General features: G+C 47.5%; 2 protein-coding genes and 1 long non-coding RNA gene across 6 annotated transcripts; 1 reads left to right on the forward strand and 2 right to left on the reverse strand.

Moving 5' to 3' along the window:
* Positions 1-21,870: 21,870 nt before the first annotated feature.
* Positions 21,871-28,115, reverse strand: LOC129540925 (uncharacterized). Its single transcript, XR_008682733.2, has 3 exons — positions 27,803-28,115; positions 24,053-24,112; positions 21,871-22,224 (listed from the first exon to the last, which is right to left on the reverse strand). It is a non-coding gene; the product is annotated as an uncharacterized LOC129540925 (long non-coding RNA).
* Positions 28,116-30,449: 2,334 nt separating this feature from the next.
* PODN (podocan) lies at positions 30,450-56,577 on the forward strand. 2 transcript variants are annotated; one of them, XM_055401327.2, is made up of 12 exons: positions 30,470-30,595; positions 31,013-31,106; positions 38,228-38,538; positions 39,936-40,029; positions 41,550-41,614; positions 43,200-43,309; positions 44,585-44,741; positions 45,039-45,154; positions 45,846-46,503; positions 49,953-50,101; positions 51,181-51,388; positions 53,799-56,577. In XM_055401327.2, the coding sequence occupies exons 1-11, from the start codon at positions 30,524-30,526 to the stop codon at positions 51,359-51,361; spliced, it is 2,007 nt and encodes a 668-aa protein (XP_055257302.2). In that variant the 5' UTR covers positions 30,470-30,523; the 3' UTR covers positions 51,362-51,388; positions 53,799-56,577. The 2 variants fall into 2 exon arrangements, with proteins under 2 accessions (XP_055257303.2, XP_055257302.2); XM_055401328.2 differs by lacking the exon at positions 31,013-31,106 and having other exon boundaries at positions 30,450-30,595; positions 53,799-56,560.
* SLC1A7 (solute carrier family 1 member 7) lies at positions 56,577-115,679 on the reverse strand. Of its 3 annotated transcripts, none has more exons than XM_055401332.2 (11): positions 115,562-115,679; positions 99,669-99,748; positions 83,090-83,305; positions 70,294-70,336; positions 66,884-67,106; positions 63,165-63,264; positions 62,274-62,507; positions 59,761-59,955; positions 58,805-58,939; positions 58,310-58,412; positions 56,577-57,733 (listed from the first exon to the last, which is right to left on the reverse strand). In XM_055401332.2, exons 1-11 carry the CDS (start codon positions 115,586-115,588, stop codon positions 57,515-57,517), a joined length of 1,575 nt encoding a protein of 524 aa, XP_055257307.2. In that variant the 5' UTR covers positions 115,589-115,679; the 3' UTR covers positions 56,577-57,514. The 3 variants fall into 3 exon arrangements, with proteins under 3 accessions (XP_055257307.2, XP_055257308.2, XP_055257309.2); XM_055401333.2 differs by having other exon boundaries at positions 83,090-83,330; positions 115,562-115,621; XM_055401334.2 differs by lacking the exon at positions 83,090-83,305.
* Positions 115,680-143,243: the final 27,564 nt, after the last annotated feature.

Here is a 143,243-nt window from a genome sequence, read left to right on the forward strand (position 1 = left end):
AGACGTTATTGAGACAAATGAAGCCTATTTCAATAGAAAGTGCTGCTGTGCCACCCACTCCCCATTCCCCCTGTCCTTCCACCGGTTGTATCCAGAAAGCCATTTTCATCAGAAGATCTGGCAGATGAAGAAGATGCTGCCTAGTTGCCTTTTGGATTTTTCTGGGTGAAAGAGCCTAAGGGAGCCTGGGGACTGCATGCTGATCCAGCCGCTCACGTCATGTATCTATTTAAACATTTAATTTGGGGAGAAAGCCAGAGGAATGAACTTAATATAACTCTGTGTTGTTTTTTTTTCCAGGACGGAGAGCAGTTTGTGAAGAAAATTGGTGGTATTTTTGCCTTCAAGGTGAAAGATGACCCTAGGGGTAAAGAAGCCACCTGGGTGGTGGACATGACGACCAACAAGGATCTGTGTTCCCTAACTCAGGTCAGTGCAGTGATGGCTTCATAGATAAAGCACTGATAAGTTCACAAAGGAAAATGGGGGCCTGCCTTGGTGTCCCCAAAAGGGCTGGCTTTAGAGTTATAGAACCTTGTCAAAGAACTGGGGAATCTTTGGGAATAGGACTAGGTCCCGGTTGCTTCTTCGCAAAGATTGAGAAGCTCCATAACTGTTGCTAGCCTTATGCTCTGGAATTAGACAAACTTGGGTTTAGAGTCCTGGTCCTGCCACTCACAGATTTTGGCCTTAAAAAATTATTTCACTTCTGTGAGCTTTGGTTTTTACATTTGTAAATGGAAATAATAAATGGTACTTATTTCATAGGATTCATCTGTAGATTAAAAGAAATAATGATCTCCTAATTAACCTGTGAAGCGCATGGTTCAGTGTATGGCTACATGTCTTCAGAAGACCTAACTGTACCCACTGTCTCCACTTCATCTCATCCCAGGCTTTCTTGAACCTACTACAGTCAGCTTTTGTCAGCTCATCATTATCCCATAACTGTTCTTGTCAAGGTCACAAGTAATCACTTCAGTGGTTCAGCTGCTAACTTCAGTGGTTAATTCCCAGCCCTTATAATATTACTCTTCTCGGCTTTCTCCCTACCTTTTGGCTGTTCCTTCTTGGCCTCTCTTCCCATTTTTTTTCTCATCTCTAAGTGTGTAAATGTTGGTCTGCTCTAAGGCTCAGTCCTGCCTATATTCACTCCTTGGGGCTCGTCTAATTTCATGCTTTTCAAACCGTGTCTATACTGATGACTTCCAGGCATCTTCAGGGTGAACTCAGACATTGAACTCCAGGTATGTATTCAGCTGCTTAACTAATGAGTTTACCTGTATACTTAATAGGTTTCTCAAAGCTAACATGTCTGAAGCCACACTGTTGATCTTCCTCCCACTCCCCTTAAATTGTGCTCTCCTTCCACTGCCTTCTCCGTCTTGGTAAATTGCTCTTCTGTCTTACCAGTTCCTCAGTCTAAAATCCTTGAGGTCATGCTTGGCTCTTCTTCTTTTTATTTTTTGAAATTGAAGTATAGTTGATTTACAATGTTGTGCCAATCTCTGCTATATAGCAAAGTGACTCATTTTACACATATATACCTTCTTTAAATGTTCTTTTCCATTACAGTTTATCCCAGAGATTGGATATAGTTCTCTGTGCTATACAATAGGACCTTGTTGTTTATCTATTCTAAATGTAATAGTTTGCATCTATGTTGATTCTTTTTCTCACACTCCACAGTCTAATCCACCAGCAAATTCTTTCCTCTACTACTGCCACCTTGGTCCTCCATCATTTTTGCCTGATCTCTGTTTCTAACCTTGCCCCCTGTAGGTTCTTCTTCACACACACCAGTTGGAGGGATCATTTTAAAACTCAAAGTCAGATTCTCACCCTTCTCGGCTCAAAACCATTCAGTGACTTTGAACTCACAGAGAAAAAGTTAGAGTTCTTACTATCACACCTCATAACCGGCCCTAGTCTTCTCTTTCTTACCACTCTTCCTCACTTGCTCCAGTCACACTGGCCTCCTTGCTATTGCTTGAACATGGGGTGTTCCCACTTCAGGAGCTTTCTACTGCCTGGGATTGTCATCCCTCAGATATCCTCATGGCTGGTCCTTTTATTTCCTTTGGATTTTTGCCCAAATGTCACCTTCTCAGTGAGACTTTCCCCAGCCACACTTCTAAATCACACCTCATTCCATTCCCTATTGTCCTTTTCTGACATATTTTTCTTTTTAGCACTTACCTCCATCTGATATACCATATCTTATTTATTTGCTTATTGTCCATCCCCCACTTGAGTTGTAAACTGCATGAAGGCAGAACATTTGCCTCTTAGGTTCACTGCTGTATTCACAGTACCTAGAATAATACCTGATACCTGGTAGGCCTTCAATAAAATAGATAATAAAAATGAACATCAGAATGAATGAGTGATGCTTAGTAAGCATTCAGTAAATGGTAGCTATATTGTATTCTATGTTTCTGTCCTTGGAGAGAGCCTGTTACAGTTAAGAGATGTGAGGGATAAGAACTAGCTTTTTAGAGGGCTATACTATGAACTTTGAAAGTGATTTGATATATAATCTATCCATTAAAACTTTTCAAGTAGAAAAAAAAAGTCAGAACTGCATTTTAGAGGATGAAGTTGCTGCATTAGACCTGATGAATTAGAAAGGAAGAAATCAGAGGCAAAGAGAGCATTTAGGAGGATGGATGATACCACCATCTAAGTTAAGCAAAAAGGATAGCCCAAGTGTTGGCAGTAAGAAAAAAAGCTGTTGTTACATGGCAGTTGCCAGGAGTGTTTGGAGTGAAATTGATGGTACCTGGAAGCTGTGAAGTAGGAGGAGGTCTGTCAAAGATGGTAGAGTTCATTGGTGGTGGTGGCTTAGACCCCGTGAACCATATCCCACCAGGCTCCTCTGTACATGGGATCTCCCAGGCAAGAATACTGGAGTGGGTTGCCATTTCCTTCTCCAGGGGATATTCCTAACCCAGGGATCAAACCCGGGTTTCCCACATTGCGGGTAGTCTTCTGCATTTCAGGCAGATTCTTTACCGACTGAGCCACCGGGGAAGCCCAGAGTTCATTACCACAACATAATTGAAGAAGGTCCTGGAGGAGAGGATGACATCATGAACACAGGAGGGTTAGCCTTAGCAAGGAGGGGTGGATGCTCCTTTCCTTGAGAGGGTAGATAAATACTCAGGGGCATTTTGAGGTACAGAGGAGGTTGACAGAGTTCTTAGAATAGAGTTCAGAGCTTGGAGAAAGTATTAGGAGCAGTGTTATGTGCACTGTTGAATAAGGAATTAACTAGAGATTAATGAAGGAGAAGCTGAGCAGCAGTGAGGGCATCTGGTGTGGGCAGCATTTTTTTTCTCAAAATGAGTGGGCTGAAAAATAATTATGTTTGCATTCTATGAGCTTCCATCTAACATAATGTAGGAAGAAAAACTAATGTTTCATCTTGATTCTAGCTTCAAGAAATAAAAAGAACTTTTGGGAAATAATGCCAAGTTCTCAAATGACTGAAGTTTAATGGTTACTCCAGGATTATAGATTGATATGCCTATAGATGTAATTTTCAGAGAAAACTTTTATTATTTTGTTATTAGTGTTTGTTTGTTTTGAAAGGTTATATGCTTATGGAAACATACTAAAAATTTCAGAAAAACCATGTTCTCGGTATATGGACTCTGGCAGTGAACTCTCCCCACATTAGGTGCCCCATCCCAAACCTGCAGGAATTTTACTCTGAATTTCTGCTGAAACTGATACTTGTTGGCAGCTGGGAGTGGTGTTGAAATATGGACTTACCAGTAAAAGCTGCCACGGGAAATTGCCAGCTCTTTTTACATCATTCAACAAATGACCATTTGTTAGAGATCAGCTATGTTAAAGCATTAATAACCTGTCCTAGTTTGAACTGACATCTGAAAGAGAATTGTTAATTCTTTTGACATGTACATACTGTTGAGAGGTTTACTTTCTGCAAACATAGTAAGATTGGCTTAAATGTATTTCACTTGCTTATATTCTAAGAGTTTGGTAATGATACAGATGGTTGTATCAAGGACTTTTAGATTTTGTACATTTTCCATACTCTTTTCTTGCTGCCTGGGTGTTTCTCTATCAGTTCTGCCCCTCCCTCCTCTCCTTTAAAACGACTCATATAGCATGTCTCCAGGAAGCCAATGTTGATTAATTTAACATGACATATTATTTTTTCATTCCTATAGTCTGCCCCCTCAGCACCTACTTGAGTTCTCTTCCCTTTGTGGGGAAGATGATAAAGGTAGAAAGCCTCAGAGTCTCCCATCCCCAAGGTACAGGAGAAAGAGCATAGTCTTTGGAGATACCCAAACCTGGGTTCAGACCATGGCTTTGTCATTCATTAGATATAAACTTTTCCTGAGTCCAGTTGTCTCACCTAGAAAATGGTGAGAATACTGTCTGTCTGTGGAGCAGTTGTGGGGATTAAATGAGATAAGGTACGTGAAGCCCCTAGCATGGTAAGTGCTCGGTAAGTCATTACTTCCTTCCCAACCTATAAATTAAACATTAATTTTGCTTAAATGCATTGGAATTGCCTGTGGTTCTTTAAAAAGACATAGGGAGCTGAGAAAGCATCTGGGATGCATCAGATGCTGATGAATTGGTGAAGGCCCAGTGAAAACTGAGCTGTTGAATGTTTGTATTTTTCCTATAACAAGAGGAGCCATATAACTTAGGAGCTGGGAGTGTAGGCTTTGGCAGCAGGAATCTGCTTCCTTATCTAGCTCAGCCACTGACTTTGAGCAACTTGTTTGACCTCTCTTACCCTTATAGGGTTATTATTAAGATCAAATGAGTCCAAGTATGTGAAGTTCTGAGCATAGTAAGAGCTCAGTAAGTGCTGGTATAGTAACAGCAGCAGCAGGACTTTATTTCCTAAAGTCACTAGGAGTTCTTGGAATATTAAAATCTAATCCAACTGTAAATGAAGTCCAGCTATCTCAATTTGCTAGCTTTTTTATTTCTCCCTGATCTTTGATGTTATATATCTACAGGGAACTGGTTTTTCTAGACTGGAAATACTTGAATTTTTAAGACTTCAGACCTTTATTTCAAGTAATAGAAAATTTAGATAGAGGCAGAGATGGAATGGCCATTGAGGCACAGTCTTTTTAGGGGTTATTTCTGCATCCTAAGACATAAAAGAAAAATGTTTAGTTTTGAATCTTGTTTTAGTTACTTAATAAAAAGACATGCTATGCTTTAATAGTTTGCCCCCATCCTAGTCTGTTTGTGCTGCTGTTTGAACATACCACACCTGGGTGACTCAAAAACAACAGGAATTTATTTGTCATAGTTCCAATGACTGGAAGTCCAAGATCAAGGCATCAGCATGGTCACCTTTTTGAGTATCCTCTGCCTGGTTCATAGCCAGTGCTTTCTTTCTGTGCACCCACATTGTGGAAGGGCTCAGGGTCTCTCTGGAGCCTCTTTATGAGGCATAAATCCCATTCATAAAGGCTCTACCCTTACGACACCTGAAGGCCCTCCCTACTAATACTATCACATTGTTGTTCAGTCGCTAAATTGTGTCTGATTCTTTGTTACCCCATGGACTGCAGCCTGTCAGGCCTCTCTGTCCCTGACTATCTCCTGGAGTTTGCCCAGGTTCATGTCCATTGAATCCATGATGCTATCTAACCATCTCATCTTCTGCCACTCTCTTCTACTTTTGCTTTCCATCTTTCCCAGCATCAGAGTCGTTTCCGGTAAGTTGGCTCTTTGCATCAGGTGGCTAAAAGTATTGTAGCTTCAGATTCAGCTTGAGTCCTTCCTGTGAATATTAAGAGTTGATTTCCTTCAAGATTGACTGGTTTGATCTCCTTGCTGTCCAAGGGACTCTCAAGAGTCTTCTCCAGCATCACAATTTGAAAACATCCTTTCTTGGTACTCAGCCTTCTTTATGGTTCAACACTCACCTCTGTACATGACTACTGGAAAGACCATAGCTTTGCCTGTACGGACCTTTGTTGGCATATGTTTTAATATGCTGTCTAGGTTTGTCATAGTTTTCCTTCCGTGAAGCAAGTGTCTTCTAATTTCATGGCTGCAGTCACCATCCACAGTGATTTTGGAGCCCACAAAGAAAAAATTTTTCACAGCTTCCACTTTTTCCCATTCTATTTGCCATAAAGTGATGGGACTGGATACCATGAACTTCGTTTTTTGAATATTGAGTTTTAGGCCAGCTTTTTCACTTTCCTCTTTCACCCTCATCAGGTGACTCTCTAGTTCCTCTTTACTTTCTGCCATTAGAGTGGTGTAATCTGCATATCTGAGGTTGTTGCTATTTCTCCCAACAATCTTAATTCCAGTTTGTGATTCATCCAGTCCAGCATTTTGCATGATGTACTCTGCATGTAAGTTAAATAAACAGGGAGACAATATACAGCCTTGTTGTACTCCTTTCCCAATTTTGATGCAGTCAGTTGTTACAGTTAAGGTTCTGTTATTTTTGGCCCACATACAGGTTTCTCAGGAGACAGGTAAGATGGTCTGGTATTCCCATCTCTTTAAACAATTTCCACCGTTTGTTGTGATCCACAGTCAAAGGCTTTCACGTAGTCAATGAAAAGAAGTAGATGTTTTTGTGAAGTTCCCTTGCTTTCTCTATGATCCAACAAATGTTGGCAATTTGGTCTCTGGTTCTTCTGCCTTTTCTGAACTCAGCTTATACATCTGGAAGTTCTTGATTCAAATACTGCTGAAGTTTAACTTGAAGGATTTTGAGCGTAACCTTCTAGCATGGGAAGTTGTACAATTGTCCAGTAGTTTGAACATTCTTTAGCACTGTCCTTCTCTGGAACTGGGATGAAAACTGATTTTTTCCAGTCCTTTGGCCACTGCTGAGTTTTCCAAATTTTCTGACATCTTGAGTACAGCACTTTAACATCATCTTTTAGGATTTGAAATAGCTCAGCTGGAATTCCATCCTCCACTAGATTTGTTGGTAGTAATGCTTCCTAAGGCCTGCTTGACTTCACACTCCAGGATGTCAGGCTCTAGGTGAGTGACCACACCATTGTGGTTATATGCGTCATTAAGACCTTTTTTGTACAGTTCTCTGTGTATTCTTGCCACCTCTTCTTAATTTATTCTGCCTCTGTTGTGTCCTTACTGTTTCTGGCCTTTATCATGCCCATCCTTGCATGACATGTTCCTTTGATATCTCCACTTTTCTTGAAGAGAGCCTTAGTCTTACCCATTGTATGATTTTCCTCTATTTCTTTGCGTTGTTTATTGAAGAAGGCCTTCTTATCTCTTCTTACTTTCCTCCGGAACTCTCCCTTCACTTGGTTATATCTTCCCCTTCCTCCTTTGCCTTTTGCTTCTCTTCTTTCCTCAGCTATTTGTAAAGCCTGTTCAGACAACCACTTTGCTTTCTTGCATTTCTTTTTCTTGGGGATGGTTTTGGTCACCACCTCCTACACAATGTTATGAACCTCTTTCTATAGTTCTTCAGACACTTTGTCTCCCAGATCTCATCCCTTGAATCTTTTCATCACCTTCACTGTATAACCATAAGGGATTTGATTTAGGTCATACCTCAATGGCTTAGTGGCTTTTCCCACTTTCTTTAGTTTAAGCCTGAATTTTGCTGTAAGGAGCTGATGATCTGAGCCACAGTCATCTCCAGGTCTTGCTTTTGCTGACTGTATAGAGCTTCTCCATCTTCAGCTGCAAAGAATGCAATCAATCTGATTTTGGTTAGGGTATAGTCTTGGATTACTGTGATGTTGAGTGGTTTGCCTTGGAGATAAACCAAGATCATTCTGCTGTTTTTGAGATTGCACCCGTGTGTTGCATTTCAGACTCTTTTGTTGGTTATGAGGGCTACTCCATTTCTTCTAAATTATCCTTGTCCACAGTGAAAGAAAAGAAAGAAAGAAAGTGTCAGTCAGTCATGTCCAAGTCTTTGTGACCCCATGGACTGTAGCCTGCCAGTCTTCTCTGTCCATGGAATTCTCCAGGCAAGAATACTGGAGTGGGTTGCCATTTCCTTCTCCAGGGGATCTTCCCAACCCAGGGATCAAACCCAGGGCTCCTGCATTGCAGTCAGATTCTTTACCATCTGAGCCACCAGGAGTAGATATATTGGTCATCTAAATTAAATTGCCCTAAAAATGGACTCCAGTCCATTTTAGTTCACTGATTCCTAAGATGTCGATGTTTACTCTTTCCATCTTCTGTTTGACCACTTCCAATTTACCTTGATTCATGGACCTAACATTACAGGTTCCTATGCAGTATTTTTCTTTACAGCATTGGATTTTACTTTCACCACTAGACATATCCACACCTGAGCATCGTTTCCACTTTGGCCCAGCTGTTTCATTCTTTCTGAAGCTGTTAGTAATTGCCCTCCACTCTTCCAGAGTAGCATATTGGACATCTTCTATCCTGGGGGGCTCATCTTCTGGTATAATATCTTTTTTCCCTTTTTATTGTTCATGGGGTTCTCGTGCAAGAACACTGGAGTGCTTTGCCATTCCCTTCTCCAGTGAACCACATTTTGTCAGATCTATGACCCATCTGTCCTGGGTGGCCCTACACGGCATGGCTCATAACTTCATTGAGTTATGCAAGCACCTTCACCTCAACAGGGCAGTGATCCATGAAGGGGACTATAACATTAGGTGTTAGGATTTCAAAATAAGAGTTTTGGGGTATACAAGCATTCAGACTATATATGGCAAGTCCTATCTTTTTTTTTTAATTAAGGCACAGATTAACTCTTGTGCATGATTTGGTATTATTACAATTATTAGTAGTAAAACTATTAGAGTACTGTTTTTACATAGATTACCCAAAGAACTGACTGCTGGAAATTCTGATTTCCTGGTGAAATTTTGCTTTTGCATTTGAAACTTCTCTTTTGTCCAAGGAAGACGTGGCTGGTTTAGCAATGAGGTTAGAGTCTCTGTGCTATGGCCTTTTTTCTTTGATTATACTATTAAAATTGACGTTCTTAAAACTTTGCTTTTATATAAGTAATATATACTCAAGTGCAAAAAAAAAATGGAACAGATAGAGAAACAAAATGAAAAATTACTCTCCTATAATCCCACCCATCTATATCATGAGTTCACAAATGATGCCCTATGCGCCAGATTCATCCCACCACCTGTTTTTTTAAATTTTGTTTTATGTAAAAATTTTCTGAAGTCTAGCCCATAAGGAAGGGTATAAATCTGAGTGTTTACCCTGGTAAATGTTAACAAATGAATATATCTCCCAGCTCAAGATGCAGAATGTTGCCAGCACTCTGGAAACCTCCTCACACCACCTCCCATCACTATTCACTCCTAAAAGGAAGCACTATTCCGAATTCTACCACCATTGGTTGATTTTATTTATTTTAGAAATTCTAAATGGAGCTATACAATATTTACTGTTTGAGGTATGGCTTCTTTTGCCAATCATTGTAAGATTCATTATATTTTTGCATGTAGCATTAGTTCATTTTTACTATGTGAATGCACCAGAATTTATTTATTCAGTTAATGGTTGATATATCTTTGCAGAGTTTCCATTATGGGGCCTTATAAATAAAGCCACTGTGAACATTCTCATATGTGTCTGTTAGTGGACATACATACTTATCTCCATTTGTTATACAACCTGGAGTAGAAATACTAAGGGCTTCCCTCATAGCTCAGTTGGTAAAGAATCTGCCTGCAATACAGGAGACCCAGGTTCTATTCCTGGGTCAGGAAGATCCCCTGGAGGAGGAACTGGCAACCCACTCCAGTTTTCTTGCCTAGAGAATCCTCATGGACAGAGGAGGCTGGCAGGCTACAGTCCATGGGGTTGCAAGAGTTGGACATGACTTAGCGACTTAACCACCACCACTATCACCAGAAATACTAAGTCAAGAGCTACCATATAGCCAGGTTTTTGATATGGATATACTAGTTACATTCTCCTCCATATTATATGAGAGTTTCATTTGCTCTATATTTTTGACAATACTTGGTAATGTCATTTTTTGTTTGTTTTTAAGTTGGATACACTGAGGTATAATTTACGTACAATAGACTCTACCTTTTTAAGATGTGTAATTATATGAATTCAGACAAATGCATATAGTATTATAGTCACTGCCAAAAAGCAAGATACAGGAGATTTCCAAACAATACCCTTGTGTCCTTTTGTCCTCAGTCCCCCACTCTCACCCTTGGGTGCTGACAGCCACTGGCCTGATTGCTGTCCCTGTAGCTTCACTTTTCCCAGAACGTCATAAGCTTCAAATGGAATCATGCTGTTTGTGCCTTTTTGAGCCTGCTTCTTTCATGTAGTATCAATAGTTTCTTCCTTTTTGTTGCTAATTAGTTTATCCATTCGCCAGCTGGAGTATATTTAGTTTTTTTCCAGGTTTTGGCAATTTGAGTAAAGCCTTTAATAAACATTCACGAACAGGTGTGCATTTATGTTTTCGTTTCTCTTGGGTAAACACCTATGAGTGGGATTTCTAGGTCGTATGGCATGTGTGTGTTTAGCTTTCTAAGGAACTTCCAGGCTGTTTTCTAAGGTGACTGTATCATTTTAAAGTCCCTCCAGCATCGTGCTGATTTCTCAGCTGCTCATCCTCACCAGAACTGGGTATTATTTTTCTGAAGCCATTCATGCTAGTAGGTATGTTGTATTAGTTCATCTATACTTCCAATTTGCATTTTCCTGATGACTAATGGAATTGAACACCATTTCATGTGCTTTTCTTGGCTATTTGGAGATCTTTTGTGTGTGCCTGTTTGCTTGCCCATTTTTGTAGTGGACTATCCAACCTTTTCTAATTGAGTGATAGGAGTTTTTTGTATTTTCTGGCCACAAGTTCTTTGTTAGATATGTGAGTTGCAAGTATCTTCTCCCTCTTGGTCTGCTACTGTTTTGGAAATAGTTTTATTGGAATATGGCTGCATGCATTTGTTTATGTATTTTCTGTGGCTGTTCTTGTGCTACAAGTACAGGGTTGAGTCATTGCATTAGAGGTCTAGTGGTTCACAACACCTAAAATATTTAGTGTCTGATCATTTACAAAATAGTTTGCTAAGCCCTTCTATAGATAGCTATTCATCTTCTATTACCACCAACTTAATGGTTTAAAATAACACACACATTTATTACCTCTCAGCTTCCATAGGTAAATTGGCTGAGGACAGCTTAGCTGGGTTCTCTGCATAAGGTTTTGCTGGTTGCAGTCAGGGTGTTATCCAGGGCTGGATTGTCATCTGGAGACTTGGCTGGAAAAGGGGTTTATGTCCAAGCTCAATCATGTTGCTGCGAAAGTAACTTCCTTGCGTCTATGAGAATGACAGCTTAGTTTTTACTGGTTACAGACCAGAGTCTGCCCTCAGCTCTGAAAGGCCAGTACCCTGCCGTGTAGTCCTCTCCATATGCAGTATGCAATTCACAGGATGCCGCTAGCTTGAATTCAGGGCCAGCAGGAGAGTGAGACAAATGACAAACCCTCAACTTTCTCACATTCTGCAGGCTAGAAGCAAGTCACAGGTCCTGACCACACTCGAGGGTAGGGGATTATCAGTTCAGTTCAGTCGTACAGTCATGTCTGACTGTTTGCAATCCCATGGACAGCAGCATGCCAGGCATCCCTGTCCATCACCAACTCCCAGAGCTTGCTCAAACTCATGTCCATCAAGTCAGTGATGCCATCCAACCATCTCATCCTCTGTCATCCCCTTCTCCTGCCTTCAACCTTTCCCAGCATCAGGGTCTTTTCTAAGGAGTCAGTTCTTTGCATCAGGTGGCCAAATTATTAGAGTTTCAGCTTCAGCATCAGTCCTTCCAATGAATATTCAGGACTGATTTCCTTTAGGATTGACTGGTTGGATCTCCTTGCTGTCCAAGGGACTCTCAGGAGTCTTCTCCAACATCACAATTCAAAAGCATCAGTTCTTCGGTGCTCAGCTTTCTTTTATAGTCCAACTCTCACATCCATACATAGCTACTGGAAAAACCATAGCTTTGACTAGACAGACCTTTGTTGGCAAAGTAATGTCTCTGCTTTTTAACCTGCTGTCCAGGTTTGTCATAGCTTTTCTTCCAAGGAGCAAGTGTCTTTTTCATGGCTGCAGTCACCATCTGTAGTGAATTTGGAGCCCAAGAAAATAAAGTCTGTCACTGTTTCCATTCTTTTCCCATCTATTTGCCATGAAGTGATGGGACCAGATGCCATGATCTTTGTTATTTGAATGTTGAATTTTAAGCCAGCTTTTTCACTTGTCCTTCCTAGGGAAATATACAAAGGCATGAATGAATACCAGAAAACAGTGATCACAGGGGTCACTTTAGAGCCTGTATGCCACAGTAGCTATTACTAATATATTGGTCTCCAAGTTTGCAAGTTGGAATCTACAAGTTTATAAGCTTCTTCCTATATGTCTATCGGGCTTCCCTGATAGCTCGGTTGGTAAAGAATCCACCTGCAATGCAGGAGATGCCAATTCAATTCTTGGGTTGGGAAGATCCACTGGAGAAGGGATATGCTAACCACTCCAATATTCTTGGGCTTCCCGTGTGGCTCAACTGGTAAAGAATTCTTAAAGAGATGGGAATGCCAGACCACCTTACCTGTCTCCTGAGAAATCTGTATCCAGGTCAAGAAGCAATAGTTAGAACTGGACATGGAACAACAGACTGGTTCCAAATAGGAAAAGGAGTATGTCAAGGCAGTATATTGTCACCCTGCTTATTTAACTTCTATGCAGAGTACATCATGAGAAATGCTGGCCTGGATGAAGCACAACCTGGAATCAAGATTGCTGGGAGAAATATCAATAACCTCAGATACACAGATGACACCACACTTATGGCAAAAAGTGAAGAAGAACTAAACAGCCTCTTGATGAAAGTGAAAGAGGAGAGTGAAAAAGTTGGCTTAAAACTCAGCATTCAGAAAACTAAGATTGTGGCATGCAGTCCCATCATTTCATGGCAAACAGATGGGGAAACAATGGAAACAGTGACAGACTTTATTTTTTTGGGCTCCAAAACCACTGCAGATGGTGATTGCAGCCATGAAATTAAAAGACACTTGCTCCTTGGAAGAAAAGCTATGACCAGCCTAGACAGCATGTTAAAAAGCAAAGACATTACTTTGCCAACAAAGGTCTGTCTAGTGAAAGCTATGGTTTTTCCAGTAGTCATGTATGGATGTGAGAGTTGGACTGTAAAGAAGGCTGAGCACCGAAGAACTGATGCTTTTGAACTGTGGTGTTGGAAAAGATTCTCGAGAATCCCTTGGACTGCAAGGAGATCCAACCAGTCCATTCTAAAGAACACCAGTCCTGAATATTCATTGGAAGGACTATTGCTGAAGCTAAAACTCCAATATTTTGGCTATCTGATGCGAATGACTGACTGGAAAAGACCCTGATGCTGGGAAAGATTGAAGTCAGGAGAAGAAGGGGACAACAGAAGATGAGATGGCTGGATGGCATCACTGACTTGATGGACATGAGTTTAAGCAAGTTCCCGGAGTTGATGATAGACAGGGAAGCCTGGCATGCTATAGTCCATGGGATTGCAAATAGTTGGACATGAATGAGCAACTGAACTGTACTGAACTATATAACAATATCATGAACTGTATAATGTGAATGTGTCTTTTCAGGTCGTGAAATGTAGATCCTCATCATCTAACGGCTGCATTGTACCCCACTATATGAATATACCATGATTATTTAATGTATTCCCTCTTCTTAAATATTGCAGTTGCTTGTGATTTATGCCACATTTTACCAGGCTGCTGTAGAGTGTAGGGGAGTGCCCATGTGCCCACACTAACACTGGGTATGATTCTGTTACAGTCAGTGGCTTGTGACTGAAATGTACACATGAAACTGAACACTCCCTTTTTTCTCCATGCTTCTGCACGTCTCTTTAGATAAGAAGGCCGACTGCACAATCACAGTGACTGACTCGGACTTACTGGCTCTGATGACTGATAAAATGAATCCTCAGATGGTAAGTATTAACGGTACTTATATCCTTGTATTAGGTGGATTTTAACCTGTTTCACTTCATCACCTATTTCAGCCTCATCCCATAAAGTGTAAAGTGGTCAAACCCACAACTCAGTGTTCCCCAAATATTCACTTAACGGATGACAAATCGTTGTGGAGCTAGCTGTGTGTCAACCACTGCCCTGTGTGCTGAAAATGTCCAGATGAATAAGAAATAGTTCACATGCTCTGGGCCTCCACAGTTTGGTGCAAGAAAGGTCTGCAGAACAATAAGTGCAACCAAATATCTGTGGTGCCCTGTCTGGCTTGTGGTTGGGGAGGGTGGAAGAAGGAGAAGCCATATCTTCCTGGGCTGTCGGAGAAGGCTTCACAGAGGAAATAATGCTTGGCTTTGTTCTGGGGGTGATCAGGAGTCATCAGTGCCCAGGTGGAGAGTAGGAGCCATCCAGATAGAAGGACTAGTGGTCACAGAGGCAAGACATTTTACCTTTCGTGTCTTTGCCTGTGCTCCCTTTTTGTCTGAGCTGTGATTTCCTTGACAAACTTCTTATCTTTTAAAATGATCTTAGGGACTTCCCTGGTGGTCCAGTGGCTAAGACTGTGCTCCCAATTAATGGGGCTTGTTTTCGATCCTTGGTCAAGGAACTAGATTTCACATGCTACAACTAAGAGTTTGCATTCTGCAATTAAAGATTCCTTATGCAGCAGGTAAGACTCAGCACAGCCAAATAAAATAAATGAATATTAATATAAAAAAACAAAATGAACTTAGTTGTTATGTTTAAAGACCTCTGATGCTGGGAAAGGTTGGGGGCGGGAGGAGAAGGGGACGACCGAGAATGAGATGGCTGGATGGCATCACCGACTCTGTGGATATGAGTTTGAGTGTACTCCGGGAGTTGGTGATGGACAGGGAGGCCTGGCGTGCTGTGATTCATGGGGTCGCTGAGAGTCTGACACGACTGAGCGACTGAACTGAACTGAACTGAACCACACTGTTGGGGAGCTATAGTCAGTACCTCTTCTGGGCCACTTACTGGACTGCTAGCCTAGCACTTGTCTCATTACACTAGTCATGATGTGCTGTCTCTTCTCCCAGCAGAGTGTGCATGTCTCAAGGGAACTAACTACATCCTGTTCATTTTTGTGTCTCAAGAACTTAGCATGATGCCTGGCATTTTTAAATTTTCACAATCACTGGATTAATTTCTATTTCTCTAAAATGTATTCATGACTTGTATAGATTTTTCAGGCCCCCAGATTGTCAAGGGTCTTCTTATATTCTTTAGTGGCACAATGTTGAGCAGACTTGGTATACATTATCCATAGATAACACAAAGGAAGCTAAGATGCTGCTTTCCATTGTAACCTTATTTTTTGTTGTGTTGCCTCAGCCTTATTTGGGCTTCCCTCGTGGCTCAGATGGTAAAGAATCTGCCTATAATTTGGGAGACCCAGATTCAATCCCTGGATCAGAAAGATCCCCGGAGAAGGGAATGGCTACCCACTCCAGTATTCTTTCCTGGAGAATCCCATGGACAGAGGAGCCTGGCAGGCTACAGTCCACGAGATCGCAAAGAGTCAGGCAGGAATGAAGTGACTAACACTTCCAGCCTTATTTGTTTTAGGTCTTGTTCCTGTGGTGAAGTCACTCAGTCGTGTCCGACTCTTTGCGACCCCATGGACACCAGGCTCCTCTGTCCATTGGATTTTCTAGGCAAGAGTACTGGAGTGGGTTGCCATTTCCTTCTCCAGGGAATCTTCCCGACCCAGGGATCGAACCCAGGTCTCCCGCTTTGTAGACAGACGCTTTCCTGTCTGAGCCACCAGGGTACCCTAATAATTTGAAAGATTGGATAAAACAACTTAATCTGACTCCTACTTGTATTCCTTTTAAAAATGCTTATTCTAAGCAACTAAGCACATTTCAACTGATGCATTGACAAGTAAGAGACTTGCGTCTATGATGTTTCAGTTGAATACATACCAATGACACTGACATTTGCACCCACTGATGGACAGGGAGGCCTGGCGTGCTGTGATTCATGGGGTCGCGGAGAGTCGGACACGACTGAGCGAATGAACTGAACTGAACTGAACTGAGCCTTCTTCAAAATCTGGACAGAACAGAGGCCATCAGTCTTGGAGCTGGCACGTCCCCCTTCCCACCCACCACCGCTCATGCCACTGTGCACTCCACACACTTCCTTGGCAGCGTGGTCAGGCCTCACACTCAGCTGCCCTTGCTCTCTCAGTTTATCTGTTTACCTGAACACCTGTTAGCACCCACAGGAATTAAAGATAAAAATGGGAGACCTTTGTGTTAATGTGCTAATGGTCTTCCCTTATGCTCAGAGGAGGATTTGACTGGAAACCGTTAAATGCAATGGAAATTATAATTTATACATTTGGCTACAGTTGAAGCAAAGCAATATGCTCTAGCAGAAAGCACATATGAAGAGCACCTTAGGGCCCAGATTTAAGTGATTCTTTTGTTTGGAATCTCTAAAAGGTGAAGACTCATTTTTTTCTCTGTAATCATTATTAAATAAAATATAATTTCTTCTATTAATTAAGAAAAGGGAAATATAGTGAGTTTCTCTGGTAGGAACTACTGGTCCATATTTTTAAAAGACATATGTTAAATATATTGTGTTCTGAGACACTTGACCTTTAAGTCATCAGACAGAAGGCTGTGTGCCATATAGAAAGGAAATATTTAGTTTGTCCAGACAGAGGAGGGGGGAAAAAAAGAAATTAGTCACCCTCACCAGAAGGTGTAGAGAAATCAGAGCTCTGCACTTTCCTACTAGTGAGGCAGAAGAGCTCCTCACTTCTTAATAGACTTGTTAGGAAGTGAAGACTACCAGCAACTTTTCCTCTATTTTAAGATTTGAGTAAGACTGAGATCATAGCAGAGAAATCATGCTATGTTCCCAATTTTGCTATTTCTTTAAAGTTTTTCTGGGATTTTGTTACATGATAAATTTAGCAAACATCATGTGATCTAATCCCAAGCAGTTGTTAAGTGGAACAAATTGTGGCTCTGCACTTGGGACTGGTTTGAGTCTCCTTATTGAGCCAAAGATTCACACAGGCACCTCAGTCTCAGCAGGCTGCCTGGGCTCCCCCTGTAGGGAATACATCTTTATCATGAAGACCAAAAAAGGGAGAAAAATGGTGACATTTCATTGCCTAGATGCATCTGTAATCGAATCCCAAGTTTCTAAGTGTGTTACACATGTGCTTTTCCTCCCTGCTGGCAGAGCCACTGAATGTGTAATGTTTTTAAACAAAATCAGTCTGGTATGATCCCACTCTGCCTAATATTTGAGGAAGACAGGTAATGGCAGACTCAGTTTCTAAGAGAACAGATTTGGGAAATCTGTGTCTTTTGACTGCTCTGTGTAAAGCGTGACTTTTACAAATTTACCCTTGTGAGGAATCTGGTGCTAAATCTATTCCCGAAAGCCAAGTTTCATATTTTGAAGAAAGTTTAAGAGACTTGGATAAATAAATCATCTTGGGGCTGGACAGCCTAGAAATATTAGCAATCTCCAAACAACAAATAATAAATTTTCTTTCTTCTTCCTCACAGGCCTTCTTTCAAGGCAAATTGAAAATCACTGGCAATGGGAGTCTGGCTATGAAATGACAAAATCTCCAGCTTCAGCCGCGGGCAAAACTAAGCTGTAAAGAACTCCCTTTGCCTGCCTTTGAAAATCAAGTTGAGATATATAGATATACATATATTTCATTGTCAGAACTTAGATTGAAACTACATATTGGGAAATAGCATGAAATTTGTTTTTAAATGGGTGTGACCAATCTTGTTTTTCCTAAGCCCTTGGTGAATAGAACCTGATGGTTTACTACTGCTTTGCTGAATTGCATACAACTGTGCATTGCAAAGTTAAGGTGGTAATTATGGCTTGGGGTAAAATTGAATTTTAGAATAAAATTAGGAATAGCAAAATCCAAAAACTATGTAAACAAAAGCTCTCATTTTGGTTATAAAGTACATTTGAGGATTATTGTGCTGAAGATTCAATTTAAGTTTTCTTTGGGAGAACTAGGGAAGAAACAGAACACCAGTAGCTTGCCAGTGTCATGCACTTAATGACCTCAACCTATTTCCCAGTGACAGTTTTTTTAAATTTTGTATTGGGATTAAAAAAAAAAAACAACAACCAAAACTTTAAAATTTTGCATGTCATGCCATCAAGGCAGTATTTTCTTCCCACATTAAAGAAATACGATCAAAGTTTGGGAGTAAATATCTATTTTTAAACGAGTTTCTTTCTTGAAAAATTTCAGTGTATTAGAATCATAAAATGCTATTGTGAAAAATAATTGAACAAATAAAGTTTTCTTTGAGATGCACAATTTTCAAATTATACTCTTGTATTACTTTAATTAAATTTGTAAGACTCTCTTTTCTTTGTTATAATTTTCCTTTTCCATATGTTTAGTTTACTAGCCACATTTATCTTCCTAGATTTTCTAATGCTAATGCTGTTTCTAATAATTCAGTAAGATATGGGGTAAAATAATGCTTTCAGAAGAATGTTTAATAGAAAATTGCTCTTCCTCAATCTCTTTTTTTTTTTAATTGTGTATGTTCTTTTTGTTCAGAGTTCTCTGAATGATAGAGAGTAAGAGAACACTGGAGATTTACAATCTGTATTATCTAGACTACTATTTACTGCTACTTTCCCATAATCAGTCACTACTAGTTCTTGGTTAGGGACGTGTTGTGTTGTGGTGGAAAGGGCACTTGACCAGGGGTCAGGAGTCTTGTTTCTCTTAGGCAAATAAGTAACGTCTGACAGTTTCTAACCTGTTAAAATAGGGCAATTAAGATGGTCCGTAAGGCTCTTTCTGCTCTGATAATCCTGTGAGTCTACTCAGAGCCCAGCAGAAGTGTTTGGGAGTTATTCAGGCTACACCTTTCTGCTGTTAACACAATTACTTTACCCAAAGATGGGTCAGAGGCAAATAGCTGGGTGGTTTCAGTTGTTTGTTTAGGTGTTCGGCATCTTTACTAATCAAATCAGGACTGTGGATCCCATAGCCCTTGGCCATTTAACTTTGCATGTTCTGCAACAAGCAGAACAGTGGGAATGGGGCAATATGGTAAATTAAGCCAGTATAAGTTGATTTCAGGTTTCCCAGGTGGCTAAGCAGTAAAGAATTCACCTGCCAATGCCAGAGCTGCTGGAGATGCGGGTTCGATCCCTGGGCCAGGAAGATCCTCTGGAAGAGGAAATGGCAACCCACTCCAGTATTCTTGCCTGAAGAACCCCATGGACAGAGGAGCCTGGTGGGCTACAGTCCATGAGGTCTCAAAGACTCGTACATGACTGAACAATTGAACAGGAACACAAGTTGATCTCAAGTCCTGAAAATGAATTCAGAACACAGACTTACTTCCTAATCGTGTTGGCTTTTTATTCTGTGAAGAAAAAAATACTTCAAGAAAAAAGTTCCAACAAAATGCCTGATTTACTTGTAGTTTGGATTTGCTGCATTATTCTGCTTCCTGTTGTTCCAGATAAAAGGAGATATTTGTTATAGGCTTTAGGGTGAACCTGAAAAAAAAAAAGAAAAGAAAGCCAAAAACTGGTTCTTGGAGTAGAGATGTATCCATATATAAGTGCAATTTATATTATTCAAAAAACTAAGATCATGGCATCACTTCACAGCAAATAGATGGGGAAACAATAGAAATAGTGACAGGCTTTATTTTCTTGGGCTCCAAAATCACTGCAGATGGCGACTGCAGCCATAAAATTAAAAGATGCTTGCTCCTTGGAAGAAAAGCTATGACCAACCTAGAGAGCATATTAAAAAGCAGAGACATTACTTTGCTGACAAAGGTCTGTCTAGTCAAGCTATGGTTTTTCCAGTAATCATGTATGGATATGAGAACTGGACCATAAAGAAAGCTGAGTGCCAAAGAATTGATGCTTTTGAACTGTGGTGTTGGAGAAGACTCTTGAGAGTCCTTTGGACTGTAAGGAGATCCAACCAGTCCATTCTAAAGGAGATCAATCCTGGGTGTTCATTGGAAGGACTGATGCTGAAGCTGAAACTCCAATACTTTGGCCACCTCATGCGACGAGTTGACTCACTGGAAAAGAGTCTGAGAATGAGATGGCTGGATGGCATCACCGACTCGATGGACATGAGTTTGAGCAAGCTCTGGGAATTGGTGATGGACAGGGAAGCCTGGCATGCTGCAGTCCATGGGGTCACAAAGAGTCAGATACAACTAAGCGACTGAAAGCCTGCACGCCCTAGAGCCCATGCTCTGTAACAAGAGAAGTCACAGCAATGAGAAGCCCATATACTGCAACTAGGAAGTAGGCCCCGCTGGCCACCACTAGAGAAAAAGCCCAGGCAGCAACAGCAAAGACCCAGTACAGCCAAAAACCGAACTGAACTGAACTGATATTATAATAGAAAAGTACTTGATACAAATGTAATAACAGTTTAATTTCTAGAGAAGCATCATTGCTTGGAGGAAAGAGGTTAACTGGCCTGAGTTAAAACTAATGCCATTACTGGTTTCGTTACTTGAGCAAGTTGAGCTTCAGTTACCTGACTTAGAAAGTGGAGATTCTAATATTGACCTCCTAGGATTATTGAGAATCTAGAGAGATAACATGTAAAGTACCTAAATGAATGTTAGGTATACATCCTAGCCATTCTTACTTCCCTTACTGTAAGTGCAAGTTCCCTTTTTCTCCCCACCTTTTGCCTCTGTGATGTGCAATATGATGTCTATAGTTTTTTTAAAAAATAATTTTATTTATTTATTTTTGGCTGTGCTGGATCTTTGCTGCTGCCTGGGCTTTTTCTCTAGCAGTGGTGAGTGGGGCTACTTTCTAGTTGCAGTACATGGGTTTCTCATTGCCGTGGCTTCTCTTATTGCAGAGCATGGGCTCTAGGGCACACAGGCTTCAGTAGCTGTGGTGTGTGGTCTCAGAAGCTGTGGTTCACAAGCTCTAGAGCACAGACTCAGTAGTTGTGGTACATGGGCTTAGTTGCTGTGAGCCATGTGGGATCTTCCTGAACCAGGGATCGAACCACGTCTCCTGCATAGGCAGGCGGGTTCTTTAGCACTGAGTCGCCAGGGAAGTCGCTGTAGTTGTTTTGAATCTTTTCTCATTTGTTCATTCACTGTTCAAATATATCTTGAGTGCCTACTGTCTATAGGGTAGCATATTAAGGGTAATGCTAGGCACTGGCGATAGCAGTGAGCTTCTCCCCTAATAGTGTTTACAGCCTAGTGGGAGAGACAGTCAGTCAAAGAATCATTATTACAGACTGATGTATTTTTCAGGAGATGATCAGGGTGCCCTGATGGAGAGTCACAGTGAGGGTCCACCTTTGAGACAGTGGTTGAGGGAGACATCTCTGAAGAGGTAATATTTAAGTTGAGATCTACAGGGTGAGGAATGAACCATGCAAAGAACCATTCAGGAAACGATGAAAGATGCTTGGCTTGTTCTGGACATTGCAAGAGGGCCAATGTGAGTGGAATATAGTGACCTGGAAGGACAGCTCCAAGATGATGTTAGATAGACACACAGGAGCCAGCTATATGGGCATTTGTTCATTAAAGTAAGCCATTTGTGTTTCATTCTTTGTGCATTTGGAAGCTTTTGAAGGTGTAGCGTTACATATATTTATTTCTCACTCATGCTATATATCTGCTTTGCCATCATATCCTGTCTAGAACCCAGTCCAGTGGAGCAGCTGCTTCTGTCTGGAGCACTGGGATTGTCAGGACCAAGGAAGTAAAACAGCTGAAGTATGTGTTGACTCTTAAAACTACCTTTAAATGATGCTTATCACTTTGCTCCCATTTCATTGTCCAAATAATGTCACATGCTCCTAACTTCACAATCTTACCATGTACCAGAAGAAGGGAATGGAGTTGAACTATTTCTGAAGGAACTGATGACCATAACCCAAGGGCTCTCAGTAGGGGAATGAAATGACTTAAACTGTCACTGTACCTGCTGTGAGGAGAATGTACTGGGCTACAGGGTTGGAGAGTGGAAGGTGGAAGAAGACAGTGTCCTGGACTGCGGCGTCAGTGGTGGAGGTCTTGGTAGATGTGCAAAAGTAGGCAGATGTAGAGCTGATGAAACTTGGTGACCGGATGTAGGGGGAAGAATGATTTCCAGTGACTGGCCAGGTGAATGGTGGGTCGTGACTGCAATGACAAAGGGACAGCAGATTTTAGGGAGTGGTTGAAATAATAAGCTCCAGTTTTAAACTTGTTGTTAACTTTGAGGTGCCTGAAAATATTTCCTGGTAGAGACACCAAGGAGGCAGCTGGATTTTTGAGACTGGAGCTCAGAGGCAAGGTCAGCTTGTAGATGCACATTTGGAGGTCTTGAACACTGGGTGGTGTGTAAAGCCACAGGAATGGATGGTATTACCTGGGAAGGGGAGAAGGAGGGTTAGATGAAGCCTCGAGGAACTTCAGCTTTTAGAGATCAGGTCGAGGAGGAGGATCTGTCAAGGGGGATGAGAATGAGGGACTGAAGAGGTGGAGGAAAATTTCTCAGGAAGAGAGTATAGCCTAAAAGTGGCAATTGTCAACTGTGTCCTATGCAGGCAGATCAGGATGCTATCTAAAAAATGTCTACTGGATTAAACTTGGCAACATGGAAGTCACTGGTGATTACTGTAAAATCAGTTTCAGTGCTAGATTAGAACTGGTTTCATGAAGAGCTACGAATAATAAGAACAAAAAAGTTCCATTGGGTAGTGATATGTTCAGTTTCCAAGTGATTAATAAAGAGCAAGCACATTAGCTAATACTTTTAGTTCTAGATTAGGTCATCTTGCACGAGCTGCTTTCTGTGCCCACCCTCACCATTCTCTCCCTCTTGTCCCCCACCTTATCCACTTGGCAAATTCCTTTTCATTCTTTTCGTGTCTTAGCTTTCATGGAGTTGTCCCTCTTTGCCACACACACACACAAACCCACAAAGCAAGCAAGCAAACAGAAAACCCCCCAGGGCTGTAATCATTCCTTTGTAGGAATTTGTTTCCCACTGAACAGAGAGTTCCTTAAGGGCAGAGACTGCATTTCATACATCCATTTGACACTCCCGGCACAAAGCCTTGGCTTACTGTCATTAAGCGAATGAATGAGATAAGCTGAAAAACAATTTTATATTCACAGGGGGCATTTTTGAAGATAGGAACCTCATCATAGAAGTGCATTCTCTATGACAATGACCTTCCACTGCCCGGATGATGACAGAGAACATTAAAAATTCTTCTTCAGCCGGACTTATCCGGCTCTTTCTTTGAAAATACTTGTAGCTTCTCAGGATAGCCTTTCAATTTAAGATTGAAGCAGCCTGAAGTAATCAGAAAAGTCAGTTTATTTGTAGTTTTAGTACATGTTTATAAAACAAAGTGGCTCAGCGGGTTCCGTGTACATTAAAATCTTTAGTCTTGTTGCCATACCTGTCCAGATGAATTCAAGATCTCAGATTTCTGTAATCCTTGCTGCATGTATAGAAGAACAATAATGGAGAGCATGATTAGGAAGTTGAGTGTGGAGGTGAGGGTGGAGGAGTCACAGAGGTGTGATCAGAGGAATCTCAGATCAGAGTCTGTCTGCCTCCTGGAAACTAAGTTGGTGGTGGTAGTGGTTTAGTTGCTAAATCATGTCTGACTCTTGCGACCCCATGGACTGTAGCCCACCAGGCTCCTCTTTCCCTGGGATTTTCCAAGCAAGAATACTGGAGTGGGTTGCCATTTCCTTCTCTAGGAAGCTAAGTTAGGACAAGGCTTTAAGCCTTGCCAGACTCAAGTTTCCTCTTCTGCACAATGTGGGCAATGTTCACGTTTTAAAAAATAGTCTCATTAGATTGTGAACACCTTGAAAGTAGAAACTCTGTTATTCATCTCTGTCTCTAGTATTAATACTATGTCTACCAGAGTAAGCATCAGTAAAGGTTTCTCAAACAAATGAAGAAGAGAAAACAATCCATTAAAGTTCTTTGAAAACTGTAAAATACCTTGTAAAAGGTTCAGTCACATATAAACATAAAATCCTTCTGTTTTCTTCATGTGTTACCCTGGAAAAAAGAAATATGAAATTAAATCCTGTAATTAACTTTAGCAGTTAAACTTCAGAAATTATTTCAATTATTTCAGAAAATAATACATTTAGAGCAGCCTGGTATGGTGGGAAAACTTGAGGCCTAGCAGATGAGTGTTCTGGTCCTAACTCTGGCATTTAGGGCTTCCACGGTGGCTCAGAGGTAAAGAATCTGCCTGCAGTACAGGAGACGGGAGACATGGGTTTGATCCCTGGGTCAGGAAGATCCCTTGGAGGAAGGCATGGCAACCCAATCCAGTATTCTTGCTGAGAGAATCCCATGGACAGAGGAACCTGGCGGGCTACATAGTCTATAGCATCACAAAGAGTCCGGCATGTTTGTGACTGAGCATGCACGCACTGACACTTAAACATTGGGACCTTCCTTGAGGTGGTAATGATTCTGAGCTTGTGTCTCACTCTGTAAAACAGGAATAATAATGCCTGCCTTGCTGGTTGTGAGGATTAGCAACTGTAGCTGTAAAATGTCAGGTAACTCAGTGGATGGTGCCTAATGTTATCTGAGAAATTTTTTTAACATGAAGGAATTTATTCATTGGAACCTTTTATGATAATCCTTTGAGTTCAGATAATCAGCTGACTTCAAGATTGGGGGAAGTTTTCATTTCTCATCTTTACATTCTCAAAATTCATGAAAATTTAATAGTCTTTGTAACTCAGTGAATGAATATAGGATTATTTAGACTTTCAGAAGGTTTTCATTTCAGCCAAAGATTATGGTTCTAGCTGTCCATGGCATGGTTGCTTTTTGAACACAAAGAAGTTGCTTGATCTTATTGACTAGGGAAAAGAAGGTAATCAGCCAGATTGTACCTCTGTGTAACTTACTCTGTGGGGTTGAGTTTGTTTAGAGAACACACTGATATGAATTAGGAATTTGGGGTATACTACTACATAGCTAATAAGGGTCCTCAAAGATTTAAGTGCTATCAGGAACCAGAGCCATGTCTGGCCAAATTTTAGAGTTTTTCTCAATAGAGAGTTACAAAATCTATTGGAAAGGTCCAGTATTAATATCTATCTGGAGACTGCTGCAAACAAATGGCTCTTTAGTTCTTGGTAAGAACAGAGAATATTGGGCCAGATTTCTGGCCCTTAAGAAATGTGGCGTCTGATTCCATTTGGCAGGAAGTTTAATCTGGTATGGAACTTTAGCCAGACTTCTTGGAGAAATATTTTTTTAAATGTAACACATCCAAAACTTATTGCAAGAAGTGGTGTCCATTTAGTCTATCTATTCTATTAATAGTCATTTAAATACTTTGTAAATATTCACAGTGCTGTTTTCAGCAGCATGTAATAAATGCTTGACCTTTTGGGTCCTGGATTTGTGGCCATAAACTTTTATGTAAAACAGGGGGAAATTCATTGTAGTCTGCTGTTTATTTAAATTGCAAGCAGAGAAGCAGTAAGTGCTACAGTTTCCTAACCAACTACCAAACAGTAAGTTTTCTTTTTCCTTGCAAGTTATTGTATAATTCACCTTTAAGAATATGGCACCTTCTGTAGTATACAGAACACTTGGTTCAAGATGAAACACCTCATTTAGAACAGGAATATATGGAAAAGAATTTCAGACAGGAAGGCAGAGCCGTATAAGAGAAAGGTTGACTTAGGCAGACTGAAAGGAGCCTTCCACTTGGCAAAACGATATCCAAAGGCAGGGCGTGATAACAGTTCACAAATATTTGAAAGATGGAAAGACCAAAGGGGAGGAGATTATTTTGCTTACTTATTAGAAATAATGGGAAGAAATATAGAAGGGAAATTTCAGACAGAATCAGTTGAATTTCCTGACAGTAAAAACTGGTCACGAAAGGACTGAAAGCTCCAACCACAGAGAAGTTCCTAAACAAATCTGGCAAATCAGAGCATTTCATTATGGAAGATGTACCTTAACAGTGGCAGAAAAAGCATCTGAATGGGAGATAATATTTTATTGACAGTCACTCTTTTGAGGATTTCTCCTCTTCTCATTTATTAAAATATTTCTTCTATGTATCAGAAAGAAGACTTTGACAAGTTTTTATATTTACATGGGGTCGCGGAGAGTCGGATACGACTGAGCGACTGAACTGAACTGAACTGAACCCTTAGATATCTTCAGAAGAAACAGAAAGAAATGAGTATTCAGAGGCTTTTAAGTTTTCACAGTGTAAAAGTAGCCTCACTTTTTGTTTGTCCTTTTTTTTAAGTTTGCATTTTATTTAGCTTTAGTTAGTAGAATCTGAAAGCCATCAAATGGTAGCTGCAGTGTAAGAGACAACTCTCACTGGAGTTGGGACCTGAAGGCCTAAGTTTGAATTCTGGCTCAAGTTCATACTCATTAGCTGGTCACCTGAGCAAGTTACTTATCCCCGCTGAGCATCAATTTCCTAAAATTGGGAAATTTTAGGAATAAAAGGGGACAATAATCCCATCATGCTTGGGAAGATTAAGTGAAATGAGGTGTGGGAATGCTGTTGTAGTATGAACCAGTTTTAGTTCTGTTTGTGTCAGTTTTTTATTGCTACTGTGACACATTACCATTGACACATTTATTATCCCACAATTCTGTAGCTCAGAAGTCTGGGTGGGTTCAGCTGGTTTCTCTGCTCTAGGTTTCATCAGGCAGAAGCCAAGGTGTTTGCTCCCCTGAGCTCTCATCTGGAGGTTCTGGGAGAGGATCTGCTTCCATGCTCATTCGGGATGTTGGCAGAATTTGGCTGCATGTTGCTGTGGAACTGAAATACCTGTATCTGTGCTGGCAGCCTGGGATTGTTCTCAGCTTCTAGAGGCTGCCTAAATTCCCTTCATCTCTGAAGCTAGTCAAGTCCTTGCATTTCAGGTCTCTCTGATCTCCCCTTCTGCCTCACCTCCTACCTCCAGCCAGGAAAAGTTCTCTGCTATTAAGAGCTCATGTGATTAGGTTAGAATCATCTGGTTAACCCAGGATAATCTCCCTATTTTAAGGTCTATAACTTTAAAACACATCTGCAAAGTCCTTTTTGTCATACAATGTAACTGTTCACAGGCTCTAGGGATTAGTGTATGGACATCCTTGGTGGTTCATTCTGCCTACTACAATGATGCTATTTTAGGGCTAGAAAGGGGCCTCACAGAACATGAGATGAGGTCCTTGCCCTGGAGGGTTTACAATCCAGGGGGAAAGAGATGAGAAACATAATATTCAGCAAGAAAAGTCCAATAATAAAGAGTTTGCATGAAATGTTACAGGAGCCCAGAAGACTTTTTCTGTACCTGACTTGCCCTGTGGTTTTTTTCATCATTCCCTGCTTGTCCTTTGATGTTTGTTATCAAGATCCTTCAGATGGAATCCATATATACAGAAACCACCATGCAATTTGATATCTAAATGTCCAGAAAATTAAGCTGCTGCCATAGATCAGTACTCACTCTGCTACTTAATAAGGAAAGATCTTGAGGTTTTGTGTAAGAGGAGTTATTTTCTTCTCTGATGATGAATTAATGTAACACCATTTTATCTCCCCTTACCTTGGTCCTGATTGCCTCTTTGTCCACATCAGCTCCATCTTGAGAGCCTTCTAGTCCTTCATTCCCAGCTCTCTCTGCCCCGTGTACATCTTACTCCTCCCCTCTTTTGAGTTTTCTTGTTTTGTATTGCTTTGAATTAGAAGACACTTACCCAGGGCCATGTGGAGGTTTCTGTTTAATTCTTGCCACTTGTCCTTCTTGCTTTAATAATATTTCTGGATGTTTAGTCAGATCTCAGTGATAGTTCTGTAATAATATCAGCTGCCATTTATGGAATGCTGACCATGGGCTTCCATGGTGGCTCAGAGGTTAAAGCGTCTGCCTCCAATGCGGGAGACCTGGGTTCGATCCCTGGGTCGGGAAGATCCCCTGGAGAAGGAAATGGTAACCCACTCCAGTATTCTTGCCTGGAGAATCCCATGGACGGAGAAGCCTGGTAGGCTACAGTTCACGGGGTCGCAAAGAGTCGGACACGACTGAGTGACTGAACGGAACGGAACGGAACGACCATGTGCCAAAGGCTGTAGAGTCCTGTACTTCCATCTTCTCATTTCATTTAGACATTCTGTGAGGTATAGGTAATATCTTCATTTGAACCCAGCTGGGATTTGAACCCAGATCTAAACCCAAAGCCTGTACTTGACACCAGGCACTACAGGAATAGCAGGAGCTGAAAAGGAGGGGTGGCATGAAGGCACCAAAGCAGCACAAGCAGATTCGGAAAACTCAAGCCTCAAACTCCGCTCTATCTTTACAGCCCTTGTGCAGGTTAGAGGATCTGCTTCTAGAACACAAGGGTTGTCTCCATTTTCCACTGGAAACACTCAGAGTGGTTCAGACAGGTGATCTGAGCTTGTGCCTATAGCACTGGGCCGCCACAGAGCCTGTGTAAGCCCTAGCTTGGCATCCCATTGAAGAGCCTACTTCTCTGAGGGGAGGGGATGGGGTAGGCGGGGCATGTGGTGTGCCCTGTGGCTGGAGAATACCTTCCCTGCTGCTGCTGCTGCTGCTAAGTCACTTCAGTCGTGTCCGACTCTGTGTGACCCCATAGACGGAAGCCCACCAGGCTCCCCCGTCCCTGGGATTCTCCAGGCAAGAACACTGGAGTGGGTTGCCATTTCCTTCTCCAATGTGTGAAAGTGAAAAGTGAAAGTGAAGTCGCTCAGTCGTGTCCGACACTTAGCGACCCCATGGACTGCAGCCTACCAGGCTCCTCCATCCGTGGGGTTTTCTAGGCAAGAGTACTGGAGTGGCTTGCCATTGCCTTCTCCGAATACCTTCCCTACCAGGCTGCAATGATTAATATCTTCACGAATTTAACACAGTAGGCATTCAGCATATGTGCTGGTTCTCAAGTCCTTCAAGAAGGCTGTCTTTAGTTGATGTGTATTCAAACAGTAGAATCTTGCTGTTCTAGCTCCACTTGAATCTAGGCTTAATGTTGAGAAGACATGAGATGCAGCTCTGTGTTGGCTCCTGTCCAATCCTGTGAATCATACCAACTCTCATAAGTTTAAGTTCAGAGAGAACTGGAATTTAGGGCCAAAGAAGGCAAAAATATTTCCCTTTCCCATTCTTGAGTTCTTGATGTAATGGAAACAGACAGTCCCGGGTTCAAATCCAGACTCTGCACTTGATTGCTTAAGTTACCTGCTGATCTCCATCATGGAAAGAACTCCAGTTGTGGGGAAAGTACACCTGGCCATTTTACGCAATCATTTATTCTTTCTAAGGATGTCTCTGTATCTGCAAACAGAGGCAATAGCAGTTCTTGTCTTACATGGTTGTAAAGGTTAGAGAGTAATGCATGTGGTACAATCAGGATCCAGTAGCAGCCGCAGTGGAAGGTCTGGAGCCTTTAAATGAGCTGTTCATTCATTCAGGGCTCTGGCAATTGAAGTTGAACAAGTAGTCCCAAGTTTGAGTTATTTATCCTTTCCCCTCTGCAGCAGGAGGGCAGCCAGGTAAGGTAGCTGTGGGTGCTCTGCCACAGGCCAGAGCAGGTATGGGGGAGAGCCTTGTTAGGCAGTGGAAGTGCCAAGTACCACCTAACCCAGCCCGATCGTGTTCTACCGCCAAAGACCTTGGCGCCAAACAGTGTTGCTTCAGCTGCTAGTAGTTAATACTCCTTGACTTGGAAACGTCTTCAGCTCCTGGGAAGCAGTATGGTGCCACGAGAGCTCACCGCTCACCCCCTTAGTCTCTCTGCGACTGGGATTCCCATGCACCCTACTCTCAGCCCAATTTATCGTCCTTCAAGGCTCACCAGGCTGTGGGCGCAGGGCCAAGGTGTGGGGGTGGAGGGTTGTGGGGGGAAGCTTTTCCGGGAAGGGGCACAGCAGTGTCTTGGCTCTCTGCCCAGTTAGCCACCGCCCAGGACCCCCAGGTAGGAGAGTGAACGGAAAGGTACTCTTGCCTGGAGCGGTTGCAAAATCCTCTGCCGGGAGGGAGGTAGAACTCAGACGCACTTGATGGAAGGGGCCCGCTCTCCCGCCTGCCATTCAGGTGCTGGGGCCTGGAGGGGGTCCGGTTCCACTTGGGAAAGCTGGGAACTAGGAAGCGTCGCGGGCTGGGCACCCCGCCTTCCCAGTCTCCTAGAGAGGGGCGGGGGCGTGGTACGGCGGCCCCGCCAGGGCGGAGAGGGGTGAGGGGTCTGCGCGGCGCCTCTTCCTCCGGGGGAAGCGGGGCTCAGCCGGGTCCAACGCCGGGAGGGGCAGGCCCTCCCCTGCCCGCGCCTGCCGGGACCCTACGCCTGTGTCCGGAGGAGGCCGGCGTCCAGCAGATGCTCGCGGGGGGGTGGGGGCGGGGGAGAGGCGGGGAGAGAACCCACAACAAAACTTGCGTCGGTCGCCGAGCGCACGGCTCGACTTGAATGGAAGGAGCCCACGCCCGCGGAGCGCAGCCGAGACTCGGGAGAGCGCGGTCGGCCGGCGGGGCGCAGCAGGTACCGGGCGCAGGCGGCCGGGTGGGCCGAGGGCCGGGACCTGGCTGGGCAGCCGACTCGGACTTCCCGCCCTGGTACGATGGCCCCAGCAGCTGGCCGGGGGGCGGCCACGCATCTCGCCCCCTCACTCAGAGCCCTACACGGAGGGCGCAGCCGGAGAGATCTGCCTCAGGGGGCGCGACCCTCCTTGATCCCGACCCGGCGGGGGCCTGTTCCCATCTCCAGCGGGAGGCTGGTCCCAGCCCCGGCCCCTCCCGCTGCGCACATCTGGAAAGAATCTGCGGGCGGATGGGAGGGGGGAGTGGAAGGACGCGGGCAGGCGACAGGGAACGTAGGGGGCAGGTGGAACCGGGAAGGGTAGAGGAGCCCTGTACTTGGAGCCTGGTCGCTGAGTATGCCCGTGTCTTTTCACGTCAGATCATCCCAGGTAGCCCGCTCTTCGACCCCTTTACAGATAGAGAAACTGAGGCCTGTAGCGGGGCAGAGATCTGCTCCCGGGACGCGCGGACAGGTGAGGCGGAGCCCGCGCGTCCCTGTCCCAACCCGCTCTGGGCTTGGCTCCTCAGCCCCGCGCCGCGCAGTCGCTGAGCCAGAACTCTCAGCTGGGGCCCTGGTATCTGTCTATCCGGATGCCTCCCCGCTAGGACAGCGGGACTGAGAAAGGGGTTGGGGGATGACGGCGGAGTGCAAGGTCTGGGGCGAGGCCGGCGCGCCCCGGAGAAGGCGCTCAAAGCTCCCAGGCTGCAGGTCCTTAAACCTCCAGGCTGGCCTGGGCGGGGGATGCGATCCGGCATTAGAATACCTGATGCGCCGTCAGGTGGAAGAGGGGGCGGCGGGGAGCTGCTGGTGGCCTCCGGGGCTGGGGCTGAGGCTGGGGGTGGGCGGGAGCTGCAGCCTGAAGTTCAGGAGAGGAGCAGGCGTGCTTGCGGCAATGATCGTCCGCATCCGAGTCCGGGATGCGCGGAAGGATGCGTGCGCACCCTGCACCTTGCAGAGCATCACGGAAAGATGGAGGGCCACACAAACTGGAGCGTCTACCCTTGGACTTCAAGCTGGTCCAGGAAAGTGATGCTGTGGTCAACCCAGCTACAGAAGGCTCCACTCGGAGCCCCTGGGAGGTCATGTTCTTTTAGGGTCCAGGGCCAGCCTATTCAAGTTAAGAAATGTCAGATTCACGTGAATGCTTTTATGAAATCTGGAGGAAGCATCTTTGTCCCTTCCATCTGAATCTTGGGACAGGAGTGACTTAATGGTTGCACCTTTAGGCCTGGTAGAGTCCCGCATAAGAGCTCGGACCATGATCTGCTTAGAACCCTTGATAGCTCCCTATCAGCAACCCCTTAGCAGAGTGCCTGATACCCTTGAAAACTTGACTCTCCCTTCCCTGTTTACCCTTCCTTAAACACACCTCCCTCTTTACCCTCCCCACATTGTGCCTTTGCCCATGGCTTGCCCTCTGCCTTGAGTGCCTTTTCCTCCCCTTTGTCCACCAGGAGAAACCCTACTCAGTCTTCAGGACTGGCCCAAGGCTCTGAGCAGGAGTCAGAAGACACAAAATCTAATCCTGGCCTTGCCTTTAAAATACTAATCAGTAAACTGAGGAAATCAGACCAGATAATAATATTGTAGATCTTTCCAAGTCTGCCTTTCACAAATACATTCCTTCATTCAGCAAACATTTCCTGAGCACCTGCTCCTTGCCTAGGGAGTCAGGGAAAGCTCAGCAGAGCCCTGAAGGGTGCTGCGGGAGCATCACGGAACTCCCTAACCCAGCAGGAGCGGCTTCCCAAGGCAAAAGCATTAGAGTAGCAGCTTGCTGGGGATGAGCAACAGTGGGAGCCTCTTTATGCTTTAGTTTTCTCCTCTGCGAAGTAGGAAGACTAATTCTTAGTCTTGGGATTTCTGTTGTAGTCAGTAAGATACAGCTGTTGGGGCCCAGCACAGAGCAGATGCTCAGCCAATCTTTACTGAATTTGAATGGAGGAGGGAGGTGATGCTGGGGGCTGAGGACCGACCTCCTGATTTGGATCTCCCTTCACCTTCCTTCTTCCAGTCCTGCCTTAACCCCTCATTTAAGCAGTTCTGGGCCTTAAGGTTTGGTTCCTGGTGGGTAGGGGTGGGTGGCTGACAGTGGGTTCCAGCTATTTCCACAGAAACAGCAACCCCAAGTATGTTGCACTTGCTAGGTTCCAGCATCGGCTGGGCATGTCTTTTCATTGACTCCTCATGAGGAGCTCTTGTCTCATTGCCTAGACTAGTAAACAGAGGCTCAGAGCACCGAAGCGACTCATCCAGGTTCACACAACAGTTCAGATTGGAACAACTCCCATAGGCTGAGCTGTCCCTCGCGCCTAACGGTGTGAGCTCTGCCCATCAGGACTGCTCAGTCTGGGGACTTCCAAAGCCTTGAAAGGCTGTTCTTCCACACACAGCTCCAGCATGGCTCAGCACAAAGAAGGGACGTGGGGGCTTATCTTGCTCCACATTCTTAGAGAAACAAAGTAAAATATTGAGACTCAGATGGGTCAGTGATGTCACCAAAGTCACAAGCATATGAGGTGGTGGAACTGGAGCTACCCAGGATCCCAAGGCCCTGAGGGTGGCTGGCCAAGCTGGAAGAAGGGGGACATAGAACTGGGGCCACCACTCTCCAAGCCCTGCCTGTTACTCCTCCCACTCCCTTGAAACCACCTCTTCCTCTCCATCCTGCAGCTCAGCAGCTCCCTCCGCCTAGACCCTTGCCTGCAGCACTGCACAGCCTCTGTGAGCTCCCTCTGGCCCCTCCAGAAACCTGCCTATCCCACCCTCCAGTTCTTCAATAACCTCTCATCTCTCCAAAGATAAGGGACACTCTTCCTAATCTGGCTTTCGACTTTTTTCTTGGCTTGGACCATGGCCACTGCCCAGTCCTCCAACCCCCACCAGATATTCTAGTAAGCTTTGTAGATGTCACATGAGTGCTCTTGCCCCAGGGCCTTTGCACACACTGACCCCCTTGCTTGTATCACCCATTTCCTTTTGCCTGATAGTTATCCTTCATGGCTAGATAAAGCATTGCTTTTTCTTGAAGCCTTCTTGGCCTCAGACATACTTAGGCCTCCTCTGGGCCCCCGTGGATTCTAGGTTCCCTCTATCATACTTCTGATGACACTGGTATTATAATACTCAATTTATACAAAATGTCTAGACCAGCACTGACCAACAGAAATATGAGAACCACCAATGTAAGCCATGTGTGTGACATAAAATTTTCTAGAAGTCATGTTAAAAAGAGTAAAATGAAACAGGCAAAGCATTTTTTAAAAAATGAATTAATTTACTTTTAACTGGAGGATAATTGCTTTACAATATTGTATTCATTTCTGCCATATAGCAACACGAATCAGCCATAGTTATAAACATGTGCCCTCCCTCTTGAACCTCCCTCCCACCTCCCACCCTGTCCCACCCCTCTAGGTAGTCACAGAGCACTGGGTTTCAGCTCCCTGCGTCATATAGCAAATTCCCACCCTGCTGTCTATTTTACATATGATATTGTATGTGTTTCAATGCTACTCTCCCTATTCACCCCATCCTCTCCTTCCCCCACAGTGTCCACAAATTTGTCCTCTATGTCTGCATCTCCATTCAGTTCAGTTCAGTCGCTCATTCGTGTCCAACCCTTTGCGACCCCATGAACCGCAGCACGCCAGGCCTCCCTGTCCATCACCAACCCCCGGAGTCCACCCAAACCCATGTCCATTGAGTCGGTGATGCCATTCAACCATCTCATCCTCTGTCGTCCCCTTCTCCTCCTGCCCTCAACCTTTCCCAGCATCAGGGTCTTTTCCAATGAGTCAGCTCTTTGCATCAGGTGGCCAAAGTATTGGAGTTTCAGCTTCAACATTGGTCCTTCCAATGAACACTCAGGACTGATCTCCTTTAGGATGGGCTGGTTAGATCTCCTTGCAGTCCAAGGTACCCTCCATTCAGTTCAGTTCAGTTCAGTTCAGTCGCTCAGTCGTGTCCGACTCTCCGCGACCCCATGAATCACAGCACGCCAGGCCTCCCTGTCCATCACCAACTCCCGGAGTACACTCAAACTCATGTCCACAGAGTCGGTGATGCCATCCAGCCATCTCATTCTCCGTCGTCCCCTTCTCCTCCTGCCCCCAACCTTTCCCAGCATCAGAGTCTTTTCCAGTGAGTCAACTCGTCGCATGAGGTGGCCAAAGTATTGCAGTTTCAGCTTTAGCATCAGTCCTTCCAATGAACATCCAGGATTGATCTCCTCTAGAATGGACTGGTTGGATCTCCTTGCAGTACCCTCCATTACTATCCTGCAAATAGGTTCATCAGTACCATCTTTCTAGATTCCATATATATGCATTAATATATGATAGAAACAGGCAAAGTTTTAATAGTTTAGCTCAAAATATGCAAATATTGTCATATAATACTATAAAAAATTAATGAGATATTTTGTTATTAATATTAATGAGATATTTTACATTTTTTGTACTGTTTGAAATCCACATATACCTACATTTTATACTTATCAGTTCAGTTCAGTTATAGCACCTCTCAATTTAGTGTAGCCATATTTCAAATGCTGATAGCCATATGTAGCCACCGTATTGAGCAGTACCCATGTGAGGTTTTTAAGGGCAGCAGCCATACCTGAGTCACTTGTTTGGGTCCTCAGTGCCCAGCTGTGCTTGGCCCAGGGAAGGGCTCATGGCTTTGTGGTTAAGACCCAGGCTGGGAACTTGGCCTTGCCACTTAACAGCTGTGTTATATTGGCCAACCCCGTTGGGCCTCAGCTGCTTATCTATAAAGTAGTGGTGATAATTTTTCAATATGGTTCATCATGTTAATGTAAATTAACATAATGTTAATATAAATTAAATATTTGTATAGATACAGTGTACAGATCCTTACAGATGCAAAACTGAAGGTGAAGGAGGAGAACTAGCTGGTTTAGTGAGTGTATATAAGATTTGTGGGGCGGATCCTTCTTCTTGGCCTCCTGCCCTGATTGAATCTGGGGCCTGGGCCTGTGCCTATACTTTACCTCCCAGAGTTTGGATCTGCAGTGGGGTCAGACAGGCGGGCAGGCAGGCTAGGGAGACTCAGGTCTAATGCAGGTGGCTCCAGGGGTTGGAAGCTGTTGAGATAGCTGGGGGATTATAACGTGCCCTGGGAATGACGATCAGTAGACTGGCCAAGGATTTATTGCCCATTTAGTCAGGGCATGAGGCAGAGGGGTGTGGTAAGGCAGGCAGGGCCAGGCTGTAGCATGCATCCATCACTTTTGCTGATGGAGCCTGGGAGCCGTGTGTGCTTGGGCCCCCTGCTTCTCTGCTGCCTCAGGGGCATGAGTCTGCCGAGGCCTTGTGGACCTACCTATGGGGTCAAGCTAGTCTGGCTGCTGGCCCTCTTCTCTCTCCTCACAGCTTTCTTTCTGGGGCCTCATGCACCTTTTACAGGGCTCACGTAGGCTGTTGGGCAGTGGTTATTTTACTGGGGTCTGCTGCCTCTTGGAGACTAAGGGCAGGGACCTTATCCACTTTACCTGTATCCCCTAGGCCTAGCACAGGGCTGGGGGCAGATGGGGCCTCACCTTTGAGAGCTGGCTGAGCCAACGAGTGAGGCAAAGCAGTATCTGAAATACCGCAGCAGCTACGGGCAGAGAATTCACCGAAGAATGGAATGTGCAAATCTTCAGTGAGGAGGCGGGCCTAGCACTGGACCTGAAAGGCACAATCAGGAGCTACGCACTGGAAGGGGAAGAAGCAGGGGGCTTCTGAAGCGGACAGTGTTGTGGTTGGGATGTCAACAGTGCCCATGGATCAGATATTAGTGGTGGAGCTAACATTTATTGAGCACTTACTGTGTGCAGTACATTGCATCCCACTGACTCTCACAGTCTCCCCAACAGGAGAGCTCTATCCCACCCAGTTGGAGGGGGAGGAATGTGAGATTTAGAGGGTGGCAAAGCTTTCCCAGAGTCACAGGACTGATGAGGACCAGAGCAGAGCTCACAGCCCCAGCTCTCTGGCTCAGAGCATGTCTGCTTAACCAGACATCAGTGTCATCATCAAGCTCCAGTTTGCTCAACCCTCCCAGACCCAGAAGAGCCTTCTAACTACTGGGCTATGATCCCTGGGCTCATGGTGGGAAGAGATGCTCAGGCTTCAGAGTGGGTGCGCCCAGGCTTGGACGCCTGTCTTGTAGTACCTGCATTCGTAAGCATCACAATAGTGAGAGCAGCCTCATCATCCAGTGGGTGCCGGGGCTTTGCATCTGCTTTCTTGCTGACTCCCTCCAAGGAGTTCTGAGGTTAGATCTGTTACCTGCATTGTAAGATGAGGAAACAGGCTCAGCAAGGTCAGAGCCACCAAGCAGTAAAAGGGGACCTAACCTGGGTGTGTATGACTCCAGAGTCAGTGTACCAGAGCTACTGCTTGTCCCAACTTACCATACCCCAGAGATGTTCGCTCAGTGAGTCTCTTAAAGGGAACTCCAGTGACCAGCCCAGAGCTAAGCCATGCCCATGGCTGCCTGGATGATGGACCCCCAGCATCTTCCTCAGTGTCCTAAGGCCATCCCTCTACCTGCTCCTTGCTGCCTTAAGGGACCATGCTGGGGAGAGGTCACTTGCAGGTGGCACTTGATCACATGAGCACTGCAGGTCCTGGTGAGGGCAGCTGAGGGTGCAGACACCAGAGACAGGACTTGAGGGTTTTTCAGGTAGTAGCAGCTCCATTCACTAATGACTACTCTGTGCCCAGCATGCAGGGACAGAGAATGGCTCACAGCCCTGTGTGGGAGAAACACAATACATCCCATTTTCAACTCATGCCAAGCCCTGGGGGAACAAAGTGATACAGGGCCCTGGGGCATCTCATATGCCAGGGGACCTAACATTGGTGTTAGTTCTTGAAGAAACTGCTGATTGCACAAGAGGGGGGTGGGGGGTGGCGGTTCTAGGCAGAAGGAACAGCACGTGCGAAGGTCTGGAGGGAGGAAGAGGAAACAGACAATAAGCAGGGTAGGTGAGTCTGGGAGCTGGAAGAGAGGCAGGGCCATGTCCTGAAGGTCCTGGAATGGCAATCGGAGGTGCTGGGGCACCTCAGACCTGTGGTGTCCCAGAGCTGTTGCTGGTCCACCATGACCTGTGGCTGCTCAACAAAGGACAGCCGCCCCTCTCCCCCATCACTGCCTGTGCCAGGATAGCAAGAGCTCAGCCAAGTCCAAGCCAAGCCCTGCAAGTCCAAGTTCTTCCCAGGCCTCAGCTTTCCTTTCTGTGAAATGAGGGTACAGATCCCTTGAGGCAGGCCCAGAGAGGGTTCTGGGAGGTTTTGCAGATCTGCTTAAGGACAGTAATTCAGCTCACCTGCTCCCGACTCCCACCCCTGCATCCCCCCTGCCCCCAGCCGCCAGAGGGCAGCGCTGATAAGGGGGTGTGGATGGGAGGGGAGCAGCCAGCAGAGCTGGTGTGTGCAGAGGACAGGGTCCAGAGGGGTGCTCTGCCCTGTGGCATGGAAGGCCCCAGCATGACTTCCATGGGCCCTAGTCCCTTGGCTGCGCTACCTGATAGGTTAAGTCAGCCCTGGCCTCTGGGTGAGTCTGAATTGACCCCTCCTTCAGGCACCATGGCCCAGGGCTGGGCACTGCTGCTCCTGCTGCTGTTGCCGCGGCAGCTGGGAGTGGTGCTCGCAGCGAGGGCCCCAGGGTTTGGCCGAAGCGGCGCCCGAAGCCTGAGCCCCGAAGAGAATGAATTCTCGGAGGAGGAGCCGGTGCTAGTCCTGAGCCCTGAAGAGCCCGGGCGCGGCCCAGCCACCATCGACTGCCCTCGAGACTGCGCCTGCTCCCAGGAGGGGGTCGTGGACTGCGGAGGCATCGACCTGCGCGAGTTCCCTGGGGACCTGCCCGAGCACACCAACCACCTGTCCTTGCAGGTGAGGTTGGGATGCTGTGCCAATGGTCACGGTCACCGAGGGCTGCCCCGCACATGAAGGCTCCCATCCTGGAACCACCCCCACCCCCACCACAGTCCTTGCCCCTGGCCTCCCACCCTCCGGACACAGGGCGCTGGGGCAGGTCAGACCGAAGGATGGCTCCACCAGGGGCATCCCGGCTCTGACATCCCGGGCACAGAGCACTGTGATGTTATAACCTGCTTTGTCTCGTGGGAGGAGTCTGGGCTGAGGCTGTCAGTAGAGTCAGGACCTGTCTGAGATCTGACACAGACCTGCCCTCAGCTGACCCTCTGGGAAGACAGGGTACCTCGGACACCATTATGGACCAGGAAAGTGAACACACAGCAGACCCCTGAAGAGCACCCTGGGGGATCGGGGGGTCCAGTGCTGTCCCCAGCTTAGGCCCAGTCTAGATTTTAGAACATCCCGAAGTGGGACACAGCATTCCAGATGAGAACTCTGGGGGCACTGATGCGACCATAATCGCCTTCATGTAGCCCTGAGGGACAGGGATGGGCTGCTGCACCTGTTTCCAAAGGAGACCAGGCCCAGAGAAGGACAGTGACCGACCCATGGTCACGCAGCCCCCATGGGTCTGCACTGGTGGTGGTGGGAGCCCAAGACCAAGGTAGCCCCTGAGGCAAAGAGACCAGCTGAGGACAGGACTTATTGTTGGTTCACTCACCAAGTAGCTCCTGTGTATCAGCTCTATGCTTCTGGTCCTGTGTGGGCTGCTGGGCAAGTAGGGAGGTCTCAGACATATATTGTCTGTGAGGCGCTCACTGTCTATCTGGGAGGCAGAGACCTAAACAGGTAGAAAGAACAGACAGAGATTGAAGGACTGGTGCTGTGAGGCCAGAGCAGCTCCTAGTCCAGCCCCCAATCCAACCCAGGAAGGCTTCTGGAGGAAGTGCTACCTGACCCAGGTTTTAAAGCATCCCAGGGGGAAGTAGGGTCCCCTGGGCCAGGAACCAAAAGTGGGTTTCCAGCTTGGGGAAGGGGAGAATGGGCTGGGGTCACCTGTCACTAAGTGGGAACAGTTCTGGAGGGAAGACAGCATTCTAAGTTTGAACTGCCTGTGGATATCTGTGTGTGTGTGCGTGTGTGTGTGTGCGTGTGTGTGTATGCCTGCACTCTTAGAAGGGGGGCCCACACCTCTGCTGTGGTTACTGCTGTGCCTGCAACACCCGCACCTGGGCCTGGCTCAGAGCCAGTCCCCAGGGTCTGTCCACCATGGGGCAGAAACCCAAGGGAGGGGCTCAATAGAGGAACTGGCTCCTGGGAGTGGACTGAGGTGGGTGCAGGCCTCTAATGGGGCAGGAGCCCTGGGCACCCCCTTGTGTTGCCTCCTCACCGTCCCCACCTCTCGCCCCTAGAACAACCAGCTGGAGAAGATCTACCCCAGGGAGCTCTCCCGGCTGCATCGGCTGGAAACGCTGAACCTCCAGAACAACCGCCTGACTTCCCGAGGTGAGGGATTGCCCAGGGCTGGGGTCTGGGACCCCAGACAGGAAACTAGGTGCCTATGGGGAAAGCCCCGCACTGCAGACCCTGGCACGTGGGAAAGAGCAGGCCTGGGCCGGACTGGCCTCCAGATCCATGGCAGGTGCTCCCTGTGGTTGCCTAACGGTCACCGCTGGGTGTTTTTGAGACCGGGGAGTCTGATCAAGGAGAGGTTTCAGAGCAGCTCAGACTCCAGCATCCGAGGAATCACAGAAGGCCTTTAGAATCCTCAAATTTTAAAAGTTGTTTTTTTTGATGATGATGAAAATAGTTTCTAATTATAGTAGAAAATTTGGAAATATAGAAATTAGAATACAAAAAACCCCCACTCATTATCCTGCCACTGCCACCTGAAAACTGAAAGTGAAAGTCGCTCAGTCGTGTCCAACTCTTTGCAACCCAATGGACTATACTGTCCATGGAATTCTCCAGGCCAGAATACTGGAGTGGGTAGCCTTTCCCTTCTCCAGGGGATCTTCCCTACCCAGGGATCGAACCCAGAAATCCTGCATTTCAGGTGGATTCTTTATCAGCTGAGCCATGTGAAGTTCATCACTATTGACATTTCGGTATATTTCTTTCCATTAAAAAGAAAGCATAATTTATACACCATAAAGTTTATCCAACTTAAAGGTGTAATCTGGTGAGTTTTTATAAGTTTATATGTTGTACAGCCATCACCACAATCCAATCCAGTCCTTTTTCTTTGTGGTTTTAATTCATAGCTGTACTGATACTATCGATACTATAACTGTTATAATTGTTTTGTTTCACTTAGCAGTTAGCTCAGCAGCATTTCTCATGTTGCTGAGAACTTTCCAGGACCATCATTTGACACAGGGTATTCCACAGAGGGATGCCGCACAGTTTATGTAACTGTTCCCTCTTGTTAGATACTTGGGTGAGTCCCAGCATCTGAGGGTCTGGGAGCTCAGAACCAAGTGTCAGAGGCGACCTCAGGACTGGAGAAGGGCCAGCCTGGCTGGGCTCCTAGTGACAGCCGGGTTCTGACACCACATCTGCCAGATGGGGCAGGAGAGGGCCAGGTGCAGGGCGGGGGTGGGAACGGGCTCAGAAGCCATTGCCCTGCCCTACCCTGCCTGGGGCTGGGTGTGAAGATTCTCTCTGACCCTCTGGAGCTGTCCCCAGGGGCACACTCCTTCTTGGCAAGGTCCTCTGCCCTGTGGCTTGATCTTTTGGGTGCCCATTCCCACCCAGGCTGCCCTGAGAAGGTGAAGGATCAGTCATCTCTCAGTGGACACTTGCCATCTGCTCTTCTGAGCCTGGGCCTCTGAGAGTGGGATTGGGGGTGGGGTGGCACTGGGCAGGCCTGTTGGGACTGGCTGGGTAGGGTTCAGAGCCGCATCTGCCCCAGGCAGTGCCTCCCTGTCGTGGCAAGTGGGGTGGGTGTGGGGTGGTCAGTGCTCACGTGCTCCCCTGTAGCGTCTCCTTCATCCAGGGCTCTGACCGATGCCTGTCCTTTGAAGGGCTCCCGGAGGAGGCATTTGAGCATCTGACCAACCTCAATTACCTGTACCTGGCCAATAACAAGGTGAGGGGCCCGCAGCAGGGCAGGGTGTCTGGGGCTGAGCTCAGGGAACTTTCACCAGGGCCTCTTTTGGGCCAGCTGCTGGGTTCCTATTGGTGCTCAGACACAGCCCAGACCCTGTACTGTAACACAGGGCTTCAGAGTGGTCAGATGATGACTGAGGCCAAGGCCTACATCGATGTAGTGGGGTGAGAGCTCATCCCCATGGGGAGGGGGCATTGGAGGGCTTCCTGGAGGGACAGCATTTAAAGGGCCATGAAGGGTAATGGGATTCCAACCAGAGGCCTCAAGGGGGAGGGCACTGCAGTAAAAGGGACAGCATGAGTGAAGGTACAAAGGCACTCAAGCTCACAATATTTGGCCCGTCCCAGGGTTCTGTCCTGGCCCTTCTCTCTAAACTCCTAAGGTGACTATCTCCTCCTTGGTCTATAACACCCATCTACATCAAGGCCCATCCAGAGGCAGTCTGCAGGCTTTCCCCTACTCCCACGTGAGACTCACAGAGCCACCTGCCTCCTCAGCATCTCCCCTGGATGTTGATAGAAATAGAACTACCCACTCCCACCACAGCCCTCCTGTTGTCTCCCCATCTCTGGAAGGGGCATCTCCAACCACCTGCAACGCCATTGGTCAGAGCCAGGAATCCAGGAGTGCTTGGCTCACCCACGTCTGCTCTCTCCACAGCTCCCCAATCCCCTGCCCTGCCCACCAGCACAGGACAACCCACCTTCTCATCTGTGGCCCTTCTCCTCCAAGCAGCCAGAGGGGTTTTTCAAAATCTTGCCCAACTCTAGCTCTATATTGTCCCCTCACCACTTAAAGCCCTCCCACGGCTTCACCCTCTGCCCAGGAGGAAACCCACACGTCTCCTTGAGGCCTGCAGACCTGTGTCCCCGGCCCTCCTGGCTTTCTTAACTCATCTCCCCACTGGCTCCCACCCCCAAAACCTGGCAGACCCCCCCACATGGGCCTCTACTCACTACCCCTGCTGTGTGGGTGCTCTCCCACACAGATGGCATGTAGAGTGCCGTCATCTCTTCTCCAATCACCCCACAAAGTAGTTCATTGTCTTCAGTCTGAATTCCTGGCACAGCAGTGATCACTCTCGATGCTTTTATTCCTTGTGTATCATCTTCTCCACTAGGATGTAAGCTTCTGGTGTGGGTGGTGTGGGAAGCGATCTGTGTCTTGTTCCCTAGGACATGTCCAGGGCCTGGAACTCTGCCTGCATATTGCAGATTTCAGGGAGTACTGTCGAGTAAATGAAGGGTGGATACCATGCACTGGGGTTGGAGAAACGTGGGTGCTCACTGTGCCTGCACAGAGGGCCAGTGTCAGGGGGGCAGTGAGGGGAGAGGCCAGGAGAATGGGCAGGACAGGGGACAAGATGGAGAGATTTGAATGTCAAGCTCAGGACTATGCGGAGCCACAGAGGTTCTGGTTTTGTGTTATTGGGAACTTTAGAAAGATGGCTCTAGTTGCAGAGAGGAGACAAATTAAAGGGGCTCAGATGAGCAGCAGGCAGTGTGACTCCATGCTGGCCTCTCACCCTCCACTGGTCTTTCTACCCCAACTCTTCCCTTCCCAGCTGACCTTGGCACCCCGCTTTCTGCCAAATGCCCTGATCAGTGTGGACTTCGCTGCCAACTATCTCACCAAGATCTACGGGCTCACCTTTGGTCAGAAGCCAAACTTGAGGTCAGAGGTCAGAGGGGGACCCTGGGCTTAGGTTGGGGAAAGGGGGGAGCTGAGGCAGAGGCTGCAGGCCCTGAGTGGGGTACAGGCAACCCAGAGAGGAGGGATGGGCAGTGCAGTGCAGCCCTGATGCCCCATGCTCAGGGCTGAGGTGACAGACATCCAGGGCTGCAGGGGCACAGGGTCTGGAAGGCTGACCCCCTAAAGGAGAAGGCGTCAGCCCAGAGGTGAGGACAGAGGGTGATGTCTGGGGAACTGTGGGAAGCAGGTGAGGGTATTTCCCTCCTTGCCTAGCCCCTGGGAAGGGAAGCCTCTTCCAATAGGCAGAGCTGCCCTTGCTGAGAGCTGCTCTGGGTGAGGCCACACAGCCCAGGTATGTGAGCGGGGGTGGGGGGTGGGGGTGCTGGGGAGGAGAAGGTGCTGACAGCCTCAAGTGCCACTCTGTCCCTGAATCTGTCACCTCCATTCTCTCCATCCCCCGGAGAAGCCAGTGCTGCTGTATATGGCTCCGTCCCACAGACGAGAAGACTGAGGCCCCAGAGAGGCCAGACAGCAAGAATGAACTGCATTGCCTATGGATTTCTTTTATTCGTTGTCTTCTCTCCTTGTAATATGCTGGCTCCAGGAGGGCAGGGACTTGTTGGTTCTGTCCACTGCTGTATCTTTAGGATCTGGAACGGTCCTGGCACATAGAGGCACTTACTGTATGCCAGTCTTCCAGACCCCGTGCCCCTGCAGCCCTGGATGTCTGTCACGTCGGCCCTGAGCGTGGGGCATCGGGGCTGCACTGCACTGCCATCCCTCCTCTCTGGGTTGCCTGTACCCCACTCGGGGCCCGCAGCCTCTGCCTCATTCCTTGCTGAATGTGTGAGGGGTCACCTCCTCTGAACCCAGATCCTGTGATCCTGTGCTGGGCACTGGGGACAAAGAGGTGACAGGGACAGGCTCCATTCTCAGGAGGTCCCACAGAGCTCAGAGCCAGCTGTGTGGACAGGCAGGGCCTCCAGGGCTGCAACACTTGGGGAACAAGTGAGAACCTTGAAGGTTATGGAGAAGCAGGGACTGGGGATCAGGAAGTCTTGTTTCTTCCACTAACTTGTGGGATGGTTCCTTCGTCCCCCTCGTCTATGTAGGGGGAATTGGATTTGGTGGAGTCTGAGGTTGTTGAGATGGGAAGAGGGTGCCCTGGGCCACAGGCCCGACCTGAGCAGGGTCTGGAGGCTCACCAGGTGAGCTGGTGTGGGGATGGTTGAGGGGAAACCTGAGCCTCGCCCCCAGGTCGGTGTATCTGCATAACAACAAGCTGGCGGACGCCGGGCTGCCGGACAACATGTTCAATGGCTCCAGCAACGTTGAGATCCTCATCCTGTCCAGCAACTTCCTGCGCCATGTGCCCAAGCACCTGCCACCCGCCCTCTACAAGCTGCACCTCAAGGTGGGAGGGAAAGGGCGGGGAAGAGCACTGCCCGAGCAGGGGGAGAGCCCAGGCCCACATGGGCACAGTCATGAGGCTGCGGGGCCTTGGGCACGAGCCGGGGAGAGGGGCACAGAATCCATCGCAAAGAAGCAGACAGAGACCCGGACACCTGGCCGTCAGCCCCACACTGAGTCCTTTAGGCCTGGGCCCTCTCCCCATGGCTCCCCCAGACCCCTCTTCATATCTCATCTCAAGGCTGTGTCCTTGCGCCTTGGCTGTCCCTCATGGCCCCTTTCCCACCCTCCCATCTCTCAGAACAACAAGCTGGAGAAGATCCCACCAGGTGCCTTCAGCGAGCTGAGCAACCTGCGTGAGCTGTACCTGCAAAACAACTACCTGACTGATGGGGGCCTGGACAATGAGACCTTCTGGTGAGCCCCTGCCTGGGTCTCAGTGTGAGCTCTGCCCTCAGGAGGCCCCTCCCGGGGCTCACCTGGCCGGGTCCTTGCCCACCTGCCCCTGGCCAGTTTTCTCGAAGAAGGAACTTTAAGGCTTGTGCCTTTACTGACACTTCTGTCCCGAAGAATAGCGCTATGTAAGTCCTGCCCAAATTCTAGTAAGGCGAGGAAGTGTTTGCAGAGGCTGGCTTCTTGGTACAAAGTAGAAACTCAAACATTCTTGTTGAAGGCAGATCTATTTTCAGTGTTTTAGGCCCAGGGTAGCCTAAAAGGACAAAAGGCTTTAAACAGTTAGTCTTCAAACAAATCCTGTGTCAGAAACCATGCTGCTGCTGCTGCTAAGTCACTTCAGTCGTGTCCAACTCCGTGTGACCCCATAGACGGCAGCCCACCAAGCTCCCCCGTCCCTGGGATTCTCCAGGCAAGAACACTGGAGTGGGTTGCCATTGCCTTCTCCGAGAAACCATGCTAGATCCTTCTTATACCAATGTATCATTGAATCAAGCCACTGAGAGGCTGCGAGAGGACTCAGTTCCCCACTCAGCTAGTGGCAGAGCTGGGATGAGTTAGAGGGAAGTCCCCTGCCACCTCCCTTGGGAGTAATGTTGGAAACAAGTGCCACGTGGGCTCCTGCCCACAGACCTAATCCCCCGCTTCCCTCCAGGAAGCTCTCCAGCCTGGAGTACCTGGATCTGTCCAGCAACAACCTGTCGCGGGTCCCGGCGGGGCTGCCGCGCAGCTTGGTGCTGCTGCACCTGGAGAAGAACGTCATCCGGAGCGTGGACGCGGATGTGCTGACCCCCATCCGCAGCCTGGAGTACCTGCTGCTGCACAGCAACCAGCTGCGCGCGCAGGGCATCCACCCGCGGGCCTTCCAGGGCCTCAAGCGGCTGCACACGGTGCATCTGTACAACAACGCGCTGGAGCGCGTGCCCAGCGGCCTGCCCCGCCGCGTGCGCACCCTCATGATCCTGCACAACCAGATCACCGGCATCGGCCGCGACGACTTCGCCACCACCTACTACCTGGAGGAGCTCAACCTCAGCTACAACCGCATCACCAGCCCGCAAGTGCACCGCGACGCCTTCCGCAAGCTGCGTCTGCTGCGCTCGCTGGACCTCTCCGGCAACCGGCTGCACACGCTGCCGCCTGGGCTGCCACGCAACGTGCACGTGCTGAAGATCAAGCGCAACGAGCTGGTCGCCCTGGCGCGTGGTGCGCTGGCCGGCATGGCCCAGCTGCGAGAGCTCTACCTCACCAGCAACCGGCTGCGCAACCGGGCCCTGGGACCCCGTGCCTGGGCCGACCTCTCTGGTCTGCAGGTGAGGGGCCAGGGCCGTGCCCATATAGGGTACTACTGGTCAGGCTGCCCTGAGCCCACCCATCTGCTGGCCCCGGGTGAGGGGGGGAGCAGGAGGGCAGGGCCTCTAGAGAAGGGCCTGCTGGGCAGCCTGGGCATTAGGGTATGGAGCCTGGGCCATGCCAAGGGTCTGGGCTCATGGTACAGCAGCGCAGGGCAGAGTTCAGCTGGCAGGCAAGGCAGAGCTTTCCACCTGCAGGGACAGGCTTGAGGAACCCTGCAGGGACAAGGGGAAGTTGTGGCTGCAGGTGGGGTGGCATTGTCCAGGAGGACTGAAGGACAGGGACAGTTCAGGTGGCATGAGAAAGTGGAGCTCTCCCACCTGTGGGCACAGGATAGGTGCCTGGAGAAGGCTGGGCTTGGGGGAGGGGAGGTTGGCAGGTGCCTGAGGTGGGCTAACCTCACCAGGCTGCAGAGTCTAGAGGAGTGAACTTGAGGCTTCTGGGACTGACCAGTGGCTGTGGCTCCTGTAGCCACAATCCGAGACAGGAGGGCTGTCTGGCCATGTGAACTGAGGCTCCTTGGTTACAAGTGAAGCCTTCCGACCCAATGAAGGGCTGAAAGGGAACTTCATTAAGGAACCTGGGAGGCTCTGCTGTTTTACCAGGACCCCTCTCCCAAATGTCCTCAGGCCTTGCTCTGCCCTTTTTCGCAGGGCTCTGCTCAAATATCACCTCATTGGGAGGTCTTCCTTCACTGCCTGCCACCTTCCTCTGCTTTGTTTTTGTTCATAACCCTCTTCCTTCCGACAGTAGGTCATCTGTTTACTTGTTTGTTTCCTACTCTTCCTGCTAGAACAAGGCGCAGGCGTTTTCATCTGTTGTGTTCACTGCTGGACCAGGGCCCTGGTTGTGGGAGGCACACCATACATGCTTATCAGGGGAGCTGTCAGGGTGGGGACGTCTGCGGGGAGTGCAGGGGAGAGGCCCTGAGAGTGGGAGGCAGGGAGGTGGGGCTGAGCCCCGAGGGTGGGAAGTGGGAGGCGGCTGGTCCTACAGGAGCAGCCGGAGTCTCTCCACCCAGAGAGCCCTGCTGAGTGTCAGACACCAGGGTCCAGCCACCTGTGCAGTCTCTCTTGTGCCAGTTCTTAAGGGGCCCCAACCCCATTACCCTCTCCTCCACACCTGCTCCTCCTGCTGCATTGGCTAACTTGCTGAAGGGGGTGACATCCACCTGGGTGTCCACAGGAAACGTGGATGCTGCCCTGACACCCCCTTTTCCACACTGTCTGACCCCCATTGCCCAATGTTACTAAACCTGCCCACTCTATCATGACATCTTCCCATCTCTCCACTTCTCTCCATCCTGCTGGTCAATCAGAAAGTCCAGTCACCCCCATATCTTCCTGGACCTCAGCTTCCTAGGAGCATTCCACTTCTATATTCCACATGCAATCAGCAAGTATCTTGAAAAAAAAAAAACATGCTCACTGTACACCCACCCAGAACCCTCCTTTAGAACCCAGACCAGAATCCTGGCTGTGGCCTTCAGTGCCTGGTCTGCCTCTGCTCCCAGCTGCGCTTTTGGGTTTCCCAGATGCCCTGGCTTTGTTTATACTGTCCTTTCGGCCAGACGGCCAGTAACACCTACTCACTCCTTCATTCTACTGCTGCTGCTGCTGCTACGTCGCTTCAGTCGTGTCCGACTCTGTCCCGTCCCTGGGATTCTCCAGGCAAGAACACTGGAGTGGGTTGCCAGTTCCTTCTCCAATGCATGAAAGTAAAAAGTGAAAGTGAAGTCGCTCAGTTGTGTCCGACTCTTCGAGACCCCATGGACTGCAGCCTACCAGGCTCCTCCGTCCATGGGAGTTTCCAGGCAAGAGTACTGGAGTGGGGTGCCATTGCCTTCTCCGGATATGTGTATAACCCACTGATGGAAGAATAGGGGAAAGGCAGGACTCACAGATGTTCTTCTCATCAACCAGAATGCCTTTCATTTGCATCTTCTTTAGTAAGGACAGTGAGTCGGCTACGAGAATCTTCTTACAGCCTTCATGAAGCAGAATTTGTGAATTGTAGTCTTGTACTACTACTACTACTGTTCATTCTACTAGCTGATACCGAAACCTCACCACATGCAGACCCAGTTCTAGAACTGAGGACCTAGAGGGGAATAAGACAGATCCAGGGCCTCCAAGAGCTTATCATATACCTAGGACTCAGCTCAATTGTCACCTCCTCCAGGAAGCCACCAACGATGGGCAGGTTCAATGACTGTCTGGGTGAGTCCAGTCAGGAATGGGGTATTTGATGAAGGTCTTCCTCAGCCTGTTGGATCTTTGTACAAGCAGCTGCTCTCACTGCTCCAGAGCTCCCGCCTGTGTTGGCTGCTATCTATTCCCCCGACCCCGATTGGGCTGGATCAGACCCCTTGCCCAGACTCCCTTATCACAGCCTGGTTCCACTGCTGTCATTGTCAGATTGCTGTGCCCATCTCTCCTGGCAGCCTGGCTGAGGAAGTGTCTCAGTGGATTCCATGTCCCCAGTGTCCATGGGCACTGAGGAGGTCTAGAATGAATAAGGAAATGCTGGATCCATGTGGAAGGAACTCAGTGGGGAGCAGGGAGCCCTGCTGGTAGAGAAGGTGACATGGAGGCTCCCTAGGGTGCCTGAATTGTGTGCTTCCCTGAATCTGGAATCTGGACTTATGGCCCCCAGTTCCCTGGCCCTGAGCCCCAGCCTGTCAGGGTGAGGAGGGAGCTTGAGATGATGGAAGCCCACCTGTAGCTACACAGTTGTGTATCAGGGCAAGGGTGCTGACAGCCTGAGGTGCAGGCAGTGAGCCAGGCCCGGGCATGTCCAGGTCTCCTGCTGCATCTGTGCTCTGCTCCCTGGGAAAACCATCCCATTTCCCTGGCCACCTGCTTCCTGGCCTCTAGGCCTGTGGTGAGTCTGACACTGACCAGCCTGGGGCCTGATTGCCATGCCGGGGTCACTGTGGGCTTTGAATCCTGGCCCTTGGCCCCTGACCCCATGGCCCTGAGATCCACAAAGGAGCAGCCCCACCCCCATCCTCATCTGACAAAATTGGGTTGTGATTTAAAGACTGGAGGACACCTAGTCCCTGCCCTTCTGGGGTCTTTAGTTTCAGGGAGGTGACGGGTATGCTAAGGAGGAAAGACTTTAGCACCCAGACACTGTGGCCATGAATTCATGTGGCTGGGTGGAAGGAGCAGGGTAGGATATACACCAATTAGAATAAGGATTCGGAGTCACCAGCCCCGGCTTCCAGCCTCTACGGGCCCTATGGCCTGCAATGAATCTCTGAACCTTTCCAAGCCTCTGTTTTCCCATCTGGAAATGGGGATAGTTATAGAGCCCACCTCACGGGGTTATGAGATTTAGAATGCTCTGGGTCAGTGGGAGCTTTGCAAGCTGTCAAGTGCTGTATCTGCCCTGCTCACCCCTGCAGCTGCTCGACATTGCCGGGAATCAGCTCACGGAGATCCCCGGGGGGCTCCCAGAGTCGCTGGAGTACCTGTACCTGCAGAATAACAAGATTAGTGCCGTGCCCGCCAATGCCTTTGACTCCACACCCAACCTCAAAGGGATTTTTCTCAGGTAGGAGGCCCTGCCCCTGCCCCTCAGGGGGCTGCCCAGCTCCAGCAGAATGGTCAGGGCCCATGGGAACCACTTGCAGGTGGAGGTCAGTGCTTGAAGCAGTGCTTCCGTAGAGCAGAACCCTGGTTACATCACAGAGCCCCACTGAGCTCCTGTTCCCTTAGCTCTCAAGGGTGGAGACAGTCCTGGCCAGGCTTGGTCAGGTTCACTGGTTTGTGAAAGGGCTTTGGAAACTTTAAAAAGCAGAACTTGTGGGCGTTCTTGATTTTCCTGTGGCAGGAAGGGGCCACAGAGAGCATCTTCCCAATTTACAGCTGGGAAAGCTGAGGCCCAGAAAGCGCAGGTGACTGTTGTGTCCACAGCTGGACAGGCTGGGCCCGGGCCTCAGACCCAGGATAGCAGATGTGCAGGTCATCGCTGGGTTCTGGGGGTTTAGGATGATTCAGGCGACCCGGCTCCCCAAGGAGAGCAGAACCAGAGTGGTTCTTCCCACCATCCCCCTCCGAGTCAGACGGATCAGAGAAAGGCAGCATGTACAATCCCAGGGGCTTTGTGGCCCAGAAGGCTCAGGCTGGGTGACATCAGGGTGCAGTGTGACCTGTGCCTCGGCTCCTGCAGGAGACTGAGTTACAAAGAGTTGAGGGGACCTGAGATCAGAGCCCAGCCTGCCCCTTCCCAAGCGTAAGTGTGTCCCCGACCCACTGTGGCCCTGGCCTTTCCTGTGCCCCTCTACACCCAGCACCAAGGTGACTTCAGGCTGGCCAAAGAGCATCCCCAGACCTCCAGGTTAATGCCAGTGGGCAGGCTGGGAGGACTTGCTTGTGTCTGCCACTCCCAGATCATAGTCAGAGCATACATGGTGGAGGCCTTCTCTCCTCTGTACGGGGTCACCCTTCCCCGCTGCAGGAGCCACACAGAATACCTTGAGCTCCCTGTGATGGCCTGGGCTCCTAAGCCCCCTTCTTTTGTGCTTGCTGCGTGTCTTCCTGGAGGGCCTGTCCCATCCACCCCACTTCTGGGCTGGGTCACTGTGGGGACACTGGCTAATGGCACAGACCTCACGTGGGTGCCCTGCGCAGGTTTAACAAGCTGGCTGTGGGCTCCGTGGTGGAGAGTGCCTTCCGAAAGCTGAAGCACCTGCAGGTCTTGGACATAGAGGGCAACTTTGAGTTTGGTGACGTTTCCAAGGACCGGGGCCGGTTGGAGAAGGAAGAGGAGGAGGAGGACGATGACGAGGAGGAGGAAGAGGAAAGGCGATAGTGTCTGGGTGAACCGGATCTGACATAGGTGGGTGGTCTGTGTGGGGTGCCCTAGCCTGCTTCACCACACTCCTGCTCCGGACCCCAGTCTAGGGTCTGTCTGTCCATTCTCCACCCTCTGTACCCTGCTTCATTGTTCATTTTGCAAATCTGTTAGAGCTGTCAGTGTGCTCAGGCCCTGGGTGTGAGGTTGGGGATGACAGCATGCCAGCGGGAGGCTGGTCCATGCCAGGACCTCCAACCACAGGGATGCATCCCTAATGGGACACACCCAGGGACTGGGAGGGAGGAAGCAGGGAGTGGATATGGGGGCCCACCAGGAGGCTACTGCTGCAACCTGAGCCAGAGATGCTGGAGGTGGGCAGGGAGGATGCGGACGCAGATGGGCCTGAAAGGGGTCTGGAGATGCAGACTCGAGGGGCCCAGCTAGTCCTGCTGGACATGGGGTGAGGGAGAAGGCAAGATCCCAGCTCTAGCCTGGAATTCCAGGTGAACGACAGTGCTAGGAGGAGCAGGTCTGCCCAGGGTGGACTGGCTTTTTGGATCTGGGGCTCCAGAGTGAGGTCTGGATGGAGAGGGAGGTCCAGGAAGCGCAGGCCTTGAAACAGTCCCTGAGGCTGGGGGAGCTCTGCAGGGAGAGAGGACGGAGGGGGATTGCCAGCTGGAGGGGAGCGCAGGAGGGAGGGGACAGAGCCTCAGGGGAGGGGGCAGAACTGCAGACAGCCCAGGACTGAGGGTCATCACACGTGCACACAGTGCCCCAGTGTGCAGACACTCACACTCACCTAAACATGCACGCACATGCACAAAGCACTCACACACACACCGCGCGTGTGCACACACAGATACACTTGCACATACTTTATTGTGTATTCACAGATGCAGGACAAGCACAGCATTGCATATACTCATGTGTGCATGCGTGTGAGTACAGACACGCACGCCTCCCCAGGCACATATGCCCTTGTGTGCACAGGTGCACACACACACATACGCGTGCATGCCTGTTATGCATCCATGCACAGGAAGTGGAAGGAATCAGCTGTGTGAGCACGGCAGAGAGACTGATGGAGCTGAGCATGGCCATGGACCCACTGGACTTATCTACAGGGAGGTCACCGTGACCTTGTGGGGAGCAGTTTCAGGGGCAAGGAGGGTGGAGAAAGTGGCTGGAAAGGAGAGGGTTCGGGGATTATAGACAAGTCTGTCGAGAAGTTTGATTGCGAGGAGTTGAGTGAGGCTGGTGGTGGGAAGGATGCATGAAGCTCAGGCAGGATTCTGTTCTTGCTGGGCCTTTGTTAAGCAACGGAGCTGGTTTGAATGCGATGGGGAGGAGCCCGTGTTGAGGGAGGAGTTAAAGGCTTGAGAGAGGAGAGCTGGGTGTAGCCACACCTGTGCAAGCAGGAGGAAGGACTAGCTTGGGCAGGAGGGTCAGTTCTCCCGAGGCTGCAGTCACATGCAGGTCAGCGGCTTCGTGGCTGGATGTGAAGTCACACCCACCCGATGCCTTCTGGTTTCTCTGTGCAACAGGTACTCAGCAGACCAGGGTGGGTGTGGAGACGATGGCCAGTTGGATCCTTCCATGACTGAGGTTTTGGCCAGGAGTGTGAGACAGGAAGGCAAGGAACAAGGAAACTGAGGGTGCTGGCAAGAGAGAGGCTGCCGTGCAGATGCTGGGGCTCAGGCTGGAAAGGGAAGGGGTGCAGTTGGGAGGGGTTGGTCTCCTGGGGGAGGAGGTTGGAGGGTGGGCATGGTGGTGGGGAGTAGCCAGGAGGGGAGGTGTGGTCAGGAGAGATATCACAGTAAGCTGAGTTGGGGGTCCAGGGGCCACTACTATTAAGATGTTTAATTGAAGTAGGGTCTGAGACAGAGGAAAGTCTGAGTTGGGTTGAGGATCCTGTGGAGGTTATAGGGAGGAGGGAACAGGGGTCCAGCTGATGGCAGAGAGAGGAGTGAGTGTGCTGGGCTTGCTACCTGACTGTGGAGGGCAAGCCCAGAGGCAGTGCTCAGGAGTCTCCATTCTTGACTCCTGGGCCCAGGGGCGTGAAGATGGAGCCCCTTATCTCCATGCACTGTCCTCTGGCAGAGCCAGGGCTCAGTGACTGGGGTGACTAGCCATTCAGTGGGGGTGCTGGGGCCCTCAGGAAGACACTGTGGGTCCCTGGGTAAAGAGAGTCTGCCCCTCTGGAGGACACTGACCACAGTTAGCAGCCCCGGGAGAGGCCAAAGGGGTCCAGAGGTTTCCAGTCCACACCAGGCCCACAGGAGCACCTCCCAGTGGGCGCCCCCAACTGGCTCTGGACTCCCAGGGCAACTCCCCCTCAGGCCTGCAATTGCTTGACCCTGCCAGGGCCCCCAGCTCTAATCCCCTTGGCCCCAGCTGGGCTTGGTGGGCAGGTCTGCCTTGGCCTCCCCTGACTTGCCCGTGTGTTCTACAGGACGACGGACCGCTGGAGCCTTTCTGCAGCACGTGCCTGAGCCCTGCGTGCCCCCACTCTGCCTTGCTCACAGACACTCCCAGCGCAGCACCCACCAGGCCCCACTCCACACATAGGCTGGACCCAGCCTCCCCTCCCCACCCCTTCCCAGTCCATCCACAGCCAGACACTCACACACAGCCAGCTACACAGCATCCTCCAAACTTCCCCCTGTCAGCCCCACACTCAATGCTGCCCTCAGTCCCTGAGTCCTACAGATGAGGCAAAGGGTCTGACCAGCCCCAGCACTCATGGGTACCTGCTTCCTGCCCTGTGGACACATGTACACACACACACACACAAGTCACATGCAAATAGCTCTTCCAAGCATCTGCCACCAACAGCTCTTGCCCCAGCCAGAAATGGCCAGTTCGCCATCTGTCTGTCTGCCCCCTCTGTCTATCCCTTGGAGAAGACACAGAGTTATCTCCATGCTATCTGCAGCCAGGTGCCTGCACCCTCTGGAACTCACAGACTGGGTTTTCTTCCTTTCTCTCCATTTGGGGAAAAGAACCTTCAGGACTGCTGCCTTGGCCCACTGGTCACGCTCCCCAAGGCCGGGGCAGTCATTCCCCACCAGGCCCTGGCTGGGCCCAGACACAGCTTTGCTGGACGAGCCCCACTGAGGCCAGAGGGAAGGTCTGAGGCTGCTGGGGCCTTGGGCTGGAGCTCGGTGGAGGTGGCAGGGCTGGGTGGAGCAAGAGCGAAGGGCCCAGCTGCACCGATGAGAGAACTTTTATATTCTTTGGGCCTGAGGGGAGTTCTGGGTGCCTTTTTTTTTAAATTCTTTTTTAAGAAAGAAAAATGAAAAAAACTTCAAAGCTGATTTTTCTTGTTACAGAAAAACTAATATAAAAGCATTACCCCTGTCTGGCAGCCTGTGGCCGTGTCTGTGTGTGCTTCCTGCCAGGTGCTGGGCTCAGGCCTGGCCAGCCGGGCAGGACTCAAGCACTTCAGCACCTTCTGACCAGCAGGAGTCAGCGCAGAGTTCAGTTCTGGGGGCCCACAGAGTCATCCCATAGAAAGAAGTCCAGGGACGCAGGGTTTAGGTGAAGGTGAGGTGGCCTGGAGGCACGTGCAGCCCCTCAACTTGGTGGAGGTCAACAGGTTAGGCCGGGACCACCACACAAAGCCTCTGAGCCCACTCTGTGCTCCCTAGGGGAGCAGAGGACCTGCAGGCTTTGGGCTGCTCAGAGCTCCTGGGCACTGAATGGGCATGACTGATGGGGTCCGTCCATAGAGGATGCTGGGATGTGAAGGGGGCTGGAGGCAGGCCTGGGAGCTGGAGCAGAACCCACCTCAGGGCCCTGGTTCCTGCAGGCTTGCCCAGAGGTGGCAGACTAGCCCAGTGTGTCACCATCACCAGCGGGGCCAGAGCTGGGCCAGAAGAAGGCAGCTCCAAGCTCAGAGCAAAGAAGAATGTCTGCCAGACAGAGCTGCCCCACAGTGGATCACATGCCCCGGAAGTGGTGGCCCTGTGCCACTAGAGGTGTGTAAGCCTGCTGCTTTTGAGCCCAGTAAAGAGCAGCTTCCTGACCTGTGTGGAGCAGATGCCGTTGCTCAAGGCAGGCCACACCATGGGAGAGTTCTGATAGCTGGACATTTGATCTGTCATAGGTGATTAGGCCTTAAGGAAGGAAGGATGCTCCCAAGGTGGATTCTACAGCCTCTAGCCCTGTAGTGGGAGGGGGAGCCTAGGGCCCTTCCTGGACTCTTCAGATTATGACCCTGGAAGGGAGATGGAGGTAGTTCAGGAGTGGGGCCTGGGAGGCAGGTGGTGGTTGCTGTTCAGCCGACTCCTGGCGACCCCATGGACTGCAACACTCCAGGCTTCCACATCCTTCACTGTCTCCTGGAGTTTGTTCAGACTCATGTCTATTGAGTTGATGATGCCGTCCTACCATCTCATTCTCTGTCGTTGCCTTCTCCTCCTGCCTTCAGTCTTTCCCAGCATCAGAGTCTTTTCCAGTGAGTCGGCTCTTTGCACCAGGTGGTCAAAGTATTTGGAGCTTCAGCTTTAGCATCATTCCTTCCACTGAATATTCAGGACTTGATTACCCTCCTCATTCTCTGACTGACCCTGGAAGGTTCATCCCCTCCCCCAGCTTCGTGGGCTCCATGGTGCAAAACCCTGGGGCTGTATCTTCTCCCCAAAGTGCATCCAGAGCAGGCTGTGTGGCCAGGGTCTTCTGTGTGCCCTGTGAGCCTCCTGGGGACACCGTGAGGCTGAGGAGAGTGAGGGAAGGAGAGTCTGAAAACTTCGTGGGCACATCCCCTGCTTAAAGCAAAGCATTCACCGATGGGAGCCAGGCTGGCTGAAGAAATGCGTTTCTTTTGTGAGGACTGACCTCAGGGTCCTGCCTGTAGAACCCAGGCTATGAGCAGAGTGGTCTGTCCACACTGTGGTTCCCAGACAGGCCCGTGGGCAGCCCATTGTGTTCTCTGCTTCCTGCATGTAATGGCTCAAGCAGACCTGTCCTCACTCTGGCCACCAGGACAGGCTCATCTGCACTCTGGCTGCCCAGGCAGGCCCATCCACACACTGACAGCCCAGACAGACCTGTCTACACTCCAGCTATGCAGACAAGGCTGTTTACATTCCGGCTTCCTGGACAGCCCTGTCTGTACTTGGACTGCCCAGACAAGCAAGTCTGTGCTTTGCCTGTATTAACCCAATAAAGAAATGCTGTTTTGGGTATGGTCACTAAGCCCACAAGACTTGAAAAACAAAATCCCTTTATTTAGTTATCACTGAACTTGCAAACACAGAAAGGAATAGAAAATCTAACTCCTCTTCATCACATGGGCTTTGGGGCAGGGGGTGGGGAGAGTGCTGACCCCAGGGCCATCTGGGCAGCTTGACCAAAACATCCCAGGTGAGTCTGCATCCCCAGTCCTGGCTGGCTCACCTGTCCAATGGGAGACTAGCCCAGGGGTTTCTAGCGGCCCTGCAGCTCTGGTGAAGACATTTTCATCTCCACATCAGATGAGCTTTATGGCCTAGCTTTATGCTAGGCCAGGAGATGGGACAGGCTGTGGCACATGGAAGGCAGTGGGTCTTAGCTTTAGGCTGGGCCCGTCCTTGGGGAGAGCTGTTGGTCTGAGGCCATGTGTTATGGGGCTGGGTGGGGGATGGCCTGGGCTGGGACACAGCTGGGGCAGAACCAGGACATTGCTATGTCTTCATAAATTGAAAGCAGTGGTGGCTCTTGGGCTCCTGGAGAAGGCAGAGCCTTCCTCTCGGCATCTGACCCTGCAGGCATCCCTGTCCTCTGGCAGGGAGTGGCCAGGGCTTGAAAGCCTTGAACTAGAGTCCTAGTCCCGATATCACTTGTTCCGAGATCTGGGGCAAGTGTTTTCAGCTCTCAGAGCCTCAACTTTGTGATCCAGAAAGTGGGGACCATACCCCTGCCTGCCATCTGCACAGGCCAACCCACTGGAAATGTCACAGTCGGGGCTCAGGCTACACCTGCCTGTAACTCTCCAGCTGGGACCCCCATGTGCCGTCTTTCCCCTTTCTTACACTCCACTTTCCGTCAAGTGGAGCCCACTCTGGACTCTCAAGGGTGGGGAGATATTGTGAGCCTGGCCCTTGTGCTCAGAAAAGTAGTGAATTGAGATCCTGCCCTTGGCCCCTAACCCTGGAGGCCTTCCCCGGGCCCTGCAGTTCCTCAGGCTCAGACATTGGTCTCGAGCTCGCTGATCTCAATGGTGCAGTGGTCCAGGCTGGTGGTGGCTGGTTCCTCATCCTGCTCCACCTGGACGGGGACGTGGTGGGGACAGGAGGGACCCAGGGTCAGCTCTGCGGCCTCAGCCACGCTCTTCACACAGCCGTTCTGCTGGGTCGCCACGATTTCCTGGAGGCTCACGGGCTTGGTCTCACAGGGCAGCGGTTTCTGGGGAGAGGAAACAGGTTTTGGCAGCAGCAGGAGGGACTGAGGTTAGACAGTAGGGAGGACTGGACAGACAAAGGCTGGGGACAGTCTGATTGATTTTCCTACAGACATGCTGTGAGAACTTGCTAGGTCATAGGGCCTCTCTGGGCTCCAGTTCCAAGTTATCCTGCCCCCTGGGACTGTCTTAGAAGAGGAGGCACCTGCCCCCTGGGATCCAGTGTGGGAGTGGGCAGATCCCTTGCCTGAGCCTCAGCGTCCTCCCCACAGAGTATTGAAGGAGCCCTGAGGACCATGAAGCTCCCAGCAGACATGTGAACACTGGCCTTGTTGTCAACAGGACACTAGGGTATGGCTCCCTGAGGATGCTGACTGTGTATACCACTGGCCGTGGTGGGTGTTCAACAATCAGCTATTAGAGGAATCTGTCACCTGGGTGCCCGTGAGGAGATCAAGGTGTAGAGGGATCGGTGGAAGGCTGCCCAGCTGATGGGTAGCTGATGTACTGCCCTGCCCACCACTCCTGGCTTCACCCTTGGGCCTTTGGGCAGCCTGGCTGGAGGGAGACGGTGTGCTCACCTCAGTGCCCATGTCCTGAGCGAAGTCTTTCCGGCAAACGTGAGCCATGATCCCGGCAGCCAGTGCATCACCCAGCACATTAATCATGGTGCGGAAACGGTCCCTGGTGGGCCAAGGTGGGCGGTGAGCAGCAGGCCCTCTGTTGTAAGGGGAGCTAGGAGAGGGCGGTGCTCACGGGACCGGTGTCTTCCTGGTCCTCCTGGGCCAGCACCCCCTGGCAGTGCTGAAGTGGGTGATGCAGGTACGTGGGTGTATCCTGCTTCAGGGCCTGTGTGTCAAAGGGCTTGAGCTAATGCTCTGCTCCCACCCTCTTGAAATTCTTTGTAGTTTTTGAACAAGGGATCCTAGGTTTTCACTTTTGAAAACTGGGCCCCACAAATCATGCAGCTGGGCAGGTGTCAATGAGTACCCACTGTGCCAAACCGGCCCACTGTGAGTGCCTGCCTCCCAGGGGACAGGAGAGGGTGGGGGGAATCCACCCCCTCTGGTACTCACAGAGCCCAGTCGACAGCGATGATGAGGGTGATGTCGTCAGTGGGAAGCCCCACAGAGGTGAGTACGATGACCATGGTGACGAGCCCAGCCTGGGGGATGCCAGCTGCCCCGATGCTGGCTGCGGTGGCTGTGATGCTGCGGGAGAGGGTAGGGAGCATTGTTGGGCCCTGGACCCAAGGAGGAGGCCAGAATGCCAGAGCCTCTGGGGACAGCATTGTGGAGCAGGCATTGTTAGGAATGCCACAGCAGGCATTCTTGGGGCAGGGGCATGCCTCTGCCCAAGGTCCTGTGGTCCCAGAGGCTGTATCCCTGGCCTCAGCAGAACATCCTAAGAAGTCTGTGGAAAGCCCTGTGTCCGGGTTTGATCCCTGGGTCGGGAAGATCCCCTAGAGGAGGGCGTGGCAACCCACTCCAGTATTCTTGCCTGGAGAATCCCATGGACAGAGGAGCCTGGCAGGCCACTGTCACTGTAGGATTCCAGGAAGTTGTCCACAGCTTCCCATTGTCCACTGGCACTGGGTCCCCAGGGTCAGGCTTGTACCCTCAGGCTGGCATGTGAGGTCTTCCCCTTCACCTCTGTCCTTACTTAGCACCTTCCCCCAGCTCCAGCCACACAAGCAGCCCCTCCACTGTCCTTAGTCCCTCCCTGGCCTCTGCTTGCCCTTTGCCTGCCTGCAGTGTCCTCCCTGCTATGCATGTCTCCACTGCAGGCCCTCCTCTGGGCCCTAGCTTCCCAAGTTGCTCAGGGCTCCCCATCTGCAGGGCGGCACTGGGGAAGGAGCCTGGTGCCCTGGATCATGAGACCCCAGCACTGACTTGCTGTGTGGCCTGGAATGAGCCCCTTGCCCTCTCTGGGCCGCAGAGACTGCATGAGATATTGGCGCTCAAGACTCCCGAAAGCCCTTCCAGAGCAACCTTCCCCAATCCACACTGGGTGCGGGGTGTCAAGAGCGCACCTGATGGTGATGATCTGGCCGAAGTCCAGCTCATAGTTATTGACTTGGGCGATGAAGATGGCAGCCACGGCCTCGTAGAGCGCAGTGCCATCCATGTTGATGGTGGCACCCACGGGCAGCACAAAGCGGGCAATGCGCCGGTCGATGTGGTTATTCTCCAGCAGGCACTTAAAGGTGATGGGCAGTGTGGCTGAGCTGTGGATAGAAAGGCCAGTGTCTGCCCATCACCCTCCTCCAGGATGGTCAGGGCCCCCAGGTTGCCAGCTGGTCGGTAACAGAAGCGACCCCCCAACCCCCAATGCCAGGCAGCTGGCCCATCTAGGGTGGAGAATGGTCATGTGGCCAGACTTGCCCAGGCTCAGGGCCTTAGAGACTCCCTGTGCACACTGGCCATGAAGGGAGTGACCACCAGCAGAGCATCTGCTAGGTGCCAGGTGCTGTGCTTTATGCCTCATGGCTTCCTGCTAGGAAGGTTTTGAGTTCCTTTAACAGGTGAAGAAATGAAGCCCAGAGGGGAGGAGGGGCTGATGCCATGTCACACAACCAAACATACAAAGTGGTGATGAAGTGGTCAACAGCAGGGCTTTGGGTGGGAGCACTGGTTTCAGATTCCAGCTTCCCACTAGCTTAGTGGCCTTTGCACCTTCTCAACCTGTACCTGCCATAGTTTCCTTGTCCCAAACAATTGGTACACCATGGAGCTATTAGGAGGATTCAACAAGAGGTTGCTTAGAATAGCGTCTACATATTGTAGGTGACTTCCCTGGTGGTTCCGGCTTCCCTTGTTGCTCAGCTGGTAAAGAATCTGCCTGCAAGGTGGGAGACCTAGATCGAACCCTGGGTTGGGAAGATCCCCTGGAGAAGGGAAAGGCTACCTATCCCAGTATTCTGGCCTGGAGAATTCCACAGACTGCATAGTCCATGGGGTCACAAAGAGTTGGATACGACTGAGCGACTTTCCCTTCACTTCCCTGGTGGTTCAGACAGTAAAGAATTTGCCTGCAATGCAGGAGACCCAGGTTCGATCCCTGGGTCAGGAAGATCCCCTTGAGGAGGGCATGGCAACCCACTCCAGTATTCTTGCCTAGAGAATTCCGTGGTCAGAGGAGCCTGGCGGGCTACAGTCCGTAGGATCACAGGGTCAGACAAGATTCAGTGACTTAGTAAGCACCCATCGTAGGTACTTAACCAGTGGTAGCCCTTGCTCTTGTAGCTGTGCTGTTACTGAGCTCCCAGTAGCAGTGTTGGGCCTGAAATTCAGGTTTGCGTATCCCCACAGCCCTTACTTCCCACAAGTCACTGCCTGGGAGGCCCAGGTACGCTTGCCAGAGCCCTTCATGGGACCCAGGCATGCTGGGCCCAAGGCTGTGGTTCCTGCTAACAGGAAACAGCAATGGCTTCTGGCACTGGTAGGGCTTAACCAGCGACGTGGGGGCCAGCAGCTGCTTGGGGCTTCATCTTTCCCTCTTGCCTCCTCCCTCTGCCCTGGATGGGGTTCCCAGACAAGGCTTCTAGGGCTTTTCCTCACTGGTTCTGCTCTTTCCTAGTCCTGCATGAGGTACTTCTGCTGCCAAGGGCAGGTTATGTGGCTGCCGGGGAAGGAGGTCTGTGGTGGCCTTTATTCCCATTTTACAGACTGGGTGACTGAGGCCTAGGGAAGAGAAGGCAATAAGGGATGGAGGGAAGAGCCAGGCCTTTGAGGCCAGAGACATGGGCTTAGGTTTAGACGACTTCCTTCGTGTAGAGCTTGGGCACTCACTGTGGGGAGAACCACTCTTTCTTCACAGGGTTAGATGCCCAGTAAGTGACCACCTCCTTCCCTTCTCCTCGCTCAGTGGCAGAGTTTGCATGACTTCATCTCCCTGGGTCTTCTGTACTCAGTTGCGGTCTGGGATGCTTGAGGTCAGGTGTTGCTTCACCAAGCCCAGAATGGCCTTAGTGGGTTATCTCCATTAATCACACAGCAACTCTACGTGCCAGAGGCCACAGTGACTCCCAGTCTGTATATAAGGAAACTAATCCCACCACCCAGGGAGGTGGAGTGGCTTGCCCGCAGTCACAGAACTAGTGGGTAATGGAATCATGACTCAAATTCTCACTGTCTAGAGACATTGCCAACGTTGTGACAGGGCTACCTGCCAGTGACAGTAAACAGGCAAAGTCCCTGAAGAGCAGAGGGCCGGACTCCAACAGGAGCTCCACGTGGCAGTGAAAGGCAGCAGAGACTGCAGACTCACCCCTTTTGAGCTCTGTCTGCCTTGGACATGTGGAAGCCAACCCCCATGTGGACTGAGCGAACACTGGGGATGTGGAGCAGGGCTTGCTGCCATTCGGGAAGGTAGGGGCTCTAGCATTTCAAGAATAGGTCTTGTTACCAAATCCTCCCCCAAATTTGCGAAGTAGGTCACATTGACACTTTCCATGGTTCTGTGGCTACAGACGAATGATGGCTGGACGCAAGAATAGCTTTCAGCCATGGTCTCCTCCCTGACACTTTTGCTGCCCAGGGCTACCTGGAGGAGGTGGCCAGCGCGATGAGCAGTGCCTGGAGGATGCCGCGGATGAAGACGATGGGGTTCTTTTTGGTGATGAAGAAGTAGAGCAGCGGCAGGATGAAAAGGCCGTGGACGACCAGCCCGCATACCACGGTGACTGCATAGAAGCCCAGCTTCTTTCCTACGGTCGTGGGGTTGTCCATCTCCAGGATCTTGCCAGCAATGAGAAACACGATGCCAAAGGGAAAGTACCTGGGGTGGGCAGGGCAGCCGGTTCAGCACCAGGCAGGCAAAGACCCTGGGAGGCCCCGGGGGCTGAATCACTGCCAGGCCTGTCCACCCTGAGCCTTCCAGGACTCTTGTGAGGAGAGAATGTGACTATGCACCTGAGCACCTGGCATATGGTGTCACTAACGCCCCCTCAACCAGTCCAGCCATGCACAGCCTTCACCCTTCTGCCTTCCTCTGCAGGCCCACATTTCAGCCCAGCAGTGAGACAGCCTCTATGGCTGGCCTTGGCAGGCCTCTGCCTTACCCTATCTCACTGTGCAGGGTTGGACTAGAAGATTCCTAAGGTCTGAACTCTGAGCCAAGGAGTGGCAGCTGGCCGTTGCTTCCAGTGTCTCCTTTCTCTAAAAACGGAGCTAATGAGGCCCCAAGAGATGGGGAAGCAGACTGAGAGGTCAGGACCAGGCTGATCAGCTCTTGGTCTGCCTCCAGTGGGCCTGACAGGACCAGAAGTGGCAGGCCCGGGGCCGGAACTTGGCCTGGTCAGGGCTGGGGGTATCTTCCTGTGCAGCTTTCTGCTCATTCCTATGGGACCACGGGGTCCCTCCAGCTGTCCAGGGCAGGGCTGGGAGGGGGTGCAGTAGGTAGGCGCCCACCCTCGACCCCTGCAGTGAGGCTCACCACACAGCCACGGCCACGATCTTCATGACAGACTCGTTGAGGCATTGGCAGAAGCTGACCAGCGGGGCCCCGCTGTCACCCATGCGGCCCAGCATGACGCCTGCGGAGGGCAGGGACACAACAGATGACAGGCCCGCTGTCGCCCATGCGGCCCAGCATGACGCCTGCGGAGGGTGGGGCACAACAGGTGACAGGCCCGCTGTCGCCCATGCGGCCCAGCATGACGCCTGCGGAGGGCGGGACACAACAGATGACAGGCCCGGCAGAGGGGCAGGCCTGCATGACACCTACGTGAGCCAACACGCGCTGCGGCCAGGCACGGACAGACCACGGGCACACACAGATCTCAGCGCCTGGTCCACAGCCCAGCAGCCTCTGCCACCCAGCACTTCCCCCCTACTCCCCCTCCCTTCCCAGCCTCCCCGCTGGAGAGGGCTGTGACCTCCCCACAGGGCTCCATCTCTTCCTCCTGTCTACCCAGGAGCATGTGCCACCTTCTAAAGACAAAAATGCTCCCTGCCAACACCCCCAACTGACTTTCCTGCACACAGAGACCGTGACCAACTCCCCAGCCCTCACACCCTGGCTCAGGCCCCGCTTGACCTGGCCATGTGTCTGACTCCCGCCTCTGGCTGGCCCTGCTTTCCCTTCCTCACTCTTCCTGCCTCGTGCCGTCTTCACGCATCTAGACTGCGTCAAGCTCTTTGTCCACTCAGTTCCTGATGCCTGAAGCCCTGGCCTGGAGGCCTGCACCTCTCCAACTCGCCCTTGGCAGACTCCCCATTTATTCTCTAACCCATCCCTTTCTGATCGCCTCTTGTCGCTTCTTACAACAGTCATCTGTTGTGTTGTTCTGTCTCCTCCAATAGAAAGTTAATCCATGAGGGCAACTTATCACTGAATGAATGAATGAACAAGGGAAGGAATGACAGAGCTTCTTCCGAAGCCCCTGTCACCCTCCCCTTGGGGTTCTGAGCTCACGCAGGTGACCACAGTTAGGTCACTCCCACGGTGACAAGCAACTGCTCTCCCACTGGTGACACAAAAATGGGGAGCATAACACACTCTGTGTCCGCCTTCATGGAGCTTACTGTCACCGTGTCCAAGAGGTTCATCCACTGCCTCAGCCGGTGAGGGGGCAGGATCTGAATCCTGGCCTCTGGAACCCCAGAGAAGAGCTCTTTCCCTGTCCAGGATGCCCGGAACCCACGCTGAACAGGGAGCAGCTACCATGGGGGAGGGGAGTGGAGGGGCCCTACTGGGGAGGGCAGGAGAGGCCAGAGAGGCAGGTGACACTGGGCCCAGCTCTGTCCATCTGGCCTGTGGAGGCCTGGCTGAACTCAGAGCCAGGTTCCCAGCTGACGCTGTCCCTCCCCGGCTATTCCTGCTCCTCATCAAGCTCCCTGTTCCAGCCACAGGCTCTGGCTGGCTTAGAGCAGCTGTCCATGGGATGCGGAGGGTGGCAGTGGGCTTCCTCCCACAAGCAAGGCCGATGCCACCGTAGCATCAGCCACATCCCAACACCAGGGGAAGACGGGGAAAGAGGCTGCAGTGAGGGGAGCAGCTGTGCCGGTGTGCTCACTCACTCAGGTGGGGGTACACAGAGACATCGGCACAGCTAGAGCTGAGGACACGCAAAAAATAGTCACTGACACGTGGACAGTGACATGTGCTCAGTAAACAGTGAAACGAATCGAAGGGTCTCAAAGTTTTCTTTAGTTCTGCTAACAGATGTCCTTTTTGAATGTTCCCAGTCCTAAGAGAGCAGTGATGGCTGGGGTAAAGGAAGAAAGTCCAGGGCGGGGGACAGATTATCACATGTGCTGAAGATGCTTCCAAACACTGTCCTCTCATACACCAGGGTCTCTGAGGTCCTGGCCCCTCTGTGTGCCTGCCTGGCCTTTTGACCAGGATGAAAAGAGCTCCATTACCCATTGTCGTTCATCTGCCCATCCACCCATCTTTCCCAGTTTACCGAGCACCTGCTCTAACCACACATGGTAGCTGTGGGGCTACACGGAGACCAAGGCCTGTCTCTGCCTGCATGGAATGTACACAGCTGCCGCGCAGGCATGAAACAGCCACACTAACAAGCAGGCAGTTGTACTGGGTCAAACATTTAAGGAATAACACAGGGCATCTGACTGGGGTTAGACTTTTCCTCAGGATGGGATGCTTATACTGAGCGCCCTCAAGGATGAGAAAAGTGTAGCGGAGAGCGAGGGGCAGGAGCAGCCTGGCTGAGGGAGGCGCCTTCCAGGAACCCACAGGCAGAGCGGCTGGGGAAGTGAGCCGGCCGAGAGCGGCAGCCCGGCCGGAGCTCACAGGCTCTGCAGGTCACGCAGTGTTTGGACCCCTCTCCGAGGACAGTGGAGCCAGCGGAGGCTTTACATGGAGGCTCAATGACCCTGTGAGGAGGACACACAAGGTCAGGGGACTCTTGGGACAGTTTTTCCAGAAACCAGATGAGAGATGACAACGGCCTTGGCGGGGGCAGTGGTCAGAAGGAAATACAGAGGCTGGAGAGATTCCAGAGGCAGACCTGATGGGATTTGGGTGTGAGTTGAAGCAGAGGGCAAAGTAGAAAGTAACCCCCAAGTTCCTTGCCTAAGAAACCAAGACGATTAGAGAATTTCCACTTGAGAAGAAAACCCTGTGTAGGAGTTGGAAGCTGGGGAGCCCTCAACTAGGCCCGGGGCTGGGGCTGGGGGAAGGGGCTGATAGGATTTTATAGTGCGGCTCCTGGTGACCCCTGGCATGACCTAGAGGATGAGGTGGGGCTGACAAGCTAGGTAGTTGTGGAGGGGTTAGGAATTCCTAGACTCCAAAAAAGGAAGAGGACTTCATTGGTAGCTCAGTTTAAAGAATCTGCCTGCAATGCAGGAGATGTAGGTTCGATCCTTGGTTGGAAATATCCCCTGGAGAAGGAAAGGCAACCCACTCCAGCAATCTCGCCTGGAAAACTCCATGGACAAAGAAGCCTGGTGAGCTACAGTCCATGGGGTGGCAAGAGTTGGATACAACTTAGTGACAAACCACCACTACCAAAGAAGGAAGAAGGCTGTGTGCATATGTCGGTGGGGGTGGTCAAGGGGGGGACGCTGCTGGCAGAGGCATATCCAGAGGTTTTGTAGGATCTGAAGTTTGCACAGTTCGGAGATTTCTTCAAGAGAAAGAACATAAAATTTAAAAAAGGAAAAAGGATACAGGCCTTAGAAGGGACCTGTGCAAGTTAAACTTCACCAACTTCATGGTAAGTAGCCTGTGGTGGGCCTCGGGGACCCAGCAAAGGAAAGGGTATGGCCATGGGCCCCCAGAAATGGCACAGACAGGTCTGCAGAGAGAGGTGGCCACTGAGAAAGCCCTGTGGTTGAGGGTGGAAAGGAAGAATGAGGGCTTTAAACAAACAGCTGCTGGTAAGATCAGAGGCATGGCCTTCTCAGAGGGAGGAGCAACACCCCTGGAGGCAATAGCACCCAGGGATGGGGAATTCCCAGTGAGGAACAGCAGCTCCAACTTGGGGAGGACTAGGGACACCCTCTTGTCCCTGGGTAATGGAATAGGGACTTGAGTCACTCCCTCGGAAAAGGAAAGGAAGGAACCTCCTGGAAGATGGGGAGACTCCAGCCTATTCAGGTTACTGGACACGGGATGCAGGGAGGGGTAAATGCAAGGAGGGCCAGGCTCCAGGGCTTCCCGGGGTGGTGGGCAGCACATACCCATGGTGGCAGAGAAGATGACGATGCCCAGCACGTTCATGCCATCGCTGGTGCCAGGCTCTGACTTGTAAATGACCTCTGGCGGGGGTGTCAGGTCCAGGGCAAAGTTCTGCACACGAGAGCCATTCTCCTCCTGGACCCCATAGATGAGGATCCGCCGAGAAGGGGCCTCCTCGGATGCCACCTTGGGGGACTTGACAACGGGGGTGGTCTTGGTGCGATACTGGTGGGCGACACCCCAACCAGGAATGAGTCAGGACCAAGCGTAATATCAACAACAATAATAATAACATCTTGGAAGCACATCTGTATCCACTCATGAACTATTTGACAGTAACCCTGTGACATAGGCAGGACAGGGATTATTATCAATGTTTTACCAAAAAGCAAAACTGAGATTTGTTCGTCCATCCGCACACTACCAGGAACACCTCCTTCCATCCCTCCTCCTGTCTTCTTTCTATGCATCATTACACCCACCTGTGATAAGTCACTTCAGTCGTGTCCGACTCTGTGAGACCCTGTGGACTGTAGCCTGCCAGGCTCCTCTGGCCATGGAATTCTCCAGGCAAGAATACTGGAGTGGGTTGCCATGCCCTTCTCCAGGGGATCCTCCCAACCCAGGGATCAAATCTGTGTCTCTTACATCTCTTACACCGACATTCTTTACCACTAGCGCCACCTGGCTGGGACCCTCTCTAACCATCCACCCATCTCCTATACAGATAATCTACCTGGATAATCCTCCATTCACCTGTTTATCCTCTTTCAGCCATCCACTATCCATCTGCCTCACAGCCAGCCAGCCCTGCCTTCCACTGAAGGAAACTTGGACCTTCTGTTCTGAAAGCTTAGTTTGCCCCAAGCTTTCCTGATGAGATGAGACGCCAGCTGGGGAGAGCTGAGTGAGTCACCTACCTCTCTTCCTCAGCCCCCAGGACATTTCCAAGCCTTTTCTTCTCATTCCTCAGGTGCTATGAGCCCAAACAAGGGCTCCTGTCTTCCTAACACCAAGTATCAATAAAGCAAAGTTTCTGGGGGTGGGTGGAGCAAAGGAACCACTCAGGAAATACACCTAAAATTTCAATGCTTCAGTTCCCTCATCTGTAAAGTGGGGTCTTAATAGTTACTTACCTCATTAGGTTAAATGAGATGATACACGTAACGTGCTGACAGCAGTGCCTGGCACATGGTAAGCCTTCTGTAACCATTACTGCTATTATCACTACCACCATCACCATCATAACCACCGTCATCACCCCAGTGTCGAACACTCTGTGCCAGGTGCTGATTCTTGAAGGATGGGTAGCAGTTTGCCAAAAGATAAAGGGCATTCCAGATGGGGTAGAAAGTAGAGCAATGTTCTCTTTCCCTCTCACATCTTCAGGAATTGCCCATCACTGTTGGAATAATATCCAAACTCGCTAGCCTAGCACTCAGGGCCCGTCACTACTTGGCTCATTTCATAGATAAAGACACAAGAGGTTAGGGAGGATACAGTGATTAGCTCAAGCTTTCACAGCTCCTTATTTTGGAGCCTCTCCTCCACCTCTCAACCACCTCTTATGTGTCTCCAGGCTCAATACAGGGCCCACCACAGGGAAGATCAGGAAATGCTTGTTGGACTGAGTCAACCAACAGACTGACATTTTAGAAGGGAAATTATTAGAAGTGCAAATAAAATTGGTGTATAGGGTTGTTGGAAACTGACCCTGACTGTTCATAAGCTCCAATTCTTTAGCCACTTGATGTGAAGAGCCAACTCACTGGAAAAAGACCTTGATACTGGGACAGACTGAAGGCAGAAGAAGGAGGCAGCAGAGGATAAGGTGGTTAGATAGCGTCACTAACTCAGTGACGTGAATTTGAGTGAACTCTGGGAGACAGTGGAGGACAGAGGAGCCTGGTGTGTTACAGTCCATGGGGAACAGAGTCAGACATTACTTAGTGACTGAATAACAACAAGGCTGTTTTGATAAACGATCAAAAGGAGAAATAGGCAAATAAATTACAGCCTAGGCTTACATCAGGCTATGACGTCATTACTAAGAATTGTATTTTTTGTTGTTGTTCAGTTGCTCAGTCCCACTCTTTGCGACCCCATGGACTGCAGCACGCCAGGCTTCCCTGTCCTTCACCACCTCCCGGAGTTTGCTCAAACTCATTTCCATTGAGTCAGTGATGCCATCCAACCATCTTATCGTCTGTCACCTGCTTCTCCTCCTGCCTTCAATCTTTCCCAGCATCAGAGTCTTTTCCAATGAGTCAGTTCTTCACATCAGGTGGCCAAAGTACTGGAACTTCAGCTTCAGCATCAGTCCTTCCAGTGAATATTCAGGATTGATTTCCTTTAGGATGGACTGGTTTGATCTCCTTGCAGTTCAAGGGGTTCTCAAACGTCTTCTCCAACATCACAGCTTGAAAGCGTCAATTCTTCGGTACTCAGCCTTCTTTACAGTTCAACTCTCACATCTGCACTTGACTTATATTTTTAAGAAATATTAATAACCATGCAAAGTGCTCATGACATAATGGGAGTGGGGAAAACAGCAAGATGCACATTGTGTGTGTACCATGATCCTAATTCTATTTTTTAAAACATTTTGGCAGAGAAAAAAGACTAGAAGCATACCATCTACTATCACTATTGCTAGGTCCTGGAACTACAACTATTTTGATCCTCTGCTTTGGGCTTCCCTGGTAGCTCAGCTGGTAAAGAATCTGCCTGCAATGCAGGAGACCTGGGTTCAATACCTGGGTTGGGAAGATCCCCTGGAAAAGGGAACAACTACCCACTCCAGTATTCTGGCCTGGAGAATTCCATGAACAGAGGAACCTGGCAGGCTACAGTTCATGGGGATCCAAAGAGTTGGACACAACTGAGTGTATTTCACTTATTTATTTCAGTATTTCCCTAATATTTTACAGTGAGTGTTATTACTGTTTTTATTACAGGAAAGGATTATTTTAAAAAGAAAGAGAAAACAGGCTTTGATGCCAGCAGGTCTGAGTTCACCTACTAGTTCTGCCATTTACTAGTGATTTAACCTTGGGCAAATCCTTTAACCCTCCTGAGTCTCAGTTTCCTCATCCAGGAGATGTTCTGGTCCTAGCCCAGGGTAGGGTTATTGTGAGGACTGAGAGAGACCCTGTGCATGAGCATGGGTGTAACTGAGGGTGGAGCCAGCACTCAGTGGGGGCTTCCTTCTCCCCTCATAATTCTTCCTCATGAAAAGTCAGAACCCAGGGCAGGGGTACGGCCACAGGAGGCTCTAAAGATCTAGGTCCTCCCCTCCCACCGCCCCTCTCCTGTAGCATCCCCCCACCCCCGAGAAAGGGAGACTAACCAGCCAAGCCAGCCCCAGGCTGGCCCTGCCTGCCCATCCTCCATTGCCCAGGAACCCACTCACCTGTTTGAATGTGGCTTCCACCAGGTTGGCTGGGAACATGTTCCTGAGAAGAGAATCAGTAATTGAAGAATTCCAGGACAGGAGGGCCCTTGGGGTCACCTGAACACCTCCTTTGGCAGTGGAGGGCTTCTATGACCCCGCCCCACCTGCCCCTGCAGTCTTGCCTCTTTCCATCACTCCCATCTCAAGACTTAAAGCTTCAACACCAACTGCATGTGGTTCCCTAAATACACTGCATACTTTTCCAGCTCCAGGCCTTTGACTGCTGTTCCTTCTGCCTAAATACCCTGCCTACTTCTCTGGCTGATTCCTACACCAGTCAAGCAGAGACCAAACCTTTTGCAACTGCTCCAGACAGACTCCTTGGCCCTTCCCCTATAGTTACCGACGCTCCAGCATGCTGCTGGTGGCACTAGTCAGGTGTCTGCCTTCCCATTGACTGGCCTCCTTGAAGGGGGGACTTGGTCATTCATATCTTATCTGTGGCTCCCAACACAGAACCTGGCATATAAATGGGATCATTATTCTTATTAACATAATCTTCATCTTCTAAAGCAGGAGGGGGTCTTGTCCTACCAGATGTGAAAACATACTATAAATATGCAACTCTCGAAACAGTGAGATACTGACAGCCATCAACAGAAAAATCAATGTAATGGAAACTATACCTGGAGACAGAACCTGGGACATCTTAATATTTCATATTCTATAGACGTTGCTTCACAAATCAGTGAAGAAAGGAAGGACCCATTCTAGAGAATTGCATAGCTGACCAACTATTCAGAAAAATAAACACCAGGTCTTGGAACTTCCCCGGTGGTCCAGTGGTTGGGAGTTTGCTTTCCAGTGCAAGGGGTACATCAAGGCTGTGTGTTGTCACCTTGTTTATTTAACTTATATGCAGAATATATCATACAAAATGCCAGGCTGGATGAATCACAAGCTGGGATCAAAATTGCCAGGAGAAATATCAACAACCTCAGATATGCAGTTGATACCACTCTAATGGCAGAAAGAGAAGAGAAACTAAAGAGACGCTTGATGAAGGTGAAAGAGGAGAGTGAAAAACCTGGCTTAAAACTCAACATTCAAGAAACTAAGATCAAGGCATCTGGTTCCATCACTTCATGGCAAATAGATGGAAAAAAGTGGAAATAGTGACAGATTTTATTTTCTTGGGCAGTCATTTCAAAATCACTGTGGATGGTGACTGCAGCCATGAAATTAAAAGACACTTGCACCCTGTAAAGAATGCTTTGACAAACCTAGACAGTGTATTAAAAAGCAGAGACATCATTTTGCTGACAAAGGTCCGTCTAGTCAAAGCTATGGTTTTTCCAGTAGTTATATATGGATATGAGAGTTGGATCATAAAGAAGGTTGAGTGCTGAAGAATTTGTTTTTGAACGATGGTGCTAGAGAAGACTTTTGAGAGTCCCTTGGACTACAAGGAGATCAAACCAGTAAATCCTAGAGAAAATCAACCCTGAATATTCATTGAAGGGACTGATGCTGAAGTTGAAGCTTCAATACTTTGGCCACCTGATGTGAAGAGCTGATTCACTGGAAAAGACTCTGATGTTGAGAAAGATTGAGGGCAAGAGGAGAAGGAGGTGACAGAGGATGAGATGGTTGGATGCCATCACCAACTCTATGGACATGACTTTGAGCAAACTTTGGGAGACAGTTTGAAAGCAGGGAAGCCTGGTGCAGTCCATGGGGTCACAAAGAGTCAGACAACCGCTAGCAACTGAACAACAACATGGATTGCAAGTTCAATCCCTGGTTGCGGTGCTAGGATCCCATGCATCTCACAGCCAAAAAAATCAAAACATAAAACAGAAGTGATATTGTAACAAATTCAATAAACACTTTAAAAATGGTCCCCTTAAAAAAAATAAACTTTAAAAATAAGCCCTAGATCTTTATGTTGTTTTTGCTTAGTCACTAAGTCATGTTGGATTCTTTGCAACCCCATGGAGCCCACAAGGCTTCTCTGTCCATGGGATTTTCCAGACAAGAATGCTGGAATGAGTTGCCATTTCCTTCTCCAGGGGATCTTTCCAACCCAGGATCAAACTCGTGTCTCCTGCTTGGCAGGCAGATTCTTTACCACTGAGCCACTTGGGAAGCCATAGATCTTTATGTACACTGCACCAAAATAAATCCCAGATGGCTGAAAGAAATAAATAATTTACAAAATAAAACCATAAATATCTAGAAAAAATACAGATTAACATTTTATCAGATCTCAGGTTGTGGAAGAACTTCTAAGAACAAAATGAGCAATTAAATCAATAGATTTTACTTCATTAAAACTAAGAACTTCCTAAGTGCAGCTTAGTATCCTGGATTGGATTCTGGAACAGAAAAATAGGACACTAGTGGAAAACTGGTGAAATCCAATGAAGCAATTTAGTTAATACTGTTGTACTAATTTAATGTCTTACTTTTGACAAATGTACTAGATGTAGGTTACTAACATCAGGGGGAGTTGAGCAGAGCTGGGAACTCTCTGTACTCTGCAACTTTTCTATAAACCTAAAATCATGCCAAAATCAAAAGCTAAAAAATTAAGAAGCTCTTTAAGACAGATTACAATACAAATAATAAAGCAAACAAACTGGGGAACTATACAACAAAGTGTTACCATCTTCAATCTTTAAAGAGTTTTTACAAATCTTGGCCTTGTTTCCATGTTCACTCTGTGTTTTCTCTCCAGAACATCAGTTCCCTGGTGGGTGGGATCTCTGCTTTGTTCTCGGCTATGTCCCTAGCTCCTGGAAGAGTGCCCAGCGCATAACAGGCACTCAGTAAATATTTGCTACATAAATAAATGGACCACAAAAACATTAATACCTCAATAGAAAAATGATCCCCTTCATGGATCACAGATTTGTCACAGCAAAAGGGCTTGCATAACTCTATGAAGCTATGAGCCATGCTGTGCAGGGCCACTAAGATGGACGGGTCAAAGTGCCGAGTTCTGACAAAGCATGGTTCACTGGAAGACAGAATGGCAAACCACTCCAGTATTCCTGACGCAAGAACCCTGTGAACAGTATGAAAAGGCAAAAAGATATGACACTGGAAGGTGAGCCCCTCAGGTTGGAAGTTGTCCAGTATGCTACTAGGGAAGAGTGGAGGGCAATTACTAATAGCTCCAGGAAGAAAGAAGCAGCTGGGCCAAAGCGGAAACAGTTGTGGGTATGTTTGGTGGTGAAATTAAAGTCTGATGCTATAAAGAACAATATTGCATAGGAACCTGGGATGTTAGGTCCATGAATCAAGGTAAATTGGATGTAGTCAATCTTCCAACCAGGAGATGGAAAGAGTAAACATCGACATCTTAGGAGTCAGTGAACTAAAATGGATGGCAATGAGTGAATTTAATTCAGGTAACCATTATATCTACTACTGTAGGCAAGAATATCTTAGAAGAAATGGAGTAGTCCTGATAATCAACAAAAGAAGAGGCTCCAAAGCACTTTCTAAAGACAAACTTGCACACAAACAAAGGTCATAGTCACTGTTTGGTGGTCTGCTGCCCATCTTATCCACTACAGCTTTCTGAATGCTGGAGAAACCATTACATCTGAGAAGTATGCTCAGCAAATCAATGAGATGCACTGAAAACCGCAATGCCTGCAACCAGCACTGGTCAACAGAATGGGCCCGATTCTTCTCCATGGCAACGCCTGACTGCAAATCACACAACCAATGCTTCTAAAGTTGAATGAGTTGGGCTACAAAGTTTTGCCACATCTGCATTATTCACCCAACCTCCTGCCAACCGATTATCACTTCTTCAAGTATCTTGAAAACTTTTTGCAAGGAAAATGTTTCCACAACCAGCAGGAGGCAGAAAATGCTTCCCAACAGCTCATTGAATTCTGAAGTATAGATTTTTACACTACAGGAATAAACCTATTTCTCACTGGCAAAAATTTGTTGATTGTAATGGTTCCTATTTTAATTAACAAAGACGTGTTTGAGCCGTTATAATGGTTTAAAATTCACAGTCTGAAACCACAGTTATTTTTGTACCAACCTAATAGAACTAATAGAAATTATCTCTGGAGAAGGACATGGCAACCCACTCCAGTACCCTTGCCTGGAGAATCCCATGGACAGAGGAACTTGGCAGGCTACAGTCCATGGGGTCACAAAGAGTTGGACATGACTGAGTGACTTCACTGTCACTTTAATAGAACTAACACCAAAAAAGAAAGATGTCCTTTTCATTGTAGGGGTTTGGAATGCAAAAGTAGGAAGTCAAGAGATATCTGGAATAATAGACAAGTTTGGCCTTGGAGTGCAAAATGAAGCAGGGCAAAGGCTAACAGAGTTTTGTCAAGAGAACATGTTGGTCATAGCAAACACCCTTTTCCAATAACATAAGAGATGACTCTACACATGGATATCACCAGATGGTCAATACCAAAATCAAATTGATTATGTTCTTTGCAACTGAAGATGAAGAAACTCTATACAGTCAGCAAAAACAAGACCTGGAGCTGGCTGTCGCTCAGATCATGAACTCCTTATTGCAAAATTGAGGCTTAAATTGAAGAAAATAGGGAAAACTACTAGGCTATTCAGATATGACCTGAATCAAATCCCTTATGATTATACAGTAGAGGTGATGAATATATTAAAGGGATTAGATCTGGTAGACTGCCTGAAGAACAATGGACGGAGGTTCATAATATTGTACAGGAGGCAATGACCAAAACCATGCCAAAGACAAAGAAATGCAAGAAGGCGAACTGGTTGTTTGAGGAGGCCTTACAAAAAGCTGAGAAAAGAAGAGACACAAAAGGCAAGGGAGAAAGGGAAAGATTTACCCAATTGAATGCAGAGTTCCAGAGAATAGCAAGGTGAGTTAAAAAAGCCTTCTTAAGTGAATAGTGCAAAGAAATAGAGGAAAACAATAGAATGGGAAAGACTAGAGTTCTCTTCAAGAAAACTGGATCTATCAAGGGAATATTTCATTCAAGTATGGGTATGATAAAGGACAGAAACGGTAAGGATCTAACAGAAGCAGAAGAGAGTAAGAAAAGGTGGCAAGAGTACACAGAAGAACTATACAAAAACAGTCTTAATGACCTAGATAACCACAATGGTGTGATCACTCACCTACAGCCAGATATCCTGGAATATGAAGTCAAGTGGGCCTTAGGAAGCATTACAACGAACAAAGCTGGAGAAGATAACGGAATTCCAACTGAGCTGTTTAAAATCCTAAAAGATGATGCTGTTAATGTGCTGCCTTCAGTATCTCAGCAAATTTGGAAAACTCAGCAGTGGCCACAGAATTGGAAAAGTTCAGTTTTCATTCGAATCCCAAAGAAGGGCAATGCCAGAGGATGTTTGGTGACATGGACTCCCTTACACGGTTCTGGCAGCAAACTATAAAGCAGTTTGCAATTTACAGTGAGGATCTCTGCCTTTATAATCTGCCTTAGGAGTCTATCCTAAGTCAGAGATGCTCACAGGATTTTTGTTCCTGTGCTAGCACTTCCCTGAACAGGCCAGGCGCCTCGTGTTCATGCTGTGTCCTCTTCCTGGACCCTCCTTCCTGCTCACTCTTGTTCTCGGCATGTCTCTTCTTTTGCAAGACTCAGCTCATATATCCATGGACTTAGACATGTGAACATGAGTGTGGGTTTTTTTTTCTTGACTTTACACCCCAGCAGTCAGTGTTGAGAAGCAGAAACTATATTATTTTTTCACTGCTGCTAAAATACAGGTTCAGGGTAACCTGTATTTTATGTGGCGGTTAGAAGAGGACTTACAATGAGCTGCCAAGGCAGAAAACTGGTAGAGAATGGTCATGGTTTTCCCCACTGATCTCAGCATTGTCACAAGGGAGAGGGAAAGCAGGGTCAGGAGCTGAGGTTGCAAAAGCTCACCTGAGGATTTTTTTCAATAAGTGATAAGCAAATTTCTGCCACCAGAATAATGGCTGCTGGCAAGGGCTTTGGAAATCAAGCAGAGCCAAAGCTCACACTAGGCACACTGGACTGAGCACTCGTGACCAGAATGTAGGATGTCCACACTGAGCCAGTGATAACAGTTCGCAGACGTATCCTGGGTACAGTCCCAGTAGGTTCGAGTGACTAAATGTTTCTCTAATAAAACTTAGAAGGAAAGCCAGTGTAGCCTGAGCAGAAACCAAGAGCATTCAAAAGAACACAAGTAAGAAAGTGAATGGGACTTATACCTCTTGCGTTCATCTCTTTACAATGTCCTTAACAACGAAAGTAATTTAAAATATGTGCTGTGGCAGGATGACTAGCTGTCTACCCAGTCTCCATTCTTTCCTCTCACTAACAGAAACTGAAGGCTGTTACAGGGACCAAGAGGGCCCCGACAATAAGCCCTGTTTCCCAGCCTCTCTTTCCAGAGGGGTGGTCAATGCAATGTAAGTGGGAGTGATTGGCTGGTGTTTCCTGGAAAACGCTTGCAAAGATGCAAGCCAGGACCCTTTGGTCCTTTCCTCCAGCTCATTTCTTTCTGCCCAGAACATGGACGTAACAGGTGGAGCTTTAGCAGCCTCACTGCACCATGAGACACTGTTGAGAAAAGCCAAGTTCTAAACAAACACGGCAAAGCACAAAGGTGGAGGGAGCATGGGCTCCTGGTGATCACAAACTGCCACCTCTGGTCTGCTTATTGGAGAGAAAATACACGTCTTTACATTAGTTAAGCCTCTGCCGCTTCAAGTTTCTCTTAACTGGGAGCCAAAATCATTTCCTGATGCCTGTGGCTGCATTATTGTCAACGAGCTTATCCTCAGATTTTTTTTAGTGTGTTTAAAAACATTTGGGGGGTACGCTGGGTCTTCATATGGTGCACGGGCTTCTCACTGATGTAGCCTATCTTGTTGCGGAGCACAGACTCTAGGGGCACAGGCTTCAGTAGTTGTGACCCACAGACTCAGTTGTGGCGCATGGGCTTTGTTGCCCCTCGGTATGTGGGGTCTTCCCTGAGCAGGGATCAAGCCCGTGTCCCCTGGACCACCGGGGAAGTCCTAGCCTCAGATTTTCATAAAGAATTATACTTTTGATTATTAAATGAAAAAACATACATTTTCTTTTGGTTTTGAAGACCCATGGGAAGCTTTCCTTTTTTCCCCAGGAGACGTGGGTTCCTGGTGGTAGTTACATAAAATTCAGACATAATATTCCTAGGAGATATTAGCAGGCCAAGACCATACACTCTGCCCCAGGACTCCCTGCATGTCTCTTGGGGCAAGGCCATGGTCCACCTCATTTATTATTTGTAAGTTCCCAAACTCACTCCTAATCCCACGTCCCCAGCCCAAGCTCCAAAGGTGGGAATTATTCCCTTCCAAGCACAGCTCCCAAGAGCTTCATCCAATCCCTGAAGGGGTGACTGGGGGTTATAAATATAGCCAAGCTGACTTAATCTCACTGGTGTTTTTGAAAGATTAGAAAACAAAGAAGGGGCCCAGCTCTGACTGTTGTTTCGCTTGGGTTTGTCCCGGGAGGCTGCCCTGTGAGCAGACGTCAGTTTTCTGGAGCCCCCACTTGGAGTCCTAGGAAATGAACTCATGTCTTGGAGAGTCATCCAGGGACATGGCCTGTTGTGTTTCTCTGGAAGCATCTTAGAGAGATATAACGTATATCTTCCCACCCTGAAGGATGCTGTGAGCCTTATTTTCCTGTTCAGTTGAAACCCTCATCTTTTCTGACTTTTCCTTAGTCATGTCTGCCTCCATTTCTCAGTTCCCTCTCCTGGTCACCTGTACTCTTGTTCTGTTTTCAACACTTGGTGGGCATCTGCTCTGGGCCAGAGCAAGGGTGAGGCGGCTGCTTTAACCTCCCTGCTGGTGTCTTTATTTTCTGCACAGCCTCTTAGAACCTCAGAGCTAGAAAAAGATGCCGAGAATGGCTATCCAGGGTGCTCTTCCGATCTGTCTGTCCTAAGATGATTGACGGCTGGATGCAGGGACCTTTATTCTCCTGCCCTCCCCTCCGCACCCCTCCCCCTGCTCTCCCTCCCTACCAGCTCTCAGTCCAATGCCTCTGCCCAGAGAAGTTACTTAGTAAAGTGGGCTGAATGCAACTGAAGTGACTATACCCCTTCCCAGGCATGTCTCCAGGCACATCCTGCACACTCCATGCTACCCTGCTCTGATCCATCCTTCCCAAACCCACTGGCCTCCCCCTTCTCAAGTAGAGCAGGCACCCCCTCAGCCTGGAAAGAAGGTCTGCAAGGTTGAGCTCTACACCGTCCTGCCAGCCTTGTCTCCCAGAACCTGCCTCCAGAACTTTCTGCCTGAGCCCAGAAGCCTCCTCACTGGCTTCTAGGCCTTTGTGTTTCAGAACCACAGAGCTAGAAGGGATCTTGAAACCCACTGGGGAAAGAGGCCCGGGGAGGGGGCTGGCCCCCGGGAGACACAGAGCAATCCCACAGAGCTGAGATAAGGGTCCCTGTGGGAAGCACGTGATCTTCCCTTTCAACCCCACTCTCTGACTGAGACATGGTGACAGCCATGTCCAACCACCCAGCTTTGCAAGAAAACTTGCTCAGGGTTGAGAGCAACTGGGGGAAAAACCTCAAACCAAAAGTATCAATTTTCACCACGTGAAAAGCAGCTGAGAGCAGGGACTCCTCCTGGAACATTTGACTCTGACATGTGTGTCCGATCCAGGGCCCTGAGCCCCTGAGCAGGGGAGGCCGTTGGGGAGGGCGGGGGCTCCCCGTGCGCCAAGACTCCTTCCACCACAGGGAAAGGCTGTTTCGAATCATGGGCTCCAAGAAATGATGACTCATAGGCACCAAATCTTAGAAATAGTGGATCTTAGACATGTAACTTCTCGAAATTCCTCTGTGCTTGGCTTCCAGGACATCAGGTTTCCTGGTTCTCCTCCTGCTCCAGCAGTTCTGCACCGTCCTCCAGAGTGGCTGTGGGCAGAGACTCACCGGGGCCTCCACACCTCGTGCTTGGCCATTTTCCCCATGCCAGTCCCTCAAACTCCACTGGGGCTTCAGGCCCCAGTGCAACAGATGTCCCCGCCTCCCACGTATACAGCCAGCAAGCACTCAGTGCTTCCGCTGTGCGGGTGTGCTCTAGGCTCCAGGATACAGCAGGGTGGCTTTTAAACAACTGGCCCTCCTGGAGCATACTTTATTCCAGTGAGAGAGACAGAAATACTTAGATAGGGTAATGTCAGGCACTAAGACGGGAGTTGGTGATGGACAGGGAGGCCTGGCGTGCTGTGATTCATGGGGTCGCGGAGAGTCGGACACGACTGAGCGACTGAACTGAGCTGAACTGAACTGAAGACAGGCTGTGAAGAGAGGCTGGGAGGGCCCTCTGCAGAGGCGTACATGGAGCAAGGGAAGGACTATTCTGCCAGAGGCGGTGAGGAGGACAGGGTGCTGAGACAGGATCCTAAGGACGTTTGGAGGATTGTATGCAGGCCAGCAGGCTGGAGCCAGCAGAGAGTTGGAGTGAAGGTCAGAGGCCCAACCTGTACGTGGTGGGGTGGACCATGATGGGCCCATAGGCCACAGTGAACCCTGTGGATTTTGTCCACCTGTGACAGGTTGTGAGCAGGTTTATAAAGGATCCATCTGGCTGCTGTGCTGAGAACAGACTGTAGGGAAGCGGAGAGAAAGCAGGTGACCATACTGGACCCTCAAGAGAGAGGTGATGGTGGTCTGTGCGATGGTGGCAATGGCAGAGGGGCGGGAGGCATGACGCTTAAGATATCACAGAGCTGACAGAATTTGCTGAAAGACTGGATGCAGGATATGAGAGAAAGAGAGACAGCAGACTAAGATGGGAGGACTGAGGAAAGGACAGATTACGGGGAAAATCAAGTGTTGAACTTCGCATGTGCTCATTTTGAGATGCCTTTAGACAAGTGCATGGAAATAAACTGGAGGGCAGGTGAGAGGTTTCTGCTGGAAACAAAATTTGGCAGTGTCAGTGTACAGAAAGTGAACACCAACGTACTGCTGGAATCACCAGGCAATCACCAGCTACAGCAGACTCTGCCTGGATCTGTCTAACTCTTGACCCTGTGGCTGAGAACCACACAGCAGGAACAAAACTGCAGGTACTTTTGTGACCCTTAGTTCATCACACATCTCAAAGGATTAAAATAACCTGGAGAATGGAGAAGATGGAGGGAGAGGTCGCTTGATTGTACTAACGGCCCTTATTCATTGAAGCCTTGTCACGCCTGGATCCTCAGGTGGCTGAGTGGTAAAGAATCTGCCTGTCAGTGCAGGATGATGCAGGAGACATGGGTTTGATCCCTGGATTGGGAAGATCCCCTGGAGTAGGAAATGGCAACACACTCCAGTATTCTTGCTGGAAAATTCCACAGACAGAGGAGCCTGGCGGGAGGGCTACAGTCCATGGGGTGACAAAGAGTCAGGGCACCACGATTTTTTTGCCTTGTCACATTGCTATCCCTTCCCACCCTAAGTCTGGGCATGGCCACATGACTCGTCTTGGCCGATAGGATGTTAGTGGACTCAGCAAAAGTAGAGACTTACAAAAACACTGGCATGTTTCTGTTTCCCTCTCTTGTTCCTCTACCTTGCTCATAAGATCAAGCCCAGACTAGCTCTCCCTTGAAACCCCATCACCACCATGAAATGAATCCAGGCTGGCCTGCAGGAAGATGAGGGAACATGAGGAGCGAGCTAGATCTAAGCCAAGATGACCCTGTAGCAGCTCTTCCCCAGTGGAGCGGCCAGCTGCCTGCAGACACATGAACCAGCTCAGCTGAGCCCAGTCCAGGCCAGCGGGAACTTCCATCTGACCTGTAGACATGTGGCTGTTGTTTTAAGGCACTAGGTCTTTGGATGGTTTGTCACCCAGCAACAGCTAACTGATACTGAGGGCAAGGGTTACTCGAGAGAAAGAGAAAGGGAGAGAGAGGGACTGTATGCTGGCATCTACCCCACAGGGGACGAGAGGACTGCGTCTCCTTCACTTTAGGGCAAGAGAACTACTCAAAGACCTTGGCTGTGTCCTCTAGGATCTGTGGTGTGTAGGACCTGGTGCCTGACTCATGTCCAAAGGACCTGGGAAAGCCTGCACATCCACAAAGGATGTGTGTGTGTGGGGGGTGTGTGTTCCACAGGCCAATGTGAACTTTGCAGAAGGGACTCTGCCTAAGAGGATCACGAGTGAGTGCTGGTGAGGTGTCCCTGGACACCAGAGGTCAGGGCTGAGGAGGCCATCCTGAGCAGCCAAATGGTGCAGGGAGTGTCTGAGTGAAGGGGATAACAGGTGAGAGACACCAGTGATAGGAGGGGCACCAAAGAGCTCACAAAGGCTGCCCTGAAGAAATATAATCAGGGACCCCCCACCCCAGCTCCCTCCACTTCCAGTGAAGGAGGACTTTGCTAGCCACCCCTCTCCCTCTCTGCTGTGCAGCCCCAGAGCTAGCAACAGGGAAGTAGATGGAGCAAGAAAGAAGGAAAAACCTGCTATGACCTTCTTCCTCACTCCAATTTCCACGTCTGAATCAGCAAAAGGCTAGTACAGGATCTGTTTTAAATAGAATGAGTTTGGAGTTTTACTCTTAGGTTGGACTGGATTTCTTACGAGTTTGTTTTTTTTTTTTTTGGTTGTATAGTGTGTCACGTGGGATCTTATTTCCCCATCCAGGGATGGGGACTGCATTGGCGGTGGGGAGTCTTAACCACTGGACTTCCAGGCAAGTCCTGGACTGGATTTCTTATATTTGAAATTGGCAAGAAAATGGGAGGGACCAGAAGAAGTCCACAGAGCAAGTTTAATGGGATACCCTATTGAACCCAATTTCCAATGTGGTGCTTCCTCGGGCTCAGTCCCAGCCCTGCTGTCCATACCCACACTGTCCTGGGAGACCACTTTGCCATTGGGGGGTCTTTTTAAGGCCTCTATCCGCTGTTCTCCCAACCTCCATCTCTGGCTCAGACTCCCCACAGGATTCAGATCCAGCAGCCAACCACCAGGTGACACCTCCCCCAGGAGATCCACACCTGCTCCACACTGTCCTCTGGCCTGGTGACCATGCTGCTGTCCACTCAGGTGCCCAGACCAGGCACCTTCATGCCCTTGAAATCAGCAGCCCCACCTCCTCCACTTCTCCCCCCATCTTGCCGTCTCCTGTGATTTTACCTCCTGCGCGGCCTTCAGTCTTCCTCCTTACCCCAGGCCCGTGGCTACCACCCTGGTCCTGTCCCTTCCTCTGTCTTCCTCTCTGGTCGTGCATCCCCAATCCTATCCACCAGCACCCTGGTGGACAGAGTAAGCCTTCTGAATTGGATCATGGCACTCCTATGTCTAAAACCCATTTCCTGTGGCCTTTAGGATAAAATGAGATTTTTATTCTGGTTCCCAATGCTTTTCATGGTGTGGCCCCAACCGACTTCTCCAACAATGACTGTCCACTTCCCTCTTTACACCTCAGGACCCAGAATGGCCTATGACTCCTCCCTCAGCTCTACACCCAGCTCAGGACTTTTGTGCAGCTGTTGCCTTCCTGAGGAATGTCCTTACTGCATCCCCTTTGCCTGCCTGCTCATCCCGTCCTGATGGGGGTGGACAGTCCAGTGTGAGCCCGCGGGGAGCATGGCGTGGAGGGGACAGAGTGTGGCCTCTGTGGCTGACCCTTTGTGACCACGAGTGATCAAGAGAAGACCCTGAGCACCCGTCCCCACCCCCTCTCCTGCTCCTTGGGTGACAGGCAGGGCTGGGCCTGTGGAGTCAGCCGGGTGTGGCATTCCCAAGTAGGGTGCTAGCCGCGGGGGTTACCGAATGAGGTCCAGCAGGGGGTCGGCTGAGCTCATGATGGGCTTCCCACTCTGCTCAGTCGTCTCCTTCTGGGCTGCGCCACCCGGATGGATGATGGAGACCATGATGATGCCCACGATGACCGCCACGAAGGTGGTCCACAGGTAGTACGCCACGGTGAGGATGCCCAGGCGGCTGGAGGTCTTGGCATCCAGCGAGGCGAGGCCGGACATCAAGCTGGGAGAGCGGTGGGTGTCAGCGTCTGTGGGTGGGCAGGCCAAGCACTCAGGCGCACCCACTCTCACCCCCTCCTTGCTCTGCCCGGCACCCTCGCAGAGCTCCTGGGAATGAGCAGGCATGGGGATCCTCCCACCCCTAATCCCCTGGCTCCATCGAGCCTCCGTCTGCTCTTGTCCCCTTGCCCAGTGTCATCAGCCAAGCCCATTCACACTTCTAGACTTTTCCACACGCTCTTTCTTTTGCTTTCTATCCTCTTAGCAGCTCCCTTCAGTTGCCCAACTCTACCCTGCAGATGAGACCAAGCTCAGTGCCAGCTCTTGAGTGAAATCTCTTTGGACAACCTGCCCCTCCCCCAGAGTTAGGACCCCATGGGGGAGAGTCCGCACAACTCCTGGGCTCCTGTGTCATGACCCTGGTTGTCACTGTCTGTCTCTCTCATCAGATTGAGGACATGTGAGCACAGGGGCAGGTCTGATTTCTCTGTGTGTCCTTCGTGCCCAGCCTGAGTTTTCGGTGCTGCCCCAGGCAGGTGGTTAATGCAGGCTTTTGAATGAACTCATGACTGAGAGTGAACGAGGGAGTGAGTTAGAGCCGTGGGCTGGGAGTTGGTGATCTGGCTCTGTGACCCAGGCATCCGTCTTTGGACGTCAGGAGCTGCATCTATAAAATGGAGCATGGTTAGAGTTTCCCCGAGAGGCGCCACCCTGTGGCTGGCTTGGGTTAGTGCCCTGGCCCAGACTCTCCACGTGGGAGGTTGTGAGAAGGGTCTTGTGGGTCTCATTTCTCTTGGCTCCTCCCCACCTCTGCCTGCCACCCACCAGGGCAAGTCAACCCTGGAGCTATTCTTCTCATGGCTGTTGGGGCGGGTGAGGGGGGTGGGGCGAGGTTGGGGGTGTGGGGGGAGCAGGTGAGGTCAGTTAAGGAGATGCTTGCACTTTGCTTTGCTGCCAAAAGGATTTTTCCCCAAAGCCCTTTCATTCTTTCAGATAAAGGAAGTATTTGTCTGGTTTTAATCATGTAAACAAGAGCAGATAATCCCTTCCCATCCACCTCCTCTTATCATTAGACTGCAGCAGGCATCATCTAGCATCAGAGCTGAGCACAGAAAGCCTCTCCCCCACGCTGGCTGTAACTGCTGCCTGTGAGTATCCTGCTCTTTGCTGTAGCAAAGGCCCACTCCTCTTTTAAGACAAATTTAAAGGTCTCTTCCTCCAGGAAGCCTTCCTTGACCATCAAACAGGGGTAAGACCCCTTTGCTGGGATCCCACTATCCCTGTGCTGTCCCAGTCCCACCTCACTAAGCTGTCGACTATTTACTGAAAGCACCTCCAGGGCTGAGCCTGGGTCTGATTCAATGCTGGGCCTGTGGAGCCAGAACCCACACTCCAGAACTGCTAGAGTGTCGTCTGCTGAGTGAAGGAGTGAATGATGAGTCAGTATTTAGTCTCCATTCATGTCTGTCTGCCAAGATACCATATGTTAGTGATGCGCTTAGGGTGGGTCTTTAGTGTGAATCCTGAAGGGCTGGTAATGAGATTGAATGGAGAAATGAGGGGCCACCCTGCAACATTATCCATGAGAGAGATTATCCCCAGATGAGGGCCAGCACATCAGCCCAGGGCCAAATGGGCCTCTGACCGTAGCAGACTTCCCCAGAGCCAAGTCCAACTACTGCAGGCCATAGGGAAGCCCTGGCCCTGAGCCAGGACACTAGTGGCTGGCTGGACCAGAACTCAGCCCCTCACTCCAGGCCTGTCCTCTTTCACCCATGGAGTTATGTAGTCCTTTAGTGCATGTCCCCGGAGAAGGCAACGGCAACCCACTCTAGCACTCTTGCCTGGAAAATCCCATGGACAGAGGAGCCTGGTGGGCTGCAGTCCATGGGGTCACGATGAGTTGGACACGACTGAGCGACTTCACTTTCACTTTTCACTTTCATGCATTGGAGAAGGAAATGGCAACCCACTCCAGTGTTCTTGCCTGGAGAATCCCAGGGGTCTATGGGGTCGCACAGAGTTGGACGCGACTGAAGCGACTTAGCAGCAGCAGCAGTGCATGTCCACTCTGTGCCATGCCCTGTGCCCACAGAAAGAAATCAGAACAGTCCCTCAAGCAGCTCCCGCTCTGGCAGGGGGGTGGGGAACAAGACAGACCTGGATACTCGAGACAGAAGTGGACTCAAAAACATGATGTTTGCATCAGTACCACAAGGGAGGGGACAAGGACATGCTGTCTTCATTTGGAGGAGGGAGGGATCACTTCCAGCTAGGAGAAATAAGGAAGGGCTACCTGGAGGAGAGGGCACAGGAAGATGAACAAGATCTGGAGATGGGGGCAGAGGTGCCAGGCAGTGGGACACCAGAAGCCAACGGGGAGGCCGAGAGGCTGGAAAGTGTGGGGACACCGTGGTGCTTAGTGTGGCCAGAGCTCAGGTCATATTTTAGGTTGGGTGACATGCGGGGCAGAAGAGATGGACTAAGCGTAGGTGTGGGAGTGGCCTTGAGTGCCAGCCCAAGGAGAACACAGAGGAGGGTAGGGGTTAACAGCACATCTAGTAGGATTTGCTGGAAGTCTGAAAAGGGAAAGCTAAACATTCCTGAGGTCTGAGAATATGAAAGTAATCGAAGTCTATAGGGAAGTAGTATTTGTAAGAGCAAAAACATGGGGCCATCTTAAATCACTGAGGCAGAGTAGATTAAAAGGTACAACCTATCCATGCAATAGGGTTCTATGAAGCCATTAGAAGTGATGGTTTCATTGGAAACATGTTCCTATTTAATGTCAAGTGGGGAAAGCAAAGTATGAGATAGTTTACGTCTCTACAGGATGCCCTGGAGCTTCTGTGGTACAGATAAACATAGATGTGCTTGAGGGATTGTGCAGGCGAGGAGTATAGGTGAAAATCAGATCACAGAAGGAAGCAAGGGCCCCTCAGTAGGTCACCCCGAGGAAGAAGAAGTCTCACACGGGGTTAGTGCCCTCTCAGGAACAGACCAGATGTGGTAAGAAAAGGAATGCCAGTTCTAGAGACAGCCAAAGGGGATCCCTGACATGGGGGCTCTGGAGAGGAGAAGGCTAATGGATAAAATGGAAAGAATTCCTTCACCCGGGACACAAGTGATTCCGCTCTGGAGTCGCGCTCCCAGCCCCTAGCATGGAAAAGTTTTCCCTACTGGCTGAAGAGAAGTGGGAGCAGCTGTGGTGAACTGCTGACCATGTGACAGAGCAGACCCTCCCCTCCCCTCCCCTCCCCAGGCTGACAGTATGACAGAGCAGACCTTCGCCTCCCCTCCCCAGGCTGACAGTGTATCAGCAAAGACCCTTGTCTCCCCTCTCCAGGCTGGTGCCAGCAGTACTGGGGTGACCACAAGTGATGGCAGAGGCCGAGGAGAGTAGGAGCTGAGTGCGGGAGGGCCTGGATTTCACAGGAGACAGCGGCCACTCCTGGAACTCACAGTCACAGAAAAGGAAGTTCAAGGTCCTGCCATTCAGCTGGAGGGGGCTCCTTGAGGTGTAGACTTCGGGGCCAAGCCATTAAAGTGGCCTTTCTGAGAACCTACAGGCTGGGGTGGGGTGGTCTGCATGGAGTGTTAGGTCACATGGTCATGCACAGGGAAAAAAATGAGAAAATTTACCAGTAGCTATCTTTGGGTGGTGGGATTATGGGCAATTTCTGTTCTGTTTTTATTGTTTTTCCACATTCTCTATTATTTCTAGAATGAGCATGTCTTGCTTGTGTGATGAAAAACACAACTGCAAGTACCAGCAGCCACATAGACCATAATTTGTCCGGGCTTTAACTGTCCCCAAACACCTGAACAGCTACTCACTGGATCCTTAATCTCCTGTGTCAGTGTTGCCTGGTGGGATGATAAGGTGAACCACTCTGTAATGGTAAATATTTTAGTAGTCACAGTAAAAAAAGAAAAAAGTCAAAAGAAACAGGTGATGTTCATTTTGGTAGAATTAACTTTAATATTTTAATCCAATATATGCAAAATATTATCATTTCAATGTGTAATCAATAGAAAAAGCTTAGAAAAACTACTTCTGGTTTTAAATTTTTAATTTAAATCAATTAAAAACAAGAAGTTCAGTTTTTCTGTTGCACTTAGCCACATTTCAAAGGTTCAACAGTCACTTATGACTAGGGACTGCATTATTGGGCTGCACAGTTTAAGCTACAGATAAGAAAAATAGGGGGTGGAGATGATTAACCAAGCTGCCCAGCTGGTCAGTTGTAGAGTTAAAATTGAGACAGGGGTTTGGGGTTCAACCCTGTGGGGTTTCCCTTCTCCCACAGTGACTCCCCATGGTACAGATCTGGTTTAACTCCTATGGAAGTAAAAGGCCTTCCAGATTTGGCTAATCATAATTTTAGTGTGATTGAGTTCATGTAATACCTCTTTAGTTCAGCTCTCAGAGTTCTCAGGTCTCAGAGACCTGCCCCGTGGCCAGTTGCCCTCAGATTTGTGGTAGTGAGCTCCCCATCTTTGGAGGTATCCAAGTGGAGGCTGGGTGGCCACCTGTTGGAATGCTAGATCAAGGCTTCCAGACTTAGTGAGAGATTCCATGAGGTTGACCTCAAATATTGCTTCTGGCTCTGTGATTTATAGTGAGGAAAGACTAGGTAAATTTGCTTTCCCAGCTCCCAGAATGGTAGTGCTCCTGGGAACCCCCCACATCCTCAAGGGCCCTGGGAAGAGCTTCAGGAAGCCCAAAAGTTTGGGACTCTCTCCTAAGCCATCTGGCCACCCTGCCGGACCTGGGATTGTGTTTCAAGAGATTGATGTGATTGGGGAGCTGGCTGGCCCCTGGGCCCAGCCTATTGCAATCTGGTAATCTGGTAATTGCTCCACTTGCAAGGGTAGGGAAAGGGAGGTGCTGTTGCCAGGCTCCTCCAGGAGGGAAAAAAATGCTGCTGCTGACCCTCATCTGTTCTCATGCACACCCCTGAGGTGAGTATTGTGACCCTATATAACCAGAAGAGGTACCCACTGCTCCCTGCACACTTCACTGCGGAGGGAGGACAGACTGCTCAGACTGCTGGGCGTCCTGCCCTGTTAGAAGTCCATGGTGGCTCCCTTTGGCCCTCAGGAACTGTCCACACTCCTTCAAGGCCTTAGAATCATTCTTCTCCTCACTGGCACCTCTCCGGCCACCCCGTTCTACTGCTGCTCCTTGAATCACCTTTGCGCTGGCTATTCCTTAAGCCTGGTACCCCCTACCCCACCCCACGCACATCTCTCCAACCCAACCAGTTTCCATTTGCCCTTTCCAAGTTCAGCTCAGACCTCACTTCCTCTGGAAAGCCTTCCCTGATTATGGCCATCTCATTCACTTCCCCAGGGCACCCTGTACTTCCCAGTTTGTTCCAGGGCACACCGCTGGCACACTCACTTCTGAATCCCCAGGGACCACCCAGCTCTGGCACTGGGCAGGCTGGCAGGAACACCTGCTGAGTGAAGCAGGGAACAGTGAGGGAACGCTGTTATCTTGCCCCTGCCCTCCTTGCTTTTTTTCTGGTTCTTTCCTGCTGTCGCCCATTTTTCCAGTCTCCACTCAGGCACCTCCTCCTTCTGAGGGCCTCCTGAGCCCTCCAGACCAGGCCAGGCAGCTCCTGGTTGCCTGCACACAGCCCTCACTGTGTGGGAGGCTTGGGCAAGTTCCTGAGCCTCTGTGCGCCTCAGTTCCCACTGGATGATAAAACAGGGATGTGCTCAGTCACCGACTCTGTGACCCCAGGGACTGTAGCCCACCCGGCTCCTCTGTCCATGAAATTTTCCAGCCAGCAATACTGAAGTGGGCTGCTATTTCCTTCTCCAAAATGGGGATAGTGATAGTTTACTGTGAGGGTTGGTCTAGGTTTAGAATAGTGCCTGGTACATAGCAAGTAGTCAACACATTCCAATCACTAGCATATCTCTGTGCTGTCATCGAATGTTCCATGGCCACCTGCCCAAGCAGACCATGAGCTCCTCTAGGGAAGGGCAGTATCTGGCTCAGTTCTAGGTCCCAAGAGCTCAGGGCCTGGCCTGGCCTGGGTGCAGGTTTGCTGGTGTGTGCGTGTGTGTGTGTGTTAAGCCAGGGTGAAATTCTAGACAAGATTGTGATAGGGGGTGACTTCTGAGCTCTGATGACCATGAGCACCCACGGTGGGTTCTGGAGAACAAGTCACCAGGACCAGCCTCATTTCCCTTGCCAGGTTTAGCAAAGTACCCCTGGCACTGTGTGTCCGTGACATTGAGGTAGTTGGCACAGGGTCTCCTGAGAACCCTGAGCATGATTATCACAGGCAGAGCCCTCTTCTGAGTGCTGAGAACCTGGGAGGGTCTCCGGAGCTCTCCCTTTAGCCCTCTCCTTCCCGGTTGTTTTTATCAATGGCTTGGCCAAGGGCGCTGACAGCATGTGGATCAGATTTGAGGAGGATGGGAAGCTGGGAGGAACAGCCAATGTGCTGGATGAGGGAGTTGGAACTAAACAGAACTCAGGCTAGTTTAGACTGACATGATGAAGATGAACATGGACACATGCAGAGCTATACTTGGCTTCAACATCCCAGAGAGCAGAAACAGTGGGGCAGAGGAGGGCTGAGCCCCAGCAGCAGCATGCGGAAAGGGGATGTGGGGGGTTTGTTTGCTGCCAGCTTGGTGAGTCACTGGGGAATGAGGCAGCTGAAGGGCAGCCTGTGTAGCTAGAAGCCTGGAGGGCTTGCTGAAGAGGCTACAGACCTGCCCTTGACGTTGAGACCCACTGGAAAAGGGACAAAGGAGGGAGGTGTGTGTCCCAGAGAGGGCAGCTGGGGTAGGTGGTGGGGGACAGTGATGCCAGCCTGGAGCACAGCAGAGAAGACCCGGGAAACACTGGGATTCATGGGAAAAGCCATGGGGAAGCAGAGCTCAGCTCAGCCCCAGGAATAACTTTCTAGAAACATCTGTCCTGCCCTGGAAGGGACCTCCTTGAGAAGTAGTGAGCTCCTAGTCACTGGAGGTGTGCAAGCAACTTGCTCAAATCACATAGCGAGTAAGTAGATTTGAACTAGTAAGTAGATTTGGTTTACCAGCATGACAACATCCACAATCACAACATCCTGCACTGGGAAGTTAAAGACAGGAAGAAGCCAAGTACTTGGGTTCTGGCCTCGGCTGACCTAGTCAGCGAAGCTCTACTAAGCTGGCCCCTGGGTGCAGCTGCAGGCAGTTCACCCAATAGGCAACAGGTGGAGGCATCCTGGGGTCCGTGGGAGTCCCGTCAGCCCTACCAAGTACTCAGATCTTTTTCCTTCCCCTGAGCAGACCATAGGCCCGGCAGCTGACAGCAAGTGCCACGTTAGCACTGAATTACACTTCCCAGCTGTCCTGGCCACACCCCCACCCTCAAGCCAAACTTCTTCTGAGACCTAAGGCGGGATGCCTAGGCTCCCACTTGGTTAAGGTCTAGGTCTTCTAGCTCCAGCACCCCCTTCCCAAGGGTGGGTATTACTCTACCATCTTTTCTTGCATACCTCAGAGGACAGAGAACTCACTACCTACACTGTGGGCTAGTTATACTTATTAGTATGACATCTGCCTCCAGGGAAGAGAATTTCTGCACTGAGCCCATCCCTGACCCCCTGGAGCCACGCAGACCAAACCTCTTTGGTTCCACTGTAGATTCCATGGGACCAGGGTGGGTGGGAAGGTGGGGACAAAGTTCAGGGCTCAGAGTGTGGGAGGCGGGGTGAGAGTGGGGGAGTAGGGGTGGCAAGGAGACAGGCATGGATCTGGGGGGATGCTGCTGTGTCCGCACCTGCCTTCTGCAGGTCCCCCTTCCCAGGCCCCTGGCCACAAGAAGGGGATGGATTGGGAACTTGCAAATAACCAGCTTGAACTTGGTCAAAAGCAAAAGTTGGAGAAGCTGCAGTTGCAGCCCTCGAGAGTTCATGTCTGACCATATGTCAGTCTCAACCACTTTGCACTGGGAAGGCTGCATTCCCAGGAACATTAAGGGTCCATCCAGTTTCCAGTCCCCTACCCCTTTATTTTCGGCGAAGCAAAGAATGTCAGGTGGAGGGAGCCAGGGTTCCCACAGGTGACCGTGACTCGGCTCTATGGTCTCAGGTAGTCACCTCCACCATTAGGAACAGCTTTCCTGGGACACCCGTCATAACTGATTATGACCAGCGCCCCCATGCCATGGTTAGGAGGGAGAAAAAGCACCCACCCAGAGGATACGGGAACACAGGTCCCCTACCTCCCTCCCTCTCCCAGAGGGGCGGCTAGTGTCTAGTCCAGCTGGGCCCACCTGCCCCAGGCTCTCGAATTTCCCTCCCCATACAGTGGTTGTCCACAGAGGAGAGTAGCAGGAGCTTTTTCAAGACCTCACCCACCTCCCCAGACTCACAAAGGTCCCCAGAATGCCCCATGTTGAACACTTGCTCTGCGTGCCGTGGGCTCCTAAAAAGGAAGGAGGAGGGTTTGTGGTCCTCAGGTGGGTGGAGAGACCTGCAGGCTGGACATCACAAAGCCCTGGGGCGTGGTTGGGTTGAGAGAGGCCAGAGCAGGGGTCTAGCCCAGCCTGGGAATCAGGCTAGTGTTCCCATAGGAGGTGACTGCTGAAAAGATCCTTGAAGAATGAGTAGGAATTCTCTAACTGGAAGGGGGAAAGAGCTTGGGAGTCTGTGATGGGTGATAAAATCTGGAAGTTTTTCGGAGTCACCAAGCTGTTGATCTGACCCCACCCGTAGCCCACAGCTGGGCTTTGTTTCCCCTCCTGATGAGTAAGGTGATCAGCTGACTGGGCAAGAGGGCCAAAGAGTGATCCCAGGGCTCCCATCAGAGAGGTCAGCAGAGCTCTGCTAAGAACAGTTGCCCCATGGCTTGTGGGCTAGAGTTCAGAAGTGCAGGCTGCCCATTCCTCCTGCCTCCCTTCCCACTGACTGTCTACCCTGGGACGCCCTGGGCAACTGCCCCCTGAAGACTGGCTCTCCAGCCAGACTTCAATGGCGGCTTGGCCCAGGACCATCTCCAGTAAGTTAGAACGTGGGTGTTTGGGAGTTGTCTGCCAAACTAGAGTTCCTCAGGAAGGGGGAGAAGGGAGGGTTGAGTTTCTTTGGCCAAACAAGACTTCCTCAATCTGAGAAAAATCAGTCTAAAATTCTTACAATAGAAAAGCAATACATATACATGCGCACGCATACACTCACACAGTACACACGTGTAAAGACCTACAGCACACGTCCACGTCCTAACCCACACACCCGTGGAGTTCTCCGCTACGATGTGGAGCGAACAAAGCATTCTGCCATGCTCATCAGCGGTGAGTCACAAACACATGGACTCAGTTTTCCTTGAGTGACGCCTGGTTTAAGACGTTGAAGAATGAGGGGAGAGGAGAGTCTGGCAAAGAGCAAGTGGAGATTTGGAGGCCCAAATCCAGATGCTGATTTGACCCACCCCGGGTTCCTTGCATCACTCTTGTCTGGGGATGTGTGAAAACAAGGCTTAGATGACCTCCCGACATTAGAAGCAAAGTCCAGCCTCACTGGGGCCAAAATGTTCCCCCTCCCCCATAGCACCTGCTGGGAGCTTCTTTGTAAGTTTGCAGATAGCATTGTGCCTATTTAATGGTCCAGGTGAAGAGTGTGGTAAATAACAGATGTTGGGGTAAATCTGAGGGCTTCCTTCATGGCTCAGACAGTGAAGAATCTGCCTGCAATACCGGAGAACCGGATTTGATCCCTGGGTTGGGAAGATACCCTGAAGGAGGGCATGGCAACCCACCCCAGTATTCTTGCCTGGAGAATCCCCAAGGACAGAGGAGCCTGGCAGGCTATAGTCCACGGGGTCACAAAGAGTCCAACATGATAGAATGACTAATCTCAGCACAGCAGTGAGGTATCTTCCAAGAACATAAAGGAACAGAAAGTTGCCAGTATTCTTTGGGTTAAACCATAAATGTAAATTGGGTTAAATCATAAATGTAAAGCAAAAAGGATCAGGGTAACAACAAGTGATATTACAGGGAGAAAATGGGAGAGGAAGGCTCCAAAGGCTTGACTTTTCTAATGAAAGAAGGCATAATTAGCATGGAATCAGTCAGCAATGGAGCACAGAGAAGACAGCAGACAGTGGTAAGGCCCTTAGCACCGTCCAAATACAGTGCCATGGCAGGTGCTAACCATCAGACTACTAGTTCCTATGCCAATGTAACATGAGGCAGAGCTTTCTGAATTTTGTCTGAGGCTTCTGTGTTCCTTGCAGTTGAGTTCGTTTTTAGAAGAATTTTTCACGTGGCAATTGTAAGGCAAGAAGGCACACATTGTGCAGGGGAAGGGAGAGAGACTTGCAGTTTGTTGGAAGTGCCCCTCCTTGAGACCTTAAGATCTGCAGAGTTATGGAAAGGGGCACTAATTTGCACGAGAGGCTCAGGGGCCTTCTGAGAGAAAAGAGACTAAGACCCCAACCCCTGCTTCTTGCAATCTGAAGTTAGAATCAGGGTTTACTAGGGTGCCCATGACCAAGGTCTGTCAGCACTAAAGACCTCCAGGCCTAACTCGCCATGGGGCAGAATGGATTCAGGGCTCAACCGCAGTGAGCTAATCTCAGAGTATGACTGAAGTTGTTTTGAAGAACCACGATTGAGCTCTCTGGTATGACCTAGGAGCCAGAACTGAGTATCCCTGTGGCTTGAGCAGGTACAGGTACCAGCAAAGGGCCATGTTTAGGCTTGAACCAATCCATGCAGGACCTGTGCTCAACAGTGACACTATGTGGAAGGAACCAGAGCAACAGGGCTAGTGGCAAGATCAGATGTTCCAGTTCTCTTTAATACTTATTATACTTACTTTAATACTTATAAGCTGATCTTGGCCAATGGGTTCAGGCCTCAAGAAGAAGAAAATGGGCTTCCTGCTTGTGCATATTCAGTCCTCAAGTCAGTACATAAAGCAAAAACCACTCATAATTAAATTTGCCCTTGAAGATCCCTTAAATTGTTCATAAAGTTTAGGAGGTATATACTTTAATTCAAGACCATTTTCCTCCCAGTTTTGGGTTGCTGTTTCTTTAGGTGATCACCAGCTGAAGCAGACAGCATTCACTTGGAGGCCATGATGTGAAAAAAGAAACCTTAAAATCCTCTCTTCATGGCCTAGAACCCCCACACCCATGTGGGGAGATGCTCACTCTGTAAGACACGCAGGAACTGAGACTGGCTTAGGGTGAATCGGACCCAGCTCTCCCAGGGTACAGGCACCCAGGACATAGCTCTTTGAATGGGGAAAACCATTTTTCTCCTTTCAAGCCATTTCTCTCCTTCTCTCTCTTTTTTATACCACATGTGATTGAATTTACTAAATTTAAATGCACGTAGGAAGGAACTCCACCCCCTGGGCCCTGAAAACTAAAAATGGCAAACCTAGACTCATACTGGTTACACCACTCAATAATTGTCCTGCCAGCAAACAGATTTCACCAGTGAGGTCCCCAGGTGATGAGCCTATAGGGAGAAATGTTGTGGCCAGAAGCTGTGTGCATTTGTCCTCCTTGGCAATTGTATTTATCTCTGTGGAAGAACAAATGGACATTTGGTTGATTTGGTTGCCTCTTGCCTGTATCAGAGGACAAGGACGACTGGTTCAAGGGCTGAGATGAGGTCGAGTTTCTGAATCGGTAAGCCAAGGACCACACCCTGGGCCTAGTGAATTCACTACTAAGAATGACAAGAACAAACATTTTCAGGAAAAAGAACAGGGGCAGAATTAGGGATGTGGAATGATAGGATTTTTTGTTGTTATCCACGGTGTTTATAATTTGCTTATGTAACTTTTTAAAGTGCAAACCATTTTAAAAAGATAACTCCGAATCATTGTCCAAGGGTCAGTTCAAATGTTGGTCATAAACCTTGCCTGAATTCTGCTTCAACTTCCTTCCATTCATTGCTCTTTGTTCATTTAAAAAGCATTTCTTAGGCACATACGATGTACCAGACCCCGTGATGTCCCTGAGAGAGAGACGAATTCATATTCTTCGGGATCCTTTTCATGGTAAGGAGATTGTCCACGTTCAGAAGAAATTCCTTGATGAGCCACTAGGACCAGAAGCTGGGCAGCAGCTTCACCCAACCCCACTGCAGGAACAGGGCATGAGTGGAGATGACTTTTAAAGACAAGGAGGGTAGGATTTCTGGCTGGTCTTGAAGGGGTAGAGAGAAGGAAGGTATGGAGACAGAAAACAGGTGGATACACCCTAAGGCGACCCCTAGTGATCCATGCCCTTGTGTACAGAGAGCGGGACTTACTTAAGAGGTAAAGAGGGCATTCATGGGAGGGGAGCAGCCTGACCAGAGGTGGTATGTGGCATGCTTAGAAACTAACAAGTGGACCAGCCTGATGCCAGGGGTTTGGTATAGGGAAGGGAGGCAGAGTCTCCAGGAAGAGGGGAACGGGTGCCAGGCTTTGGGACCCCGACTTCGATTACTGGAACTGAAGCAAATATGCCTTGATGTGTATCCTCACACTGCCCAGGAGCAATTTACACGGCAGGAAGCCTCTGTCTCCTGAGGGTACAGCTTTGAGGCCCGGGAACTGAAGAGCAACAGCCCTCAAGCCAGGATCTTTAGCTATCCAGCCAGAAGTTCTGATCCCAAGTCATCAGGGTCTCTTTTCAAACCATTAGAACACTTGTGGAGGTTTTAAAACAAACCTGTTTGGGCCATTTGGCAGTTCTGGTTCAGCAAGCCAGGAATGAGGCCTGACAGTTGAATTTTCAAAGCAGCTTTGGTGATTTTGCTCTGACCTGAGTGACAAGCCCCAAACCAGAGTGGCTGCTCCTTGAGGACAGAAATGCCTGGCCCTGGGCTGGCCAAGAGCAAGAGCTCAGGGAACCGTGGGTGATGGATGGACAGATGGATTACAGACCAGTTGAAGCTAAAGGAAGACAGGCTCAGGGGTGGAGCAGTTAGGGGCTCAGAAATGTGTCATTTTCTCCCAAGAAGGTTTAATTCTCCCTTAATAGGAAAGTTTTAAAGCACTTTCATTTTTCAGTGACATGGTTGCTCTGCACCAGCCCAAACTATATAATATAAACACATGAAACATATAAACACGCACTGGTTTTTCTCAAGTTAATACCACATTCCACTTTCAGCCAAGAGAGAGTGCTTGAGTCTGGTGGTGTGAGACCAGGCCTTTGAGAGCCAGGACTCAGAGAGCTGGATGGGCCTAAAATCACTGGTATCCTGGGTAAACTGAGGCCCAGGTAAACCAGCCTGCCCCAAGATCACATGGTGATTTGTGGCAGAAACTGGCCTAGGACCTAGGTCAGTTAAATAACTTCCCCAAAGTCACACAGCTAGGAAATGGCACAGCCAGGATGTGAACCCTGGCAGGTCTGCCTGACTCCAGCAAGGGCCACTTCATTTGAAGTGTTTCTCTTATGAGTAAGAGGCCACACTCGCAGTGAGTCAGGTCAACAACAAAGGGTGATGAAGATGCCCCATAATATTGCTATACAACTGGGGAAAAGGAAACAAAAAAACAGAGTCCTGCGTTCCTCCAGCAGCATGTTTATTTGGCTGTCATGTAATTGTCTATTTCCTCATCGGTCTCCCTCACAGCCTGTGAGCTCCTAGTGAACAGAACCTCATTCATCTCTACATCTACAGCACTCAGTACAGGGCCACACGCCAGAAAGCACAATTGTTGAACTCATTAATCCACTCAGCAAGTATTAATAAGCACTTACAGCACGCCAGGCATTTGACAAGTTCCTGGGTGGAACCACAACAGAATATTGCCTCTGCCTTCACAGAAAGTACAGCCCAGTGGAAGACAAACAAGTTAGTGAAATACATATAGAATAATAACACACAGTAAGTGCTAAGAAAGAAAAGGAAGAGGGCATGATGGGGGAGAGTGATGGTGGCAGTGAAGGGGGATGGGTGGGGAGGTCCTTGCTAAGGCGGTGACCTGGAAGTTGAGATCCAAAGGAAGAAGAAGGGGAAGACGTGGAAAGTGTTGGGGAAGCAGGCTCCAGGCAGAAGGGAGGCCCTGAGATGTGTGGAGACCCTGAGATGGGGAGGGTTTGGTTTGCTTACAAAACTAAGAGGCCAGGATGCTGGAGTGAGTGAGGCACGAGATGAGGTGGATCACAGGCTGGGAGGACCCTGAAGGGCTTCCTAGTTACGTTAAGGATCTGAAGTTTATACTAAATGCATGGGAGCCATTGAAGGGTTTTAGGTGAATGAATGGCATGGCCGGATGGGCTTTTCATGAGAACATTCTGGATACCAGGTGGAGAATAGATGGGAGGGGACCAAAAACCCAAGCCTGGAGACCAGTGACGTCACAGTGGAGTCTGCACCTGTGGTGGGGATGAAGATGGGTTCTAGTTGTGGGGAAGAATCAGCTGGAGTCGCTGATGGATGAGCTGGGGTGGGGAAGAGAATAAACACAGAGGCTTGAATAACTCGGTAGGTGGAGCTGCCGCTTACTGACAAGCAGAAAACAGGAAAAGGTATGGGTTTACAGGGTAAAATCTCATGCTGATTATGCTAAATTGAAATCCTCGTGAAATATCAAGTGGCAATGTCCCAGGTGGCGCAATGGTAAAGAATCTGCCTGTCAATACAGGATACGCAGGAGATGTGGGTTTGATCCCTGGGTCAGGAAGATTCCCTGGAGCGGGAAATGGCAACCCGCTCCAGTGTTCTTGCCTGGGAAATTCCATGGACAGAGGAACCTAGTGGGCTACAGTCCACGGGGTCTCAAAGAGTCGGACATGACTGAGCACACACACACACAACGTGTCAGGTAGGTAGTTTGGGTAATTCTCAGAAGGCAGGTCAGGGAGGGAGATCTATAAGCTGGGCTTATAGGTGGTATGTTAAAGCCATGAGGACAGATGAGAAAAGGCCTGAGAAATTGCAACATTCAGAGGTTGATTAGAGAAGGATGAAACTGGGATGAAGGGGCAGAGAGCAGACAAAGTTAGAGAGTGTAAGGTCATAGGGAGGAGTGTTTTAAGAGGGAAAGAGTGACCAACCATTGTATCAAGTGTGTGAAATGTTACGGACAGGTCACATGGAGCAAGAACTCAGAGTGTCCTTTGGATGTAGCAATAGTGAGGCTATTGGTGACCTTGACAGATTCCCTGACTCAGTGAATGACTCAAAAGATGCATGAAGAGGAGGCAATTACTGAAAAGGGTTGAGGAGTCAGGGAAGGCTTCTGGGGTGAAGTGGCCTTTTAGCAGAGCCTTGAAGGTTGAGTCCTGAGAGACCCAAATGCTGCCTGCATGCAGCTGAACTGAGCTTGGCAAGGCCTCCTATAGGCAGCAGAAAACACCATTAGCTGGCCTCTTAGATAATGCGGGACCATTATCTCTGCCACCCTAAAGGGGCAGGGGAGAGGAGCTGGCTCCCTGCTCAGCAGTAGGGAGGCTGAGAAGGCTAATGACCCTGTCCACGGGGACAGAGCCCCCTACATCCAGGAGCCACCTGAATCCAGGATTCAGAAGCTTGTCCACTTCCCTCCCTGCACACAGGTCCTAGGAGGTGAGAGTTCTAAACCCATGGTCTCAGAGCAAAGGGCTCTTGGACACCATCTGGAGCCACCCACTCATTATACATCTGAAAATTCCGAGACCTAGAGAGGACCAGGGCCTTGGCCAAACTCACCAGCACATCTGTGGTAGAGACCAGGTGACCTCCAAGGATTTGCACTGGCCCTCACCCTAGTGGGTAAAGACTGAATGCCTTAGCCTGGCATTCAAGGTCTTTCATGATCAAGAACCCATCCTCCAGCTTCATCTCCCACCTGTCTGCCCTCAAAGCCTGTGCTCAGTCCTTAAACGTTTAGCAAATAGATAGCCTCCAACGGTCCTCACAGCAACCTTTTGGAGTAGGTGTTTTTATTCTTATTTTACAGATGAGGAAATTGAGACTCAGAGGAGTCTGACAACCTGTCCAAGTTTCCTCAGCCAGTACAGCACACAGCTGAGCCAGGATATCATCTTGTGATCATCTCCAAAGTCACCTTTTCCCCACGCCTCGCTACGTTCACCACCTTGAGCCTCTCCCTGGGAACAGGGCCTGAACTCCCTGACCCTGAGCTACCCTGGAGTCAGGTCAATTTCTAGGACTCCAAATCGCTTGCTCAAGTCAATAAAATGTCCACTGAAAGGGACTGAAGCAATGGGTGCCACTGAATGGGCTAGACTCCAGCAGCCCATGCCACAGCCTGCCCCCATTAGGACCCTACACCCATGCCATCCAGAGCCTGTGGTCCAGACACCCATCGCAGGAGCAGGGCCCAGACGGAATCCGTACAGAAGCCAGGAAACCCCACCCCAGCCCTCCCAGCCGAACACCCGCCCCTCACCTGGAGACTACAAGTGGGAGGATCAGCATCTTCAACATCCTCATCAAGAGCTCTCCCGGAAACTGGAAGTAACTAATTTCCTGAAAACACAGCAAGAGCTGGGGTTAGAGCAGATGATATGGACTTCACAGTTATTTTACAATCTTCAGAGCACCATTTCACCCATATTCTCCTGTCTAACACATGGGCAGCAGAGTCCATGGAGAAAACACTGGCTCTGGAGCCAAACAGACTTGGGTTCTAGTCTTGGCCCCCTGTAAGTAGCTTTGTGGCCTTAAGCAAGTTACTCAACCTCTCTGAGTTTTTCTCATCTGTAACATGAGGGTCATAACCATTTCATAGGGCCACTGCAAGGCTTAAATGAGAGGCCTTGGCAGAGAGCCTGGATGAGAATAAATGGTTAGTGATCACATTAAATCACCTCTCTCCCCCAGCTCTGTACATTCATCCTCCTAGCCTTGCTACAAATCTCTCTGAAATGATGATATATGGCAAGAGGGCAGGGTTGCACACTGTTCACACGTTCATTCAGCCCATGCTGTGCCAGGCTTCATACTGGACACTCAAGAGTGGATGAGGCACAGTTTCTGCACCAGAGAAGTTGTCGGTCTACTTTATGAGAACACTGACTCATAAACAGACCACAGCATTCTTGAGTCAGTTTCCCTTCTGTACTGGGTCCCCTCACCCCACACTTTCATGCATGCTTACCAGCCCTTTGAAGGAGGGCTCACGTTTAAAATGCTGAAAGAGAGAGAACTGGATTGGTTGGTGAGACACCACACTCTGTATTAAAGAGCCCTTCCTGGGCACAGTTCTTAGAACCAGCTTCCTCATAACCTGCTGGTTTCTCCCTGTCTGGGGGCTCTTGGATTAAAGCACCAGGTCCTTGCCCAATCTGCTGTCTCCAGAGTAACTGGTCACATAACTGGAACATGATAACTGAAGAGGAAGGTGCCCCGAGGGCCAGTTAAGTTTGAATTTCAGATAAACAACAAATATTTGTTCTTTCAGTTCAGTTTAGTTCAGTCACTCAGTCGTGACCAACTCTTTGTGACCCCATGAATCACAGCATGCCAGGCCTCCCTGTCCATTAGCAACTCCCGGAGTTCACTCAAACTCATTTCCATCAAGTTGGTGATGCCATCCAGCCACCTCATTCTCTGTCGTCCCCTTCTCCTCCCGCCCCCAATCCCTCCCAGCATCAGAGTCTTTTCCAGTGAGCCAACTCTTCGCATGAGGTGGCCAAAGTATTGCAGTTTCAGCTTTAGCATCAGTCCTTCCAATGAACACCCAGCATCGATCTCCTTTAGAATGGACTTTATTTATACTAAGAATTATTTGTAGGTGGTTTTTTGCTTTTGTTTGTTTGTCTTGCCCCAGCCACACAGCTTGTGGAATCTTATTTCCCCAACCAGCGATCAAACCCATGCCCCCAACAGTGGAAACGCAGAGTCTTAACCACTGGACCACCAGGGAATTCCCTTATTCACTGTTTATCTGAAATTCGAATTTAACTGGATGTGTTCTTTTTAAATTTTTTAATTTAACTTAATGCAATTTTGTTATTTCTGGCAATGCTAGCTTGAGTCCACTTTCCTCAGAGGGTAAGCTTGTGGGTGAGGCCAGTACAAGACTTTCAAACAAACACCATATGACTTAAATTTTTGTACTTATAAGTATTTTTTTGTAAACCCTAAGCCAAACATAGCTTTGGTTACTGGTCTGATACTTTGAAAAGCCCCAAATTACAGAATGTTGGTGCTGAGAAGGGGTTTTAAACATCTTCAAGTCCAGCCGCTGACTCATGTTATAGATGAGGAAGCTGAGCCAGGAGAGGGAGGTGATTTGCCCACAGAGTGAGTTAGCAACAGGGCAGGGCAGAAACAAGGCCTCCCAGTCCCCTTCCACCACCATTTCCAACACACCGGAAAATCTACTTTTAAATATATACCCATTATGACTTTGTCTTTTGAATTAATTTTAATCCATGTATATTGTTCAGTCACTCAGTCATGTCCAAATCTTTGCAACACCATGAACTGCAGCATGCCAGGCTTCTCCGTCCTTCGCCATCTCTCTGAGCTTGATCAAACTCAAGTCCATCATGTCACTGATGCCATCCAACCATCTCGTCTTCTGCTACCCCCTTCTCCTCCTGCCTTCAATCTTTCCCAGCATCAGGGTCTTTTCTAATAAGTCAGTTCTTCGCATCAGATGGCCAAAGTATTGGAGCTTCAGCTTCAGCATCAGTCCTTCCAATGAATATTCAGGACTGATTACTTTTAGGACAGACTGGTTTGATCTCCTTGCAGCCCAAGGAACTCTAGAGAACTCTCCAACACCACAGTTCAAAAGCATCAATTATTTGGTGCTCAGCCTTCTTTATGGTACAACTCTCACATCCATACATGACTGCTTGAAAACCCATAGCTTTGACAAGATGGACCTCTGTCAGCAAGCTAATGTCTCTGTTTTTTAACATGCTGTCTAGGGTGGTCATAGCTTTTCTTCTAAGGTGCAAGCATCTTTTAATTTTATGTCTGCAGTGATTTTGGAGCCCAGGAAAATAAAGTCTGCCACTGTTTCCATTGTTTCCCCACCTATTTGCAATGAAGTGATGGGACCAGGTGCCATGATCTTTGTTTTTTAAATGTTGAGTTTTAAGGCAGCTTTTTCACTCTCCTCTTTCACTTTCATCAAGAGGCTCTTTAGTTCCTCTTCGTTATTGATATTTCTCCCTGCAATCTGGATTCCAGCTTGTGCTTCATCGAGCCCAGCATTTCACACAATGTACTCTGCATGTTAGTTAAATAAGCAGGGTGACAATATACAGCCTTGATGTACTCCTTTCCCAATTTTGAGCCAGTCCATTGTTCCATGTCCGGTTCTGTTGCTTCTTGACCTGCATACAGGTTTCTCAGGAGGCAGGTAAAGTGGCTTGGTATTCCCATCTCTTATATATTCTTTACTTTAGGTAGCACTATAATGAGACGTAAGATACTCAGGTTTGACCCCTGGGTTGGGAAGATCCTCCGGAGGAGGGCATGGCTACTTACTCCAGTACTGGTACCTGGAGAATCCCCATGGACAGAGGAGCCTGGCGGTCTACAGTCAATGGGGTCACAAAAGAGTCAGACACAAGTGAAGAAACACACCACATAATGATAAAACCAGCTGTTCCTCATCCATCTTGATCCTCAACCCCAACCTCCCAGGAGTGACCATCCTCAACTCCTCTAGCTGTTTCTCCTTTAGTATTGTTATTTGTAAATAATATGGTTATAATGCTATTTCCAGATATATCTTTTTGACATCTATTAACTTTCCTGCCATGACAGATGAGGCCTTAGTTCTTACTCCCTTTTTCCTCCTATCATTTCGCCATTATGTCATTTTTTGGTTAAACTAATTGCCAAGATTTAAAATATTTTGATCACAACATATTGCTCACTGTTGAACCCACCATGGCCCCCTTTTGTACAACCTTCAATTACTTCCTGAAATTAATAACTGACTGATTTTTTTCATTTACCTTGTTTTCTGTGAACCATTCATTAGTTTCTTCCAAATGCTTTAACGTCTCTTTTAAAATGCCTAACAATAGTATTTCCTATATACTCAAACATGTGAGTCCCTTTTTAGGCTCCTGGGACCTCAGTCCTAAAGCTCTCCATCCTCTTTTTCCAGGCTGCATAGACTGCTGTCTAGGCCAGTGCTTGTCACAGGTCTCTTCTTTGCTGGGGCTTTGTCCTGTCTAGGAACCCTTCTTTCCTGGATCTTTGGCTTCTTGGCTTACCTTCTTGTTTTGCTGGAGCATCTCCTTTGGTAGATTCCTCAGTAAGGGCAAATGGGAGAGAAACTTCTGAGTCTTACATAGTTGTTTTGTCGCTAAGTCATGGCCAGCTCTTTGTGACCCCATGGACTGTGGCCTGCCAGGCTCCTCTGTCCATGGAGCTTTGCAGGCAAGAATAGAAGTGGGTTGCCTTTTCCTTCTCTAGGGGATTTTCCCGACCCAGGGATCAAACCCTTGTCTGTTATGTCTCCTGCATTGGCAGGCGGGTCCTTTACCACTAGTGCCACCTGGGAAGCCCCTTACATAGTAAAAATGCCTTTATCATACCTTTACCTCTGATAATAGATTGGCTTTATACAAGATTCTTGGTTTAAAAGAATTTAGCTGCCAAACTTCAAAGGCATTTCCTCTTTGTCTTCTAGATTTCAGCATCGCTTGAGATGTTTGAAGCTATTCTTGCTTCCTATTTTTTACACTGTAGGTGTGTGTGTGCTAAGTTGCTTCAGTTGTGTCCGACTCTGTGTGACCCTATGAACTGTAGCTTGCCAGGCTCCTCTGTCCATGGAATTCTCCAGGCAAGAATACTGGAGTGGGTTGCCATGCCCGCCTCCTTGGGACCTTCCTGACCCGGGGATCAAACCCACGTCTCTTATGTCTACTGCATTGGCAGGCAAGTTCTTTACTACTAACTCCACCTAAGAATCCCATTCTTTACATTAGACCTGTTTTATTCTCTCAGAACCATTTTAGGATTGTTTATTTATTTCTAGCTTTTTTGGTAATTTTCATGGTAATAGACCATGGTAAGAGCTTCTCTTCCTTTTTAAAACATTCATAGCACTGTATACCTTTCACTTCTGAGAAATAGCCTTGTTTTCTTTGTGAAATTTTTCTCTCCACTTTTTTCTGTTAGCTCTCTTTAAAAATCTTATTAGTAAGTTGAATGTTGGACATTTTCATTTTCTTATATTTTCTTTTTCTATTTTTATCTCTTTTTGTTTCACTTTCTGGGAGATTTCTGCAGCTTTATCTTAGCTATTGACATTTTTATCTTGGCTTGTCTACTTTTAATTTCCAAAGTCTCTTAGTGAATTATTCCTTCGTTTTGCATGCTGTTCTGTTTTATAGTCACTATATCATCTCTCATGCACCTGAAGAACTTAAGAAAAGATTAGAAAAATATTACTCTACTCCTGGCATTGCCCATGCTTTACTAGACAACCTCAGTGCTATTTGTTTGGTCTCGCTATCTTCCACATTAGCAGGTTTGACTTCACCTTCCGCTTATATGTAAGTGTGAAGCACTAAACTTCTGTATGGATGAGTGGAACTTGTCAGCTGAAGGCTTCTCAACGAAGACTGATGGGTGAGGATCTGGTGTTTTCACTGAGGGGAGGATTCTCAGTAGAATTTGGAGGTCTTTCCTCTGAGGCTTCAGTGAGAAGTCCCTTTCTGCTTCTGGCTAGGTGGAGGTGTGGCTGTGCCTAAGCCCAGCTGACAGCAGCCATAGGTGGACCCCACACTCGAGATGCAGATGTTCAGTCACTAATTCTCTGGAAGCATGTATCTCATCACCTCCCCTCTCCCAACACTTAGAGGTGGGCCTAACATCTCTTAGTCAAGATTCCCTGGTTCCTTGTGTCAAGCAGGGGGATGGAGATAGTAGATAAGGAATCCCTTGATTACATGAACTGAAAGGGACCTACGAGTCTAACTGCTCCAGTTACAAAATCCTAGACAGCATCCCCGATTTCATCAGCATGCCTGACCCTTGCCTCCTTGCAGCACCCTCTGCTTTCAAGTTCTGAGCCCTTCTGGAGTTTTCCAAGACAAGCTCAAGTGGTATCTGCTTCTATAGAAACAGGAGTTCAGCTTTCTGTGCTCTACTAAATGAGAGCATTCAGCTCCATCCACTTCTCATCAACTGTATTGTAATGCCTTAACTTCTTTTTTCAATGTCTCCTTTTGTATCATCTTTGTTCTTGGGAGCTTATATCTTTAAACAATCCCATTGCTACAGCTTTAGTGGTATCCCAGAAAGGAAAGAAAAATGGGTACAACTGCAAATTCATAATGGTTTAACTGGAACTGTCAAAATGATCTATGTTTTTAAACAAGATACCCATTTTCAAAGATAAATCTTGTGCTTTTGTAAGTTCTTTTCACAAATAGGACATTCCACCCTTTTGCGTATTGTTTATGATTTTTGCCTTGTTGCATAAGCTTGAAAAATAAGAAGGGTTTGGTTTCTGAGTCACAGGCAGAGATCAAACAAACAACTCCTGGATTTCAAAGTAAGATGCTGAGAAAGCAATTCCTGCCAAATAATTGTTCTAAGACTCCACATCCTTCCTTTAGTTTATCTGGCAGGTTAATCCAGACCGGAACACGTTTGCATTTCCAAACAGATGGGGAAGGCAGCTTTGGCAAAGGAGGACCCAGATGAGTCTGGCTTTTAATAATAGGCATTCCAATTTGTTTTCACAAAATAATCTTCCTGCAAGAGATATATTTTAGTTGCTGAAGAAAATTAAAGTGGCTTGCAGATTGTGCCATTGCCAGTTTAATTCAGCAATTAGTTGAGTGTTCTCTCTGTGACACTTAGCTAGGCTTGCATTTTGGATCAAGAAAGCCCATGTGATAGTCAACAAGTCAGTTTGATGGGAGAAATAGACTCTTCACAAATGATTCTGAAGCAAGACCACCAGTGTCTGGGCTCCAGTGGAGGGATGAGCCTGGGGTGAGTGTGGGAGGAGAGTGTAATTTCAGATGTGGGCAGATCTGGAAGAATTTCAATCAGATTCAGGATATATGAGGTGGTTCTTGGTAGGACCTGGACTCGTAAGTAAGGGAAGGAGGAATGAAGTAACGCTCACTAAGCACCCACTGCATCTGGTCACTGATGACTCCCTGTTTACCCCTCCCAGCAATTCTGGCAGACATATAGTCCCACCCCCTCCATTTTGCAGATAAGGAAACTGAGCCTCAGAAAGGAGATAGGATTTTGCCTATGGCCACACAGCCATTACTAGTAGAGTCCAAGTTCAGAGTTCCTCTGCCTCCAGAGTCCATGCTGCTCCCTAAATAACTGATAGCAGTTTAACAGTGTCACTATCATAATAGTGGGCTCAATTCCCAGAGAGGGATGTTTTCCTTCTCCTGGATGATGAAATCTGATGCCTTGAGCCCCACTTGTAGAGATCATATTAGATATCACTGAACTGCAGAGGGAGGAATTCTATGAGATAGGGAATCTTCCAGAAAGCCATTGACAAAGACTCTTGCCTTGAACAAACTTTAGACAGGTCATTCTGAGTCCTCTTTTCAACTGAGCCTCATCCTTGGGCCTTTTCTTCATCCTGCTTCACCCATTTGTAGCAAAAATCCTGCTAAGTCAATTTAGCGAGAAGCCCCCGACTCTGCCTTCAGCAAGCATCTTGTTAGTGGGTTTAGCAAGAATCCCCTTACCCTACCCTTGATGTCCCTTCTTGGTAATTGTGTGTTCACTGACCTCTGCACTGTGCTCGTCAGCTGTAAATCTCCAGCTGCCGTTGTTGTGTTTGGAGTTGCGCCTGATCACTCTCCTCTACTGCCACGGTCTTGACACCTATCACAATAGTCCTGAATAAAGTCCTCCATACCATTTTAACAGCATCATGATAGTTCTTCCTTCAGCACCATGAGAGTCCCTCCCTCTTCCATGGGAGCTCTGTGCTAACAGAAAAGGGCCCTTCCCCAGGCAAGGCATCATCACCCTTGCTGTTACACAGGCCAGAGCCCTGAGGGCCTACCTTATCTCCCTGTCCCCCAACCCCACATTCAATCAGCCACCGCATCCTGAAGCTTCTTCGTTGGAAAGTGCTTCTCATATCTGCTCTGTTCATCCCCACTCTCATGTCTCATCCCCTCATTGCCCCCTGCCAGTCCAACCACTACCCCATCCTCCAGTCAGCACCAGAGGGATGTCTGCAAACTCATTGCCTGCTCAGAGTTCCTCGTGGTTGCCCCAAGCCGATGCTGGGTGAAGGGATCTAAAAGCCTGATGGCCTCTGTGCTCCAGTCCCAGCCTCACAGTGTCCATTTGCTCCGCTCCTCCCTCACAAATCTCCCACGCCCCTCTGTCTCACCTCTCCTACTGTTACCTCTGCCTAGATGGAGGTGTTCTCTGCTTTGCACACTTATAGACTCCATTCCGCATGAACCAATTCAGTGGACATGAACTTGGGCAAACTCCAGGAGATGGTGAGGGACAGGGAAGCCTGGCGTGCTGCAGTCCACGGGGTCACAAAGAGCCAGACACGACTTGGTGACTGAACAACAGCCACAGACTCTATTCTTCCCTCCCCCACAGCTCTTAGCCTGTGGGTACTCTCACAAGGCACCCTTGCCCCTCATTCACCTGGAGATGCCTCTCACATGCTTGTCCTGCAATGCATTTACCACACTCCACTTTACAGATGAGAAACTAGGACCCTGAGAAGAAAAGTGACTCACCCACTGTCACGTCACCTGGGAGCCATGGAGTGGGAATGTGACCCCCAGATCCCTCAGGCCCACCCAGCCCTCTGAGATGGGGACCCGTGATGCCCCACGTGGCTGACCTGGGGTGAGAGGCGCCGGGTCCTCAGGAAGAAGCCAAGGAGGCAGCCCACGGTGACAGAGAGCACAGACAGGATGAGCAGTCCATTCCGCTTGCACACATCCCTCCCACGTGCCAGGATGGCACCCAGCACCATGGCGAGTCCAGCCTGCTGGCCCAGGGCACAGCACCATTCCATGCACGGGAGGCCAGCCCGGTCACAGGGTCCTGGCTCTGGCTCCTCAGCAGGCAGGTGGTTGGGGTTGCTAAGCGCCAGTCACCAGCCCCACAGCCATGGCCTGCGTGGCTGCCCCAGAGGGAAGCCACAATCCTATTACCAGCTGCATCATTAGGAGCTAGGAGCAGATTAAAGCCTGGGAAATTAGAGCAGGCCACGTGGTTGGGGGTTCAGACCTCAAAGCCAAGTGCTCCTCTTAAAGAGGGGAGAGGACCGGGAGTTGGTGGGAGAAACCAGAGGAACATTTGGTTGGTCTGATTTTTACATCTGCTTCATTCCAGAAAGAACTGAAGGCGAGACAATAAGTAGCGGTAATAAGCAACAGTAAACTAATAATAACAGCTACCTAGCGGAGCTAACAATCACCAACATTAAGCATTCATTGTATGCCATGTGCTGTTCCAGGTGCCCATTACTTGTATTACCACATTTAATCCTAACACCGATCTCAAGAATTAAGTATGTAAGCTTCATTTTACAGATGGAGCAAAGAGAGGTGGGGCCAAAGCAAGCGTGCTGTGTGGCAGGCCTGTGTCATCTGTGTGAGTCATCAGGAACCATCCCAACAACCCAGGATTCCAACCTTCATTTTACTGAGAAGGAGACTGAGACTCCAGGGAGCCAGAGTCCCTTGGCCACAGGCCTAGAGCTAGCAAGTAGCAGAGTGGAATTCGTTGGTTTGGTTTCCACCACAGGAACAGGTGGATAGTATTGTAGGCAATGTAGGATTTTTTGTAAATTTTTTTAAAAAGTAATTAATCTGGGGGTTTGCATGGGGTCTGCATTGCCATGCATGGGCCTTCTCTAGTTGCTGCAAGTGGAGGCTACTTTCTAGTTGTGGTGTACAGGCTTCCCATTGTAGTGGCTTTTCTTGTTTTGGAGCACAGTCTCTAGAGCATGGACTTCAGTAGTTGTGGTGTATAGGCTTAGTTGCCCTGTGGCATGTGGGATCTTCCTGGACTAGGGATCAAACCCATGTCCCCAGCATTGGCAGGTGGATTCTTAACCACTGAAACACCAGGGAAGCCCAGGAATGGAGGATTTGAGTTCAGTGGCTCTGAGTTCAAACTTAGGCTCTGCTACCCATTGTCCTTCAGGGTGCTTTAAGCCTGAAGCTGGGAACCCTGGAGGATCTCAGGGCTTATTATTTTTTAGAGATGACAATGTCCAAGGGATCTACATTCAAGTCCCAGCTCTGCCACTTGCTAGCCATGTGATCCAGAACAGCCATTTAAACACACAGGGCCTCAGTTTCCCCAGCAAAATGGACATAATAATCACCATGTACTTCCTTAAGGCTGGAAGTACATTCCACTCAGAGCACATTCATGAGAGCAGGCCTGAGCTGTAAAGTGCCTGGCAGGGAGGGGGCTCTTAGGATTATCATCTGTATTCAGTATTATAGATAAAGGTGGGTTTTGTTTGTTTGTTTTGAGGGGGTTTGTTTATTTATTGGGTTGCTGTTGTTTGCTGTTTCTTGTGGCCTGGCCTGCCCTTTAAAGCCAGGGGGAATTAATGCTCTATTTCACTAGGAGTCTGTAATCTCATTAGGGGCAGTCAGGTGACAGCAGAGAGCTTGAGTCTGTGTGTCTGTGGTGGGTGGTGTGTGCATAAGTTTGCCTTCCCTGAAAAAGGTGACAGGACCAAGGAACTGCCGGGGGTCTTGAGGGAGGGCACAGTGGTGCAGGCCCTGAAGCCTTGGGCAGAGCCCCCAACAGGGAGGGGACCCTCATGCTCCAGTCTCAACCTGCTCTGTGACCCTGCCCTCTCTGGACCTCAGTCTTGTCCTCCACAGAATGAGAGAAACAGCCGAGGTGTTTCTAAGGATCCCTTGGTTCCATAAGCCAACCTTCCAAGTCAGTAAAGAATCTGCCTGCTATGCGGGACACCTGGGTTCAATTCCTGGGTTGGGAAGATCCCCTGGAGAAGGGAATGGCTACCCACTCCAATATTCTGGCTTGAAGAATTCCATGGACAGAGGAGCCTGGCAGGCCACAGTCCATGCGGCCACAAAGAGTCAGACACGACTGAGCAAATTTCACTTTCTTTTCTTTCCAAATATGTTGCTCTTTTTCAGTAACTTTAGGAGTATGGGTGTGGATACAGGTCTGAGAGTGTTTTTTTCCTTCCAACTCCTACTCTTAAAACCAAGAATCTACTGATAACACCTACAGCTCCAACAAATGCCTAATTTTCCAATTGACCAGGTGATTTAGTTGCTGCCTAGAAGAGAAAACATTTTGAGTAGATATTTGGATTTCATTTCGATCAATGTGCAGTTCAGTTAAATTCAGTCACTCGGTTGTGTACGACTCTTTGCGATCCCATGGACTGCAGCACTCCAGGCTTCTCTGTCCATCACCAACTCCCGGAGTTTACTCAAACTCATGTCCATCGAGTCGGTGATGCCATCCAACCACCTCATTCTCTGTCATCCCCTTCTCCTGCCTTCAATCTTTCCCAGCATCAGGGTCTTTTCAAATGAGTCAGTTCTTTGCATCAGGTGGCCAAAGTATTGGAGTTTCAGCTTCAGCATCAGTCCTTCCAATGAATATTTAGATATGATTTCCTTTATGATGGACTGGTTTGATCTCCTTGCAGTCCAAGGGATTCTCAAGAGTCTTTGAATGACGGTTCAAAAGCATCAGTTCGTCAGCACTCAGCTTTCTTTTATAGTCCAACACTCACATGCATAGAGGACTACTGGAAAAACCATAACTTTGACTAGATGGACCTTTGTTGGCAAAGTAATATCTCTACTTTTTAATATGCTGTCTAGACTTGTCGATGTGCAGCCCTGGCCTTTAGCCATGAAGTAGGTGAGTCTTGCTTTCTGTTTTGGCTCCAAGACTCTAGATTCTCAGGTGCCCCCACAACTATTCCCATCTCCTGTCCCTCACGCTCTGACACAACCACCTCCCAGGCTCCAGGCCTTCCTTTCCATTGCTTCCACTGTCTTCAACAGGGGAAGTTATAACTCATTCAAACAAATATTCTTTTTTAGCTAATTAATTTACACACTTATTTTTTATTTTTGGCTGCGCTTGGGTCTTTGTTGCTCTTGCATAGGCTTTCTCCAATTGTGAAGACTGGGGGCTACTCTTCATTGCAGTGAGAGGGTTTCCCATTGTGATGGCTTATGTTGCTGCAGAGCACAGGCTCTAGGATGCGCAGGCTCAGTAATTGTGGCACGTGTGCTTAGTTGCCCTCAGCATGTGAAATCTTCTCGGATCGGGGATTGCATTTCTCCTGCATTGGCAGGTGGATTCTTATCCACTGGGCCACCAGGGAAGACCCAAGCAAATATTCTTATAGCACCGTCTCATGTCCTCCCTCCTGGGTACTGGAGACATAGCAATGAGTTGATACAATACTTGCTCTCAGGGAGCTTATAAGAATATTGAGGTGCTGTAGGAAAGGACTTCTCATGTAAGAGATCTGGATTTGATCTCTAGGTGGGGAAGATCCCCTCAATGAGGAAATGACAACCCACTCCAGTATTCTTGCCTGGGAAATCCCATATACAGGGGAGCCTGGTGGGCTACAGTCCATAGGGTCGCAAAGAGTCAGATATGACTGAAGCAACTTAGCACCCAGGAAAAGACTAATTCACACTAAAGTATAAGTGACTGATAACAAGCATACTAAGGATATTTACAAATCAAATAGAAAGGCTCCTGGATAAGAACCCCTTAAAAGCTCCCCATTGTCCACAGAATCAATTGCCTTACAATGTTACTAGATGTGTAAAAACTATAATTTGGATGAAACAAAGTTAAGCTAGTTCTTTACTCCAGGAAGGCTCAAAATCAGACTACTCAAGTTCATATCTTAGCTCTACCACTTACTAGCTGTGTGACCTTAAGCTCCCTATAAAATTTCTTTTCCTCTTTATAAAATAGGAATAATAAAACATGACATAGTTTATAGGGTTGTGGTCAAATTCAGGTCAAATTCGGTGATGCCTGCTTAGATGTATGCTTAGAGCATTGCCTGGGTGCCCTGCAGACAGTCACAGGAAGTTACTATCAGTTTTAGCAGAGCCTTTATAAAACTAGCATATGTTAGAGGAAGTCTCCACATGGGGGTACAGAAACCCAGCCCTCTTTTGGAGTGGAGAGTTCCATGAGTCTGGGGTTTGGGGAAAACACATCGAACACTGAAACCTTCAGGAAGGAGTCTCTGGTTCTGAGGTCCTCCAGGGCTTGTGCGTGCCCCTGTCTCCAGCACACCACCTCCTCCTGCTCAACATCATACCTGAAGCTCCTTAACACTGAACAACTTGGGGTTCCTGGAGCCCTGCATCTTCTCTCAGGCCTCCACATCTGTGCCCATGCTATTTCCTCTGCCTGGAATGTCCTTCTCTGTTTCCAAAGTCACAGGTCAAATGCCCCATCTTCCCTGAAGCCTTTCCTAATCACCCCTGATGTACACCCCCTTCCTTTTCTTCCCACTAATTCAGGCCCTTTCACAATCACCACTGGGGATTAACTGCAGTTCTTTTTTTTTTTTTTTGCTACACCACATGACTTGTAGGATTTCAGTTCCCTGACCATTGATTGAACATGGGCCATGGCAATGAAAACCTGGAATCCTAACCACTAGGCCACCAGGGAAATCCCTTCAGTCCATTTTAGGTGGCTTGGACAAGGAACTAAAAATCCATGTGAATAAAACTAAGTCTCTGTTATCATGTTATTTGAAAACACATTGAAGGATCATCCTCAAAGTTAGACAGGGGTCTGGGGGAGCCCCAGGGGGCAAGGAGTTGCCTCCAGAGCAGCCAAAACTGATGGACAGCAGGAAGCACGGGAGATGCTTCCTGAGAGATTTGAGCCACACTGATTAAGATGCTGTGGACAGAGAAGATAAACAGTGTTGTCAAAAAAAGAGCCCCGGATCACAAGGACAGCTGTCACACCCTGCGTGAATGAGTCTGTAGTCAGGCTGGTTCTCACCATGGCAACTCTGTGCAGATGTATCACGGCGGAGACCTGCAGGGTCCATTTATTTGCTAATTATTAATGATTCTCCAGGGCCAGCAGAGGGGCTGACTCAGCCAGGGAAGGTGTGTGTAGGAAGCCTTCTCGGAGGAGGGGTCATTTAGTCAGAGACTTGAATAAGCCAGGAGTTAACCTAGGGTAGGGAGTGTTGATCAAGGGGAAGGCATGAGAAGAACTTGTTCCAAAGAGGGGCCCAGGTTGGGGATACAAGAGCTGCTTCCAAATGGGAGCCCTCAACACAGTTGGCTGAGTGGCTGGCAGGCCTGGGGCCTCACTCCTTGCTCTGTGTATCAAAGTGAGTTTAGGTTGAGCTGTCTGAGCTCCCAGCTGGGTTTATGGTGATGACAGCTCTGGGTTTGTTGGCTGCTTTTCAGAGACATACCAGAGGCGCCTTCATCTCCTCCCTGTCTCCCAGCTCTCTGTAGGCTGGGCCCTTCCCGGAAGGTTTTCTGTGGACAAGTAACCCAGCTGGGCGTGGATTCCTGTGAGCCTTAGTCACTGAGGGGCTGTCTGACCTCTGCTGAGGCTGGTCCTTTCCTGTGTTTGCCTCAGAGAATGGGGTAAAGTGACTCTCCTATGACCTTGCTTCTTCCCTGTCCAGCCCCCTGTCTAGATTCTTCATCTTTAGAAGTTGTCCCTAAGCACCCACAAAACCAGTTGCTGTTTGTTGAGGATCTACTGTGTGTCAGGCTCTGCCAATGAGCCTCACACCAGAGGGAGCCAGTGAGCGATTCAGCCCCTCCAAAAGCATCACTGAATCAGATCAAGTGCTGCAGGACTCGTTGGGGACAAGTGCAAGGGCAAGGGCACAAGTTCTGGATCTGTTCAGTCCAACTCAATAGCATTACTTAAAATGAAATTAATGGAACATAAAGTTTAAAATTCAGTACTCTAAGGTGTGATGAGATGTCCCGCTCAAGAAATATGGCAGGAAAAAAAGGGGCAAATTTCAAATTTTCTCTGCCCTTTTGTTCTACCCCAGCCCTCAACAGATTGAAGGGTGCCCACTCCCACTGGGGAGGGCAATCTACTTTCCTCCGTCTGCTGATCCAAATGTTAATCTCAGCCAGAAACACTCTCCTAGACACACTCAGGAATAATGCTTAGCCAGATATCTGGGCATCCTCTGCTTTAGTCAAGTTGACACATAAAATTAACTATCACAGTCCCTGAAAAGAGTTTCTGGTCACCTGGTGTATGTGGACTTTGACAAGGACAGCTGGTGTCAAACTAGTGTTGTCATCCCTTGAGCCATTGAATCAAATAAATGGACTTCTGGCTGCACCCACATAAATATAGGACTAGATTTGTTCAAGAACACATATTTAAACTTACTTTAGTAGAGACTTCTTCACTGGAAACAACACTAATCACTTTGTAATGAGGTTAAAATGTTATGATAACAAGAATACATGTCCTGCATTAGACAGGAGAAAAAATGAATTCAGTCTGAGCACTCCTACTTACTCAGTTGCAGACATAACATGCTCTCCTTGTACCTGCTTTGAGTCTTGCTGAATTCCAGTTTACCAGAATTCTGAGCTCATGGGGCATCACATACGCTGTGTGTGGGTGGAGACACCAGGGACAGTGGCGGACATTTATACTACATGCTTCTTCTCGGCTCATGTGCATGCTTCATTGTCCTGTCAGACTTTTGCTTATAAAACAGGTTCAAAGATAAAATTAATAAGAATTTAGAGGCGGTGATAGCAGAGCATTAACCCACACATGGGGCCCTTCTGATGCCCATGAAACCAGTCCTGTTTACAAGACTGGATGGGGAGGCTTCCACAGAGCCCAAGGGCAAGAATAGCACGGAGCTGCACAGATCCTCTGAGCTAGGTGCTCCATTGTTACAGAATGCTCTTCCTTACCCGCTGTCCTTTCTGCCTGCCTGATCCGTTCATTCATTCTTCATTCATCACAAGTTTACTGAGACTTGGTGTCAGATGGTGATGAGGAGCACACACTTTGAAACCAGATAACCTGAGTTTAAATCCTGGTTCTTAGACCAATAATCTGTGTGACTTTAGGCAAGTTACCCTGTGTCTCAGTTTTCCCATATGAAATATGGAGATAACAATGTTCTATCTTATAGGATTGTTACATGGATTAAATAAATTACATGTGTGATGTAGATAGGACAGTTGTCTGATCATAATAAGCGCTATATACACATTCCTATTATTATCATTATAACTATGTGCCAGGCATATTCTAGGGATACAGCAATACACAGAAATAGTCAACAACCTCTGCTGTCACAGAGCTTACCCTTTGGTGGTGACAACTGGGCTGCATTATTTTTTCTTTAATGGAGAAAACACAGCATTTCCACTACTTTTCTGGTCCAGGTGGAGGAAACATGGCTACCACTGCTGCTGCTGCTGCTTAGTCGCTTCAGTCGTGTCTGACTCACACTAGCTCCCTTTAACTCCAAGTTTAAAGTTGCCAGGAAAGGTTCTAATTGGCCTGATTTGGACCAATCATCTGTGGTTAGTAGGGGCAGGAGCAACATTGTTTAAAATTGCTGCTCTCATGGTAACCCTGTAGATGTATGTGGTAGGAGTTAGAAAAGTGGACTGGGGACTTCCCTGGTGATCCAGTGGCTAGGACTCTTTGCCACCAGCACAGGGCATCCAGGTTTGATCTGTGGTCAGGGAACTAGATTCCATATGCTGAAAATAAGACCCTGTGAAACTTAATAAATAACTATATTTTAAAGTAGTTTAAGTAAATAAAAGTGGACTGAACAGACACAGCAAAGTGGTGTATCATCTTAGTCATTCAACTCTTGGCTTTCTTTTCTTGTCTAAAATGTCTAACATTTTATGCCCTGTAAGGCTGGCTCCAGTACTTGAACGATCAGCGGCTCAACTTTCCTCATTGCTCTTCTTTCTCTGATGTCTACCTCTCCCCTTTATGGCAGCAGGCACCTGGCGCCACATCCACAGAGGGCTCAGAAAAGACTGCAGGCCACTATCTGGTCCAAGTGACTTCTTACTCCTTCTCAGTCCACTGCTTCTTGCTTGTTTGGGCCCACAAAGCTACCAACTTAAGGAACTCACGTTCAACACCCAGGCTTAAAGCCCACAAGAAGCCCTGGACATTCTGGAACATTCTCTGAGGCCCAAAATGAGAAAGGAACCTGGGCAAGGCCACCTGGAAACTAGGCATCAGGTCAAGAACAGAACAGGGGTTTTCCTCTCCCTACTATTCAGCCCTTCCTAAAGAATCATTCTGCTGTTAGATGTTATTTTGTAGTCTGTCTCCTTTATGATCTAGACTTTGCTCCATCTCCTAACCTGCATGGCAGTAGCTGTGTGGACCCTTTTCTGGAACGATTCTTCCCCCACCCCACCCCAGCCTACTGATTCCCGTGCAGCCTGTGTCCAGGCTCTGGTACCCACTGCCTCTGGTGGCCAGATGCTCATTTCCTTTGGGAGGGGGCTGAGGTCAGCGGTTAATGAATGGGGGAAGCAGAATGAAGGGAGAGAGGACAGCTGTCTTCAGAGTCATAGTGGTCAGTGATGGGGAAAGACTGATTTAGGGCAGCTGGGACCACAGATGCTAGTGAATCAGATTAAGAAATTAAACAAGGAATGGATTCAGCCTTAGTTTCCGACGAAAGTTGAGGTGAGAGTGGGCCAGGGCATGGAGGCTCTGGGTAGACAGTGAAAAAGTCAGAGGAAGGGCAAAGATTTAGGTTCTTATTCCAGTACTGGGGAATGCTCTCAGGGAAGTCATTTCACCTTTCTGAGCCTCAGCTTTTTCAACTCAAAGATGACTTCTGGCTTCATGAGACTACAGTGAGGCTGTGAGACAGGCAAGCACAGTGGTGAGGAGCATGGCTTTGGTATCAGACAGACCTGAATGTAAACTCAGCCCCATTTTTAAGTAGCCATGTGACTTCTTAGGCATGTTGTCTTACTGCTCTGAATCTATATTTCCTCATCTATGAAATGAGGATATTAATTATATATATATAGCTCATAGGGTTTGGGGATGTTTCAATGGAATCTTATATGAATAATAGTTAACACAGAGGTTTGGCACGTAGTAACTGCTCAATAAATGGTTGCAAGGTATAGCGATCCCAAGGAAGAAAGCTTACACTTAAAAGAGCAATTTATTCAAAAGTTCTTGAACCTTCCCTCCTTCCTACCACATCCCTATTTCAATATTCCACAGCAATTCTGGAACCTGACAACCATAAATATTTATGGATGGAATAGGCTGTCTGAAGGTAGTAAATTCCTTGTTCCCAGACAAAAGCCAACAGAAACTAGGAAATGTCTTGGAAGGCACATGGTAGAAGGGATTCAACTGATGGAGTGAAGGGAGAAGGGTGCTGGGTTATAGCCATCAGCAGTCTTTTCCAGACCCTCTCTCACACTGCCCACCCACCCCTAGGTCTAGGGAAGGTGGTGACCACTGAAAATTCTCATTTGGAAAACACGAAAGAAAATCCTGCTGAGAATTGGCTGTCCAGAAAGTCCACTATAAACAGGTTTCTCTGCATCACCACACATGCCTGTGTTTGGATTTTATATTTGTACAGTAGGGGACCAGTCATATGAGAGAAAATGGTGCAGATAGCTGGCCAGTGGCCTCCTTCAGTGAAAGCCTGGCCAGAGAGGGGTCTTCAGCGATCACTGAGAATCTCTAGGCCAGAGACAAGCCTTCTCAGGAGCAGGAATGAGAAACTCAGGGAAGCAGTTCACAAACCTCACCTCCTGGACTTTCTCAGATACCCAGACCAGACACCAGAGGTGGGCACAACCACAGACTGGCCATCTGATCAAGTGGTTCCCCCCTCAGGGAGGAAGAGGTAGAGCATAGTCCCTTGAGGGGTACGGCACAACCCCTGAAGGAGGTTTTGCTTTAAAACCCACACTCAATAATTTCACTTTTGACAAACAAACACAAATCCCCCCTTTTTTTTTACTCTATGAACCACAGAGTAGAGCTCAACAAAAATGTCTTGGCTAGAGGAGCTGTTTCTACCTAACCCCACTGGCCAAGAAAACCCAAAAATGTTGTGGGAGAGAGAATGTTCCCTTGGAAGGTCCACATCATAATCTCTGGGGATGTGAAACTCTTCTGTTCCTCCAAAGTGAGTATGTATTCAAAAGGGTCAAATAACTCTGACCTAGAACAAGCAATGTTTTACAGAGGAGGGGAGAAATGACAGCAAAGGAAAGGGATTTACCCAAGGTCAGAAGTGGCTTTGGTTAACTGAGTTACAATTAAACCTCATTTTTCTCATTAAGTCCAGGACTCCTTAGTGCATTGATTGAGATGAATGTGGCATTTGAAGACAATATGAGCAATGGCGTTTAGAATCTTAAGTCATTAGATAAGGCAAGAAGTCAAGGTTGGGGATGGCTCCTGTTGGGGTCAGCGGGTTAGCTCAGCTACTTGGCCTCGGAGTAATTTGAATTACATCCAAATTCTTAAGAAGGGGCAAGTTTACTCTAGCTGTTGTGCTTCCCCATCAAGCTATGATCAGTAAAATCTAATGATGTCATAATTAAGAACATAAGTCTTAACTATCTCTCATGTTGACTATTTAAAGAGGAGTTTTTATATCACTTTCTTCCCAAAGTAACCACTCTTCAAACTTTGTGTTTTATCATTCCACTCCTTTTCTTTATGGGCTTCCTTGGTGGTTCAGGTGGTAAAGAATCTGCCTACTATGCATAGATTTGAATTTATTATTTAGTTTTACCTACTTTTGAATTTGTGTCGATGTATGCCATCGAATTTTTTTCATTTAACATCATGCTCTACAGATTCAAGGTTATTGAGTGTAGCTACAATTTATTTTTTCTGTAATGTAATATTCCATGGTATGAATGGAATAGTTTTTACTTACATATTGTAGATGGACATCTGTATTTTGGCTAAGTTTTGCCTATTATGAACAATGCCATTGTGAACATTCTTAACTACAGCTGCAAGTGGGGAAGATTCTCTCTAGGTTACATACAGAGCAATGGAATTATTAGGTCATAGGTTATGCAGATGTTCAACTTTACTAGGTCATGCCACCTGTTTCCAAATTACTTTTACCAATTGATACATTCATTCACAGTCTATGAAAGTTCCTTTGCTCCACAAGCACACCATTTGGTATTGATGAATTTTTAACTCTTGCCACTCTGGGAGGTGTGAAATAGTACATATTTGCATCCTCATTCCTGAAATGAAACATATTTTAATGTGTTTGTGAGCCATCTATGTTTCCTTTTCAGTGAAATTTCTGTTCTTTTGCCCATTTTTAATTGGGTTGTTTATTGTTTCTTATTGATTTGTAGATCAAGAGTGGATATTAACTCTTTATCATTTCTATGTATTTCCCTATTTATGACTTATCTATGATATTTTTCGGAGAAGGCAATGGACGGAGGAGCCTGATGGGCTGCAGTCCATGGAGTCGCTACAAGTCAGACATGACTGAGCGACTTCACTTTCACTTTCACACATTGGAGAAGGAAATGGCAACCCACTCCAGTGTTCTTGCCTGGAGAATCCCAGGGACGGGGGGCCTGGTGGACTGCCGTCTGTGGGGTCACACAGAGTCGGACACGACTGAAGTGACTTAGCAGCAGCAGCATGATATTTTTAGATAAACAAAACTTATAACTATTAACATAATTGAATGTATCAGTCCTTTTCTTTATTATTTGTCTGTATTGTTTTAAAAATATACATCTCCTTGAATAAAATTACTCTGTCATCTAAATTTCTATGAACTGTGTACTTTTACTTTACTCAAATAGGTCTAACCAATCTGGTTAAAGACTGATTGAAGAGTCTATCATGTTTTAATAAACTACATGAAAAAACTATAAAAAACACAACTAGTGGCAGCTAAACAATATGCTACTAAATAACCAATGGATCACTGAAGAAATCAAAGAGGAAATAAAAAAATACCCAGAGAAAAATGAAGATGAAAACACAACAGCCCAAACCTACGAGATGCAGCAAAAGCCATTCTAAGAGGGAAGTTTACAGCAATACAATCTTACCACAAGATACCAAAAGAATCTCAAATAAACAACTTAACCTTACACCTAAAACAATTAGAGAAAGAACAAACCACACCTAAAGTTAGTAGAAGAGAAGAAATCATAAAGATCAGAGCTCCAATAAATGAAATGAGACAAAGAAAACAGTTGCAAAGATCAATGAAATTAAAAGCTGGTTCTTTGGAAAGAAATAAAATTGATAAACTTTTAGCCAGACTCATAAAGAAAAAAAGGAAGAAGACTCAGATCAAAAAATTAGAAATGAGAAAGAAGTTGATTCTACAGAAATACAGAGGATCATAAGAGACTACTATGAGAAACTGGATGCCAATAAAAAGGACAATCTGGAAGAAATGGACAAATTCTTAGAAAAGTACAGTCTCCCAAGACTGAACCAGGAAGAAATAGAAAATATGAACAGACCAATTCAGTTCGGTTCAGTTCAGTCTCTCAGTCGTGTGCTCCTACTCTTTGCAACCCCATGAACCGCGGCACGCCAGGCTTCCCTGTCCATCACCAACTCCCGGAGTTTACCCAAACTCATGTCCATTGAGTCGGTGATGCCATCCATCCTCTGTTGTCCCCTTCTCCTCCTGCCTTCAATCTTTCTCAGCATCAGGGTCTTTTCAAATGAGTCAGCTCTTCGCATCAGGTGGCCAAAGTATCGGAGTTTCAGCTTCAGCATCAGTCCTTCCAATGAACACCCAGGACTGATCTCCTTTAGAATGGACTGGTTGGATCTCCTTGCAGTCCAAGGGACTCTCAAGAATCTTCTCCAACACTACAGTTCAAAAGCATCAATTACAAGCACTGAAATTGCAACTATGTTTAAAAAACTTCCAACAAAGAAAAGTCCAGGACCTGATGGAATTCTATCAAACATTTAGAGAAGACCTAACACTTTTCCTTCTGAAACTGTCCCAAAAAATTTCAGAGGAAGGGAAATTTTCCAACTGATTCTATGAGGCCATCTTCACCCTGATACCAAAACCAGACATAGATACCACACACAAAAAAAATTATAGACCAATATCATTGATGAACATAGATGCAGAAATCCCCAACAAAATACTAGCAAACAGAATGCAGCAATAGATTAAAAAGATCACACACCAAGATCAAGTGGGGTTCATCCCAGGGATGCAAGGATTTTCCAATATGCACAAATGAATCAGTGTGATACACCACATAACAAACTGAAGAATAAAAATCATATGGTCATTTCAAACAAAAAGAAGACTATCATGTTTTACTTAAGATTAGCTAATTGTCTCAGTACCACATGTTTAAAAATCTATCTTTTCACTAAAATGAAATAAATTTTACTGCTCTGAAGTAAAATTAATATCACTCTGTCTTAATGACTATAAATCTATGATATTCCTTGATACTTTGCCAGACAAGTCTCTTTTTCTTCCTTTTCAGGAATGTAATCGTTTTCAACAGAGGCACAAAAACAATTTAGGGAAAAAATATTTGTCAATTTCCAGGAAAAAAAAATGGGATTTTTATTATAATTACATGGAAATTCCCAATTTGACTGATTTGATATATTTATGATTTTGAGTCTTCCAATTCATGAACATAATATATCATTCCATTTATTTAGAACTTGTTTCTGTCAACAAAAACTTAATCAGTCAATCTAAAAAAGAAATGGGAAATTTTATTCAAGCAAATTTGAGGATTATAACCTGGGAAGAGCATCTCAGAAAGCTCTGAGAACTGTTCCATGCATTAGAACTCAAGGAACAGTTACAAAAGTTTTTGAGACAGAGCACTGTATATCAAACAATATATGTAGGGCTTCCCTGGTGGCTCAAATGGTAAAGAATCCTCCTGCAATGCAGAGACCTGGGTTCGATCCCTGGATTGGGAAGATTCCCTGGAGGAGGGCATGACAGCACAATCCAGTATCCCGGTCAGAGGAGCCTGATGTGCTACAGGGTTTTTTTTTTTTTTTTTTTGCCATTCTGTGCAAAATGTGGGATTTTACTTCCCCAACTGGGGTGTGCCCACTGCAGTGGAAGCACAGAATCTTAACCACTGGACCACCAGGGAAGCCCAAAATGATGTATTATTGACAGTTTACATAATACAGATCTAAGTGGCATCGTAGTAGGTCATGTGACCTCTTACAAGCTCAAGAAGGAATGTTTTCTTTTAAGTTGTATTGTTGATGCTGAGAAAAAGGTTACTCTTTATGGCTGAGCAGGTATCCCCGCTGACGGAGGAGGTTTGGTAAATGCATAACGCAGATGCTAGATGAACAGTGAGGGGAGAGACGAGGTCAAAGGGCAGAGAGGAATGTTTTACATTTAAATGTTTCTTGTCTTGACATAAAATATTAATTTTATTTCACAGTTCAATAGTTTTATCATTTTTCTCCATGTGTTAAAAAGATGTTCCTACATACTTTATATTTGTTGATGATATTGTAAGTAATATCCTGTTTTATTGCATTTTCTACTTGTTTCTGGTGGCTAGAAATACAACTGATTTTTGTTCCTGGATTTTGTATCTTGTTGACTACCAAATTCTCTTTGAGGTATTCCATGTAGACAAGCATATGATCAGCAAATAATGATAGTTTTGCTTCATTTATTTTTCAATCTTTAAAAATTTTATACTTTTTTCCCACTTACTGCCATAGTTAAGACCCCCAGTACAAAACTGAATGAAAAATCATGATTTGGGAGCATCCATGTGTTATTCCTGATCTTAGAAAGAAATGTTTTCAAAATTGTATCATTAATATTGCTATTGCTATAGTTTTTGATAACCTGTTTAAGATTAAGAAAGTTCTCTTTCTCTTTTATTCCTTACTTAATAAAAGGATTTTCTATTTGTTTTGCTTTTGCAAGTATGTTTCTTAATCTTCCCAGCATAAGTTTTCCTATTTATCTTTCTGTCTTTTTTTAAAAGCTTTATTCCGGTACAATTTACATGCCATATGATTCACCCATTTAAAGGATGCAATTCAATGTTTTTTAGTAATTTTACTGAGAGTGTAATCATCACCACAATTCAATTTTAGAAGACTCCCATAATCCCCCAAAGACCCTTCATGCCCATTTTAAGTCAATCCTCAATCCCCAGGCACAACACCATACCACTTCCCATATCCATGGACTTACCTTTTGTGGATATATTATATAAATGGAACCATAAAATATATGACTTTTTTTCACTTGACTTTTTTCACTCAGCATAGTATTTCTGAAGTTCATCCATGACTGTAGCATGTATAAATGGTTCATTCTTCTTACTGATGACGTATTATATATATTGTATGCATAGAGCATGTTTTCTTTTTTCCCACTCATCAGTTAATGGACATTTGTATTGTTTCCACTTTTTGACTTTTATGAATAATGTTGCTATGAACTTTCCTGTACAAGTGCTTTTGTGGACACATGTTTTCACTTATTTTGAGTGGATGTCTATGAGTCAAATTACTAGGTTGTTAAACATAAATTTATATACAAACTTTTTAAGAGACTGCCAAGTTATTTTCCAAAGTGAATACATTATTTTACATTCCTGTCAGCAAACTATGAAGATTCCAATTTCTGCACATTCCTTCCCACAGTTATTATCGTCTGTCTTTTCAATTATAGTCATCCTAGTGGGTATGAAGTGGCATCTCCTTGTGGTTTTAATTTGCATTTTCCTAATGAAGAATTGATGCTTTTGAACTGTGGTGCTGGAGAAGACTCTTGAGAGTCCCTTGGACTGCAAGGAGATCCAGCCACTCCATTCTAAAGGAGATCAATTCTGGATGTTCATCGGAAGGACTGATGCTGAAGCTGAAACTCCAATACTTTGGCCACCTCATGTGATGAGTTGACTCACTGGAAAAGACTCTGATGCTGGGAAGGATTGGGGGCAGGAGGAGAAGGGGACAACAGAGAATGAGATGGCTGGATGGCATCACCGACTCGATGGACATGAGTTTGAGTGAACTCCGGGAGTTGGTGATGGACAGAGAGGCCTGGCGTGCTGTGATTCATGGGGTAGCAAAGAGTCGGACACGACTGAGCTACTGAACTGAACTGAACTGAATGACTAGTGATGTTAAGCATCTTTTAATGTGCTTATTAGCTATTCATACATCATACAGTGGAAGTGAGAAATAGATTTAAGGGACTAGATCTGATTGATAGAGTGCCTGATGAACCCTGGACGGAGGTTCGTGACATTGTACAGGAGACAGGGACCAAGACCATCCCCATGGAAAAGAAATGCAAAAGAGCGAAATGGCTGTCTGAGGAGGCCTTACAAATAGCTGTGAAAAGAAGAGAGGCGAAAAGCAAGGGAGAAAAGGAAAGATATAAGCATCTGAATGCAGAGTTCCAAAGAATAGCAAGGAGAGATAAGAAAGACTTCCTCAGTGATCAATGCAAAGAAATAGAGGAAAACAACAGGATAGGAAAAACAGGAGACCTCTTCAAGAAAATTAGAGATTCCAAGGGAACATTTCATGCAAAGATGGGCTCGATAAAGGACAGAAATGGTATGGACCTAACAGAAGCAGAAGATATTAAGGAGAGGTGGCAGGAATACACAGAAGAACTGTACAAAAAAGATCTTCACGACCAAGATAGTCACGATAATGTGATCACTGACCTAGAGCCAGACATCTTGGAATGTGAAGTCAAGTGGGCCTTAGAAAGCATCACTACGAACAAAGCTAGTGGAGGTGATGGAATTCCAGTTGAGCTATTTCAAGTCTTGAAAGATGATGCTGTGAAAGTGCTGCACTCAATATGCCAGCAGATTTGGAAAACTCAGCAGTGGCCACAGGACTGGAAGAGGTCAGTCTTCATTCCAATCCCAAAGAAAGGCAATGCTAAAGAATGCTCAAACTACCGGACAATTGCACTCATCTCACACGCTAGTAAAGTCATGCTCAAAATTCTCCAAGCCAGGCTTCAGCAGTATGTAAACCGTGAACTCCCAGATGTTCAAGCAGGTTTTAGAAAAGGCAGAGGCACCAGAGATCAAATTGCCAACATCCGCTGGATCATGGAGAAAGCAAGAGAGTTTCAGAAAAACATCTATTTCTGCTTCATTGACTATGCCAAAGCCTTTGACTGTGTGGATCACAATAAACTGTGGAACATTCTGAAAGAGATGGGAATCCCGGACCACCTGACCTGCCTCTTGAGAAACCTGTATGCAGGTCAGGAAGCAACAGTTAGAACTGGACATGGAACAACAGACTGGTTCCAAATAGGAAAAGGTGTACGTCAAGGTTGTATATTGTCACCTTGCTTATTTAACTTATATGCAGAGTACATCATGAGGAACGCTGGGCTGGAAGAAGCACAAGCTGGAATCAAGATTGCTGGGAGAAATATCAATAACCTCAGATATGCAGATGACACTACCCTTATGGCAGAAAGTGAAGAGGAACTCAAAAGCCTCTTGATGAAAGTGAAAGAGGAGAGTGAAAAGGTTGGCTTGAAGCTCAACATTCAGAAAACAAAGATCATGGCATCTGGTCCCATCACTTCATGGGAAATAGATGGAAAAACAGTGGAAACAGTGTCAGACTTTGTTTTTTTGGGCTCCAAAATCACTGCAGATGCTGATTGCAGCCATGAAATTAAAAGACGCTTGCTCCTTGGAAGGAAAGTTATGACCAACCTTGATAGTATATTAAAAAGCAGAGACATTACTTTGCCAACCAAGGTCCGTCTAGTCAAGGCAATGGTTTTTCCCATGGTCATGTATGGATGTGAGAGCTGGACTGTGAAGAAAGCTGATCGCCGAAGAATCGATGCTTTTGAACTGTGGTGTTGGAGAAGACTCTTGAGAGTCCCTTATACTGCAAGGAGATCCAACCAGTCCATTCTAAAGGAGATCAATCCTGGATGTTCATTGGAGGGACTGATGCTAAAGCTGAAACTGCAATACTTTGGCCACCTCATGCGACGAGCTGACTCACTGGAAAAGACTCTGATGCTGGGAAAGGTTGGGGGCGGGAGGAGAAGGGGACGACGGAGAATGAGATGGCTGGATGGCATCACCGACTCTGTGGACATGAGTTTGAGTGTACTCCGGGAGTTGGTGATGGACAGGGAGGCCTGGCGTGCTGTGATTCATGGGGTCGCGGAGAGTCGGACACGACTGAGCGACTGAACTGAACTGAACTGAACTGAACATGTCCTTTGGTGAAATGTCTATTCGAATCTTTTGTCTATCTAAAAAATTGGGTTGTTTCCTTTATTGATTTGTAAAAGTTCTCTATATTCTCAACACCTCTGTCAGAATTATGACTTACAAATACTTTCTCCCAGTTTGTGCTTTATCTTTTCGTTTTCTTAGTAGTGTTTTTAAAGGTACCCATTTTTAAAGTAATTATATTTATTTTTATTTTTGGCTGTGCTGGGTCTTTGTTGTTTGTCATGGGCTTTCTCTGGTTGCAGGACTACTCTTCGTTGTCACGCACAGGCTTCTCATTGCGGTGGCTTTTCTGGGTGTGGAGCACGGGCTTTAGGCACAAGGGCTCAGTATTTGCAGCACACAGGCTCAGTAGTTGTGGGATGTGGGCTTAGTTGCTGTGCAGCATGTGGAATCTTCCTGTTCATTTTTTTTTTTAATCAAATTTGTTAGTCACTCAGTCGTATCTGATTCTTTATGATCCCATGGACTGAAGCCTACCAGGCTACTCTGTCCATGGAATTCTCCTGGCAAAAATGCTGGAGTGGGTAGCCATTCCCTTCTCCAGGGATCTTTCCAACCCAGGGATGGAACCTGGGTCTTCTGCATTGCAGATATATTCTTTACCATCTAAGCCACAAGGGAAGCCCATGTACCAGGGATCAAACCCTTGTTCCCTGCATTGGCAGACTGATTCTTACCAAATGTGCCACCAGGGAAGTCCTAAAGTACATTTTTTTTAAAAAATGACTTTTATTATGTATTTTACTCTTTTTCTTTTCTTTTCTGGATGTGCTATGTGGCTTTGGGGATCTTGGTTCCCCTATCAGGGACTGAATCTGGGCCCTTGGCAGTGAAACCACAGAGTCCTAACACCTGCTGCTGCTGCTACTGCTAAGTCACTTCAGTCGTATCTGACTCTGTGTGACCCCATAGACGGAAGCCCACCAGGCTCCCCCGTCCCTGGGATTCTCCAGGCAAGAACACTGGAGTGGGTTGCCATTTCCTTCTCCAGTGTGTGAAAGTGGAAAGTGAAAGTGAAGTCACTCAGTCGTGTCCGACCCTCAGCGACCCCACGGACTGCAGCCTACCAGGCTCGCCCATCCATGGGATTCTCCAGCCAAGAGCACTGGAGTGGCTTGCCACTGCCTTCTCCGCCTAACACCTGCACCACCAGGGAATTCCCCTAACTTTTTTATTGTCAAATTTATCAGTTTTTTCTTTTATGGATTTTAATCAATTTTTTCTTTAGTGTCACATCTAGGAACTGTTTGCCTAATCCAAAGTCAAGAAATTTTTCTCCTATGTTTTTTCTAAAAGTTTTATAGTTTTAACTCAAATTTTGGTCGATGGTCCCCTTTGAATGAATTTTTGTGTGAGTTAAGGGTATAAATTAATTTTTCTGCATGTGAATATCCAAGTTTTCTGGCACCATTTGTTGAAAAAATCTTGTTATTGTTTTCTAATAACCCTACTGTGAACAGAGAAGGAGGATCTATGAAAGTAATCCTTTGTGTTTGTAGAGATTTGCTTTATGACCCAATGACTGTTTAATTTTTATAAACATCCAACATGTGCCTATAAAGAAGGCATATTCTGTAAATGATGAGTGCAGTATATATATGTGAAAGTCACTCAGTCGTGTTCGACTCTTTGTGACCCCATGGACTATACAGTCCATGAAATTCTCCAGGCCAAAACACTGGAGTGGGTAGCCTTTCCCTTCTCCAGGGGATCTTCCCAACCCAGGGATCGAACCCAGGTCTCCCGTATTGCAGGCAGATTCTTTACCAGCTGAGCCACAAGGGAAGCCCATACTTAAATAAAACTTGAGAATTCATTAGTTCAAATCTTCATCTGTATCCATTTTCATGTCTGACCCAGCAGTTACTGATGGATGTTAAAATCTACTGATGCAGATTTGTCTTTTTCTTCTTGTCTGTTTGATTTGTAATGTGTATATTTTAAGGCTGTGTGGTTAAGTTTCATACAAGTTTTCCTTATGATTTCATCATTTTATCACTATGTAGGGACCATCTTTATCGTTATCAATACTTTTTTGCCTTCAAGTCTATTTTGTCTGATATTGATACCTTGCAGTGAAACAACCTTGGAACCGTTTATGTGGAAGGATTTGCTCTGGTGAAGTGATAAATACTGCCTAAAACATAGTTCTGATCTTTCCACAGCACCTTCCCTCTCTTTCCCTCCCAGCCAGGCTCACATCCTTATATTAATCTAAGGACATCTTCACTGAAGAGGGAGCATCTTCTCCTTGGGGTGTCAGAGAGCACCAACAATTTTTAACTTATTCAAATCAGGTGTTTGGAGTATAAAGAAATGTAAACATGACAGAGAAAGAAGGTTCTGTCTTTCAAATCTGGACAGACCTAGGAAACTTACTTATGTAAATAGATGGACATACCAGAGGAATGCAAAATGTTTGGGGTTCTAGATTTCTTTTCTAAGGCCCATTATCTCCACAAATGTTTAAAGCACTGCCAGTTTCTCCTGCAGTCTGACAGGGACTCAACAGAAGGCGAGGACAGCCATATTTTAACAGACTCTGAAACAATCGGCCAGGTCCAGTAAATCAGGGTAAGGCTTTCTCTCTGCCTAGATGTCATCCCCTTCACCCAAGGAGAGGACACCTCCTCTTCATCATTGGTTGATTCAGAGTAACTTTCTTGGGTTAAGCCAGGAGACACCTGCATCCTAAGAGAAATACTCTCTCCCAGTGTGGATGAGGGTCTTGGTTTCAACCAACACACCAAAAGAAAGTCCACTTAGGATTTTTTTTAATATTTATTTATTTATTTGGCTATGCTGCATCTTAGTTGAGGCATGTGGGCGCTAGTTCTGCGACCAGAGATTGAACCTGGACCCTGCATTGGGAGAGTAGAAACTTAGCCAACTGAATCACAAGGGAAGTCCTGAAAGCCCATTAATTCAGCACTTCTGTGCTGCATCCTCGGCATATATGATTTCACCTAATCTGTACAACAACCCCATGAGGAAATATTGTCATCATTGTTTCACAAATGAGAACACTGAGACCTAAAAAGACTGATTTTCCGATGGATACTCAGTAAGTAGCAGAGCCAGGAGTTAAAACCCAGCACTTCTTACCTTCCTAGTCACAGGAGAAACCAGAGAACCAGGCTTTTGTAGAGGAGTTTTCTATCCACATGGAGCAGCCAGGAGACGGGGAGGGAGGAAGGGAGGTGGTTGTGGCCACCTTCCCTCCCCCTCCCTTCTGAGCACTAGTGCTTGGTATAGAAGGACAAGTGGGCACAGTGGGTCCACAGGTAACCCAGACCTAGGTGTCAATCCTGCTCCAACACCCTACCAAATGAATGACACTTTACTGCCCAGGAGCCCATCAGTAGCTAGTGGAACTGATAACAGTTCCTTGTTTGGAGGGCAACTGTGAGCATAAAATAGCATTATACACGAAGAACACTTGTGTTCCAACTGTGTCTCCTTAGGTTATGTATTTGTCTATTTGGCGTCCATTCATCACAGGGCCAATTATATTAACTACATTTTCTTGTATTCTTGATGCTCTGGCATTTAGGGCTTTTATAGATCAAGGAAAAGATTGCCCTTCCCAGGGCTGGCTGATTCTGAGAGATAATGAGCATGTCTTTATGAGTCTATACCCCCTTAACCACACTCTTTATCTAACTCTTAAGCTTGAAGCCAATAGTTTCCTGGCCCTAAAGTATCCCAGATTCAGGTACCAGGCGACTAGAGACCATGCCTACTGCCCAAAGCTTGCCAGAATTATCCTAATTGTTTACCATGCCCTGCCTTGACTTCACTGAAAAAGTGAAAGTCGCCCTGTTGTGTATAACCACCAGGCTCCTCTGTCCATGGGATCTCCCAGGCAAGACTACTGGAGTGGGTTGCCTTTTCCTTCTCCAGGGGACCTTCCTGCATTTGAACCGAGGTGTCCTGCATTGCAGGCAGATTCTTTACTGTCCGAGCCACTCCAATTAAGACTCTGCTCTAGACTTTTCCCTTGCTCCTTTCCATCTCCTGACTGACACTAGTACTTTCCCCTGTGGCTGTATGGAACCCTTCTCTGGGGTCATGAGCATAATAAACTTCTTCCTTTCAAGCCTTATTCTCTTTCCTCCCATAGCCACGGTGACTTTACCATCTCATATCTAACATGGACATTCTTACAACAGCTTAGCAGTTTGCAGCCTGTAGTAAACATTCAATAATTGTTAGTTATTACTTTTACAGTATACTAGACCAGCTTCTTGTTAATTATGTGACCATAAACAAGTCCCTTTCTTTTCTGATCCTCAGTTTCCTCAGGCTACCAGTGGGGATTCATGATAACCCCAACCTCAGTGGAATGGTTTTGAAGATCAAATATGTAAAATGTAAATATTAGTCTATTTCTTCTCTTTTTTAAAAATGTCTCCTTCTAGAAGCTTCACAGAGAGAGATTTTCTTGAGCTCATAGTAGGTTTCATAGACTAGCAATCACCTACTTTTCATCTGCTGCCTCTGGTTCCTCCCAGGACCACTGTGCAATGGGACTGAGATCCAGAAGTGACAAGGCCCTCAGCTTGGGGCCCCACCCAAGGGAGCTGGCTATGGCTTGAGCTTCAGAGAAGGGGTACATAGCAGGAAGCCAGACCAAGAGAAGAGTATGTGCATAGATGCAGACACTTACAGACATGATGCACTCAATTAAGCTACCTTCTCCACGACTGATCAATTAGTAAATTGTTCCCAAGTGTTTAGGAAGCACTGTGTGGGACTTGGTCTCTGCCTTCAGAGCTTACCTCTGAGCTGCAGACATAGAATGTACCAACCTGCTTATGAACCTGTAAGCATTCCAGGATTTCACTTGTGAATCAGTGCCTGGTTCTCACAGTAAGCTGTTCTTTGGGGGGATAAAAAAAATTATAAACTGCATTATGTGGGTTTTCCAGGTGGCGCTAGAGGTAAAGAACCTGCCTGCTAACTCTGGAGACATAAGAGAGGTGTGTTCGATCCCTGGGTCAGGAAGATCCCCTGGAGGAGGGCATGGCAACTCACTCCAGTATTCTTGACTGGAGAATCCTACAGAGGAGCCTGGCAGACTACGTCCATAGGGTCTCATAGAGTCAGACACGACTGACTTGACTTAGAATGCATGCAAATACTATGTATTACATTTCTGTCCCCATCCATGGAAAAGTATTTATTTAATATATTATTCCATATAATATCTCAAGGAAAAACCTGAATGAACATTTTGGCCAACTCAATATATATAATTACATATAGTGATATATCTTTGTAGGAAAAATAAGCAGCTCAAAAAAAAAAAAAAAGCCCATGTTGTTTGGGTTACTATGTAAATGTTTGTAGTATATACATAATGAACATAATACATTTGTAGATACTACATGACATTTGTACACAAAGTAGATACTACATAAATATTTGTAGACAAAATAATTGTCTACAAAATATTGTAGACAAAAAGGTAACTTGTTTTTGGTCTCAGATGCTTTCCTTAAAACTTGGCCACTTGCTTCTGATATGTCCTGGTGAGCCTTGCAATTGATTTTGAATGTTACCAAATTCAGATTTTCAAGAATTAAATTTTAGGTAGAAAACAATTATTAAAATTAAAAACGAAACTTAAAAAAAAACTCCATAACGTCAAAAGGCAAGTGACAAACTGGAAAAAGTTATCTGCAACTCATATCACAGAGGACTTGTTCAGTCACCAAGTTGCCTCTGACTCTTTGAGACCCTATGGACTGCAGCACACCAGGCTTCCCTGTCCTTCACCATCTCGTGGAGTTGGCTCAAACTCATGTTCACTGAGTCACTGATGCCATCCAATTGTCTCATCCTCTGTCATTCTCCTTCTCCTCCTGCCCTCAGTCTTTCCCAGTATCAGGGTCTTTTCCAGTGAGTCAGCTCTTTGCATCAGGTGGCCAAAGTATTAGAGCCTCAGGATCACTCCTCCCAAGGAATAATCAGGGCTGATTTCCATTAGTATTGACTGGTCTGATCTCCTTGCTGTCCAAGGGACTCTCAGGAGTCTTCTCCAGCACCACAGTTCGAAAGCATCAATTCTTCAGGGCTCAGCTTTCTTTATGGTCCAACTCTCACATCCGTACATGACTACTGGAAAAACCATAGCTTTGACTAGACAGACCTTTGTTGGCAAAGTGATGGCTCTGCTTTTTAATATGCTGTCTAGGTTTGTGATAGCTTTTCTTCCAAGGAGCAAACATTTTTTAATTTCATGGCTGCAGTCACCATCCGCAGAGATTTTGGAGCCCAAGAAAATAAAATCTGTCACTGTTTCCATTTTTTCCTCATTTATTTGCCATGAAGTGATGGGACCCAATATCACAATCTTAGTTTTTTTAATGTTGAGTTTTAAGCCAGCTGTTTCAGTTTTCTCTTTCACCTTCATCAAGAGGCTCTTTAGTTTCTCTTTGCTTTCTACCATTAGGATGCTATCATCTGCATATCTGTAGTTGTTGATACTTCTCCCAGCAATCTTAATTCCAGCTTGTGATTCACCCAGCCCAGCATTTCTCATGATGTTCAGTTCAGTTCAGTTCAGTCGCTCAGTTGTGTCCGACTCTCCGCGACCCCATGAATCACAGCACGCCAGGCCTCTCTGTCCATCACCAACTCCCAGAGTTCACTCAAACTCATGTCCACAGAGTCGGTGATGCCATCCAGCCATCTCATTCTCCGTCGTCCCCTTCTCCTCCCACCCCCAACATTTCCCAGCATCAGAGTCTTTTCCAGTGAGTCAACTCGTTGCATGAGGTGGCCAAAGTATTGCAGTTTCAGCTTTAGCATCAGTCCCTCCAATGAACACCCAGGATTGATCTCCTTTAGAATGGACTGGTTGGATCTCCTTGCAGTATAAGGGACTCTCAAGAGTCTTCTCCAACACCACAGTTCAAAAGCATCGATTCTTCAGCGATCAGCTTTCTTCACAGTCCAACTCTCACATCCATACATGACCACAGGAAAAACCATTGCCTTGACTAGACGGACCTTGGTTGGCAAAGTTGATGTACTCTGCATAAAAGTTAAATAAGCAGGGTGACAATATACAGCCTTGACATACTCCTTTCCCAATTTGGAACCAGTCCCTTGTTCCATGTCCAGTTCTAACTGTTGCTTCCTGACCTGCATATAGGTTTCTCAGGAGGCAGGTTAGGTGGTCTGGTATTCCCACCTCTTTAAGAATTTTCCACAATTTGTTGTAATCCACGCAGTCAAAGTTTTTAGCATACTCAATGAAGCAATGTTTTTTTCCTGAAATTCTCTTGCTTTTTCTATGATCCAGCGGATGTTGGCAACTTGATCTCTGGTTCCTCTACCTTTTCTAAATCCAGCTCGTACATCTGAAAGTTCTCAGTTCATGTACTGTTGAAGCCTAGCTTGAAGGATTTTGAGCATTACTTTGCTAGCATGTGAAATGAGTGCAATTGTGTGGTAGTTTGAACATTCTTTGGCTTTGCCCTTTTTTGGGATTGGAATAAAAACTGACCTTTTCCAGTCCTGTAGCCACTGCTGAGTTTTTCCAAATTTGTTGGTATATTGAGTACAAAGGATTAATCCCCTGATATTAAAAAAGCTTCTAGAAATAAAGGAGAACAAGAACATTGATCTGATAGAAATAGATGGGCAAAAGACGAGAATGAGAAATTCACAGATAAATATGGCTGACCCTTAAACATAGGCAAAGAAGGTCAACTTCATTCAAAATAAGAGAAATAAAGAGCAAAATGTCTAGTAGCTACAATATTTTTTTTACCTAACAGCTTGGTATAAAACTAAGATCATGGCATCTAGTCCCATCATTTCATGGGAAATAGATGGGGAAACAGTGGAAACAATGGAAGACTTTATTTTTTGGGGCTCCAAAATCACTGTGGATGCTGATTGCAGCCATGAAATTAAAAGATGCTTACTCCTTGGAAGGAAAGTTATGACCAACCTAGATAGCATATTAAAAAGCAGAGACATTACTTTGCCAACCAAGGTCCGTCTAGTCAAGGCTATGGTTTTTCCTGTGGTCATGTATGGATGTGAGAGTTGGACTGTGAAGAAAGCTTATTGCCGAAGAATTGATGCTTTTGAACTGTGGTGTTGGAGAAGACTCTTGAGAGTCCCTTGGACTGCAAGGAGATCCAATCAGTCCATTCTAAAGGAGATCAGTCCTGGGTGTTCATTGGAAGGACTGATGCTGAAGCTGAAACTGCAATACTTTGGCCACCTCATGCGACGAGTTGACTCACTGGAAAAGACTCTGATGCTGGGAGGGATTGGGGGTAGGAGGAGAAGGGGACGACAGAGAACGAGATGGCTGGATGGCATCACCGACTCAATGGAGGTGAGTCTGAGTAAACTCTGGGAGTTGGTGATGGACAGGGAGGCCTGACGTGCTGTGATTCATGGGGTCGCAAAGGGTCGGACACAACTGAGCGACTGAACTGAACTGAACTGAATTGGCAAAATCCAATACATTGTTTTTAGTGAGTTTGTGGTGAAACAAATGGTCTCATCATTGCAGACAAGAAAGAAAAAACTTCTGTTAGCAACAAATACCCCCTATGAAATTTCCATATTCCTTTGCTCTTTGATCTTACACACTACTTCCAGGAATTCATCTTCTGACTTGTATAAATGTGAAATGACACATGCACAATGGTATAAGTAAGGTAATAGCAAATAGTAATAGCAAAAGATGAAAATAACCTACAACCATTACATGGGAGATGGTTAAATACCCCAAGACACATCCACACTGTGAAAGAATAGTAAAGTACAGAATACTTTGTACTTAAATGGAAAGATCTTTAGCACATGTTAAGTGAAAAACTAAGGTGCAGAATAGTAACTGTGTAAGAAGGAAGAAAACAAAAATGAATACTTATGTTACTGGTATTTACAAAAGAGACACTGGAAGGATACATCAGAAATGAAGAGAGATGTGTATTTATTAGACTAGATCAGTGGTTCATGAACCCCAGCATGTATTAGCATCACCTGGAGGGCTTGCTACAACATAGATTACTGGTCCTATGCCCAGAACTTCTGCTTCAGTAGCTCTGGGATGGAGAACAAAACGTGTATTCCTAATAAGCTCCCAGGTTGCCAGTCAAGGGATCCTATTTTGAGAACTACTGGGCCAGAAAAATGGAATAGAGAAAGTCAGAGGTTGGAGCAAGTCTTCTCAGGGTGTATCATTTTTTTTATCATTTTGATTTTTTTAAACCTATGAAGGTATTACCTACTCAAAAGAAAATCTCAATTTAAAGAAACCAAGATGTCCAATAAAATGACCTTTTCCTTAATCACTCTCTATCCCTTGAAGTGTTTTATTTTTCTTTATAATATTTATCATTATACCTAAAATGATATTTCTTTTGTTTGCTTGCTTTTCTTCTCCATCTCCCCCCACTAAAGTCAGGACATTTCCTTTCTATTGCTCACTGTATTTCCAACACTACTATTTATCTGGTACCTTGAGAAATAGCTCTTGAATGAAATGTACATGCTGAATTCTCTCAGTAGACACTTGATCAGTGATCCTCAGTTGATTACCTGGGGAACTTTTAAAACTCACCGCTGCCCCTGTCAAACGCTAGATTTTGATGCAATTTGGGGAGGTGGACCCAGCATTGGGGTGAGGGTGATGAAAGCCACTGGTCTAAACCACAGCAATGTAGAAACTTATGGTTTGGATTCTTAGCATAAAATGCATTCATTTTTTATATTAAGGACTCCAGTTTTATATAAAAAACATTTATATGTTAAAATGTATTAATAGACCTTGCTGCATTTTTGTACATTGCTTTGGGGGCTGGTTCTGAGACCATTTTTGATTTGGAGACTCTAATGTCCTCCCACTCTTTCTCTTGAGGTTGTCTGATTTGGAAGCCTCACGGAAAAGATAGGCTCATGCCCAAGACCCTTTTCTGGGCAAGGGCTAGTTCAGGGGTTGATTGATAGAACAGAGTTAACTTTGATGGTCTTGATGTAGGTTTCTTCCTTGTGAAGCAGAGCAGGGCAAGGAGTCTGGATGCTGGGCTCACTAACTGCCCGTTGCCATGGCATTTTACTTCTGCAGTGCAGTCAAGGGGCCTGTGGGCTCAGGTGATACTGTGTTGCAATCTTGCAACACCATCAGATTGAATAGAGATTGGGTTTTAAAGTAACAGAGAGGTGGCATTCAACCCCATTGGCCTCTCACCAATCCTGTGACCTTAGGCAGCTCTGGGCCTCAGTTTCCACATCTGTAGAGTAGAGATGCTAATGCCTATCTTTTGGGATTGCGGGGCAAATCAAATGCTATAATGTGCGTGACACATGGAACCCAATTAATGTCAGTTGTTTCTTGGTTTTTCAGCTTAGTTCTTGCATCAGCTGTTTTTATAGTTCTCCCCCAGGGTTTATTAAGTAATAGCTGCAAAAATTTAAAACAGGTCACATGTTGGCAGCCTGTATCCTTATTTTGATCGGCTTTCAAAGTGTTTTACAAAAATCCAACTTAATGGCCAAAATTTAAAAACTAGAGATCTTACATAAAAATCTGGATTTGCGGTTTCATTAGAAACATCTGCATGACCACAATTGCTGGAACTAAGTGCTGGATTTTTGCTCTGCCCACAATCTCCATGACTCCCCATACCTTCCACCTCATCACCCCTCATATCCCTGAGTTCCCTGAACAGTTACCCACTAAAGGCTTTGAGTTCTAGATTAAGCCCCCAGTTTATAAAGCGCTTTCACTTACTTCCTCTCACTTGAACCTCACCCATAAGGGAGATATTACTATTATCCCCTGTTTTACAAGGAAAAACTTGAAGCTGAGATGTTATGTGACCTACTGAGGGTTGTTCATACCAGGAGCAACAATAAATAGCTAACGTTTATTGGGTACTCAACATGTGCTGGGCTTTATTCTAAGTACTTTACATTGGTTTGATTAACGTAATCCTCACTATAATGTTACTATTTTCATTATCCCTGTTTCATAGATGAGGGAATTGAGGCAGAGAGAGGTCAGTTAACTTCCCCAAGGTCAGACAGTTAGAAAGCACAGAGTAAACCAAAGATTTCTGAGTCCTCATCTGCACTTATTCTACTGTACTGCAGCGTAGTCTTGCCTTCCTGCCTCCTTTTCTCTTTTTTAAAATAGTCAAATCTATGGGTCCCAGCTTCTGGTAAGATTTATGAAGTGCTTTTTTTATTTTTTGGTGGGGAGCAGGTGGAATTGCATTTTGTAATATGCACTCGTCTCATACGCTTGTTAAGTAATGCTCAAAATTCTCCAAGCCAGGCTTCAGCAATACGTGAACTGTGAACTTCCAGATGTTCAAGCTGGTTTTAGAAAAGGCAGAGGAACCAGAGATCAAATTGCCAACATCCGCTGGATCATGGAAAAAGCAAGAGAGTTCCAGAAAAACATCTATTTCTGCTTCACTGACTATGCCAAAGCCTTTGACTGTGTGGATCACAATAAACTGGAACATTCTGAAAGAGATGGGAATATGAGACCACCTGACATGCCTCTTGAGAAACCTGTATGCAGGTCAGGAAGCAACAGTTAGAACTGGACATGGAAAAACAGATTGGTTCCAAATTGGGAAAGGATTATGTCAAGGCTGTATATTGTCACCCGGCTTATTTAACTTCTATGCAGAGTACATAATGAGAAACGCTGGGCTGGAGGAAGCACAAGATGGAATCAAGATTGCCAGGAGAAATATCAATAACCTCAGATATGCAGATGACACCACCCTTATGGCAGAAAGTGAAGAAGAACTAAAGAACCTCTTGATGAAAGTGAAAGAGGAGAGTGAAAAAGTTGGCTTAAAGTTTAACATTCAGAAAACTAAGATCATGGCATCCGGTCCCATCACTTCATGAAAACTAGATGGGGAAACAGTGGCTGACTTTATTTTTGGGGGCTCCAAAATCACTGCAGATGGTGATTGCAGCCATGAAATTAAAAGACGCTTACTCCTTGGAAGGAAAGTTATGACCAACCTAGACAGCATATTGAAAAGCAGAGACATTACTTTGTCAACAAAGGTCCGTCTAGTCAAGGCTATGGTTTTTCCAGTGGTCATGTATGGACGTGAGAGTTGGACTGTGAAGAAAGCTGAGCACTGAAGAATTGACGCTTTTGAACTGTGGTGTTGGAGAAGACTCTTGAGAGTCCCTTGGACTGCAAGGAGATCTAACCAGTCCATTCTAAAGGAAATCAGTCCTGGGTGTTCATTGAAAGGTCTAATGTTGAAGCTGAAACTCCAATACTTTGGCCACCTAATGTGAAGAGCTGACTCACTTGAAAAGACCCTGATGCTGGGAAGGATTGAGGGCAGGAGGAGAAGGGGACGACAGAAGATGAGATGGTTGGATGGCATCATTGACTCGATGGACATGGGTTTGGGTGGACTCCGGGAGTTTGTGATAGACAGGGAGGCTTGGCGTGCTGCGGTTCACGGGGTCGCAAAGAGTCGGACACGACTAAGCGACTGAACTGAATCTTTACTTCCTACTGTATCCTCAGCACCTAGAACAATACCTGATACATAGCATAAGCATAAGAAATATAGCAAGGTAAAGCAATAAACGCATTGATCATTATCATCAGCATTTAGTATTCCTGGCTTCTGTAAAGAAGTTAATTGTTTAACTAACTAGCATAAAGATGAGGACGTACTATGTGGGCATATAATGGGATTCTTGCTCTTGAGTAGCTCAAGTCCACGTGAGAAACACTGACAAACACAATTAAAATACAGAATATATATGGACATAAGTCACTTGCCAAGAAAGTTACTCTTCCCATTAGAAATCATCAATTAGCTACTTGTGATATTTGCAATAAAGGCCAAAAATGTAATCAAGTTAGTTTAGAAAGATAATTATCTTACTGAATTTTTATTTTCAGTAGTGAAACTGGATCCATGAGACAGGAAGACCTGGTGTCTGGGAGAGTCTTATGATGAAAACTCAAGACAAAATCCAATTTGAAAGGATTTCCCATTCAAATATTCCCATGTTTCTGGGATAGGCTCACAGGAATCCAGCAGAGACACTGAAGTCTAACATGTTTGATCAAACTAATCGCTTCCCTGGCTTCCTTTACCAGGGCTTCCAGAAAGTTCCGGCAAGGATTGCTGCCTTCTAGAGGCAGTTGGGTAAAATAGAGCCTACACAATTTAAATATCCAATAAAGAGCATCAAGAAGTTAAATATATCCAAAAAAGACAAAACTCCTGTCTCAAAGAGATATCTGCCCTCCCCCCAGCAGGACTGTTCACAATAACCAAGGCACAGAAACAACCTGAGCCCACAGGCCCCCTGACCTTACTGCAGAAGTAAAATGCCATGGCAATGGGCAGAGTCACTGGGCCCAGCATTCAAACTCATAGTCCTGACCCACCCCACTGTGGGGAACCTACATGAAGACCGCTAAAGTTAGTTATGTTCCATCGATCAATACCTGAACTAGTCCTTTCCCAGAAGAGGGTCTTGGGCCAAAGAGGCTGAGGGGTGGCTCACATCACACGGGTAGGGGTACACTCTTCCCTCCCAACAATGCCCATCAGTGCATTTGTATTTCTACTGCCTATTTCCTTCCTTTTTCCAACTAAATAAGAAAATGCTTCAAAGAATACATGTTTATTGTTGAAAGTAAGAAAAACACAAAAATATCCTGTATTTTAACACCCAGAAATAGCTTTTCAGTTTATACCCCCAAACATTTTTCTGCATTTAGTTTTTTGCAAAAACTTTCATATTGCTTCTTTATTTCTTTTTCCTTTGGGCTAAAATATGCATAACACAAAATTTACTCTTTTAACCACTTTTAAGTATGTGATTCTGTGGCATTAAGCACATGCACACGGTTGTGCAACCATCAGCACCTTCCATTTCTGGAACATTTTCATTCTTCTTTCCCAACTGAAACTCTGTACCCATTAAACACCAACTCTCCATTCCACTCTTTCACAGCCCCTGGCAACCATCACTTTACTTTCGGGCTCTAAGTACCTTGTGTAAGTGGAATCATATAATATTCGTCTTTTTGTGACTGGATTATTCCACTTAGCACAATGTTCTCAAGGTTCATCCATGTTGTAGCATGTGTCAGAATTCCCTTCTTTTTTGAGGCTGAATAATATTCGGTTGTACACCGTATTTTATCTACTCATCCATTCATGAACATTCGGGTTGCTTCCACTTTTTTTGGTTCTTGTGAACAACACTGTTATGAATGTTGGTGTACAAACATCTGTTTGAATCTCTGCTTTCAATTTTTTTGGTATATACCCCAAAGTAGAATTGCTGGATCACATACACACTGCTTTCTATTTTCAGTTTTTAAAAACAGTGGCAAAGTGCACATAAAATATAATTTACCATCTTAACCATTTTTTAAAATTTGTTTGGCTGTGCCATGAAGCTTGTGGAGTCTTAGTTGCTGAGCAGGAGTTGAACCTGGACCCCTGGCAGTGAGAGCGTAGAGTTCTAACCACTGGGACACCAGGGAATGGGTCGTTTTTAACTGCACCATTCAGTGGTATTCAGCATGTTCATTCTGTTGGGCAGTTATTGCTCCTGTCCATCTCTAGTGCTCTTTTCATCTAGTAAAACCACAACTCTGTGACCTTTGAACAGTGACTCCCCGTTCTCCACTCCCCCCAGCCCTCAGCAGCCACCATTCTACTTTCTATTTCTGTTAGCCTGACTCTTCTAGGAACCTCCTATAAGTGGAATCATGTGACTGGCTCATTTCACTTAATATCTTGTCCTCAAGGGTCATCCATGTTGTAGCATATTGCAAAATTTTCTTTCTTTTTTGAGGCTGAATAATATTCCGTCCTATGTACATACCACATTTTGCTTATCCATTCATCTGTTAATGGACACTTGGGTTGCTTCTACCTTTTAACTATTTTATATGCTGTTTCTTAATTTAATATACTCACTGGAAGAGACTCTGATGCTAGGAAAGGTTGGGGGCGGGAGGAGACGGGGACGACAGAGAATGAGATGGCTGGATGGCATCACCGACTCTGTGGACGTGAGTTTGAGTGAACTCCCGGAGTTGGTGATGGACAGGGAGGCCTGGTGTGCTGTGATTCATGGGGTCGCGGAGAGTCGGACACGACTGAGCGACTGAACTGAACTGAACTGAACTGATTTACCTCTTAGAGCCCCATTTTCTTCACCTGTAATATCCATCTCCCCCCTCAAATTCTTTCTTGCTTCAAAGGATTCTTGGTCGAGCGGCTTAGATAAAAATCACCTAAAGGGGAAATTCCCTGCCAGGCTCATAGCACAGCCAAAAAAAATCCACACATAAAGGGAACTGTCTGGGCACATGGCATCATGGCAGCACAAATGGTGGTATCATTGCTCTTATTCTTCACTACAACATTATTTGTAACAAGAAGCTCAGAAATAGCCTAGATACATAACATAGGGATATGATTAAGTAATTTAGGCTTGCAGTTTCACCTTATGAAATACGAGCATGAACACAACAGTGAAGACATGGGGCCCCCGGGACAGTGTCTCCGTTCTAAAGTCGAATGAAAATAAAGAATCGCAAATACTAGTTTAACAATACTTATAAGTCTAATGAGTGGAAGAGAATATGAAGAAATAGAATCAATATGCCTGGTGAGGATCATAGGTATTCTTTTGTTTCTTTTGAAAAAATTTTAGGTGGTTTTAACAGTGTTTATATAAGCATAGTATTGAAAATCGCACAACTACTTCACGTGAACAAAAGTAATCTCTTCCTTTGGGTGACTCTATTCTTTTCCTGTGGCTGCTGTGGGGCTTCCCAGGTGGCGCAGTGGTAAAGAGTCCGGACGCCTGCCAATGCAGGAGATGCAAGAGATACGGGTTTGATCTCTGGATTGGGAGCATCCCCTGGAGAAGAAAATGGCGACCTGCTCCAGTATTCTTGCTTGGAGAATCCCATGGACAGAGGAGCCTGGAGGGCTCCAATCCATAGGGTCACAAAGAAACATGACTGAGCCCAAGCACAACACAAACACATGGCTTAGAGATTACCACAAATTCGGTGGCTTCAAAAACAGAAACTTATTCTTTCCACCCCCAGAGACCATAGGGGAGAATCCACTGGAGAACCAAGCCTCTCTCTGAGCTGCTGGTGGCTGCCAGCGACCCTTGGCATTCCTGGCTTTGCGTCTCCATCTCCCCAGTCTCTTGTCTTCACATTGTTCTCCTCTGTCTGTGTGGTCCCCCTCTGACTCACTCATAAGGACACTTGACATTGGATTTAGGATCCACCCAGACAATTGAGAATAATTTCCTCATCTTAAAAAACCCTAATTTAATTACATCTGCAAGTATCCTTTTACCAAATAAGGTCATATTCACAGATTACAGGGAGGATGCAGACATATCTTTTTGAGGGGCTACTATTCAACTCATTACAAGCCATTTGAGAGAATTCAGAAACTTGGGGGAGGGAAACCAAGCTGAAACATCAGAACAGATGACGGTTATTGGAGAAAGAACTAATGGAGGACACAGAAGACAGTTTTAACACAACAGTAACAAATAGAAATATTTGTTGAATGGATGAAATGAACTGAAGCGAACTGAGGACGAGCTGTAACAGAAACGTGAAGTCCTAGCCTTGTCTGCCGGCCTCAGTAACAAACCATGGACTTATTAAATATCTGCTGTCCACTCACCAC

This window comes from Moschus berezovskii, chromosome 4 (genome assembly GCF_049115385.1).
Source record: "Moschus berezovskii isolate FMDL1 chromosome 4, NW_MosBer_1.0, whole genome shotgun sequence".
In the NCBI taxonomy this organism is placed as follows: domain Eukaryota; kingdom Metazoa; phylum Chordata; class Mammalia; order Artiodactyla; family Moschidae; genus Moschus; species Moschus berezovskii.

Bases quoted from the DNA above. Each gene is read 5' to 3' on its own strand.
- SLC1A7 (XM_055401332.2), bottom strand. From the start codon at position 115,588: ATGCAGCCCAGTTGTCACCACCAAAGG. The intron at 59,956-62,273 runs GTAGCCCTGGGC...TTCTATCCACAG, and splicing joins GCGCTGGCCACCTCCTCCAG to CTCAGCCACACTGCCCATCA. The intron at 58,940-59,760 runs GTGCGCTCTTGA...CCTCTCCCGCAG, and splicing joins GGCCAGATCATCACCATCAG to CATCACAGCCACCGCAGCCA.
- PODN (XM_055401327.2), top strand. From the start codon at position 30,524: ATGGAAGGAGCCCACGCCCGCGGAGCGCAGCCGAGACTCGGGAGAGCG. The intron at 31,107-38,227 runs GTGAGGCGGAGC...CCCCTCCTTCAG, and splicing joins CTCCCGGGACGCGCGGACAG to GCACCATGGCCCAGGGCTGG. The intron at 50,102-51,180 runs GTAGGAGGCCCT...TGCCCTGCGCAG, and splicing joins CTCAAAGGGATTTTTCTCAG to GTTTAACAAGCTGGCTGTGG.